At 52.7% G+C, this 138604-nt stretch overlaps 6 protein-coding genes and 1 pseudogene across 21 annotated transcripts; 2 read left to right on the forward strand and 5 right to left on the reverse strand.

Moving 5' to 3' along the window:
* Positions 1 to 7813: 7813 nt before the first annotated feature.
* Positions 7814 to 35266, reverse strand: FBRS (fibrosin). Of its 3 annotated transcripts, none has more exons than XM_030562346.1 (18): positions 33344 to 35262; positions 31873 to 32055; positions 31458 to 31493; positions 31310 to 31339; positions 31012 to 31060; positions 28885 to 29284; positions 28451 to 28686; positions 27878 to 28071; positions 27682 to 27726; positions 20566 to 20661; positions 20211 to 20279; positions 20097 to 20126; positions 19767 to 19838; positions 11191 to 11323; positions 10811 to 10894; positions 10582 to 10665; positions 9768 to 9987; positions 7814 to 9419 (listed from the first exon to the last, which is right to left on the reverse strand). In XM_030562346.1, exons 1-18 carry the CDS (start codon positions 33698 to 33700, stop codon positions 8774 to 8776), a joined length of 2964 nt encoding a protein of 987 aa, XP_030418206.1. In that variant the 5' UTR covers positions 33701 to 35262; the 3' UTR covers positions 7814 to 8773. The 3 variants fall into 3 exon arrangements, with proteins under 3 accessions (XP_030418206.1, XP_030418205.1, XP_030418207.1); XM_030562345.1 differs by having other exon boundaries at positions 31873 to 32058; positions 33344 to 35259; XM_030562347.1 differs by lacking the exon at positions 27682 to 27726 and having other exon boundaries at positions 31873 to 32058; positions 33344 to 35266.
* A 1034-nt stretch (positions 35267 to 36300) lies between these two features.
* PRR14 (proline rich 14) lies at positions 36301 to 45930 on the reverse strand. 4 transcript variants are annotated; one of them, XM_030562370.1, is made up of 12 exons: positions 45826 to 45930; positions 43073 to 43272; positions 42669 to 42768; positions 41947 to 42095; positions 41319 to 41592; positions 40944 to 40993; positions 40787 to 40848; positions 39451 to 40258; positions 39030 to 39114; positions 38307 to 38413; positions 38011 to 38082; positions 36301 to 37537 (listed from the first exon to the last, which is right to left on the reverse strand). In XM_030562370.1, the coding sequence occupies exons 2-12, from the start codon at positions 43168 to 43170 to the stop codon at positions 37279 to 37281; spliced, it is 2064 nt and encodes a 687-aa protein (XP_030418230.1). In that variant the 5' UTR covers positions 43171 to 43272; positions 45826 to 45930; the 3' UTR covers positions 36301 to 37278. The 4 variants fall into 4 exon arrangements, with proteins under 4 accessions (XP_030418230.1, XP_030418229.1, XP_030418228.1 ...); XM_030562369.1 differs by having other exon boundaries at positions 42546 to 42768; XM_030562368.1 differs by having other exon boundaries at positions 39451 to 40255; positions 42498 to 42768.
* Positions 45931 to 50368: 4438 nt separating this feature from the next.
* Positions 50369 to 58184, forward strand: LOC115651437 (zinc finger protein 436-like). 6 transcript variants are annotated; one of them, XM_030562492.1, is made up of 4 exons: positions 50778 to 50855; positions 51254 to 51402; positions 53182 to 55713; positions 56746 to 58184. In XM_030562492.1, exons 2-3 carry the CDS (start codon positions 51336 to 51338, stop codon positions 54345 to 54347), a joined length of 1233 nt encoding a protein of 410 aa, XP_030418352.1. In that variant the 5' UTR covers positions 50778 to 50855; positions 51254 to 51335; the 3' UTR covers positions 54348 to 55713; positions 56746 to 58184. The 6 variants fall into 6 exon arrangements, with proteins under 6 accessions (XP_030418348.1, XP_030418350.1, XP_030418351.1 ...); XM_030562493.1 differs by having other exon boundaries at positions 53185 to 55713; XM_030562488.1 differs by lacking the exon at positions 51254 to 51402 and having other exon boundaries at positions 50369 to 50855.
* Positions 58185 to 63852: 5668 nt separating this feature from the next.
* LOC115651489 lies at positions 63853 to 74142 on the reverse strand (annotated as a pseudogene).
* A 3204-nt stretch (positions 74143 to 77346) lies between these two features.
* LOC115651436 (zinc finger and SCAN domain-containing protein 2-like) lies at positions 77347 to 82516 on the reverse strand. 2 transcript variants are annotated; one of them, XM_030562487.1, is made up of 2 exons: positions 82382 to 82516; positions 77347 to 78622 (listed from the first exon to the last, which is right to left on the reverse strand). In XM_030562487.1, exons 1-2 carry the CDS (start codon positions 82413 to 82415, stop codon positions 77397 to 77399), a joined length of 1260 nt encoding a protein of 419 aa, XP_030418347.1. In that variant the 5' UTR covers positions 82416 to 82516; the 3' UTR covers positions 77347 to 77396. The 2 variants fall into 2 exon arrangements, with proteins under 2 accessions (XP_030418347.1, XP_030418345.1); XM_030562485.1 differs by having other exon boundaries at positions 77347 to 78625.
* Positions 82517 to 88650: 6134 nt separating this feature from the next.
* Positions 88651 to 102774, reverse strand: LOC115651487 (zinc finger protein 420-like). Its single transcript, XM_030562580.1, has 3 exons — positions 102704 to 102774; positions 100454 to 101488; positions 88651 to 90755 (listed from the first exon to the last, which is right to left on the reverse strand). Exons 2-3 carry the CDS (start codon positions 101478 to 101480, stop codon positions 89998 to 90000), a joined length of 1785 nt encoding a protein of 594 aa, XP_030418440.1. The 5' UTR covers positions 101481 to 101488; positions 102704 to 102774; the 3' UTR covers positions 88651 to 89997.
* A 691-nt stretch (positions 102775 to 103465) lies between these two features.
* LOC115651425 (zinc finger protein 501-like) lies at positions 103466 to 110653 on the forward strand. Of its 5 annotated transcripts, none has more exons than XM_030562455.1 (4): positions 103466 to 103588; positions 103979 to 104049; positions 104901 to 105017; positions 105602 to 110653. In XM_030562455.1, the coding sequence occupies exons 3-4, from the start codon at positions 104939 to 104941 to the stop codon at positions 106711 to 106713; spliced, it is 1191 nt and encodes a 396-aa protein (XP_030418315.1). In that variant the 5' UTR covers positions 103466 to 103588; positions 103979 to 104049; positions 104901 to 104938; the 3' UTR covers positions 106714 to 110653. The 5 variants fall into 5 exon arrangements, with proteins under 5 accessions (XP_030418315.1, XP_030418314.1, XP_030418312.1 ...); XM_030562454.1 differs by having other exon boundaries at positions 104904 to 105017; XM_030562452.1 differs by lacking the exons at positions 103466 to 103588; positions 103979 to 104049 and adding an exon at positions 104071 to 104357 and having other exon boundaries at positions 105605 to 110653.
* Positions 110654 to 138604: the final 27951 nt, after the last annotated feature.

Here is a 138604-nt window from a genome sequence, read left to right on the forward strand (position 1 = left end):
ATGGCTCCATCCACTGGGGGAAATGGGTCAGCCTATCACTACACAAAAGGAGGCATCCCTACCCCTAGCTGCGGGTTTTGTTGGGTCAGATTGTCCCCTGCACCGCGAAAAGACAGTTACTTATCTTTGTAACTGTTGTTCTTCGAGATGTGTTGCTCATATCCATTACAATTAGGTGTGTGCGCGCTGCGTGCACGTTCATCAGAACATTTTTACCCTAGAACAGTCGGTGGGTCGACTGGGTCGCCTCCTAGAATGGCGCCGCCATGGCACCGGATATATATCCCTGCCGACCCAACGGCCCCTCAGTTTCTTCTTGCCGGCTACTCCGACAGAGGGGAAGGAGGGTGGGTTTGGAATGGATATGAGCAACACATCTCAAAGAACAACAGTTACAAAAGGTGAGTAACCGTCTTTTCTTTGAGTGCCTGCTCATATCGATTCCAATTAGGTGACTCCCAAGCCTTACCTAGGTGGTGGGGTCGGAGTGAGATGTCGCAGAATGTAGAACTGCTGATCCAAATGCCGCGTCATCTCTGGACTGTTGAAACAATGCGTAATCTGACGCAAAGGTGTGGACTGAGGACCAGGTAGCTGCACAACATGTTTCTTGGATGGGCACATGAGCCAGGAAAGTGGCAGAGGAAGCCTGGGCCGTGGTAGAATGGGCGGTAAGGTGGCTCATCGGAACATGAGCCAAGTCATAGCAGGTGCGGATGCACGATGTCATCCAAGATGAAATCCTCTGGGAGGAGACAGGTAGGCCCTTCATCCGGTCTGCCACCGCGACGAAGAGTTGTGGTGTTTTACGGAAGGGCTTTGTTCGCTCGATATAAAATGCGAGCGCCCTACGGACGTCTAGGGAGTGCAGTTGCTGCTCCCAGCGTGATGAGTGCAGCTTCGGGAAGAAGACCGGAAGCAAGATATCCTGGTTGATATGAAAGGCCGATACCACTTTAGGGAGGAAGGCCGGATGTGGTCGCAACTGTACCTTGTCCTTATGAAACACTGTATACGGGAGGGGTCCACCGTGTGAGCCCGAAGATCGGAAACTCGTCTTGCCGATGTTATGGCTATGAGGAAGACTGTCTTCCGTGACAGGTACAGCAGCGAGCAGGTTGCTAGCGGCTCAAAGGGAGCAGTCATAAGTTTGGCTAGAACTTGGCTGAGGTCTCAAGTTGGGGCGGGGCAATGTACTTGTGGGTATAATCGCTCCAAGCCCTTGAGGAACCTCAAAACCATGGGGTGAGAGAACACCAAGTGGCTGCTCTCCCCTGGGTGGAAGGTAGAGATGGCTGCCAAGTGCATCTTCAATGAAGATGCCGCTAGACCATGCTGTTTTAGAGACCAGAGGTAGTCCAAGATGAAGGGACCGGAACCTCGATGGGAATAACATTATGTTGGTCGCACCAGCAGGAGAAGCGCTTCCACTTAGCCAGATATGTTAACCTAGTGGAAGGTTTCCTACTACCCAGGAGCACTTGTTGCACCGAGGCAGAGCAACGTAACTCGGACTGGCTTAACCACGCAGTAACCATGCTGTGAGGTGAAGAGACTGCAGGTATGGGTGGTGAAGTCTGCCGTGGTCCTGAGTTATCAGGTCCCGGCAAAGAGGTAGAGGGATTGTACCAGTGTTGCCTCGGCCAGGCTGGAGCGATCATGATGAGGTGGGCTCTATCTCTGCGGAGCTTGAGCAGGACCGTGTGAACCAGCGGGAATGGTGGGAAGGCGTAAAGCAGATGACTTGTCCATGGTATCAGAAATGCGTCTGAGATTGAGCCCTGGGAGAGACCTTGGAAGGAGCAGAACGTCTGGCATTTCCTGTTCTTGTGGGAAGTGAAGAGGTCTATGTGGGGAAAGCCCCACTTCCGGAAAACAGAATGGATAACTTCTGGACGAATCGACCACTCGTGAGACAGGAAGGATCTGCTGAGTTGATCCGCCAGAGTGTTCCGAACCCCTGGGAGAAAAGATGCTACCAAGTCTATCGAGTTGGGCTATGCAGAAGTCCCAGAGTTGAATAGCTTCCTGACAAAGGGGTAGGAATGTGCTCCTCCCTGCTTGTTTTTGTAAACATGGCCGTTGTGTTGTCTGTGAACACTGAGACACAACGGCCTTGTAACTGCCCTTGAAATGCCTGGCACGCCATGTGGACTGCTCTCAGCTCCTGGACACTGATGTGCAAGGCCAGTTCCTGAGCTGACCAAAGGCCTTGAGTGCGGAGATGTTCGAGGTGGGCACCCCTGCCGAGAGATGACGCATCCGTTGTCAGGGACATTGAAGGCTGAAGCGGATGGAATGCACAGACCAGGGAGGGCATCAACCACCAGTCCAGGGAGCCTAGGATGTCCGAGGGGATCGTGAGGATCGTGTCTATACTGTCTCTGCCTGGGTGGTATACCAAGGAGAGCCAAGTTTGAAGGGGATGGAGACGTAGCCTAGAGTGTTTGGTCACGAACGTGCAGGCAGCCATGTGATCCAGGAGGCCGAGACAAGTGCGAGCCGAAGTTGTCGGGAAGCTTTGTAGGCCTTGTATAATTGATACCATCGCCTGAAACCGAGGCTGTGGTAAGCAGGCCCTGGCGAGACTGGAGTCCAGAATGGCCCCATTGAATTCTATTCTTTGTGTGGGAACCATAGTGGATTTCTCTATGTTGATCTCAGGCCTTATCACTCGAATAGGTCCCTGACAATGCTCACATGACGGGTGACTTGGGTCTTGGAGGCCCCTCGAATGAGCCAATCATCGAGATACGGGAAGACGTGTATCCGATGACGATGGAGAGAGGCAGTGACTACAGCTATGCATTTTGTGAATACAGCCGTGGGGCTGTAAAGAGGCCAAACGGAAGGACCATAAATTGGAAATGTTGACAGTTGACCACAAACCAGAGGTACCGTCTGTGCGGAGGGTAAATGGCAATGTGAAAATACGCGTCCTTCATATCGAAGGTGGCATACCAGTCTCCGGGATCCAAGGATGGGATGATGGTCCCTAGGGATACCATGCAGAACTTCAACTTTATCATGAACTTGTTGAGTCCTCGCAGGTCTAGGATAGGCCTGAGACCTTCCTTCGCCTTGGGGATTAGGAAATAGTGGGAATAGAACCCCTTGCCCCTCGAGTCTTTCGGTACCTCCTCTATATTTCCATGGCAAGGAGCGTCCATACCTCTTGCAAGAGGAATTGCTTGTGAGGGGGTCCCTGAAGAGGGATGAGGATGGGGGGTGGGGGTGGGGGGCGAAATAAACTGGAGGTGGTATCCGAATTCTACCATGCGTAGGACCCAACGATCTGAAGTTAGTTGGGTCCACACAGGGAGGAAAAGGGAGAGGCGGTTGTAAAAATGAGGGGAAGGATCCTGGGAAACAACTGGTACGCCGTCCTTGGGCGTGCCTTCAAAAGTTTGGTTTGGGTACCATAGATGGTTTGGAGGGACCCTGATTCTGACCCCCTTGGGGTCCTGACTGCCGTCTGCGATTGCCTCGGCCGCGCCTTCTGCCGAAGTCCTGTCGTGGCCTAGGCGGGGGGTAAGGACGGTGAGGCTGGGGATGGAAGGATCTGCGCTGAGTCACCAGTGTGTGCATCCCGAGTGAGCGCATGATCACCCTGTTGTCCTTTAGGCTTTGCAGCCTAGGGTCAGTCTTTTCAGAAAATAGGCCTTGGCCATCGAAAGGCAAGTCCTGTATTGTGTATTGCAGTTCAGGTGGAAGGCCTGACACCTGAAGCCATGATATTCACCTCATGGCAATACCTGAGGCCAGAGTTCTGGCTGCAGAGTCTGCTGCATCCAGTGAGGCCTGGAGAGAAGTTCTTGCCACCTTCTTCCCTTCCTCCAAAAGGGCAGCAAACTCTTGTCGGGAATCTTGGGGGACTAACTCCGTGAATTTTCCAACCGCCGCCCAGGTGTTATAGTTGTACCGGCTAAGTAGGGCTTGCTGGTTTGCCACTCTGAGTTGGAGGGCCCCCGCAGAGTATATCTTGTGGCCCAATAAGTCCATGTGCCTAGACTCCTTTGATTTTGGAGCCGGAGCTTGTTGGCCATGGCACTCCCTTTCGTTGACTGATTGCACAACATGGGAGCAGGAAGGAGGGTGCACATACAGGTACTCGTACCCCTTAGAGGGTACCACGTACTTCCGTTCAACTCCCCTGGCCGTGGGTGGAATAGAGGCTGGAGACTGCCAGATGGTATCGGCATTTGCCTGGATTGTACGAATGAATGGCAAGGCCTCTCTTGTGGGGGTGTCAGCTGACAAAATATCCACCACCGGGTCCTCTATCTCTGGGACCTCCTCCACCTGAAGATTCATATTCAGGGCCACGCGTCTCAGGAGGTCCTGATGTGCCCTCAAGTCAATTGGAGGAGGGCCCGAGGAGGATGTCCCCGCCACCACTTCATCAGGAGAGGAGAAAGAGGAAAGGCCAGGGACAAGAAGGTCCTGCGCGGGCTCCTGTTCATGGGCGACGTCAGGCTCAGGTGAAACCTGAGAGTCTGTTGACTGCATGGGAGCTTCCTCTGTACCCGCAGGAGGGGGGCGGCTGACCGTCGCCTCCGGCACACAGTGTTCCAATGGTACGGAGCGTGATGGCACTGGAGGCGCACCTTGGGCTTGGTGATATCCCCAAGGTGTCCAAAATGACCACTGATGAGGTCCTTGTTCTTGGGCCTGGGTCTCCTGGAAGACTTGGCTAGGCACATCTGAGTCACGGTCCTGTGCATAGGAAGCACTGTCCGCACGAGATGACACCAATGTGTGTCAAGATGGCTACGAAGGAGCTGAAAAGCCCTGGGAAGAGTCCCCATCTCTAAAGGATCTCTCTCTCTGCGGCACCAGAGAGCGGTACGGGGTGGCATACCTGTAACAGGAATGAGACCGGGACCTGCGACCGGAGCGGTGCCGAGAGGTCGACCGAGATCTCGCCGCTTGACGTCTGGAGCGCCTGTGAGAGTCGCGGTGCCGGGAGCTGGATCGGTGCCGAGAGTACCGAGTCGACGAATGGGATGCTGAACGGTGCCGCGAGTGCAACTGGTACCGAGATGGACAGCGGTGCCGGGACTGCAAGTGGCGTCAGGACTGGGATCGGTGACGGGACCGAGAGCGCCGGTGGGACCGTGATCGTGATTGATGCCTCTCGGCGGTGCTGACCGAGGATGGTCTCAGCAGGGCAGGCTTACCAATCGATTGTATAACCCGCACTGGCAGTTGAGGCAGCGCAGACTCCGTCAGCGCGATCAGCTCCCTCGCCGTGGAGAAGGTCTCCGGCATGGAGGGAATAGTGAGCTCAACCACGGCGTGCGCCGGGGAGCTTTCAGGCACCGGACTCGATGGCCCTTGCGGGACCGGAATCGACGGTGCCAAAGCTGGCAGTGCCACGGCAGATGTTGGTGACGGGTGGTCCGACTTAGGCGGGTGCTCCAACTGTGGTGCGGGCGGCACGGAAGCAGGAGTCTTATGTTTCTTAACCTGCGGGGAGAGGGAACGGTGCCGAGCAGACATCAGTGCCGGCGATGGTCGGTGCCGAGAGGCCTTAGCTGAACCACTGCGATCTGGTGTCGAAGAAGCGCTTCTCCTGGTGCGGACTGTCTGGCGCTCGGTGCCGAGGACAGAGGAGTAAGAGCTGCCTCCATCAGGAGCTGTTTGAGACGAAAGTCCTGCTCCTTCTTCGTCCTCGGCTTAAAGGCCTTACAGATCCGGCACTTATCCGAGAGATGGGATTCCCTGAGGCACTTAAGACAGGAGTCGTGGGGATCTCCCGTTGACATCGGCTTGTGGCAGGCCGAGCACAGTTTGAAGCCCGGTGAACCGGGCATGGGCCCCGGTACTGGGTGCAGAGAAGGGGCTAATCCCCGAACCCGTCAACTATATACACTAACTATATTATAGAACGAATAAAATTAACTACTATAGAAATTATAACTATATACACAAGAATTAGTAAGAGAACTACGAGTAGCTAGGGAAGTGGAGATCAGCTAAGCCGCGCTCCACTGTTCCAATGACCGACACAGGCGGTAAGTAGGAACTGAGGGGCCGTTGGGTTGGCAGGGGTATATATCCGGCGCCATGGTGGTGCCACTGTAGGGGGCGACCCAGCCAACCCACCGAGTGTTGCTAGAGTAAAAATCTTCTGACGAACGTGCACGCAGCGCGTGCACACCTAATTGGAACCTATATGAGCAAGCACTCAAAGAAGAATGATAATTACTCATTCTTGGAGTGCTGTAGCACCATGACAGTGCAGGCCCATTCTAAACGCTCGGGGCCAGGACGCGTCATCATGACTGCAGTAGATAATTGTTAGAAATCCTCTAACATGGGGCATTTTTTCCGTTTGCTGAACCCTTGAGGCTCCCAGTGCCTCCTGCTCTAATCAACAGATGCTATTCCCCTCCCAGAGCTGGGGATAGAACCCAGGAGTCCCAGCTCCCACCAATCCTATTTCATTCCTTCTGTACACAGAACCTCACTTAAACACTATTGGCTCTGGGTTGGAGCATCACGCCCGACCTGGAGGAAGCCCAGGGTCAGGGATGTGTCAGCAGCTGGCGGTTGTGGAGAGGAGCCTCTCATTTTAGAAATACCCAGACTCCTCTGCTGCCACCATTTCCCCAGCAATAAAGCACCTCCTGCTGGCCTGGGTGATGCTGCAGGCTTCCACAGCTGCTCCTGTACTCTGCTCGCTGTAGCAGGCTTGTGGGGCGAAAGAGCACCCATGTGCCAAATGCACCCTGCAACGCACTGTCACGACCCTGCCAAAATGCAACTGCCACAGGAGTGAAGCACAGAGAAAAACTAGGGGCAGGGGCCAGTAAACCTTACCTGCAAAGAACAGGCAGGGAATCAGGGGGGCTTCTGACCCCTTCTAGTTTTATACCAGTGGAACAGACGGGATGGGGAGTTTGGTTTTGGGTGGAGAATGTTCTGGATGCCTCCCAGAGCTGGAGGAGAGTCTCTCTCCAGTCGTACAGCAGGGATTAGGAATGCTGTCACACCTGCAATCACGCAGACCCCTCTCTGACCCGGATCAGGGCTGCTGTTGCATCAGGAGCAGTGTGGACCCCTTCCCAACTGAGACTACAATGTGCCGGGGGCCTTTGGCCCTTTCCCCACATAGGATCAGGGACGTGTCACACTGGTGGCTGCATGGACCCCTCCCTGCATGGAATTGGGGCCGCATCACGCCGGGGGCTCCCCAGATCTATCCCTGCACAGGATCAGGGCAATGTCACACCAGGGGCCGGATGGACCTCTCCCCGAACAGGGTCGGGGCCGCACAGATCTGTTGCCGCACAGGATCATGGCCGTGTCATGCTGGGGGCCGCACAACCTCACCCCACATGGGATCAGAGTTGCCATCGCCCCAGGCTCTGCCCAGATCCCTCCCCGAATGGATCAGGGCTCCCACTGTGGTGGGTGCTGCCAAGATTGAAACTGAGACCGGGGCCCCCAATTGTGCTAGGTGCCACAGAGAGAGAGACTACAAGTCCCTGTCCCAGGAAACTCACAATCAAAAATCGACAAAGGGGAGGACGATTCTCCCCATTTTACAGATAAGGCCCAGGGAGATTCAAGGTCACCCCCAGCCTGCAGTGGAGCCAGGAATGGAACCCCGGGGTCCTGGATTGGTGCCTGAACCCCAGGATCAGCCCGCATCTGGCCTCCCTCACCTCACTGCATCAAGGCACCAGGAGCCTCCCAACCCTGGGCCTGAATATTTCAATCACCGGCATGTTCAGGTCCTGCAGTCATGGATTATAACCCGGATCCCTCACCCACCCCCACGTAGAAGAAATCACAAAGAGGAATCTCTCCAGAAGCACCAATCAGGGGTTTAATTAAACCAGGGGGTGGGAAAAGGAAAGGAAGGAACCGGCAGTGTCCAATGCAGCCGTGTTACCCCTTTCTGATCAGGTCCAGTGGGGAGAGGGAGGGGAGCGTCACAACGTCGATACAGAAATAGAAAAAAGCGCAGTACATTAAAAATGAGGGGAGAGAAGAGGGGCGGGGGGTCCTTTAAAATCACCACCTCAAACCTGGTATAAATGTACAAAATCCAGCTCCCCTGAGGGAGCAGGGACCTATTTACACTAGGCTGGGGGCCCCAGCTCCACTGCTGCCCCCCCAGTCCACAGGGGAGCAAAGACACCCCCCGAAATCCCCACTTACGGAGAGATTTGGGGAACCTGAAGCCCAGACTCCTGCCCTGAAAGCCCACGAGCTTGGGGAGATCGCCCTTTAACCCCCACCCGCCCCGGGGTGATCCCAACAACCCAGACCTAACTCCCCCAGTCCAGTAGAGAACACCCCGACAGCTGGTCTTTCTCCCCCAAGCCCTCTCCATGGGACAGCGCGGGGCACCCAGTGCCAACCCTCCTTCACCTGGACCCAGCCAGGCCAGAGGGAGATGGGGAGGCACAGCCACACCCTGAACCCCACTGTCCTGCCCCACATCCCTTCTGAGCTTGTGTCTGTGTGTAGCGGCTGGGGTGGGGGGTTCCTCAGCACTCTCACCCTTGACCCTGGCCAGTCCAAGGGATGGGGGAGGGGATGCTACACCTGATGCCAGGTGGTGGGAGGGAATACCAGTGCTGATGCCAGGTGGGAGGGATGCTGACTGGTCTGGTGTGGGGAGGACATACTGCCCCTGATGCTGAAGTGGGCGGGGGAGAATGCTGCCCCTAATGGCAGGGTGGGGGGAATCCTAGCCAGCCCAGTGTAGGGAGGGGATGCCATCACTGATGCCAGGGGGTGCGACTCACAGGCATCATTATCTGGAGTCCCGGTCCTTGTAAGTGGTGGTGAGCTCTCTGAGGTCTGGGGCACGGCGGGGGGAGCTGGGCCGGGCGCCGGGCACGGCAGGGATGAGGGGCGGAGGGGCACCAAGCAAACCCTCTGGGGGTGGGGCCTTGGCCAGCAGCGCGGCATGGCGGGGGTAGGCCAGCAGCCCCGGGGGGTGCGGGCCCAACCCATAGAGCCGGGCACGCTCGTAGTCCTCGGGCAGCTCACGCTCCAGGTAGCGGGGCAGGGCGTAAGGCTCCCGCCAGGCCTCCAAGGTGGCATAGGGGGATCCGGGGGCCGGCCCAGCCACTAGGTACGGTGGCCGCTCGAAGACAGCCAGCGGCCCCAGCGAGTGGGGGACATGGAGAGCCCCGGGAAAGGGCCCGCCCGCCCGTAGTGCCCCCTCCAGGACACCCAGCTCCGGCTCCTCCTTCACCTTCACTTCCTTCTTGAGGGCAGGGTCAGGGTAGGGTGAGCGTGAGGCCCGGCCCCCCACCGGGCTGCCGTAACGTTGCTCCCGGCCTGGCTCGCTGTGTGCCCGCATGGGGCCGTCTTCCAGCCCCAGGGAAGCGGGGTGCTTAGTGGGCAGGGGCGCCGGTGAGGCACGAGGGGGGAGCCTGGAGAATAGGGTGTCCCTGGAACAGATGTGGGGGTTAGTGCCATGAACTGGGCTGAGGCTTGCACAATCCCCAACTCGTCCCTCTCCTCATCAGTCCCCAATCCCCCCATTCCTCCGCCATCCCACCCCCCTCCCTAATCCCCAACTGTTCCATCCCCTTCCTCTCCCACCCTTGCATCAGCCCCTGATTCCCCCCACAATCTCCATCCCCCCTTCCCCAGAATCAGTCCCGCCCCCACACCTGGACCTCACTGCCCAGATCTCACCCTGACCACCCACAACCCTCAGCCAGCCCTGCAACCCTCATCTCCTGCCCTCTTGCATTGACCCCTGCCCTCTCAGCCAGCCTGCCCCCACCTCGTACCTGTCCTTCTCGTCCTTTATGGCAGGCACCTCTCGCTTGTCCGGCTCTTTGTCATGCTGGGCCGGCCCGCGCTCAGCTGCATCACCGGCACCCCCTTTGGGCCAGGCAGGGGCAGTGGGGAAGGAGGGGGGCGTGCGGTGCAGCCGGTTCCATGGGTCGTGGGGGCTGCCGTAGGCCTGGGCCCCGGGGCTATCCTTCTGCCCGAACATGGAGCTGGAGTCTGGGATGGGAAACAGAGACCAGAGCATGAGACTGGGAAGGACCTAGAACGCCATACACATGGGAGCGGCGGAGCAAAGCTCTCCCTACAAAAGCTCCACCTCTGCCAAGGAAGGCCCCGCACCTGACAAGGGAGGCCCTGCCCCCACGTCCCTTCTCTATCCAGGCCCTGCCTTATCCCATGGGGGATTAGCCTACAGAGGTTCTGAGAACAGGTCCTGCCCCTCAGGTGCGGGCCCCACCCCTTTCCCCCAGAAATCCCTGGGGCTCGCCTGCCTGCTCCAGCACAGGCCCTGCTTCAGGGTTGTTACTGTTCAATTACTGTCCCTCTTGGACACAGCCCCCACTCCTCCTCCCCAGGTCTCATTGTGGTCCCACCTCCTCTCATATGGGGGGTCTCACTCCCCAGAGCTCGCCTGTGTCCGCAACTTTTCCCTCACCGGCTCCACCCCCAGCCTCTCACCATGCAGGTCCTATTCCCACCCAGGTGGGCTTCAGCCCCCAGGGTTGTTCCACATGGGGCCTAGAACAGCCCTCCCTCCTTCCCAGCACCAGAGTCTGCCCTCACCCCTGTGGCCCCGCCCCCTCTACTCACTGAAGGCGGGGTTCCCCAGGCCTCCAAAGGCCCCGTTGGAGAGCGCCCCCAGCGCGGCTAAGCCGGTGGGGCGGCTGAAGGGATCTGGAAGGCAAGAAGGAAAGGGAGGGATGAATGGGCGCAGTGATGCCCAGCTGGGCCCCACCCCTGGTGCGCCCCGCACAGCCCATGTGCGGCCCCTGACTCCACGCCTAGTCCTGGTGCCCCGTACTCAGCCCCCAGCTCTTACCAATGTGTGCGCTGGGGCCCAGGAAAGAGCTGTGTGGTGCACTGGGAGGCCCGAAGGAGGCACCAGAGCTTGCCTGGATGGCACCTGTGGAGGACAGATAAAGCATTAGATTGGTTGAGAAGAGGTCATCCCTACTGGCTAGCCCAGCTCCCTCCCTCCCACAGACTGAGCCCCAACCCCCCACAGCCTCTGGGTGGCCTGTCTCTTCCCTCCCCTAATCGACTCCAATCCCCCCATGTCCTCCGCCAGCCCAGTACCCCCTCCCCCAGATATGCCTCCAATTCCCATGGCACGCTTATGTCATTTTCCCAATAACCTGGGTACCCGGGGCTGGGAGGGGGGCAGTGGCTGCAGGCTCTTGGGGCCAGGAAGGCGCTGACCTGCGGGGGTAAAGAGCGTGGCAGGGCGCGTGAGCTCTTGGCTATGAGCAAGGCTTCCAAAGGTCCCTGTGCCAGGAAGGCAGGTGATCAAGTCGTTCCGGAAATCCAGCTTGTGGGGATCACCCTGCATCAGCTGGGGAGAGGGGAGAAAGGAGGTCAGCCAAGGGGGAACCTAACTGCGTATCACAGGGCCCTTCTAGCCCACTCCCACCCAGGCAGGGTCATCCCCAATGGTTACTCCCCAGGGCTCCATATGGCATCAGTCCCCAGTCTCACATGCCTCGGTGCTAGGGAACGGGCCCTCGTGGAGCTCTGGGAACCCTGGGCCAGAGCTCACAGTCTGGGAGCACATGTAATTCTGGGGAAAGTTAACAGGTGAGGGAGGGGTCAACTGATTTGTAAAAAAAAAATAAATCTACAGAATCCTTATGTCACTGGTATCACCCTCTGCAAGGGACTCTCAGTCCTTGCCCGCCCCATCCCCCAGCTCTAGGTCCTCTCGTTGGTGGAATTTTGGATTATACATCATCAGCAATGGCGCGAGTTGGGTATCATTCCAAAGCCCTTTCTCCCTGCACACAACGGGCCAAACCTCGAACAATTATGTAGTTTGGAATTAGAGACAAATATTGAAACCCCAAAAGGGTCTTTCGATTCTGCTTTAATCCGGGGATGTGAAACATGCAGCCCTCCCGAAGTGAAACTTGGATCCTCGCCTGACAATACCATGATAGCAGTTAATGCTCAGAACATGAGACTGGATTCGGTTTTCTAAGGTTACAAGAAAGGGAAGGAGAGAGCTTCCAACTTATTTGGTGTCATCAGCAAAAGAGAAGTGATTTGTTGGTGTAGATCAGGGGTCAGCAACCTTTCAGAAGTGCTGTGCCGAGTCTTCATTTATTCATTCTAATTTAAGGTTTTGCGTACCAGTAATACATTATAATGTTTTTAGGTCTCTTTCTATAAGTCTATAATATATAACTAAACTCTTGTTGTATGTAAAGTAAGGTTTTTAAAATGTTTAAGAAGCTTCATTTAAAATTAAATTAAAATGCAGAGCCCCCTCTGGACTGGTAGCCAGGACCCGGGCAGTGTGAGTGCCGCTGAAAATCAGTTCGGCGCGTGTGCCATAGGTTGTCTGCCCCTGGTGTAGATCATCACCATTATCAGCTTGGATTATGATGCCAAAAGAGGTGTAATGGGGTGGTAGTGAAGACATCCAGCCCCAAGTAACTGGGCTCCATCCACAAACTGCAAGCCTTGGGCAAGCGTGGAGCAGCACCAGCAGGGGCTGTGCTTTGTGGCGGGCGCGCAGACCATGGTACTGCAGGTGCTGGACGGCAGCTGGTAGGAAAGGCTGGGGGATGGGCTACATGGCTGGTTCCCGGTGAGCGTGCAGCTGCTGAAGGTAGAAGACCAGCTGCACCAAGTGCCTGGAGTGCAGGGGGTGTGGGAGGGGAGTGCAAGGGTTAGGGGAGAAGGGGCACAGGAATCCACTTTGGCCTTCCAGAGGCGACATGTTGTGGGGTGGGAGGGGACACGCAGGGTTACGTGGACCCCTGGATTTCTTGGGATGCCCAGCAGTGAGGAGGCAGCGCTCCCCTTGGCAGCTGCTCTCTCTGTGTCCCCCTAGGAAGCAGCAGGGTGGCTTGCTGAGCCCCCGGCTCCGACCCCTCCATGGGGCTGCTTCTCTTTCCCTGCTGCTGAAGTGCCTGGGCTGCTGCCTGCTTTGGAGACTGCCTGCTGAAGTGAGTCAAGGGGTGGAGGAAGAAGCAACATGTGGGGTAGTCACATGCCCCCCCCAACCTTTCAACTGCACACCCTGCTAGCCATAGTTATACATCGCCTGCCCCCCCCACCGCCCACTTCTACCAAGGTTCTGGTGCCCTGGACAGAGTAACCTTGGATCATCCCAGACAGTGGTTTGTCCAATCCATTTTGTAAAACCTCCTGTGCCGGGGATTCCACAACCTCCCTCAGAAGCCCGGTCCAGAGCTTCATTACCATAGAAAGTTTTTCCTGCTATCTAACCTACATCGCCCTGGCTGCAATTTCAGCCCATTGCTTCTTGTCCTACCTTCATTGGACATGGAGAACAACTGATCATAGTTCTTTTTACAACAGCCCTTACCATATTTGAAGATTGTTAGCAAGTCCCCTCTCAGTTGACCTTTTGCTCAAGACTAACATGCTCTTTTTTTTTTAACCTTTCCTCCTAGGTCAGGTGTTTTAAAAATGTTAATCATCTTTGCTGCTCTACTCTGGACTCTCTCTAATTTGTCCCCATCTTTCCTAAAGCGCGGCTCTCAGAACTAGACACAGTACTCCAGCTGATGCCTCACCACTGCAGAGTAGAGTGGGAGAATTACTGCCCTTGTCTTCGATGTGACACTCCTGTTAATACACCCGAGAACAATATTAGCCTTCTTCACAGCTACAATCACATTCTTGACTCATTCAATTTGTGATCCACTCTAACCCCTAGATCCTTTTCAGCAGTGCAACCACCCAGTTATTCCCCACATTGTGCCTTTGATTTTTCCTTCCTAAATGAAATACTTTGCACTCATCTTTATTAAATTTCATCTTGTTGAATTCAGACAAATTAGAGAATTTGTCAGGGTTTGTGTTGAATTCTAATCCTGTCCTTCAAAGTTCTTGCAACCCCTTTCAGCTTGGTGACATCTGCAAAATTTATAAGCATACTTTCCACTCCATTATCCACGTCATTAATGAAAATATTGAGTAATATTGGACCCAGGAATGATTCCTGTGGGACACCGCTAAATACACCCTCCCAGTTTACCAGCAAACCACTGATAACTACTCTTTGACTACAATCGTTCCACCTTATGGTAATTTCATCTAGACCACATTACCCCAGTTTGCGTCTTGAGAACGTCTGGTGGACTATATTAAAAGCCTTACTAAAATCAAGATATATCACATCTTGAAGGAAATTGGTTTGGTTTGACATTATTTGTTCTTGACAAACCCAAGCTGGCTAGTCCTTATAACCCTATTATCCGCCAGGTGCTCACAAACTGATTGTTTAATTATTTGTTCCAGTATCTTTCCAGGTATTGAAGTTAAGCTGATTGGTCTATAATTCTCCGGGTCCTCTTTGTTCCCCTTTTTAAAGACAGGTACTGTGGCTGCCCTTCTCTTCTGGGAGATCACTCTTCCTTCAGGAGTTCTCAGAGATAATTGCTAATGGTCTAAGATTGCTTCAGCTAATTTCTTAAGTACCCCACAATGACTTTCATAAGGCCCTGCCTACTTGAATACCTCTAAAAGTACCAAAATATTCTGTGATGATTGCCTGGTTCCTTGCTGAAATAAGAGATGTAGAAAATATGGGAGGAATTTAGAAAAGGAATATGGGTTGTTAAAAGGTCGTCAATTCCTTTCTGTGCACTTGGTTCAGACGAAGACCCTAGAACATGAAAACAGAGCACCGAAAGTCACTTGGGGGCCGGGGGGGGGGGGAAGGGGGGCATAACAGCATCCTTTCCTAGTTTTTCTCACAACGACAGAACTCCATCGAATTTTGAATGAAACATTCAGCATGGCTGGGATGACTTCCCCAGAAGTAGCCAAGCACCGTCTAGATTCGTTAGTTGTTAAATACCAAGAAGGGGTAACTGTAAAGCTACATGATGAAACTGTAACGCTTACTTGCACTGGCAATCTATTTGCATGCAACAGACTGGAGCTCATTAATAGCAGCCTTCAGAGAGGAGATAGCTAAAGGTGTCGGTCAAATGGATACTTTGGGCCATGATGTCCATGAAGCCTTCAGCGCCCAAACACTTATCCAAGACTGTGTCAATCTATAGGCTCCAATCAAGAACAGCAGACTAAAGCAGTGCTCAGACACAAAGAAGGAAGTCAGAGTGAAAGGCTAACCAGACGTCACTGTCTGCTCATCTCCTGGCTGTGTCCAGATCACATCATGATGTTGCTCTACATGAAACTTTGGGAACATACGACTTCTTTGTGGTACCACAATCTACGTTTGAACGCAACAGAACAATGCGAATGTACCAGGCAAGAAGCAAACTAATGCACATCTCACGTGGGCTTCCTAAGCCAGCACCTACTGACAATGTGACCGGTGCCTTACGCCAGCAGAGGCCATTTAAGCAAAGCAATCAGAGATGGTATGGCTCAGGTACAAGCTCTTGACAAACCAGAAACTAGTAACACCTGCGAAGATTTGGCTGAGCATTTCATTATGAGGCTACAGAGAAAATACTGGACCTATGATAAACTCCAGCTCATGTTTGACACCTATGCGGGGGAATCAATTAGCAATATTACCAGAAAGGAGATACTGCCCCACCTGATGCAAAATAACTGACTCCACAAACATCTCCAATTTCACAATGAAGAAGTAAGCCTTATGCTTGCACGAAGGACGAGTTAACTGTGTACATTGCAGACACAACGCTGCTGCACACAAAGAACTGATGGAAGAATTTCATCGTTGCATGGTGTCATGACGCTGCTGTTTTGCACTGTTCAGTGGAGTTTCTTTGTAGTTCCCATGAGGTGAGCTGAGACTAAAATGATCTTGCATGCCATCAAAGCCACAGAGAAAGAGATGCTACTAAACTCCAGAGTTTTGCACAAGACACAGATGTTCTAGGTTCTGTTTTTGCGCCTGCTTCTGGAGAAAAGAATCACTGTATATCCCTCAGAGATGTGTTCCTATCCCTCGGACCATTAAATGCTATCCACTGGCAGGCTTCCATGCCCTTTCAAGATGTGACACTACTGGAAGATTGACTGGGAAGACCAAGTTATCTTACTGGAAGGCATTTGATTCACCTCTCTCCTTGTCCAAAGGTGCTCAAAACAGAGGTGACAGTCACCGATGAGGTTTATAAACTAAGGGCTGGAGAAAAAGCCGACGCGCAGAGGAGCACATGATTTGAGAAAGCACATAGAGAGGATCTATTAACTGGGATTCTCTATAGTCTAGTAAAGAGAAGAGCATAGAAGTTGATAAAGTACACGTAGGAACGCAAGAGAAACAGTTAGATGAAAAGGAATCCCGTTGAAGTACATCACATGAAAGCAGACAACTAAAAGGTGATGCATTTTATAAGTACTTGTATACAAATGGTAGAAGTCTAAATACTAAAATGGGTGAACTTGACTGCCTGGTATTAAATGAGGATATTGATATTATAGGCACCACAGAAACTTGGTGGAACAATGACAATCAATGGGACAAGATAATTCCAGTGTGCAAAATATATTGGAATGAGAGACTAGGTCGTGCTGGTGGGGGAGTGGCACAGAAAGAAAGCACAGAGTTAAATATAGTGAAAATCTTAAATGAACTAAATTGTACTACAGAATCTCTATGAACAGAAATTCTGTGCTTGAGTAATAATAGTATACCAACCACTGGACCAAGATGGTGACTGTAAAATGCTCAGGGAGATTAGAAAGGCTATTAAAATAGAAAACTCAATAATATGATGGATTTCAACTATCCCCATATTGACTGGGTACATTCACCTTGGATGGGATGCAGAAATAACACTTCTATTCACCATTAATGACTGCTTCTTGGAGCACCTAGTCCTGGAACCCACAAGGGAGAGACAATTCTTGATTTAGTCCTAGGTGGAGCACAGGATCTGGTCCAAGAAGCGAATATAACTGAACCACTCGGTAGTACTGACCATAATATAATTAAATTTGACATCCTGGGGGAGAGAGTAGAAAGAAAAGAGGAATACCAAAGAAACCCACCACCATGATATTTAAATTCAGGAAGAGGAACTACAGAAAAATGAGTAAGCTAGTTAAACTGAAATTAAAAGGAACAGTCACAAGAGTAAAATGGAGATATACCTATCTCATAGAACTGGAAGGGACCTTGAAGGTCATTGAGTCCAGTCCCCTGCCTTCGCTAGCAGGACCAAGTACTGATTTTGCCCCAGAGCCCTAAATGACCCTCTCAAGGACTGAACTCACAACCCTGGGCTTAGCAGGCCAATGCTCAAAACACTGAGCTATCCCTCCCCCCTGCAAGCTCATAGACTCATAGACTCTAGGACTGGAAGGGACCTCGAGAGGTCATCGAGTCCAGTCCCCTGCCCTCATGGCAGGACCAAATACTGTCTAGACCATCCCTAACAGACATTTATCTAACCTACTCTTAAATATCTCCAGAGATGGAGATTCCACAACCTCCCTCGGCAATTTATTCCACTGTTTAACTACCCTGACAGTTAGGAACTTTTTCCTAATGTCCAACCTAAATCTCCCTTGCTGCAGTTTAAGCCCATTGCTTCTTGTTCTATCATTGGAGGCTAAGGTGAACAAGTTTTCTGCCTCCTCCTGATGACACCCTTTTAGATACCTGAAAACTGCTATCAGGTCCCCTCTCAGTCTTCTCTTTTCCAAACTAAACAAACCCAATTCCTTCAGCCTTCCTTCATAGGTCATGTTCTCAAGACCTTTAATCATTCTTGTTGCTCTTCTCTGGACCCTCTCCAATTTCTCCACATCTTTCTTGAAATGCGGTGCCCAGAACTGGACACAATACTCCAGTTGAGGACTAACCAGCGCAGAGTAAAGCGGAAGAATGTCTTCTCGTGTCTTGTTTACAACACACCTGTTAATGCATCCCAGAATCATGTTTGCTTTTTTTGCAACAGTATCACACTGTCGACTCATATTAAGCTTGTGGTCTACTATGACCCCTAGATCTCTTTCTGCCATACTCCTTCCTAGACAATCTCTTCCCATTCTGTATGTGTGAAACTGATTGTTCCTTCCTAGGTGGAGCACTTTGCATTTATCTTTATTGAGCTTCATCCTGTTTACCTGAGACCATTTCTCCAATTTGTCCAGATCATTTTGAATTTTGACCCTGTCCTCCAAAGCAGTTGCAATCCCTCCCAGTTTGGTATCGTCCGCAAACTTAATAAGCGTACTTTCTATGCCAACATCTAAATCGTTGATGAAGATATTGAACAGAACCGGTCCCAAAACAGACCCCTGCGGAACCCCACTTGTTATACCTTTCCAGCAGGATTGAGAGCCATTAACAACTACTCTCTGAGCTGCAGGGAAACATTTTAAAAACATAATAGAGTCTCAAATTAAATGTACACCCCAAATTAAAAAGAATAGTTAAGAGGACCCAAAAAATGCCACCACAGCTAAACAGAATAAAAGTAGTATCTAGAAGCAAAAAGGCATTCTTTAAAAGTTGGAAGTCAAATGAGGAAAATAAAAAGGAACAAAATCTGGCAAATAAAGTGTAAAAATATAATTAGGCAGGCCAAAAAAGAATTTGAAGAGCTACTAGCAAAAGACACAAAAACTAACAGCAAACTATTTTTTAAGTACATCAGAAGCACGAAGCCTGCTAAAAGCGGGGCCAGTGGAGGATCAAGGTGCTAAAGGAGCATTCAAGGAAGACAAGGCTATCGAGAAGCTACATTCATTCTTTGCATTGATTTTCATTGCAGAAGATATGAGGGAGATCCACACACAAGATTTGTCGCCTAAAAAGAATGGCTCAAGAACTCTCCCAGATTAAGGTGTCAGTAGAGGAGGTTTGGGAACAAACTGGTAAGTTAAACAATAAAAAGTCACCAGGACCAGATGCAGACCAACGGACATAAATTGCCACTGACAAGGGGTGCATTTAGACCTGCTACCAGAAGGGCAAATCATCAAGTAATGGAACGGCTCCAAGATGATCATGTGCATCCAAAACTGCCCTCCTCCTATCTGGCACAGATGGCCTGACCACACCAGTTGTGCGTAAAATACCATGTGCTCCTGAATCCACCCTTACCTAATCAAACGCTCATATGCAAAGACCAGATACTCATCACCCTGCAATGTCTGGCCAGCAGCCTGCCTTGTACAGAGACATTAGAGTGCGGCATGGACAAAGATCAGTGTGACAACGTGCCTAGATGGAGAGGACCCCGATGATGACTTTGATGAAAACATGTTTTTAGTCTTACATGTCAAGGCTAATCCTAGGGAAGTTACCAAAGAACCATGTCTTTTTTATGTAACCAACACATCCCCGGTTAAAGTACAGTTAAAAAAAAACAACCGTTACCTTTATCAATCAAACTTGTAATCTCATTCGGAAAAAAAAAAAAAAGGTTAGTTTGACAGGATCCATTTAAATGTTCTAGGTTTGGTACTGTTGCGTTCGAGGGAAAAAGGGCTTTTGAATGATAGTCAACTGGACTCTTTCTGATGACATATTATCAAAATTCCCACCAACTGGAGGATCTAGATCTGGGGCTGGGGGCAACGAGTGTCCCATGCTATGCCGCAGAGGGTGAAACAACTGAATTTATAATTCTGGAGATATTTAAGACTCAGCTGACACCTCTCTTGCCTTTCTATGGCTAAGGTGGCCCCCGAATGAGTTTTTACTACATTATGCTCCCAGACTATGAGTGCAGGATCCCAGCTGTGCTCTCGCCCAGCACCAGTACTGCAGGGGGCGCTACTGGTCAGGATCTGCTGTCCCCTGCAGTGCCCATTGGGGCATAGAAAGGGCACCACCACGACTCTACCTTCATCTTCTCCTGGTGCCGCAGGATCATGTAGGCCACGCGGACGTGCATGGAGCACCATTTGCCAGGCTTCTACAAGAAAGATGGGAAAGCATCAGCTCCTGGGACACACCAGGGCAGTGCCCCCGCCTGGACTATTCCCCCTTTGTGAGCCATTCCCCACAGCGCCCCCTGCTTGGCACAAGATGGGCTATTCCCCTGCCTCGTGACCCATTCCTCCCAGCGCCCCCTGCTGGGCACGCACTGGCCTATTTCCCCCATGACCCATTTCTCACAGCACCCCCTGCTGCAACAAGCAAAGTTACAGGATTGGTACACGTGGTTACTTACCCTCAGGGAGGGTCTGAAAGGGTCTGTGAGCTACAAAAAGACAGAGAGCAGGCGGTTAGAGGGGGATCTGTGCCCACACAGCATGCCATGCAAACAGCCCACTGCCCTGCTCACCTGACCCCCTTTCTGGGACAAAGAGGGGGCGACAGCTCCCAGCCGCGACGGCAGCTCTGGGTTAGTGCTCTGGGGAGAGAACAGGGGGTCAGGAGGCTACAAACAAATCAATCTCCCCACCACAGCCAGAGCCAAAGCCAGGATAGAGTCCTCCCTCCCATCTCTCCCCCACAATTGCCTAGACTCCCAGCCCCCCCACTCTAATCCATGAGATCCCACTCACCTGCCAGAGCAGGGGATAGAACCCACGAGCCCTAGCTCCCAGCCACTACCCCCCTCTCCTGCCAGCTTTAACCCTCTAGGCCCCACTCCCCTCCCAGAGCTGGGAATGGACAACGTCTACTTCCCTGCTCACCTTAGGCTGAAAAGCCCCCTGCAGGGAGCCAAAGGAAACAGCAGGGGGCAGGACAGGTTGGATCCCAGTCACGGTGGGAGGGAACGTGGCATAGAACTAGGAAGAGAGAGAGGGCAGGGAGAGCTCACTGAGTGGAAGGGGAAGTGCCATCACTGCAGGGGTCTCCTAGTCCCTGGGGAATAAGCAGCACCCTGGGACCTCGGACCTCAATCCCCAGGAAAACTCAGCACTACAACATGCCTAGCCTCTCCCTTACTGTATTCCAGCACCTGGGAACCCCCAGCACTGAATCATGTTCCCATCCTCCCGGTTATATCCCAATCCCCAGGAACCCCCAGCCCCAAGACACAGCCCTGTCCCCTACCGCTATGCCTCAGCACCTGGAAGCCCCAGCACCAAGAAACAGTCCCATCCTCTGGCTATATTCCAGCTGCTGAGATATCCTGGCACTGACATACAGCCCAGAACCTAGTCCCTGGGAACTCCCAGCACCGAGACGCAGCCCCATTCCCCATCACTATAGCCAGCCCCCGGGAAAAAATGGTTGCTCACCTGGACAGTAACTGTGGTTCTTTGAGATGTGCCCCCTCTGGGTGCTGCCCTCTAGCTGTGCTTGTGCACTCATGCCTTTGATTTGACAGTTCTCATGGCACTGCCCCAGGCCACTGTCATATAGCACTGCGCGGGCAAACCGCCCTCACCTCCGTCTCTACCACGAAGCCCTATAGCAGAGAACTCTGAAGTGGAGGGGAAGGAGGGCAGGGAGTGGCGCGTGCATAGGGACACACATCTCGAAGAACCACAGTTACAGCACAGAGTGAGTAACTGTCTCTTCTTCGTTGAGTAGTGACCCTGCAGGTGCTCCACTCCGGGTGACTACCAAGCAATTCCCTCTAAGCCCACGTCCAGACTACCCCGCCGTATCGGCGGGTTAAAATCGATTGCTCGGGGATCGATATATCGCGTCTAGTCTAGACGCGATATATCGATCCCCGAGCGCGCTTACATCGATTCCGGAACTCCATCAACCCGGAGTTCCGGAATCGACACGGAGAGCCGCAGACATCGATCCCGCGCCGTCTGGATGGGTGAATAATTCGATCTTAGATATTCGACTTCAGCTACGTTATTCACGTAGCTGAAGTTGCGTATCTAAGATCGATTTTCCTCCCCTAGTCTGGACGAGCCCTTAGGTCGGGGGGTGGGGGGAGAACGCGTGGCCTTCAGAGTCAATTTCAGTACGAAAGAAAGTACAGAAAACACAGCATCAGAAGCAGAGTCAGGAGTTACTGATGAGCATTTGGCGAACATGCATATAGAACCCCAAGTAGCAGCCTTACGTATTTCAATCATGGGCATGTTTCTGAGAAACATCGTAGTGGTGGAAATGGATCTCAGAGTGAATTCAGACGTCCGGAGGTGCCTGAATATTACAAGATTTGCACTAAGAATTAATGCAGCCAGATATCCACCTGGCAAGTCTTTGATTAGAGATTGCAGGCTCTTTTCATCTAGCTGCAAGTGAGACACACAATTGTGGGGTCTTTCTGAAGGGGTTGTCATATCCAGAGAGGAGGCGAAGGCTCTCCCAAGCTCAAGGGTAAGCAACAATACTTCTTGTTTATCTAGGTGAGGTTTAGGGTGGAAGATCGGCAGGTGAACGGGTTGGTTAATATGGAACTCAGAGGAAAGTTTAGGTAAAAATTTGAGGTGAGATCATAATGTGACCACCTCCTTAAAAAATTCTATGAAAAGGGGCCTTTGTGGGATGTCCCCCATTTCCTCAACCAGTTATGCTGACAAGATGGCTACTTGGAATGTTATTTTCATTGATAAATGAAGCAGGCAGCTCAGTTTAAACTGTGATCTTGTAAGGCATTTAAGAACCAGATTATGACACTTAACTGACCGATTCTGATTTCTGAGCCGCCTGAGGAACCTCAATATTGTTGGGTGGGCAAGAACAGAATATCCCTCTGCTGGAGAATGGAAAGCTGGGATGGCTCTAATGCAACTCAGCAATAGCCCTGAAATTTTTAGAGTTAGGATATAGTCCAGTATATCTGGCTGCGATGAGGTTGGTGGAATATGTCGGCGGTCACATCAACAGACAAAGCTTGTCCATTTGAGAGTACATGTAGCGAGTGGATTGTTTTCTGCTGTGTAACTACTCTTCTTACCTCCTCTGAGCAGGCTGTCTCTAATCCCATGAACCATGGAACAACCGTGCTTTAAGATGAAGCATTCCAAGGCTGGGGTGAAGGATCTTCCAGCCCTTCCTGGGAAGACAGTTGAGGATCAACGTGGAGCGTGATCAGTGAGCAAACAAACTGCTGTATCAGGTAAAGGAATCATGTTTGTCTGGGCCCGATCAAAACTATTTGGAGGACTCTGGTTCTGTCCTTTTTTTATTTTGAGCAGAACTTTGGCTATTAGAAGAGTCAGTGGGAATACAGGCAGTAGATCCAACGACCAATGAAGGCAACTCACAGGAATCGGTGACCCAGTCCGCCTCTGGAGCAAAACTAGGCACATCTCTTGTTTATCGCTGTTGTGGACTGGAAATCGAGCAACCTTCTCCAGTTTGAGACCGATCTGGGAGGTGCCCCATTACTGGAATATGTAGTGTAATATGTCGGAATCTATTTCTCACTCACGGTCTTGGAAGAAGTGCCTGCTGAGAGTATCCATGGTCACATTCTGAGTCCCTGAAAGACAGGCTGCTGTGATGATGCTCTGATTGTATATGCACCAATTCCAGAGCTTGACAGCCTCAGTGCAGAGGGATGGGGATCTTGCGTCTCCTTGCCAGTTATGTAAAACATGCATGACATGTTGTCCGTCACAACCTTTACGTACTTGCCCCGATTATTGGTAGAAACCGGAAAAAGGCGTATCTGACCACTCTGGAGTTTGATGTGTAGCATGGTCTCTTGTGACATCCATTTGCCTTGGGCCACGTGAACATCCAGATTCTCTCCTCACCCTAACATGGAGGCATCAGTCATTATGATGAGCGTTGGGAAAAGACATATAAATGGGAGTCCTGCGCACACGCTGCGACGCTCTTTCCAACAACTGATGGACTGTTTTATGCAAGTGGGTATGGAAAGAAGCATATTTAAACTGTGTCTGTTTGGTGACTAAACACTCTTGAGCCACCCTGGAAGGCAGTGCAATCGGAGTCTTCTGTGATCGACTAGTTGCCATGTGCCCCAACAACTGAAGACAGTTCTTGACCAAAGCTTGGGTGCTGAGTTGGATTGTATTGGCTATGTTGGAAAGAGCCACACACTTGCGCAGAAGAAGGTAGGCTCTTGCTGTTACTAAATCAAGATGTGCTCCTATGAATGCTAAGTTGTACACAGGGGTCAAAAGGAGATTTTTGAATGTTCAGTTGTAGGCCCAAGTTGAGGACGAGATCAATGGCTTTGGAAGTGGCCCACGAAGTCAGTTCCAGGGAGCGATCCTTCAGCGGCCAATCATCCAGGTAAGGGAACCCTAAAATACCTTTCCTGTAGAGCTGTGCTGCTATTACTGACATGACTTTCAAAAAGACACTTGGGGCAGATGACAGGCTGAAAGGGAGCACCTGGCACTGACAGTGGTCCTGGCTGACAATAAAATGTCCATTTTGAAATGGCTGGATCACAGTGTGGAAAGGCACATCCTGAAGGTCAAGGGCTGAGAACCAATCCCCTGGATCTAATGAGGGAATTAACACTGCAAGTGTCACCATTCTGAATGTTTGTGCAAGTGTTGAGTAGCCTCAAATCTAGGACGGGTCTCCCAGGGCCACTCTTTTTTGGTATTAGGAAATGCCTGGACTAAAACCTCTTTCCTCTGCGGTGCATGGGAACTGGTTCTACAAACACTCGAGTGTAGGAGAGAGGCTATTTCCTGACAAAGCAAGCTCCCGTGAGAAGGGTCCCTGAAAAGGGATGAGAGGGCAGTTCATCAGTGGAAAAGATGGGGAGGGGATGGCGTACCCTGTGGAGATGATCAAACCCATCTGACTATAGGGATCGACTCCCAAATGTGCCTGAGGAGGTAAAGGTGGTCGCCAAAGGGAGGAAGGCAGTGGAACTGGTGGAGTTGGTACGGATGAGGGTGGTAATTCAGAACCTCAACCAGCCCATCAGAATTGCTGCACGGAGGTGGAAGGGTGCAAGGCAGAAGGCTGAGAGTTGGATGGTTTCCTTGTCTGGAATTTGGGTGTATTCTGATATGGTTCACACAGCCTCTAGGAGATCAGGAATTGAGCTGTCTGGGATCTCTGAGCTGTCTGGGACTTGCTAAACCATCTCTTGTAGACAGATGTATAGTTCCCAAGAGAACACAAAGTAGCCCTAGAGTCCTTTAATGTGCTCAGAGATTCACCTGCACCCATCAAAAGGAAGGTCTTCCACTGTATTCTGCTCCTCTTTCGGGAATCCAGAGCTAGAGCCAGGAGGCCCTTCTCAGAACTACTGCTGCAGAGATCGAATGGGCAGCAATATCAACAGTGTTGAGAGAGGCTTGTACTGGTGTTCTGGCAAGTAGCTGGCCCTCCTCAATAATTGCCTGGAATTGCTCTCTATGCTCCGCCAGTAAGCGGTCAACAAAAGGGGGGGAGGGGAGTCACAAGGTTATTGTTGGGCAGGGTTGTGGTACTGCTACCCTTCCTTCTGCGCTGCTGCTGGCGGCGGCGCTGCCTTCAGAGCTGGGCAGTTGGAGAGCGGTGGCTGCTGGCCGGAAGCCCAGCTCTGAAGGCAGAGCCGCTGCCAGCAACAGCGCAGATGGCCTGGTATGGTATTGCCACCCTTCCTTCTATGCTGCTGCCTGCCGAGCTGGGCCCTCAGTCAGCAGCTGCCACTCTCTGGCCGCCCAGCTCTGAAGGAAGCAGCACAAGAATGACGTGGTAGGTATTGTCACCCTTATTTCTGCGCTGCCGCTGGCAGGGCGCTGCCTTCAGAGGTGGGCACCCAGTCAACAGCCACCACTCTCCGGCCACCCAGCTCTGAAGGCAGCGCAGAAGTAAGGGTGGCACTACCCCAATCCCCCTAAAATAACCTTGCAACCCCCCTGCAACTCCCTTTTGGGTCAGGACTCCCAATTTGAAAAATGCTGGTCTCCCCTGTGAAATCTGTATAGTATCTGGTAAAAGCACACAAGAGACCAGATTCCCTGGTCCGTGAAGCATTTTTCATGGCCGTGAATTTAGTAAGGCTCAGTGATTATATTTCACCATTAACGCCTGATAGTTGGTTATTTTAAGTTGTAAGGAGGCTGATGAGTAAGATCTTCTACCAGCTAGGGTTAAACGTTTATCATTCTTTTCATGGGGTGTGGATTTAGCACAGTGCAGCCCTCCATACTCGTTAACTGCGTCGCCCACCAAAGGAGTAGGAGAGGGCTGAGAAAAAACAAGTCTTTTGCTGGAATATAATATTTCTTATCCGTTCTCTCACATGTAGACAGAATAGTGGCTGATGATAGCTGGAGGGTCCAGAAGGGCCTTGTTGACACGCAAGGCTATGTGGGCAGATGAGGGTGAATGAAGGACACCAAGCAGCTTATGATGAGGTTCTTTAACCTCCTGGAGAGGGATCTGCAAGGAATTGGCAATTCTCTTGACCAGATCCTGAACTGCTTAAAATCATCCACCAAGGATGGAGGATGAGGCATGACTGCTTCATCAAGAGTTGAGGAGATGTGGTTGGAGGAGAGACCTCTTCACTGGCTTTAGTTTCTTGCTCCTCAAAAATTTCTTCTTGAGGATCAGGTCTCCTAGAGAGGGCAGGCGATGAAGGTTGCCTATCTCTGTGATGGGTGGTGCTCGAAGCCCTGGAAAATTGTTAATGATAGGCTGCTTTGGTACTAAGGGCACAGAGGAAGAGCTTTTCTTGCTGCTTTGGTCAGCTAACGGTATCAACGATCGCGCTGGGCCTGAGGCTTTGCCATCTTTTGGTTTAGTGGTGCCCTCGGAACCTGAGACACCAGCAGCCTCACAAATACCAGACTGGAGAACAGACAGTGCTGAAGTAGCTGAAGACACTGACAACCTTGGCTTTTTTGAGATAAATCCTACCCGGTGAACTCAGGGCACGACCTTCGGAAGGCTTATGAGAGGAGTCTTGCGTCTTCCTCTTAGATGCCCTCAATGGGAGCAGCTGAGAGATAGTAGAGGTAGCATATTTTCCTGGAGATCGGTGTACAGGAAGAGTCATTTGATCGGGGTCAGAAGCCAGGCGTAGTGAGCTCTCTATCATCAGGAGAGGAAGTTTGATCTCCCAGATTTTTCTCACTCCAGATGTCAATGCCAGACAGAACTTACACTTCCGGGCAACGTGTGATTCCCTGAGGCAACAAGTGCACTGAGGAGTGCCCATCACAACAGACAGCATTTGACACCGGGAGAACCGGGCACAACCTCCCAGTGAACAGGAACTACCTTATCTACTAACTAATATCTATCTAAATGTAACACATTTAAAAAAACAACATTATTTTTCATAACTAGGAAGCTACTACTACTATTACACTAATGTTAAACACTACAAATGAACTACTACAATAACAAAGCAGGGCACAGTTGAGGTAATCTCAGCGGGAACCGCTGCCAGAGCTCTGTCTCTGGCTGAGAAGGAACTGAGGGCGGTTCGCTTGTGCAGTGCTATATAACAGCAGCACAAGGCATGAGGCTGACTAGCACGCTTGTGTGAGCAGACCAGACACTGCTATGAGAAATCGCTGACCAAAGGCGCTGGGGGCACAAGTGCACCTACAGAGCACCAGCCACAGGGACACTGCTCGAAGAACCACCCCTGGTATTGAGACATGCCCCGTCCCGACCTCCAGTATCCCAGCGCCCAGGAGCCCAGCACCTAGACACAGCCCTGCCCCCTCCTCCCCCCCATATCTCCAGCAGCCTTGGCACCTAGACACAGCCATGCCTCTGCCCCATATCCCAGCCCCCAGGAGCCCTGGCACCTAGACAGCCCTGCTCTCCCCCCACAAATATCCCCAGCCCCCAGGAGCCCTGGCACCTAGACACAGCCCTGCCCCACCTCCCCCCAATATCCCAGCCCTTGGGACCCCCTGGCACAGGGTAGTGGCTGCCAAGGCTGCACTCACGTTATGCCTCAGAAGCCCATCAATCTTGCCTGGGTATTTCTCAAACTGGAAAAGAAAAAGTGGGATATAAGGGGAACCCAACGCACCAGTGCTCTCTAGAGGGGAAAGGGCCCGAGTCCCTTTCCCCGCTCCCCCCGAAGCAGAGTTTCCTGTCCTGGGGTCAGACCGGAGCGGATGCCCCTGAAGGGTCACTTACCATGGCGGGGGCGGGCACCATGCCCGGCGGGAAGGGGGTGAAGTGCTGGTGCGTGTGCTGGTGGGTGTGCTGGTGCTGGTGGTTGTGCTGGTGGAACTGGAAGGCCAGTGGGCGGATGGCGGCTGCCCCCATGTCGGCCCCGCCCTGTGCTGTTAGGAACCGCGAGCTCAGGCCCTGCCGGATCAGCTCTTGTTCTGAGCAGGGACAGGAGAGAGCAGGGGGTGGAGTTATCAGGGGGAGATGTGACCCCCTTGTAGCCCCTCCTCCTCAGCCCCCCAGAGATGTGGCCACCCACTACCACCTCTTCCTGAGAAATGAAACCCCTTCCACCACCACCAGCCACCTCCACACTCTCCCAGAGAGATGGGATCCCCGTGCCGGCCCCTCCCCCTGGAGATATGAGAACCATCTTCTGCCTGCCTGACCCTGAAAGATGTTCCCTCCTCCCTCCGCCAACCCCTTCCCAGAGGAGATGGGACTGGCTCCACCAGCCCCTCCCTTCCCCCTCACCAGCCTCTCCCAGCCAGCTCTGCCATGCACCCCACCCCCACCCGTGCCTCCCTCCCAACTCACCAGATAAGGCTGCGGCTGCGGCCGGGTGCCCGGCGACCTGGAGCAGAGGGGGTGGGGGGGGCAGGCCCGGAGAGGGGGGGAAGAGGGGCGGGTGATGGTGGGTGGGGGGGCGCAGGGTGGAAGGAAAGGCGTGGGGGGGTAGGGCCAGCGAGGGAGTGGAGGGGCGGGGAGGAAGCTGTGAGGAGGAGGAACACGGGGGCAGCAGGGGCTTGGCGTGAGCGCTGCTCCGGTTGCACCTGCAGAAGACAGAGAGGAAGAGAGAAAGTCAGCCCAGGGGAGAGGAGAGTAAGTGGGGGGAAGATGAGGGGGTATGTAACACGGAACGGGGGGAGGAGGGGACACACCACTGAAAGAGAGCAAGAAAAGAAGGGGGGGGAGGTGACAGAACGAAGGGGGACAGAACGAGGCAGGAATGCACACCCTAGCTCACTCACCCGGCGATGCTGAGGTCCAGCCCTGCTCCATAGGGCCCCGGCGGCGTGGGGCTGGCGAAGGGCGCTCCCTTCCCATGCACAGTGGGCTGGGGCAGGCCGTGGGGTGCTGGGCCCCCCTGCGGCACCGGCAGCTGACCCCGGGGCTGGGGCGTGGTGCGAGCAGCAGCCAGGTTGGGTGTCCGGGAGGGCGGCGGGGCTGGAGGAGTAGGGGGCCGGGCCGGGGCCACAGGGAGGGCTGGGGCTGCCTGAGAAAGGGGGTCCTTGGGCAGGAAAGGCACTAGCAGGGGGTCCCCGTCGGCCTCGTGGCTCCGCTCCTGGCTTCGCTCCAGCCCTGAAACCTTGGGGATCACAGAGAGTTTGGCTGCACAGCTCCCGTTCATGGCACCAACTGGGCCCGAGGCTGGGGAGAGAGACAGCAGCCAGTGAGAGACCACCCAGCACCAGGGGGCACTCTCCTGGCTGCCAGTGCTGCCCTGATGCCCCAATGCAGCGCTGGCGTGGGGTGGGTGGGTGCTGCCATGCAATGAGCAGGGTGGGAGGGCTCCGTAGGAGGCACTCCCCAGCAGTCAGTGCTGCCCTATGCCCCAGTGCAGTGCTGGGGGTGTGTGACAGGCTGTACCTCATGTTCACACTTTTCAACAGACTATGTAAATTGTGTATAAATGTACCACCTCACAAGGGATATCTGAAAACTCATAATCTGCTGAACATTTTTGTCCCGGTAAAATATGTGTGGCAACAATGTATGTGAAGTTATAAGATTCTACTATATCACATTGTTGCAACGTGTTCCAAGTTTAGAAAAGCAGGCCCAAAACAGTTCTTCAGAGACAAAAGACACATTGATGTCCCGGCCAGGTATCAGCACAACCAATGAACCATCATATACTACCACCTAGATAAGTGGCTCTTTGGCAGGAAGAAGGGTGTGAGCGAGAACTTTACATATTGGCAGAACCACAGTCGGGGAGTTCCATGGAAACAGTCTGTCTGTCACCTGAACCCAAGCTGGAGATAATCCTCAAAGAGGGGAAAAGCATATGGGAAACAGTGGTCTCCAAATCATCTCTGGCCCTTCATCTCTACTCACTGGAGCAGTGAAGTTAGAATGACAAAGGAAGCATCACTGAACTGGGGGGGAATCCTGGCTGAAGCAATCCAGCCAGACTGCTGTAAGCTTACAGTAAGAAAAACATTTTTGCTTTAAGTTCACTTAGCTTGTTAAGATAGGTACTTCCTTGTAAAAGGAAGTATTTTTTCACACACTGCACAGTCAACCTGCGGAACTCCTTGACAGAGGATGTCGTGAAGGCCAAGACTACGACGGGGTTCAAGAAAGAACTAGATATATTCATGGAGGAAAGGTCCATCAATAGCTATTAACCAGGAGGGGCAGGGATATTTGCCAGAAGCTGGGAATGGGTGACAGGGGATGGATCACTTGATGATAAACTGTCTGTTCATTCCCTCTGGGGCATCTGGCCTTGCCCACTGTCGGCAGACAGGATACTGGGCCAGATGGACCTTTGGTCTGGTGTGCGGTTCTTATGTTAGGTATTAGTTTGTCTTTTTGACTTATTTTCTTTGTAATCAAGTCTGACTTTGATGCCTCATTACTTGTAATCACTTAAAATCTTTCTTTCTGTAGATATGAAACTTCTTTTATTTGTTTTATCTAAGCCAGTGTGTTTGGACTGAAGGATTTGGGAACTGCCACTTGAGACAACACTATGCATATAATTTTCCATTGATGAAACGACTGACTTTCTGTGAGCTTGTATTGCCCAGCTGGGAGCTGTGTAGTACAAGACATACATTTCTGGTGGACAAGGCTGGGACTGGGAATTTGCTGGTGTCGCCCTGTATGTAAATCATGAGTGGCTGGCCAGAGCGCTCCTGTCATTTAGCTAGGAATGATTTTGCAGGCTAGGGGCTATGAGTGAGTAGGACCAGGAGTGGCTGTTCTCACAGCAAAGCAGAACAAAAGGCACCGCAGGCTAGAGAATGAAGGGGACACAGTTGTTCAACAGTCTGGATTGTATCCGGTGTAATGTCACAAGGGGCACTGCGCTGCAGCGAGCGGGGGGGGGGTGTCTGTAAGGGGCGCTTTTCTCCTTTAGCACCCACCTTTGTTGGTTGAGACAGTGAACGATTGATCCAGGTCATCATTGGAGGCCTGATAGGGAGAGAAATGAACTCATGTTATCACTGACTGTAGGGAGCCCCCTGCTGCCAAATACACATGAGAAGCCCCCCCCAGCCATCCTTGATTCTCTGAGCTCCCCAGGGAGGGGTCCCCTCCCAAACATGCCTGCCCGCGGTGGGGGGGAGGGGATTAGAAACGTGAGCGCAGGAGGGGTGGGCTGGTGGAGTTCAGGGGGTGGAGATGGGGGCAGGAGGAGGGGTAGGATTCAGGGCCTCTCACCTGCTCCCCTGGGTCACTCTCCATGTCACACTGCAAGGGAGAAAGACAAAGGTGGGATGAGCGGAGGGCGAGCTGCCTGAGCCTGCCCTTAGGGGGTGCCATGGGCCAGATAAAGGGGGGAGAGGCGGAGCGTGAGAGAGCCACTTACTATGTATCCTGTTTCCAAGTAGGAGCGGAGGGAGGCCTGTGGGAAAGAAGGGATATCATTGGCAGCTCCGCCCCCTGCTGAGCAGAGTTGGGATGCCCCTGCCATGTGTAATGAGCACCTCCTGCAAGCCACCCACCCAAGGCCTGCACCCCAAAGTCCTCATCCAGCTCCACCCTCCTTTGCACCCCCCATGCTCCATCTTCCTCATCCCCCCACCCTCCCTTGCACCCCCAGCCTTTTCCCCAACCCAGCCCCTACTCTTCCAGCATCCCCACTGTCCCCCTTTCACAGCACCCCACCCACCCCGGCAATACCCTACCATTCCCCTGCCCAGCTCCCCACACTCCCTTGCAGCCCCATGTCATCCAGCCCCCCAGCTCTCCCTGCCCAACCCCACATGCCCGTCTCCACTCACCTCTTTCCTCCTCCTCTTGCTGCGTCTCCTCAGCGCCCGCTCCCCCGCATGCCGCCCACACCCCTTCTCTGAGCTCTCCTCATGGCCCTCCTCCTCCTCTGAGCCGCTCCCCTCACCCCGCTTCCGCTTCCCCGAGTGCTTCAGCTGATGCTCCAGCCGCTCGGGGGTCCTCAGTGTCGTGTCCTTCTGTGGGGAGGGGGAGATGGTGAAGCAGCTCCTTGAGGACAGACGACACCTGCCCAGCCACCCGTAATGAATTCCCTCACCTAGCGCTTAGACACAGCCACCTCTGGGGTGGGGCGTGGGGGGCTGCTTATACTGGGATCCCTTGCCTAGTGCTGAGATATGGACACCTCTTGGGCGGGGCACAGGGACTGTTTACATAGGGATCCCTTGCCTGGTGCTGAGAAGCAGCCACCTGGGGGGCGGGACATGGGAGAATACAACTACCCTAGTGGAGTTCGACCTTTACTCTGGGGTACACGCCTTGATTCTTAATCAGTCCAGTCTGACAAGAGGAGCAAGCATGAGTCACTGCAGAACAGGAACACACTGAGACTGGAGAGCTCCCCACCCTGCATTCCTGAAACCTGGATTTCCTGCTTCACATTTTAACTGGAAGATGTCTTACGGCATGTCTACGCTGCCCATGGCACAGCGCTGCCGCGGCTGTGCTGTAACGTGGGCAGTTTAGTCACACTTTATCACCGGGGAGAGCTCTTCTGGGGATAAAAAAAATAACCACCTTGAACAAGGTATCTATACTGGCACTTTTCAGTGCTAAAACTTTCATCACTCAGGGTGTGTTTTTTCACATCCCTGAATGACTGAAGTTTTGGCAGTGTAGACACAGCCTTACTTGAGGCCCGACACAGCACCTCTTCCCAAAGGAGGGCAATCTTCCTGGACACAGCACTCAGGATCCCAGACAAAAGTCATGGCCCCGTCCCCCCACCCCCGCTATATCCCAGCCCCCGGGAACCCCTGCCACTGAGAGATAGCCCCATCTCTCCCACTATATCCAGTGCTAGGAACCCCCGGTTCCAATGCACAAGCATCCCTCCCCTAGCTATATCCCATCCCCTAGCACTGTGACACATCCCCTCCGTCATCTTACACCCGCTCCACTATATCCCAGCCCCCAGAAACCCCCAACCCCAAGACACATCCCTGTCTCCCCAGCTATCTCAGCCGTCAGGAACCTTTGGTACCTAACTACATCCCTCACTATATTCCAGCCCCCGGGAACCCCCAGCACTGAGACATGGCCCCATCTCCACTCTATATGCCAAATACTCCAGAAACATAACCCCATCAATCCACCCTATCCGGGCTGGGCTGCCTATAATTGTCTGTTTTGGGTGTGGTGTATGTGTGTCGCACACCACTGTGCTTCGCCTGGAATGGGCTCTGCTACGTGTCTCCTGTGCCCTATAGTGCCTGTGGCTAAGGACGATTCTCAGCCCCTCACCTCCAGTGCCTCCAGACTGATGAAACTAGCAATGACAAAGCCGTCAATCAGATCCTCTTCCTCCTCCTCCTCCTCCTCCTCCTCCTCATGGCTGCAGGAGGAGCCTGAGGGCCTTGCCCTCCGGCGCAAGGGCCGGCGCCGGGGCTTACCGGGCGCCACAGGGGCTGGTGGGGCAGGACCTTCGCTCTCAGAGTCTGAAGAAGAGGAGAGGACGCCCCGGTGGGCGGGCTCCCCTGGACGTCCCCCCCGACGTTGGCTCCGGCGGCTCTCACGGTCCCGCCGCGAGCAGCGCCGCAGCCTCCGGGCCCTGCCACCTCCCCCGCTCCAGCAGGGGGCAGGAGCTGCTGCCGCTTCCATGCTGCCCCTGGCCAAGCCTCTTCTTCCGACGCCCTTCACCCCTCTCCGGCCTGCTGCATGGCAGCTGTTCTGAACGGGGTCCTCTCCTCTGGGCGCTGACTCGTGGAGAACCAGAGGGGGGAGCTCCTCCCCCAAGAGGTGGATGGAGTGTGTCTTCGTCCTCTCCTTTAAACACTTGCTGGCAACTTCCCCTTTAAGGGGGATTTTGACACACGCTAGTAATCTTCCCCTTTGAAATCCGACTTAGGGCCCCCCAACACCAACTCCCTGTGGCAGTTTCTTTTGGGGGGGCCTCCCCTTCAGTTCGCCACAGCGGCTGCTCTGTGCGTCCTCCCCTTTAAGGCAGTCCTTTCCAACAACAGACCTTTAATGCCCCTTGACATAAACTCCAAGACCGGGGTGGGCCGAGGCGCGCCTCCCCTTTAATTCCGATTAACTTGCTGCCGAAACCAAGGACACCGTCTTTCCAAGGGCCTCCCCTTTAAGGCTAGGCCATGAAATGGCTGAGGCGGCTTCTGGCAGAGGCCTCCCCTTTAATCAGGCCTCACATCCCCCTGCGGTATTGGGGCCCCTCCCCTTTAAGTGGGCGGACTCGACACCTCCGCCGCAGGCAGTCCCTGGGGTAGCCGGCCTGCGAGCCAGGCAACTTCCCCTCGGAGATTCCGGCGTTAAATGGCTTCAGCCACCGAACACGTCGGAGACGAGGGGCAGGAGTGACTTCCCCTTTAAGATTCTAGCTTCCACTTCTGCCAGCAATGGCAATGGTCGACGGGCCGAGGGGGGAACCTCCCCTTTAACAATCCAGGGGTAAAGCTCCCCCCGCAAACGCGCCGGGCTTCGCGGGAGGCACCTCCCGTGTCAGAATCCAGAGTGAACGGCTCCTGCCTCCCGGGGGGGGCGCGGTCACTGCCCCTTTAAGAAACCGGTCTGAAAGCGCTTCCCGGGATTCATGTCAGGGGCCACGTCCCCTTTAAGAACCCAGAGTTTAAATCTCACCAGCCACTTCCGTAATTAGGCCAGCTGGCGTCCCCTTTAAGAACTTGGCGTCAAACTCCTCCGACAAGAAACCCCCTTCCACAATGGGGCAGGAGCGAACTCCCCTTTACCAGCTCCGGGCTCCCTTTAAATCCACTGACAGGCGCTGGGACGAAGAGGGGGGCTGTTTTCTTCCGGCAGAAATCCCCCTTGACTCCTGACGTTGCTCTGTCCCTTTAAGAAGCGGCCGTAGAGGGCAGGAATCCGTTGGCGGGGAGGGGGCGGGGGGCTCTCGCAGCCGCTGCAGGGAACGGGGCGTCTCGCGACCCCCGCGCTGATTGGCCGCGAGGCTCGTGCCCAGCGCTGTCCTCGTTGCCCCCCGCTGATTGGCCGAACCGGTGGGGACGGAATGGTTCGGTCCGAGCCGGTCTCTGCTTCCCTCACGGGAGGGGGCCCGCTTGGTCTCGCCCTCCCCCTCCACGGGCCGCGCCCCGCTCGCCCCTGTCCCCCGACTCTCTCGGCTGTCTGTCTCTGCGCGTCGCTGCCGGATCCTCTTCCCCTCTGCGCACGGCACGCGACGCAAGCCCGTCCACAGCGTGCGATCCCTCCGCCATCGATGATAGCGCAGAAGAGGAAAAAATCCCTCCGCTGGAAGGAATCCCTGCAGCCCCTCCCCCACATTGTGATGTCACCGCGTCCCCAGGAGACGCAACAGCCTGGTGATGTCACAGCCCCACAAACTGCAGCATGTCACAGCACAGCTTGATGATATCACATCCTGTGATGTCATAACCCCATCATACGACATCACAACACCTGATTCTGTCCTGATGTCACCTCACCATGTTGTAATGTCACCACCGAGCCTTGTGATGTCACAGCCCCAGTGCCCTACCCAGCCACAGCACCATGGCACGGCCGGTCCTGCTCTCAGAGTCCCATCAGGCCAGTCCAAACCCAGCTCCATCCCTCCTCCATTGCAAGCCACAGCAGCGGGGAGGAGATATGACTCGGGATATCTCATCCCTGTCCAGTGCCAGCACTCAAGGGACAATCACTTTGTTCATACAGCACCAAGCACAATGCAGACCTGGACTGTGACTAGGGCTTCTAGGTGCTACAGTAAAGGAGTTGCCTTAACACTGGCCTCCTCCCATCTTCTTTCCCTCGCATGAAAACAGGAGCCTCTTCCGCTGCAAATCCCATCCTCTTTGGGACCCTTAAGAGATGGGGTGCAAGCAGGTCAGAGTCTGGCAAGGCATTGTAATGGCTATGGCAGGCTCAGAGCTGTCAAATGAGCCTGAACAAGCAAAGAGCAGCACTCAATGAGCGCCAACAGTAGGGTTCAGGGTTAATAGCCTGGGCCAGTTAGGCCAGCAGCTCCAGGTGGATGTATCTTCCACCCTCAGGGAACAGAGATTCAGGGCTTACCTCCCACCAGCTTCCTCCTGTACCGGCTACCTCTCAGACTCCAGCTGAGCACACTGCCGCACAGCATCCCCTGGTGGTGTGTAGAGATCAGCACTGCCTGCAAAGGGAAAGCACTCCCTATTGAGCTCCCCACCTATAGCACAGTGGTCCCTAGTGCCAGGGTCAGCACAAATGAAGCAGATCAGACAACAGGCTGGATGTTTTTGTTGAAAAGTTTAATAGAAATATAGATCTCAAAAAACCCCACACACATAAAACCAGCAAATATCCACTGACTAACTCAGCGGAGCCCAGCCCAGGAGACACCGCCTGCCCAGGACTCCTGCCAGTGCCCCCGAGGCTGCAGTCACACTTCAGAGGGGAAAATACCCTCCTCCTGATGCACATAAGGAACTGATGTCCTGGTGCCTTTACCCACAAGCTCCCTCTCCTGCCCTATATCCCAGCCCGACTGGACACAGGTCACTTGCCCCCCAAGCACCCAGTGGGAGGGGATCCTAAAATGGCTAATCATGCCCCCCCCCCCAAACAATCTGCCCCCTGGTACGTTCAGCCATTGGGGGGCACTAGACAGAGGCACCGGGAGGATGGAAGTACCAGGAGGATTTGTGCGTAGGCAACTGAATGCTGAGAATAGAAAGGTTCATCACACCTGCTGGACATTCATCCTCCTCACCCCACTCCTGGACTGGACCTGGAGCCTGTGAGGGGAGCAGTGGCAGAGGCAGCTTGGTGACTGGCTGCAAGACGGCTGCCTCAGCTCAGGCAGATCTGGGAGCAGCTAATTCTGGGTGGAACTAGGGCTCAAGGAGGAGATGACTCCTCCTGGGCAGCAAAGGATTCTGGGCAGAACTAGGACATCTCTCTCCTGGAGAGATCTCTGCTTGGACGTGGGTCCAGGAGCCCCAGGGTTGCTGAGGATTCTGGGAATACCCCTGAGGACACGATGGCTCTAGGAGGATCCAATAGCAGAACATTCTGGGTGTATCCCCAGGGGAGATGCTCCCTGGAAGAGCTGAGGCTTCTGGGAGTATCCTGGGAGGTAACTACTCTCCTAGGATCCCAGAGGATTCTGGGAGCTCCCCCAGGCCAATGAGCAATACCAAGGACAGAGGGGCCACTCAGTCTCTGGTTCAATGCCCAGTGTGAATTTGGACAGTGCATAGCATCTCCTAGTCCTCATCATCTTCAAATAGGGCGTCCAGCTCAGCCAGGCGCTGGCGCAGCAGTTCCTCCAGGTCCGGGTGCTGGGGTGGGGCCCGTCGCCCACCTGGCACTCGCCCCGTCAGCCTTCCCCGGGGCCGGGCACGGCGCTGCTTGCGGGGCAGGCTGCTGTCCTGGAATTCCATGGTTCGCTTCAGCTTGCGCTGGCTGGTAAGCACCAGTGCCCCATTCCGCTCCCGAGGCTCCTCAAAGATCGTCTCGAAGGTCCTATGGGGGAGGAGAGAGGGCTAGATGGGACCCAGTGCCCAAGTCCACCAACCCACCCTGTATCCCAGCTGGGATGCCTATAGCACAAATGGCCCACCCTGTATCCCAGCTGGGATGCCTACAGCACAAATGGCCCACCCTGTATCCCAGCTGGGATGCCTACAGCACAAATGGAGCCCGGACACCTGGGTCCTCACCTACTGTGTCCCCCAGCTGGGACACCCTCAGCACAAGGGGCAGGGGGAATGGGGATCGGACTCCTGCTGTTTAGGGGGGCAGCGAGTTTGTGAGATGCACCCCTGGATTCCCAGTAGCAAGAACCAACCACGACTAGATTTAACCTCCTGCACCCCTCTCCAATTCTGAATTCAGGCTCTCCCCTTCCTATGAGTTGGAGGAGGGGGATGTACCCCCCATCGTAGCCACCCCCAACCCCATATCCCCTCCAGCAGCAGCACCCAGGGCCCTCTCACCGCTTCTCGGTGGGAGTGCGGTAGTTCTTATTCGTGTAGATCTCCTCCAAACTGAACTCCTTCTTGTCCAACCTGTTACGGGGAGACCAGACTTAGCAACAGCACATGGGAATCCCTTGTCGGTGCGAAGACTCAGCAGCCTTGGGGGTGGGACATGGGGGTTGGACGACCACCACACAACAGGAATGGAAGAGAATCCTATGGCCAGCTGTAACTGCTGGAGAGATTCAGAGCCAGGGATAGAACCCAGGAGTCCTGACTCTCAGCCACTTCCCTCCGCCCAGAGCTCCCAATACCTGACCGGTCGGGGCAGGCCCATTGGCGTGAGGTTGGCTTGCTGTTTGGCTGGGGTCTTGCGGATGCGGAAACGGGACACTTTCCCTGTCGTCTCTTCCTGGGAGCACTGAAGGGAAGCAAAGATTCCCTGTTATGTAGACTCCTGCAGCACGGCACTCCCTGTTCCCAGCAGCACGGTGCCCCCTGCCGAGCACCCCACCCCCCCCACCAAGCCCCCTCATGCTCCCGTCAGCACTGCGCTCCCCACTGAGTCTCCCCCGCCCTCTGCCGAGCCTGGCAGCACTGCAACCCCCCAACAAGCCTCCCTCTGCAGCATGACCCGCCCCACCCCCCACCAGCATAACCACCCCCCTCCCAGGATACTCAGCAATTCCAGGGAGCATCTCCCCTGGGGATACACCCAGAATGCTCTGCTATTGGATCCTCCTAGAGCCATTGTATACTCAGGGGTACTCCCAGAATCTCCCGCTGAGCCCTCCCCACATCACAGCGCCCCCCTCCGAGCCCTCCTCCTGCAGCACTATGCACCCCGCCAATTTCTCCCCCCCTCCCCTGGCAGCAGTGTCCCCCGCCAAGCCCTCTCACAGCACGGCGCCCCCCGGCTGAGCCTGCACCCTGGCAGCACAGCATCCCCTGCTGAGCCCCCCATTCCTCACAGCATGGCACCCCCAGCACTACATTGGGACTCTGGGACCAGCACTGCCTCCCATTGGCTACCTCACCTTGGCATCTGTGTGTGACAGGAGAATCCCACCTGTGGTGACACCATGGCCCCTCTCCCCCTGCTTTGGGTGCTGGGAGCTGTCCCTGTGAGGCAAGAAGACCATATGGACCAGGAACCTCTCAGGGCCTTGTCTGGTGGGCCAGGCAATACCATGGCACCGGGAGCCCAGATGCTGGGGCAAGGCAGGATGGCAGTGGGACGACCTAGGCCAAGGCAGGGCGGCAAGAGGGATGGGGCAGGGGTTACCTGGGGCAAGGTGGGGTGGTGAGGAGATGTTAGGGGCAGGCACCAACAGAGTTACAAGGGGCATGGCAGGGGGTAGAGCTCCCCAGGCCAAGCAAGAAGTCGGGGGCTGGGGGTTCAAGGGGCAGAGTTCCCCAGGGCCAAGCAGGGGGCATGGTGACAGGGGGCTGAGTTACCTGGGGCAAAGCTGGGCAGTGGCAGGCTCCTCGTGGTGGGGTGGCCCTGGGCAGGAGGAACGGGCTTCGTCGCAGCGGGTCATGCACACCACCGGGCTGAGCAGGCGGCGGGAAGCCGGGGAGGGGAAGGGGAAGACCTCCTTGCGCAGGCAGGGCAGGACGGGGAGCGAGGGGTGGCCCCGCAGCAACTCCCGTGACACCTCCAGGCTGCAGACTGTGTGACGGCGCCGGCGCGGCGGGCAGGGGGCGGACGCTGGCAACGGGGACGGCATGGCCCAGGGGAAGTCTGGGCAGGAATAACTGCGGCCCAGGCGGGGCTGGCTGGGGTCCTCAGGGCTCAGGCGCCACTGGCAGATGGGGGGTCTGCAGCTCACAATGCTGTCCCCCTCCCCGTCATCTTTGGCCTCGCCAGGGCCCCTCCTCTCTGCTGGCTGCGAGATGGCAATTTTCACCTCGATGTTCACCCCCTGGCGTGAGCTGTGCGCCTCCTGCTGGCTCGGCCCGCTCCGGCTCTGCGCTGGCTCCTCCTCAGGGTTGGGGGGCTCCGCCGGCTGCCCTCCACCCTCTCCCTCGTCCAGATGGGGAGATGGCGGGGGGCGCAGGCGCGGCTTGACCGGGCTCAGAAAGATGTCGGCGAAGGTCTCCAGCTTGGATTTGACGCTCTGGAAGAGAGGGGTAATACCCCAGTGCCGCAAGGGGGGGACCGTGGCCTGGGGGCGCAGCAGCGAACAGATCGGGGGAGGCCAGGTGGAGGAGGAGGAAGGCAGGAGGCTGCCAGGTGGCTCGGCTTCTTCTGGGACAGGATCTGCTGGAGGAGGGCACAGAGGGTCAGGAGAAGTCAAGGGAGGACCACATCCTGCGACGCACAGACAGCCCCCAACCGTACTGAACCCACTAAACCCACAGCAAGTTCCCAGAACCCCCCCACAAAAATGCACACTCTTGCCTCCCCAGACCTATTTTCAGAACAAAGAAGAAATGTTGACGTCCCACAAAACGAGACTTGGAGAAAGTCACATTTTGAGCAGAAAGCGTTCATTCTGCTAAAGATCTAAACGTTTTTTGGACTGATTCAATCTCTCTAAAAGCTTCTCAGCATGTCTTTTTCTATAAAAGAAAAAATGGTTGCTAAACAAGAAAATGACACTCTCAAAACATCCAAAATAGAATATTTTTAACTGAAATTTCATTTAAATTAAATGTTTCCTTCTCAACAACATTTTTGGTCAAAAAACATTTTGAGGAAAAGTTCAACTCCTGCTCCCCATGGAGCCCCACCCCTATGTCCAAGCTCCACCCTCAGCCCCGCCCCTGCATGAGTTGGAGCTCCGCCTACCTGGCTGTGGGCAGCGCTCCCACTGGTCTGAGGAAGAGGAAGATGCTGTCAGCTTATCAACCCTGTCAGGAGAGAGAGGGAAAGTGAAGCTCTGGGCCAGCGCCCCCTAGAGGGCCCTGTGACCCACCCCAGCTGATTGGTAGGGACGTGCACTTACGTGTTAGGAGGCGACGGCATCAGCAGATCTTCCTGCTGAAGGCTGGCATCCTGCCAATGAGAGGTGGCATCTGAGCTGGGGCACGGAATGGGGTCCACCCCCCACATCTGAGGCTGACAGGTCAGCGGCACCTGGTCAGAGCAGCTTCCTCCTTGGTCGTAAGCCCAACCCCTCCCTCCATTGACCCATCTGGGGTAGCACCCAGTGCTGAGATCCCCACCCATCCCTCTCCCCTCTGGCCTGGGCTCTGGCAGCCCCACCCATCCCCTCCTCTCTGGGCTCTGGCAGCTTCCCTGCCCTCCTGCAATCCCTCACCCACCCCCATCCCCTCCTCTCTGGGCTCTGGCAGCTCCCTCTAGCTCCCCAGCTGCTCACTGCTGCCATGGGGCACTCCTCCAGTGCCACGGTCAGGACGCGTTGCTGGGCCCTCTCCATGGGTGACGTCACCAGCTCCTTCCCCTGCTGGCAGATGGAGGGAGATGCCCCCGGCCCCCGACTCTGCTGCGGCGCCCCCTGCCGCACCAGCCATCGCTTGCCCTGCAGCCGCTCTGACTCGGACCGGGCCGTGTCCTGGGGTGGCCAGCACGATGCAGGGGCCTTATTCTCAGGCCTCTGGCAGACGGGAGACCGATGCTCCTTGAGGGAGGGTCTGGAAGAACGAGATGGGGCCACAGACCTCAAAGCCCCATCACTCACTGGCACAATCTTTACCCCGCAGGATCTTCAGCCCCCACCAAAAATCATCACACCACCAGCACCCCCTCCAAGATCCCACTCCTGCATCTCTGCCATCAGCTCCACCGAGCCTCCTGACACCCCATCTCCCCCCTCCATCCCCGACTCCCAAAGCCTCCCACAAGCTGCTATACCTACCCCGTCAGATCCTCCAGATCCAGCCCCTGCCCCAGAAGCCAGCGACCTCCTCCCCCGGCAGATGCCCTGCTCAGTATTTGGAAGGTGCCAGGACAACAGGTGCCCTGACACGTGATCCACCTCCGCTCACCTGTCCACGGCGGGCTCCTGATGCCTAGGGGTCCAATCCAAACCAGGCGGAGAGTTCTCAAGAGGGGGCAAGGCCTTCCCAGGGAGGTGGTGTCTTGGGAGGGAGGGGATGGCTGGATGAGCTGAGGGAGAGGTGCCCCTTTGGGAGACCTGCTGGGCAAGAGACGCCATGGGGTTAAACATGGACCCCATTCCTCACCCTGAAACTGACTCCCAGCTCCTGGCACCCCCAAATGATCCTCCTCAAGAGCCCAGCCTGGTCCCCTCCCATGTGTAATGGGGGCGCAAATACCAGGCGGTCCTGCCCATCCAAGCTCAGCACAGGAGTTTCTGAGCCGTCCAGGGGCAAACCAGAGCAGCGAGAGAAGGAGGGTACGTGGCAGAGAGGCTGGCTCAAGAAATCCATACCGGGGAGCGGCAAATGATTCAGCAGGTTCAAGGGAGCAGGACAACAGGGCCTGGGAGGGGTCAGGGGAGGTTGAGGGGCTCAGGCCATCAGATCTCTAAGCAGGATCCCCCCACCCCCAGACCACCCCTCCCCCTCGCACTCACAGCCCCTTGTGTGGTGGCAAGACACTCCTCCAGGGCAATGGCCAGTACCCTGTGCCGGGCTCTCTCCATGGGCGAGGCCACCAGCCACAGCTCCGCCCCCGGGCCCCACTGAGGCACCCCCTGCTGCAGCCGCTGCCGTCTGCCCTGCAGCCTCTCCGACTGGCGCCTTGCCTGAGGAGACCCGGCCCTGCCCTGGGGCAGCCAGTACAGCGGGGGAGCCTTCTCCTCGGGCCCCTGGGGGGCAGGGGAGCTCTGCTTTGCAGTGGAGGGTCTGGAAGAGAGAGATGGGGTCACTCACGGGTGCCATGGACCCCAAATCCCCCTGATTACTGGCATGATGTTCGCCCCAGGACCCAGAGATCCACAGCACCCCCCCCCACAATCACCCACCCGGCCCTGCTCAGACCACTGCCCCTCACTGTCTGCCACCCACACCCCCCGAATGTCTTCCCCCCAAACACACAGTCCTCCTGGCCATGCCCAGAGAAAGAGGAAGGGCGCTGACTCCGGTGAGGTCTGCCCAGGCCCTGACCCCAGGGAGCAGGCTGCTGGACAGAGGTGAACCCCCCACATACCTATACACGATAAGCCTCTGGCGTCGGACGTTCCGCTCTGAGGCAGACAGCCTGGTGCCACCCCCTGCCAGTGCCCCTCTGGCCATGGGGTGCTCCATGGCTGGCTCCAGCTGGGTTTAGGGGGTAGCCCCCTGGGATCAGGGGTTCAGAGGTTGTCCCGGGACAGCCTCCTGCCTACTCATCCTCCAGCGTGGCCACCTCTGCCCAGGAAAGAGAATCCAGAGTTACAATGAGCACTGCAAACCCCTCGCCATAACCCAGCTCTAGGGGGCACCGGCTCTCCTGAAGTGCCCCTGGGGACTCAGCATGACACCCTCCAACCTCCTGCATCCTAGGGTTGGCAGCATGGCCACAATGGCAGAGGACTGAGCCATGAGGGATCAGACTGGGGGGGGTGTATATGGTGGGGAAGAGCTTTCCCCAGTGCTGGGCGGAGGGGCTGCAGAGGTGGCACATTCCCACGGTTCTGCACTCAGGGCTCACAATGGACAAACAGCAGGGAGCCGCTGGGAGAATAATTACAGGGCATTAGCAGGCAGGCAGAACCATTGCTAGCGGTAACCAGAAAGCCCCCTGCGCAGCTCAGGTGTGACCTGACACCAGCTTGGGAGCAAAGGGGAACCTCGGAGGTGTGGGGGTTGGGATCCATCACCTAGAAATGGTTTCCCAGGCCACAAAGGACACACATGGATCCTGGGCAGTTGAGGACAGGCTAGAGGGGCCCTGATGGGGCATCTCCATCTCTTTGTCCTGCCTCTCAGCATTGACCCCGCCTAACTCTGGCCCTAGGACTCCCCCACCCTGATTCTCCCCACCAGGCCTCCCCCGCTTCTGGTTCCTCCATTCTCCCCCTAGATCCTCCCCACCAGCCACTGGCTCCCTACCTCAAAATCCATCACCCCAGCTCTAGGTCTCGCTCCTCCCCTTGGGTCTCCCCCGCCCAAACTACTTCCCCTTTCCCTCACTCACCCGCCTCTCCCACACCTCTTTACTCTCATCCCCTCCCACAGGTCCCCTCTTCCTCTGGCTCTCCCCATGTTCATTCCTCTCCAATGCTGCACCCCTCCTCACTCACCTCCACAAATTGCCCCCCACGCCTGTAGGTGCCCCCTTTGAGCATCTGCTCTCCCCCTGGGTATTCCCCCACGGCTCCCATCGCTGGTCCCCCTAAACTGCCCTTCCACCTGATCTCCCCCATTGGTCCCTTTCTCCCCAGCTGCACTCCATCTTTCCCCAGTCAAATCCCTCCACCACTTCTCTCATCACCCCAAATCCACCAAGTCATCCATCCCCCAGCTCTCCCCACACCCCCGCTGCACTTCCCCTTCCCCCTAACCTCCTCCTATCCCACCCCGTTACCCTCCCTCACTGATCGCCCCCCCCCACTGTCCTGCCCCATGAGTCCCCCCTCCTCAAAAGCCCTCACTGCTCCCTAACCCCCGGATCTCCTTCCCCTCACTGCTCCCACTTCCCCGACTGCTCCCCCTCCCAGCTCCCCCCATTTCCTCCTCCCCCCCACTGCCCGCCTTCCCCGACTGCTCCCCCTTCCAGCTGCCCCCATTTCCTCCTCCCTCCCCTCCCCCATTGCCCCCTTCACCCCACTGCTCCACCCGCTTCCCCCTCCCTCCCACTGTTCCCCCCCAGCTCCCATTGCCCCCCTTTCCCGACTGCTCCCCCTCCTGGTTCCCCCCATTGCCACCTTTCCCCACTGCTCCCCCTCCCGGCTCCCCCCACTGCCCCCCTTCTCCCCACCGCTCCCCCTCCCGGCTCCCCCCACTGCTCCTCCATTGCCACCTTCCCCCACTGCTCACCCTCCCGGCTCCCCCCACTGCCCCCCTTCTCCCCACTGCTCCCCCTCCCGGCTCCCCCCACTGCTCCTCCATTGCCACCTTTCCCCACTGCTCCCCCTCCCGGCTCCCCCCACTGCCTCCCTTCTCCCCACTGCTCCCCCTCCCGGCTCCCCCCACTGCTCCTCCATTGCCACCTTCCCCCACTGCTCCCCCTCCCGGCTCCCCCCACTGCCCCCCTTCTCCCCACTGCTCCCCCTCCCGGCTCCCCCCACTGCTCCTCCATTGCCACCTTTCCCCACTGCTCCTCCATTGCCACCTTTCCCCACTGCTCCCCCTCCAGGGTCCCCCCACTGCCCCCCTTCTCCCCACTGCTCCCCCTCCCGGCTCCCCCCACTGCTCCTCCATTGCCCCCCTTCTCCCCACTGCTCCCCCTCCCGGCTCCGCCCACTTCCCCCTAGCTCCCATTGCCCCCCTTCTCCCCACTGCTCCCCCTCCCGGCTCCGCCCACTTCCCCCTAGCTCCCATTGCCACCTTCCCCCACTGCTCCCCCTCCCGGCTCCCCCCACTGCCCCCCTTCTCCCCACTGCTCCCCCTCCCGGCTCCTCCCACTGCTCCTCCATTGCCACCTTCCCCCACTGCTCCCCCTCCCGGCTCCCCCCACTGCTCCTCCATTGCCACCTTTCCCCACTGCTCCTCCATTGCCACCTTTCCCCACTGCTCCCCCTCCCGGCTCCCCCCACTGCCCCCCTTCTCCCCACTGCTCCCCCTCCCGGCTCCCCCCACTGCTCCTCCATTGCCACCTTCCCCCACTGCTCCCCCTCCCGGCTCCCCCCACTGCCCCCCTTCTCCCCACTGCTCCCCCTCCCGGCTCCGCCCACTTCCCCCTAGCTCCCATTGCCCCCCTTCCCCCACTGCTCCCCCATCGCCCCCCTTCCTCCAATTGCCCCCTCCCCCGCCGCTCACCGGCTCTCGCCCGCTCCCGTTCAGTCTCCGGTGGCGGCTCAGCCTCCTCCCGCCCCGCCCCGTTTCTGCCGACGCTCCACGGCCCGACCCCCCGCGGCCAATAGCAGCGCGCCTTCCTCCCGTCCGCGCACAACCAATAGGCGCGGGTCTTGCTTCCCGGAGGTCCCCGGAGCTTGAAGCCGTGGGGAGAAGCCATCTTGAAAAAGGGCGAGAAAGAAAGCCGTGTCACGGCGCAAGCTGAGCCGCCGCCATCTTGGGGTGGGGCAACAGTGTAAGTTGCGGGGTGGGGGGCAAAGGGACAGAGCGGTGCGGCCATGCGGTGCTGCCATCTTGGATAAGGGCATCGGAGGGGGGTGAAGCAGTTTTGGGGGAGGCCATCTTGGATGAGGGCGAGAAGCTGGGGATTTAAAGGGCCAGGTGACCCTGGGTGATGGGGGCTCCTGCCAATTCCCATCCTGGGAGCGTGGGGCCCACGTTCTTTGTTCCCCTGCGGACCTGTTTACACTGTGCCATATTAAAACACATGCCAAACTTCGCACCCATGCAGCTCGCTCTGACTCAGCCACCTGGCCTCTTCCTGATCGCCTGTGTCTCCCCCAGCCTGGGTCCTCTGCAAACTGTGCCCGGGATTCCCTCACGTCTCCTTCCAACACGTTAATAGCGTAGGGCCCAGACCCGATCCCTGCAGGGCGCCCTGGAAACACACTTGGCCAATGAGGAGTCCCCTGTGCCACGTACATTTTATACCATTCTAGCTTTTTAATCATTGGGCTGATCCAGGGAGGGGTGGGATACCAAGCCAGATGGGCCCATTGGTTTAGAATCGTAGAATATCATGGCTGGAAGGGACCTCAGGAGGTATCTAGTCCAACCCCCTGCTCAGAGCAGGACCAACCCCAACTAAATCATCCCAGCCAGGGCTTTGTCAAGCCTGACCTTAAAAACCTCCAAGGAAGGAGATTCCACCACCTCCCTAGGTAACCCGTTCCAGTGCTTCACCACTCTCCTAGTGAAACAGTGTTACTTAATATCCAACCTAGACCTCCCCCACTGCAACTTGAGACCATTACTCCTTGTTCTGTCATCTGCCACCACTAAGAACAGCAGAGCTCCATCCTCTTTGGAACCCCCTTTCAGGTAGTTGGAGGCTGCTGTTAAATCCCCCCTCACTCTTCTCTTCTGCAGACTAAATAATGCCAGTTCCCTCAGCCTCTCCTCATAAGTCATGTGCCCCAGCTCCCTAATTTTTTTTACCCTCTGCTGGACTCTCTCCAATTTGTCCACATCTCTTCTATAGAGAGGGGACCAAAAGTGGACACAATACTCCAGGTGGGCCTCACCAATGCCCAATAGAGGGGAATAATCACTTCCCTCGATCTGCTGGCAATGCTCCTACTAATACAGCCAATATGCCATTGGCCTTCTTGGCAACACTGCTGACTCATTTCCAGCTTCTCATCCACTGTAATCCCCAAGTCCTTTTCTGCAGAATTGCTGCATAGCCAGTCGGTTCTCAAGCTGTAGCAGTGCATGGGATTCTTCCATCCTAAGTGCAGGACTCTGCACTTGTCCTTGTTGAACCTCATCAGATTTCTTTTCTCCCAATCCTCCAATTTGTCTAGGTCACTCTGGACCCTATCCCTACCCTCCAACGTATCTACCTATCCCCCCATCTTAGTGTTATCTGTGAACTTGCTGAGGGTGCAATTCATCCCATCATCCAGATCATTAATAAAGATGTTGAACAAAAACGGCCTCAGTACCAATCACTGGGGCACTCAGCTGGATACCAGCTGCCAACTAGATTGAGCCTTTGATCACTACCTGTTGAGCCCCACAATCTAGCCAGCTTTCTATCCCCCTTATAGTCCATTCATCCAATCCATACTTCTTTAACTTGCTGGCAAGAATACTGTGGGAGACCATATCAAAAGCTTTGCTATAGTCAAGATATATCATATCCACTGCTTTCCCTATATCCACAGAGCCAGTTATCTCATCATAAAAGGCAATCAGGTTGGTTAGGCATGACTTGGCCTTGGTGAATCCATGCTGACTGTTCCTGATCACCTTTCTCTCCTCCAAGGGCTTCAAAATGGATTCCTTGAGGACCTGCTCCATGATTTTGCCAGGTACTGAAGTGAGGCTGATCAGTCTGTAGTTCCCCAGGTTCTCTTGTTTGCTCCAGTGAGGCAATGACTGTGTTTGTAAGGACCCCTTTTTACATAGTCAACTTGAGGAACTCCTTACCTGAGGGGGTTGTGAAGGCTAGGACTATAACAGCATTTAAAAAAGAACTGGATAAATTCATAGTGGTTAAGTCCATAAATGGCTATTAGCCAGGATGGGTAAGGAATGGTGTCCCTAGCCTCTCTGTCAGAGGATGGAGATGGATGGCAGGAGAGAGATCACTTGATCATTGCCTGTTAGGTTCACCCCCTCTAGGGCACCTGGCATTGGCCACTCGGTAGACAGATACTGGGCTAGATGGACCTTTGGTCTGACCCAGTAGGGCGGTTCTTATGTTCTTATGTACATAGTCACTAGTCTGACAATCACTGTGATGGCATACCAGTGTTATGCTGAAGCCCCCTGCTGCCCGTGTGTAGGAGGGATCCCTCTCCTACAGGTGGTGCAGGCCATCTTCCCTCAGGCATCTCATTACCTGAAAGGATCCCTATGAACATTTTCCCTTTGCTCAGATCCCACATCCCCCTGACAGAGAATAGGGCTGGGCTTAAAATCAGGGCACATTCTCTGTATACGTTCTTGGGGTAGACTTCACCAAGCGCCATCTTGCCTATTTCCTTCCCTGAGCAGGATTCCCCATCCCCAACCCACCTGTGATCTCCCTGATGGAGCGGAGGGAAAAGCTGAGCATCCCAGGTCTCCAGGGCTCTGAGGAAAGGGAGATCCCAAGAGGATCCCAGACAGATGAGGAATGAGTGACACCGGCTCGGAGACTGTCTGGGACCAAAGGGAAAAGCTGGGATCCCAGTAAGGCCACCAGAAGCCCCCTAATTCTGTCTCTTAATGTTCAGTATCATTCCCAGCAGGTCCCTGTTCTCACGGCAGTCATGACTCCTGGATTCCAACCCTGGCAGGAGCCATCCCCTCCCCATGCCTTTCTCTGAGGCCTTTCCTGGGCCGTTGGGACAGACCCAGCCCTTCCTCTCCCCTCTAGGGAAGGGTTTGGGGGGATTCGCTTCCTGCCCATCAAGTTTTCTTCTCAGTGACAAATGAGATCATCATAACATTGGTTTAAAATTTGGGAGGGATCTCTGTATAAACAGCCCTCATGCCCTGTACCAGAGGTGGTTGCATCTCAGATTCAGGTGCAGGATTCTATAGAAACAGCTCCTACACCCCACTCTGAGGTGACTACATCTTAGCAGCAGGTGTGGGATCCTGTATAAACAGACCCCACATTCCACCCCTGAAACAGCTGTATCTCAGCACCAGATGAGGGATCTATGCAAAACAATACAAACAGAAACACCATCAAGCAGCGCTTAGACCCTCACAAGCTTAATTAGGGCCCTACCAAATTCCTGGTCATGAAAAACACATCATGGAACGTGAAATCTGTTTTTTTTGTGTGTTTTTACCATATACTGTGCAGATTTCACGGGGGAGACCAGCGTTTCTCAAATTAGGGGCCTGACCCACAGGGCGTTGCAGGAAGGTTGCAAGGTTATTTTTTGCAGAGTGGGATCATGGTATTGCCACCCCTATTTCTGTGCTACCTTCAGAGCTGGGTGGCTGGAGAGCGGCAGCTGTTGACCAGCTGCCCAGCTCTGAAGGCAGCACCGACGCCAGCAGCAGCGCAGAAATAAGGGTAGCAGTACCACAACCTGCCCTACAATAACCTTATGACCCCCCCCCTCCATACACACAACTCCTATTTGGGTCAGGATCCCTACAACACCATGAAATTTCAAATTTAAATATCTGAAATAATTAAATTTACTATTTTTAAAATCCTTTGACTGTGAAATTGACCAAAATGGAGGTGAATGTGGTAGGGATCTATTCATAATCTCTCCTCTTGTATCTGGATAGCACAGGTGTAAGAAAGCTCTGTTACATACTCTAGGCCCATTTAATGTCTTAACTACAGTGGGTTATTGTGTATATTCATCACCTTTCCTGGATCTCTTTTGTCACCACCTGCGTGTCTCACATGGTTGTTTGTTAGTTTTGAGGGGTCCTCTGCCCTAGATAGGAATTGAGTGGGTGGGTCAGGACTCCTAGGTTCTAACTTCTATCGGCAGGTCTAGGGGGAGAGGAAGTGGGGTCTAGCAGGTTCGCAGTGGGAGTCAAGATTCCTCAGTTCTACTCCTGTCCCTAGCTTTCGGGGGAAGGGAGTGGGGTCCAGTGAGTTAGTGTGGGGGCTGGGAGTCAGGACTCCTGGGTTCTATCCCTAGCTCTGCGGGGAAGGGAGTGGGGTCTAGGGGGATCAGGGATCCTGGGTCCTGGTCCCAGCTAGAACAAGAGCGGGAGCTAACCACTGTAGAAAGGCGCGGGGGGGAGGGGATCGGAAGTGACTCTAACCAGCGGTGTCTCTGCAAGGCCCGGAGAAGGACGGGTTAAACCCACCGCCCTCCTGAACCTCCCGCTTCCCAGGGAGCTGCCAGGCGCGGGGCTGCAGCAGCGCAGGGACCTTCCTGTCCAGCTGCCCCGGAGCCGGGGTCCTGGTCCGGGTGTGCGCAGGGTTGAGTCCCCGGCTCGGGGAAACAGCAGCAGGGGCAGGAGGTCGCTGCCCGGAGCGGAGCCCAGCCCGGTTCTCCCTCGCGATCTCGCTGCCCCGAAGGGTCCCCAGCCTGGATCCCGCCTCCCCCCCTGCAGAGAGCGGGGCCGGCGAGGCCAAAGCCCCGGCGCGTTCTCGGCGCCGGGCCCCGGGGGGAGATTTCGTCCAGCAGGATCTCCGGCCCTGGCCGCGATCCCCCGCATGGAGCCTGGGGCAGAGCCGAGGGTCCCGGATCTCCAGGGCTCTCCGGGAAGGGAGATGCCCAGAGGCGTCCACACAGGTGAGGAGCGGGACACCGGCTGGGAGTGAAGGGAACAGGTGGGATCCCAGCCAAGCCAGCAGGAGCCCCCCAGTTCTGCCTCCACTCGCTCTGTATTGTCTCCAGCCGGCTCCAAGGAGTGTCTCTATTTCTGTCCCTTCTCCCCAGGGGACAAGGGCACCATCTCTTGGTAGCATTTGGCTTCCAGGCCCCAGGGGAGTCCTCTTGGCTTCTGGAGATCTAGCCAGCTGCAGGCTCCTTCATTTAGCCTTGGCCAGGTCATGATCCGGCCACTCGCCACCAATATGGGTCTTCCTCAAGCGCTCGACCTGGCTGCTAACCTCCCTGCTTCGCTTGGAGGATGCTGGCTAAGCCCCTTGAGCGCTGCTAGTTCACTGACACCTTCCCACCATCCCTAGAAGGCCAGACGGCGTCTCCCATGATGCACTGGGAAAGAATCACAGAGCAAGCTCAGCTGAGTGCAGCACAAAGCATTGTGAGATGTGTTCTCCAGAAGCCCTGGCATTGCAACCCACTTGCCTGGGTGAAGGCAGCACCAGAGGACAAGGTGACTTGGGCAGGGCTTGGCAGGGGAGGCTGCTCACACGGGAGCAGATGCACCCTCACTCATCCTCCACATCTCTGCCTCTGTAACTAGACTTGGTGGCCTTGGTCTGGATCGGGGCACTAGATAAGCTGGGCCAGGGGAGCATTTGGAAAGGCTTGTGGCAGGCTGATTAGCGTCATGGATTGGAAAACCAGAGGGGACCATCCATAGATCCCTAGATGATCGGCCAAAAGTAACTGTGATGGTTGTCCAGCCTGCCCTTCCTGCGTAGCCCAGGCTGGAGAGCATCGTCATGGGACTCTCACAGAGGAAGGCTCATTTTCCATTTTACAGATGGAAAAATGGAGGTACAGAGAGGGAAATGGATTTGCCCAAGGCATCCCATAGCAAAGCCAGGAATAGAACCCAGGACTCCTGGTGTTCTATCCGGTAGGCTGAACTGTCTCCCTAAAGAAAGACAACCCCGTTTCCATGTAATGGAAAATCCATCCCATCCCTTGGTAAGGCTGTTCCACTGACTAAATTCCCTCCCCGTTAAGAATCAATATCTTATTTCCAGTTTGAATCAGTCCTTCTCAATTCCCAGCTGTTGGGTCTCCTTCGCCCTTTGTCCAGTAGATTAAAAAGCTCTCTTGTATCAAGGAGAGAGCTGTATCCTGGGAAGGAGTGACTCTGAAAAGGACTAGGGAGGGGCTAATGATAGACAGCTCATCTTCACTTGGTTCTCAGATTGATGCTGTAGCGAAGAGGGCTAAAATGGTCCTTGGATTATGAGCAGGGTAATGGGGAGGTGATATTAGCTCTGTATACAGCACTGGTGATGCCATTACTGTAGACTGTCCAGTTCTGGGGTCCACACTTCAAGAAGGATGTCGATAAATTGGAGAGGGGTCAGAGAAGAGCCACAGGAATGACTGAAGGATTGGACAACCTGCCTTAGGATGACAGACTCCAGGAGCTCACTCTGTTTAGCTTCATAAAGAGAAGGTTCAGGGGTGATTTGAGCACAGTCTGTGACTACGTATGTGGGGAACAAAATGTTAGTAGTGGGCTCTTCAGTCTAGCAGACAAAGGTCTAACAGGACCCAAAGGCTAGAATTTGAAGCTAGACAAATTCAGACTGGATACAAGGTGAAAATTTGTGACGGTGAGGGAAATTTACCATTGTGACAACTGACCAAGGATCGTAGTGGATTCTCTACCATGGGCGATTTGAAAAATCAAGATTGGATGATTTGTTTGTTTTTAGGGGTTTTTTTAGAAGACCTGCTCTGGTTCAAACAGGAATTACCAGGAGGGACATTCTCTGGCCTGTGTTGCACAGGAAGTCAGACTAGATGGTCCCTCCTGGCCTTAGAATCGAAGATGATATCGTCTTCCAGTGACCGTGATCAAGTCACTTTCCTTTGATAGGCTAAATCAACTGAGTTTTGTATGCTATAAGGCAGGTTATCCAGAATGGACACATCATTCTTGTTGCTCTTCTCTGAGCACTCTCCAATTTAACACCTTTTTTGAAGTTGTGGACACCAGAACTAGACCCGGGATTTGGATGAATGGATACCATAAACTGCCATGTGAGAAGGGAGGATTCACAGATTAGATTAGGAGGAGTAGACACAACACAGAGAGGTTAGGGTAGATAGATGAGGTGACTTTCTCCCTTCCCCAGTCCTTCACAACCAGATTAAACTTTTCAGACATATCAATGGGTGAATGACAAACCCCTTTGCTGCCCCTCTCTCCCTCTCACAGAACTGGACTTTCTCTTTCTCCCAGCAGGTGCCAGGAAGGAGGAGGAGAATCCCCAGCAGGAGCCACACAGGCCATCGCAGAGCCCCGGGCAGGGAGAGGCCAACAGGGTGGGACAGCAGGGGGGAGGCCTCCAAGGGGTGGAAAATGGCTTTGGGCTTCTCAATAGCATGTCTGTCTCCCAGAGACTGACCATCTGTGGGCAATGTGGGAAGAGCTTTAGCCAGTATTCGGACCTTATTAAGCACCAGCGGATCCACACGGGGGAGAGACCCTACAGCTGCTCCCAGTGTGGGAAGAGCTTCAGCCAGAGCTCCCACCTTGCCAAGCATCAGCGGATCCACACCGGTGAGAGGCCCTACAAATGCCCTGACTGCGGGAAGGGCTTCAACGACAGCTCCTACCTCCTGCAGCACCGCCGCACCCACACGGGCGAGCGGCCTTACGAATGCCCGGACTGTGGGAAAAGCTTCGGAGACAAGTCAGGCCTTACCCGCCACCAGAAGGTGCATCACGGCGAAAGACCCTACAAATGCCCTGACTGCGGGAAGAGCTTCAGCGACAGCTCCTACCTCATCCAGCATCAGCGCATCCACACGGGCGAGCGGCCCTACAAATGCACCGAGTGTGGGAAGAGCTTCAGCCGGAACTCACACCTGGTTCAGCACCAGCGGGTCCACACGGGGGAACGCCCCTACAAATGCTTTGACTGCGGGATGAGCTTCAGCCACAGCTCCACCCTGATCGGGCACCAGAGGACCCACCGTGGCGATAAGCCCTACAAATGCTCCCAGTGCAGGAAGAGCTTCCGGCACAAGTCAACCCTGGTGAAGCATCAGCGGACCCACACTGGGGAGCGGCCCTACAGCTGTGCCAAGTGTGGGAAGAGCTTCAGCTGGGGCTCAGCTTTCATCAAGCACCAGCGCACCCACACGGGGGAGCGGCCCTACCAATGCACCCAGTGTGGGAAGGGCTTTGGGGACAGCTCAGCCCTGATCCAGCACCAGCGCACCCACACGGGGGAGCGGCCCTACAAGTGCTCTGAGTGTGGGAAGGGCTTTGGTGACAGCTCCACCCTGAATCAGCACCAGCGCACCCATTCAGCAGAGAAACCCTACAAATGCCCAGAGTGTGGGAGGAGCTTCATCCTCAGCTCCCACTTTGTCCGGCACCAGAGGGTCCATGTGGCCTAGAGTCCCCATGTAAGGACAGTTCTGTTCACTGTTCACATCTCTTTAGGGACCTTAGAAACCAGGCCTCCTTAGAGACCAGAGAACAGGCCTCTTTAGGGACTAGGCCTCCATAGAGACCAAGGATCTTGGAGACCTGGGAGGCCTCCTTAGAAGCCAGAGACCAGGCCTCTTTAGGGACTAGGCCTCCTTAGAAACCAAGGACGTTAGAGACCAGAGACCAGGCCTCTTTAGGGACGAGGCCTCCTTAGAGACCAAGGGCCTTGGAGACCTGGGACCAGGCCCCTTTAGGGAGATGGAAGCAGGCTCTTTAGGAAACACATCAGCCCAGAGACCTGACGTAGTTTTTCCCCTGGGGCAAGGCACAGCCCATTGCGATATGGATGTAGTGTGTGTATGGGCGGAAGTGGGGACAGGAATGACTGAGGGGACCATGGGTAGAAATTAAGGGAAGTGGGGAAGGAAGTGAACATGGGGGTCCCTTCTGCCCCAGTCAAGATGGGGCTATTAGAAATGCTTAGAGGCCACACGGCAGGGTTCTCAGCCTGGGATCACTGCCCCACAAAGGGGATCATGGTAACCATACCCCTTCCTTGTTTCTAAGAGGGCGGGTTCCCGGCTATATGGCAGTGATATCCTGGTAGGGAAAAGGTGAGAATCCCCATAATAGTGAGGGAGTGATCTCTGAAGGACTTGGGGGCTTTTGTCTGTGCCCGCTCCTGGGTGGGGGCGGGGCGACCTGTTCCTTCATTCCCCTGGAACTCCACAGCTCTGGGCCTCACTCTCTGCTCCTTCCCCTCTCCCAGGGGCTGGGCGTGCGGAGGGTTAGGGACCCATGGGGAAGGGTGAGTGAGGCTACTGAAAACTGGAGGGGGCTGCTCCCAGAGGCCAGACAGACATATGCTCCCATACGGCTGGGCGGGGGGTGAGGGAGTGCCTAATCTCCTTCTCCCTGGTGGTGTCTCCAGTGCCTGGCTCCTCTTTCCACGGTACACAGAGTCCAGTGGCACCTGGAGAACATCCGTTCCTGTGCTTGGTGCAGCTGACATCCAGCCAGCCCCACCCATGGCTCTCGGTTCCCAGCAGGCACCTGGATCTCACCCTCCTGCTGTCTTTGGTGATGATCCAGTCTCCTGTGGTGTTAGTTAATTGTATCTGTAGGAAATAAACTTCCCCACCGGGATCTGCCTCCTCCCGTCTCCGTGGTGAGGGCCCTGTCTCAGGGCTCAATGTGGCCCTGGACGTGTTGTTCTCGCCTGCAGGGAAGCTCAGAAGCTGCTTGGGCTCCCAGTTATCACGATTTGCTGCTCTGATCCTGACATAAACCCCTGTAGAACGCCGTCTTGTCTTGCTCAGTATCGTCTTCATGGTAGGTGTGGCTCCCAGCTTCCTCCTGTTCTGCCTGATCCTTTGCAGGAGCCCTCGCCTCCCCAGCCTTTCTGTGAGGGCTCAGAGAATCATAGCGATGTAGGGCTGGAAGGGGCCTCGAGAGGTCACCAGGTCTAGCCTCCTGCGCAGAGGCAGGACCGAGTAACGCTAGACCATCCCTGAAAGGTGTTTGTCCAACCTGTTCTTAAAAACTTGCAATATTGCAGATTCCACCACCTCCCTAGGAAACCTCTAACCTATCCTACATCTCCCTTGCTACAGATTAAGCCCATTACTTCTGGTCCTACCTTCGGTGGACATAGCAAAGAATTGATCACTGTCCTCTTTGTAACAGCCCTGAACATATTTGAAGACCGTGATCAGGTCCCCCTTCAGCCTTCTTTTCTCAAGACTAAACATGCCTGTTTTTTTTAACCTTTCCTCATAAGTTCTCTAAGCTTTCATTATTTTTGTTCCTCTCCTCTGGACTCTCCAGTTTGTCCACATCTTTCCTAAAGAACTGGGCACACTTCTCCAGCTGAGGCCTGCGCTGAATGCCATTGGACCCCGGGAGCAGAACCAGCACCTGAGAAATGAAAACAGTAGGGAGCCCTTACCCTCTGCTCCCACTCAACTCCCATTTCCAACTGCCAAAGAACTCCTGGCTTCTACCTTCACCTGAACCTTTTTTTCCCCCCACAAAAAGTGTAGATTTTTGCAACATTTCACAAATTCATATCAGTTTCACCAAATTGTTGATTTAGGACAAAACAATCTGAAAAATTCAAATGTATAGTTTTGATATTTTCTAAATGAAACATTTTGATTTTTTTTGGTTCAAACCAACTTTTGGATTTCCGAATTTCCTTCAATTTCATTAAACTCCAATAATCAAAAAGATTTAAAAAAAATGCTCAAAATTGAAACAAAAAATGTGCGTTGATCCAAAACTAATTTTTTCCCCCAACTTTTTGATTTGCTGAACATGTGGTTTTTCAGTTTGACTCCAAATGATTTCTTTTCTTGTTTTCAGAATTGCCGGTGTATCAAAAGATCCATTATTCACCCATCATAAGCTGGAATGTGCCCCACCACTCTTAGCACCACCCAGGCCAGATCTCTGAGCATGGACAGGATCTGTGCTCTGCTCCAGCTTTTAAACAGTCTCTTGCGGGAACCTTTATACAATTAGGCTCCCATGGGATCTGACACTTCCTTCAGGTTAGGCCGTGCTGCCTCGCCACCTCCAGAACTGTTTCACATTGCAAGTTCTTCTGAGCGAATCCAACTGAAATGGACTTCTGGTCAGAAACTTGTACGCTCCTCAGGGGCAACAGAGAATGGATCACTTGATAATTACCTGTTCTGCTCATTCCCTTTGAAGCACCTGGCATTGGCCACTGTCGGAAGACAGGATACTGGGCTAGATGGACCTTTGGTCTGGCCCAATATTGCCGTTCTTAATGTACCTCAGCCTGTATTTGCAGTGACACCAAGCAGCGTTTTCAAGACCAAGCAGGATGTATTAGCCAACTGGAACACAGCATTGGAAGTTCTTAGGTTAGCATCTACATAAACAAAGCTTCTTAAAAATCCCTGGGCACTATCAGGGCCTGGCATAAGATCAGCGCGGCAAATTTGGAGTCATTTGGACAAACGGTTGCTGAGTCAGAGCACCCAGAATAAAGCACTGGTTGGTAACATTTCTGTTATCATTTTTTTTCCCCTTTTGCTACACACTTGTGGGCTCAAATTCTTGCTGTGATCACCTCGCACTGATCTCACCTGATCAGGTCTGATCTCTGCTAGTGTCTAGCACCCACTCCGCCTTTGGGGGAGCAAGGGCTGTGCTTTGGCGCACCGAAGTGGCATGCGCCTAGGAAGATTTGCTGGTGTATTGTGAGACTGGGATGAAGGAGCCTATGAAGCGACAGCCCTAATACCAGAGTTGCTCAGGAGCTTAAGGGTTGACTCCAAGCACCTCCCCTGTGTCACGAGTTCAAGTTGAGCTGTTGGCAAATTCCCCAGCCTAGATGAATGCTCTCCAGTCATGGCAAAGGAGCCCAAAACTCAGAGCTTTTTGCTTAAGAACCAATAGTTCAAAGTGCTTGGAAACCTACGTGCCTACTCAGATTGTCTTGAAAATTGCTACCCGTCCTCAGTACCAGCAGTACAGAAAATGGTACTAGTTTGGGGTCATTTGGGCAAGGCCACCCCAATCAGTGTCTGACTAACAATCAAACTGCTCTAAAACCCACATGCAATAGAATTATAGAGTCTAAGGCCAGAAGGGACAATTGTGGGTCATTTGGTTAAGGAGTTCCCCACATACAGCCCCACCAAAAAGAGCTGCTTTGAACATCTGCAGATTTTTATAATGTGTTTGACCCAGAGCTAAGGCCAGGGCCGGCTATAGGTTTTTTACCGCCCCAAGCAAACAAATGTTTGGCTGCCCCCTACCCCAGCCTTGGGCTCCCCTCTCATACTGCTGCTGCCCCAGCCCTGGGCTCTCCTCCTCCCCCCACACCCCACTGCTTCCCCAGCTCTGGGCATCCCCCCATCCACACCCCCCTGCCACCCCAGCCCTGGACTCCCCCCTCCCCAACTGCATTCTCCTGCCGCCCCAGCCCTGGGTCACTGGTAACTTGCTCCCAGGCAGGTCATTCAGCAGGAATTTTGGATGTGCACAGAACACAGACAGGATTGGTTCCCGTATGGTTACAGAATTGCAATAAAGTGGAACAATTTTCAGCTTGTGTGATTGGAGGATATCTGGATGCATATTATAAGACTGCCCTACATAAATGAGGAAAAGTTGAGGTGCCTTTATTATTCTTTTGTTCCACTCTTTGTTTCTATGGGGAATTTGCCAATGCAATATCACTGTCTTCCTTTTAAGCAAATAAAACTTAAAAACAACAACAACAAATGGCAATGGCTGTTGAAAATAGCAATTCCAGTTCTCAAAACCACTGGCAAGCATTTCTTGCTCAATGTTATGCTACTTTCTCTACAGCAAGTTACAGTGGATCAGTATATTTGATTTGGGAGAAATGAAGTAACAGCTGCCCAAATTGAGCTTAAGACCTCCTGAATTTTGAGGGGTTCAAATCTGGAAGGCAGGTGCTAGATTCCCTTTCTGAATATAAGCTAAATCTGGAAAGGAAAAGTCAATTTCTGCTTCCACGGCTCAGAAGTGGAAATCCTCCTGCGTGCTTGGTACTGTATCTAAGGCTGCCCAGGTCTAGAGCCTCCCCTCCCTTACTTTTCATTTTAAATTCTAGTGGGATCCACATACCTCCCTTGCTAGGCTTCAGATAGAGAGAGGCACTGTCCATTTAGTCCACCCAATTCCTTCTTTGGGGGCTACCAGGTGAGGTCACACCAGTATCCCTAATCCAGGCTGGGGATGTCTTCTGAAGGCGATATCTGGGCCAAAGCCTTCTACTCCATGGGCACACTTGTTCTCCATTCACACTGCCACTCCCCTTCTAGCAGCCAGCTCTCCATTCAAGCTGCAACGCATGGAGTCTCAGCTTCCCACTCCCTCTCCCTCCCTTTCCTGTTGATCACTGCCAAGGGAATGCTGGGAAAGGTAGTTCTTTCCCTGCTCCAGGGCTGGCTCTATAGGCAGGGAGCTAGCCAAGGAACTACAGCTCCCAGGGCCCCCTGTTGGTTCTCAGCTCCCAGGCTGGATCCCTGCCGCCCCTGCAAATGAGCTGCCCCAAGCACCTGCTTGCTTTGCTGGTGCCTAGAGCTGGCCCTGCTCAGACAATGTATAATGGTTGGGTTGCCAGTTTTGGCTGGATGCACACCTGGAGCTTTCATCACGTGACATAATTTTTCATTAAAGGTTCACCTTTAATTCCTAAACACTCCAGAATTAAAGCTTTAAGGCTAGATCCACAAAGGGATTTAGGTGCCTAACTGCGCTTGGGGTGACCAGATGTCCCGATTTTACAGGGACAGTCCTGATATTTGGGGCTTTGTCTTATATAGGTGACTATTCCCCCCCCCCATCCTTATTTTTCACCCTTGCTATCTGGTCACCCTAACTGCACGTTAGGCATCTAATCCAACATTTAGATCCTCAAAATCCCTGTTCAGATGCTGCCTAATCCTGTGAGCACTGAAAGTCTCTAGGTTTGTGAATTTCCATTGATAAAGGCCTTTTAGCACCTAAAGATTTGCCAATGGGAAACCACACTGCCACCTAAAAGTCCTGCTGCCCAGGGGCCTGTCTCACACCTAAACCCTGTCTAGGTGTTCCCCACCTATTGGGCCTGAGCCAGTCCCTGATCTTAAATGTTCTATATGAATCACAATTTCTTAGCTTTAGCCCTGTGGTTAGATCCCAAGATGTCGAAAGCCTAGGTTCAAATCTCCCCTCTGCCTGATGGGAAGTGAACCTTCCTCTGCAGTTAGTGCTTGGATGATGAGATGCCTGGGAGCAGGACTTTCTCACTCTCTCCTATTGCATCTGTTCCATGGGGCACAAATAGTTGAGTAGAACCTGTAGCATCCATATTCCAGCTAACCCGCCTAACAACTGGGCTACAGTGTCATTCTTGCTCTGCGCCTGGCCCAATGAATATTTGGCTCCTGGCTTAGGGCATCCCCTCAGTATTTGCAATCAGGTGGCTTATGCAGCACTCAGCATGCTGGCATTTGTGGATCCCATTCCCTGGCACCGCTCTCTGCCCCCACATTGTATAGCGAGCCTGGGCCCCTGACTCAGGGCTGTGGATTGAAAGGTGATGCCATGGGGTGGCCACCTGTGAGTCTTTCTCACTCTAGGTACAGGCCACCTTCACTACCACCAAGCTTTATTGTACTGTGTATTGGGAGGGCTCTGAGTTACTACAGCAAATTCTTTCCCAGGTGTCTGGCTGGTGGGTCACACCCACATGCTCACGGTCTAACTGATTGCCATATTTGGGGTCGGGAAGGAATTTTCCTTCCACTCCGATTGGCAGAGATGCTGGCGGGAGGTGGGTGGTGTTCGCCTTTTTCTCCAGCATGGGGCACAGGTCAGTTGCAGGCTTAAACTAGTGTAAATGGTGAATTCCCTGTAACTTGGAAGTCTTTAAACTCTGATTCAAGGACTTCAGTCGCTCAGACGGCAGTTAGGGGCCTGTTACAACAATGAGTGGGTGAGGGTCTGTGCCCTGCAACATGCAGGAGGCCAGACCAGATGATCCCTTCTGGCCTTAAAGTCTATGAGGTGCTACTTACATATTTAGCAGTCCCAGGCAGCTTCCCCTCTTCCTTCTCGGTGAAAGGGAGCAGTGCTAGCAGCAGCAGACAGCACAACCAACCCACCCACCCATTTTCAGGGCCTCCTTCCTCTCCACCTGTCTGCTCCCAGCTGCTGAAGTTGCTTCTCCACTTCCTCATCATTAATTAGCCCATCAGCTTGTGGCTCCATTCAATAATTGCTCCTCCATTTAGATCCCAGTTAACCCAGACTGGTGGGGATTTGAGTGACAGGGCACCGAGGCAGCTCCTTTGCTGGAGGTTTTCAAAAGGAGGCTGGAGAGGCCTCCTGCTTGGATAGGTGACACAGCAAATCCTGCAGCTTGGCTGGGGTTACACTAGATGGCGCTTGCGATCCCTTCTAGCCCTAAGGTTCTATGTTCCTCCGAACCTATCACAGACACCTAAGAGCTGGGCCTTGCAATGCTGAGGCTCAGGCCCCTTGGTGGAGGCAGCCATTTGGACCTCTGCTGTTGTTTCCTCACCTGAGGGATTAAGGTAGCAAGTGCTGCTCCTAAAAGCCAAGGGCAACGAGGCCAAATCTTCCGTGCGGGTGACTCCGTGCCACGGGCGTTCGCTCTCACCCTGCCTTTTGCATCGTGTCTGGGGTTCCTTTTGGAAACACGAGGGGTATGCGCACTGTGGATGGGCATGCTCGGTTCATGGCACATGCACACAGCACTGAGACTGCAGAACGGGGACGCCTGCTGGGATGAATGGAGCAGGTCGCACCTCTCCCAGCTGTTGTTGCAGGCTGTGGTCTTCTCCCTGGGGTGTTCTCATTGCCCTGAGATGAATGGGCCACTTCACACCTCTCCCATGCTGCAGAGGCACGTGTGTATCTGGGACAGGCATTTGGCATCTCCACTCTCCTGCCCCCAGCTGGGCCGCGCCCTGCACAGCCCCACCAGCTCCCCATGGCCCCTCCAATCTTATCAAGGCATGGGGCAGCACAGAGGAGGGGGTTGAATGGTGAAGTGTGCCCAGGGTTCCCCTTTGCACACATAGATGCCCCCAGTCCCGCTCCCTCACTGCTAGCGGCACTTCCTCAATAACAAACAAGGGAAATCCCCAACCAGAAAATTAATGCGTTACCATTGCCCAGGCTGAAATGCAAACTCTGAAAGGCAAGGAATAGCTTTCTGGGCAGCAATCTTTAATAGATGTGCCAGGGACCCAGAGGCCTGGATGCATCTTTAAAAAGTCATTATAAATAACAGAGCCCTCGGTTATAGGCCCTTCCCCAACCTGCGTGGCCTACACCAGCCTCAACAAATAGCAAAGTTTCATGGATGTTTGAGGCCATTAGCTCATTTAATCTTACTTCCTGTGGAGCACAGGCCGTTACTATTTAAGTCCGAAGACTTTCATTAGACCAAAGCATTTCAGCCCTGTTGTGAGCAACAGGCAGAGAACACGAGAAACTAATGAGCTGCCAATGCCTGAGGTCTCTGCACTGGCAGGGAATTGATTGGGTGAGGCCATACTCAGAGTAGTTATCAATGGTTTGCTGTCAAACTGGGAGGGTTCCTCTAGTGGGGTCCAGTAGGAGTCAGTCCTGGATCCAGTACTAGTCAATATTTTCATTAATGACTTGGATAATGGAGTGGAGAGTGTGATAATAAAATCTGCAGATGACACCAAGCTGGAGGGGTTGCAAACACTTTGGAGGACAGGCTCAGAATTCAGAATGACCATGCCAAATTGGAGAACTGGGCTGAAATCTAGAAGATGAAATTCGATACAGAGAAGTGCAAAGTTCTTCATTTAGGAGGGAAAAATCAAAAGCACAACTAGAAAATGGGGAAGAACTGGCTCAGTGGCAGTGCTGCTGAAAAGGATGCGAAGGTTACGGTGGGTCACAAATGAGTATGAGCTGACAACGTGATGCCTCTGCAAAAAAGGTCCATTCTGGGATGTATTTACAGGAATGTTGTAAGACAGACATGGAAGGTAATTGTCCTGCTCTACTCAGCACTGATAAGATCTCAGCTGGAGCACTGTGTCCAGCTCTGGGCACCGCACCTTAGGAAAGATGTGGCCAAATTGGAGAGAGAAAAGGTTTAGAGAACCTGACCTAGGAGGAAAAATTAAAAAACCTGGCATGTTACTCTTGAGAAAAGAAGACAGAGGGGGCACCTGATAAGAGTCTTCAAATATGTTAAGGGCTGTTATAAGGAGGACAGTGTTCGACTGTTTTTCATGTCAACTGAAGGTAGGAAAAGAAGTGATGGGCTCAATCTGCAGCAAGGGAACTTAGGTTAGTTATAAGGAAAAACTTCCTAACTCTCAGGTTAGCAAAGCTCTGGAACAGGTTTACCAAGGAAGGTTGTGGAATCCCCATTACTGGAGGTTTTCAAGAGTAGGTTACACAGACACCTGTCAGGGACTGTCTTGGTCCCGCATCAGTGCGGGGGGCTGGTCTTGATGACCTCTTGAGGTCCCTTTTAGCCCTACAACTCTATAATTCCATGCCCAGATGTTCAACAGCTGGCAACCCACACCCCACACTGCATGGGAAATTGACAACCCCCCTACGGCCCCCGCCAATTTGACCTCGGGGGAAAATTCCTTCCTGACCTCTAATCTGTCATCCCTGAGCATGTGAGCAAGACCCACTGGCCAGCCAGCTAGAAAGAAGATTCTGTGGACCACCCTAGAACATTGGTTCACCCCTTCTGGGGTCTAGTGTTCAGCTGGGGCAGATCTGTGCTGCTTCAGGCTCACGCTGTTCTCTTCCCAAGGGACTGACTGACCCAGGATTTCTCTGGGGCAAGGTATCGTGTACAAATCCTGAAACCCGTCTGGCCCAAGCTCTTAGCCAATAGCCAGGGCCTTGCAAAACTGGTCCTCTTTGGATGACACCTCGCTCAGACAAGGCAGGTCTATTCCAGGTGTGATGGTGTTTATTTACAAAGAACGCCCACAGTACCCTGTTTCCCAATACACCGCAGAAAACAATCAGCAGGCAGGTTCCCTGCAGCACAGTCCCCACCTTTGCCCCCCCCAGTGGGCTCTGTGACCAAGAAGCTCTGTCTCTCTGCTTTCTCTGAGTCATGCTCCCATCTCCTTCTCTTGGCTTGATGGCTCCAACCCACGCTGATCTCCTAAGGCTCGGGTTTGCAACCAGCTCAGCTCTGACCCACCACGTCTCCTGGCAGTCACTTCCTGTCTCGGTGGCTCCCTCTACTCCATATGGGAGCCAGTGGCACTAAGGAGGTCTGTGATTGTCACCAGATGGCAGCCGCCAGTGCCTAGCAACATCACACCCCCTACCTGCACAATTTGTGGGTCGGCCGATTGTTATATTGAGCCATAGAACATAGTTCTGCATCTAAGAACAAATAGATACATTCACACACTATTTCAAGGTGCTTGGAAAAATACACACACACTTCAGATCTTTCTGAAAACTTCAACATCAGGACCAGGGGTAGGTGGAGTGGAGCTGCTTTTCACTTTCTAACAGGTATGACCCAGCTCTACACCTGTATGACCCATCGATCCCACCCTGCGTTCCTTCTCTCTACTGGTATGATCCACCTCTAGCCCGCTATAACCCATCCCTAGCTCTCTTCCCCAGTACAAGCCACCCAGCAAACAGCCAGAAAGGCCATGTCTAGAGCCAGGACGATGCAGCACCTTGCCCAGGAGGGTGCCTATGGGCTGAGCTGACTGCACCCCCTAGGCCACAGTGTGGCTGGCACGATGCCGCCGCAGGCTGCCATTGGTGGTGTAGCTGCGCCCACAGTCATGGCACTGGTAGGGCCGCTCCCCGGTGTGGCTTCGGTAGTGCAGGTAGAGCTCCGAGCTGCAGGGGAAGGCGTCCCCGCAGTGGCTGCAGCGGTAGGGCCGCTCTCCGGTGTGAGTGGCCCGGTGGTGGGTGAGGTGGGAGGTCTGCCGGAAGCGGCGCCCACAGTCGGGGCAAGGGTAGGGCCGCTCTCCGGTATGGATCCGCTGGTGCGTCTTGAGCAGGAAACTGCGGGAGAATCCTTTCCCGCAGTCGGGGCAGTGATGGGGTTTGTCCCCTGCATGGCCGCGCCAGTGATGCAGGAAGTGGCCACGGAGCTGGAAGCCCTCCCCACACTGGGGGCACCGGTAGGGGGGCTCCTCGCCCGTATCCCCGTGGGTCCTCTGGTGAGCGGTGCAGTGGGAGCGGATGGCAAAGCTCTTCCCACAGTCAGGGCATTCATAGGGTCTCTCCCCAGTGTGGGTGCGCTGGTGGGTGACCAGAGCCGAGCGTTGGCTGAACCCCCTTCCGCACTGGGCACAGCTGTAGGGGCGCTCCCCGGTGTGGGTGCGCTGGTGGGTCAGGAGGGAGGCGCTGAGGGCGAAGGCCTTGCCACAGTCGGGGCACCGGTAGGGTCTCTCGCCCGTGTGGGTGCGGCGGTGCCGGATGAGGCTGGAGTGCTGGGAGAAGACCCGGCCACACTGGGCGCAGCTGTAGGGCCGCTCCCCGGTGTGGATTCGCCGGTGGGTGACCAGGTATGAGTACTGGCGGAAGCTCTTCCCGCAGTCAGGGCAGATGGTCAGCGCGTCGCCCATGGGGGCTCCCTGTGCGTGTCCCCCCGCCAGGCAGCTCCGCTCTGCAGGCCCTGCTCCCGGGGGGCTCCCTGCCTGCGCCCTAGGGGCTGCTGGGGGGCCAAAAGCAGCCAGGCCCCTTCCCTGCACCCGGCCAAGGGAGGCAGACCCCGAGGGGCAGGAGCGAACCCCCAAGCCTGCCCCGCGGGGGAGCGGAGGGACCGGGGCTGTCCCCAAGGCGCAGCGGGCTGGGTGGGGGGATCCCGCCTGGCTCAGCTGTACAGACCCCCGGGCTGCCCCGAAGCTGGGGGATGGGGTCTCTCCGGTCCCAGTTTGGCTCCGGCCGCTGCCTCCGGGCAGCGATCTGCTGCCTCGGCTGCTGCACCGCCCCCTCCGGGCTCCCCGCTCCCCGCCAGGCCGGTGCCGGGCGCGACGGGGCTGGGACAGGAAGGTCCTTGCGCTATTGCAGCCCGGCCCCATGTGCTCTGGGGTGGGGAAGCCCTGGGCTTAACCCTTCCCTGCCCAGCACGCTTCCTCCTAGCCCGGTCGCCTTCCCCACAAAGTGAGGGGGGTTTGAACCCCCCCCCCCCGCAAAATACCGGGAGATCCCTGGGGCTTTGGAGTCCCCAGCTGGCCGGTGCAATGCTACAGACTTCCACTTGGCTACGGCCAGCGATGTGCGGTTTGGGGTTTTTTGTTCGGTGCTACCCTGTTTGCTGCCTCCGCCTTTCCCCATTATCTGGTCCGGGGGTAGCCGGGTGTGCCAGGCAGGGGTGGGCTTGTCACAGTGTTGCTACCTCTCCTCTTTCCTCCTCTCCTGGGGTTGGGGGGGGGGAGCCCTTTGTGATAGCTAGCGGTCACACTGTGCGACCCCCTGTGAAATCTGTTTTAAATGGAGACACACGTAAAGAAAGGGATTTGTTTATTTTGCAAAAGCATCCTGCAGCGTCCAGGGCTGGGCGATTGCCTCTAAAACCCCCCAGTGAATAGAGGAAGGGATGGTGATATTTCTGTATCAGTCTCCTCCCTTTGGACATTAGAAAGTTTCTGAAGTAAACAAACATTTAATGTGCACAGACCACTGCAACCAGCCTAAAGCTTTGGGAACAATATGTGCCCTACTTCTGAATACCTTTTAACCACAAGCGATTAGGCAGAAAATCAGCCATTGTTCCTGATCCATTGTCCCCTCCCTTGACACTGCTACGCACAGGGATCCAGTTTTCAAAACAAACTTTGCACTTCTCTGCTTTGGCACAAGCATATGAGGACTTGGCTCCTTGATCTTATTGCAGAGATGTTTGCTCGGGCCTTTTCCTCACTGCTAAAACCAGAGTTCCTTGTCTTCGCTGTGTGGTTAGGAGAAAAGCTCCTGAACCTTCATTACCCCCAATGGCAGGTTACTGCATGGGCCAATGGGGCCCACGCCTGGGGGCCCCCAGAAAAATCTCCCTTCCTTCCCACTGCAGCCTCAGGGCTGGAAGAGCTCTCAGTCCCCACCACAACCCCAGGGCTGGTGTGGAAGCAGTCTCCAGTCTTAGTGCCATAGTGGGGGCGGACGCTAGTAAGGGCTGTGGGGAAGGGGCAGAACCAGAGTGGGGCCATGGGCAGAATGCAGGCTGGAGAAGGGGCAGAATGGGGTGGGCCTGTGGGCAGGGCCCCAGGCGTGGGGCAGGGCCATGGTTCCAGTGCCAGGGCCCCCTCCCTTGCTCTGGCCCAGGGCCCCCAGACATCTTGATCTGCCTCTGGTTACCCCAAGTTAAAAACACAAGAAAACTATAATCCCCTTTTGTAGAGGTGAGGAGGCCTTAGGGCTAGTTTCCCTCAGGGACTTAGGCACTGAATGCTCAGTGTCACCCTGCCTCGCTTTTGGGCACTGAGAAATTCCCAGGGACACCCTGCCTGTCACTGATCCTGAGCGAGGTGCCCGGGCTCCCTATGCAATGCCTGGGGAGAGAGGCGCCTCAGAGCAGGATCCACAAAAGCCAGCATGGTGGCAGGGAGCTGCCTAAACCAGCCAATGGGAGATGCCGAACAGAGGGGCATGTGCTAAGCCCCATCCACTCACCCAGGTCAGTGCCTAAATCCCCACAGCAGGTAGGCACCACGCTCTGCTGGGAAATGGGAACCCCTCTCCTGAGGTCAGGGGGTCAGGGGACTTAGGTGCCTCAACAGTTTCTTGTGAGACTGATCTAAGCACAAACAGCTAGAGGAGGAAGGATTGGTGCCCACTTTGTAACTTTTAGCCCAGGGGTGAGAGCATTCAGCAGGGCTGTGGAAACCCCTGTTCAAATCCTTTCTCCCCCTCTGCCCAAGGGAGGAAATTGAACCTGGGTATTGCCACCCTTACTTCTCCACTGCTGCTGGCAGCAGCGCTGTCTTCAGGCCTAGGTGCCTGGCCAACAGCTGCCATTCTCTAGCTGCCCAGCTCTGAAGGCAGCGCAGAAACAAGGGTGGCAATTCCACAACCCCCCCACCTGACTATCTTTCGGGTCAGGACCCCCACGGTTATAAGACTGTGAAATTTAAGATTTCAATATCTCAAACCATGAAATTCAAGATGTTTTAAATGCTGTGACCGTGAAATTTACCAAAATGAACTGTGAATTTGGTAGGGCCCTAAAGATAAGCATTGACACCCCTCATCTCCCAGGTTTGTGATTCGCTGTGGGACATTGGCAGCCAGATGCCTAGGATAAGGCAGCAATGTGCATGCTCAAAGGCAGAAACTTAGGCATCTAAGGAACTTGTACCCTGAAAATGTAGCTGCTGAGTTTGTTTAGGTGCTAAAGGGTTTGGCGGAAGTTTTGGGAATTGCAAATGGAGCCTAAACCTTTGAAAATCTCACCCTAAGTCTCTATAAAGAGGCACAAAGAAGACCCAGGAATTATAGACCAGTCAGCCTCACTTTGATAGCTGGAAAGAGATGGGAACATGTTATTAAACAATGAGTTTGTAAGCACCTGGAGGATAATCGGTTTATAAGGAATAGCCAGCTTGGGTTTGTCAAGAACAAACCACGTAAACCAACTCATTTTCTTTATTTGACAGGGTTACTGGCCTAGTGGTTAGCAGGGAAGGAGTAGATATGATATACCTTGATTTTAGCAAGGCTTTTTAAACAGTCTCACATGACATTCTCATGAACAAACTAAAGAAATGCGATCTAGATGAAATGTGGTTGAAGGACCATACTTAAAGAACAGTTACCAATGGCTCACTATCAAACTGGCAGGGTGGATCTAGAAGGGTCCCCTCAGAGGTCAGTCCTGGGTCTGGTACTAGTCAATATTTTCATTAATGACTTCTTGGATAATGGAGTGGAGAGTAGGTTTATAAAATGTGTAGCTGGCACCAAGCAGGGAGGGGTTGCAAGCACTTTGGCGGACAGAATTAGAATTCAAAATGACCTTGACAAGTTGAAGACCCCCAAATGTATATATTTATTTAAATGTCACGCTTTTCAGGTGTAAAACTCATGATTTTTGAAAGATTGACACCTCCAATCTATCTCGGGTTTGTATACCTATATTCAGTAAAAATTACAGTAGGAATTTGCCTCTGAGAAGGATTTCATACAAGATAGAATAGTGCCCTTAGAGCCAGATTTTTAAAAGGTATTTAGGTGACTAGTGGGATTTTCAAAAGCATCTAGATATTTTCAACCCTTAAAAATCTGGCCTGTGATGACTATTTAGGATTGAAGTTTGACACACAAGTGATGTGAAAAAGGATGATGGTGCTGCTTAGAGAGGCAAAGTAACAGCTGCAATGGGCAATCCCCGTTGGTGGATCAAAGGAAACTGAAGAGGTTTTGATATCAAACCAGGAAATTGGTCAGCCTAAAAGTCGCATGATCCCAAAGAGTAAACTTGGGTATAAACAACAACAACCCCCGCCCCCCAAATTTAGAATTAAAATCTAATGTTGCAGGAGAAACAGGAAGTGCTATACTAGAAACACAGAAGTGTAACTGCTGAAACTACTAACAACGATTAATATTGTGAATGATTATTGCTATTAAAAGATCAATCACATAGCACAATCCAGCTGCACAGTGTTAATGCAGATCAAGGAACGTGACTATTCCCCTCTATTCGGCATTGGTGAGGCCTCATCTGGAGTACTGTGTTCAGTTTTGGGCCCCACACTACAAGAAGGATGTGGAAAAATTGGAGAGAGTCCAGCGGAGGATAACAAAAATGATTAGGGGGCTGGAGCACATGACTTATGAGGAGAGGCTGAGGGAACTGGGGTTATTTAGTCTGTAGAAGAGAAGAATGAAGGGGGATTTGATAGCTGCTTTCAACTACCTGAAAGGGGGTTCCAAAGAGGATGGAGTTAGAGTGTTTTCAGTGGTACCAGATGACAGAACAAGGAGTAATGGTCTCAAGTTGCAGTGGGGGAGGTTTAGGTTGGATATTAGGAAAAACTTTTTCACTAGGAGGGTGGTGAAGCACTGGAATGGGTTACCTAGGGAGGTGGTGGAATCTCCTTCCTTAGAGGTTTTTAAGGCCCGGCTTGACAAAGCCCTACCTGGGATGATTTAATTGGTGTTGGTCCTGCTTTGAGCAGGGGGTTGGACTAGATACCTCCTGAGGTCTCTTCCAACCCTGATAGTCTACGATTCTATGCAGGTAAATGAAGTGCTAAGCGCAATCCAAACAACATTTTAAAAAGTAAATAGTTTCCAGGCGTGAAACTCCATTTCCAGTGGATTCCAAGGAAAGGCCAGTTCAGTCCAGGCAATGAGAAGAGCAGCAAACTTGTCTTATGTAGCACCTAAAGGCTCCAACCCCACTGTGCTAAGCCTTGTGCAGAAACAGTGAGAGACCATCCCCAACAGGACGAGCTTATGGTCTACACAGAGGGAGGGGAAACTGACTTTGGCAAGGTCACACAGTGTGTCAATGGCAGAGCCAGGAATACAATCCAGGAGTCCCAAGTCTACATCCATGGCCTGCACAATCTCAGGGGTGTGTGTGGGGGTGTGTGTGTGTGTGTGTGTGGGGAGGAATGATGACTCTCCAGATGCTACCGTAATACACTTAGTAACAAGTCATAGGGATGTGATCTCTGTTGCCATGATGATGCATTCATGAATGAATAGGAAATTGAGCCTTAAGCTTACGTCTCATCATGCACACATGGAGGAGCAGCTAGGAGCCAGGACTCTGGGCTAGAGCAGGGGGGCTGGCAGTCAGCTGTGTATGTGTCAGAGCCCCACCAGCTCCTGATCCCCAAGGGACAACGGCGCCTCACCCAGCTAGATCAGAGTCTGGTAATTCTCCTGCATGACGTCCCTGTAGAGTTCCCTCTGCCCTGCGTCCAGGAGCCCCCACTCCTCCCGGGAGAAACGCAGGGCCAATCCCCATACTCCCAGCACCTGGAACCCCAAGGGACCCTGCAATGTTGCCCCAGTCCCCAGCAGGGACTAAGTACAGTGGGGATGGAGGGGGCTGGGGTCCTGTCACATAGATGCCAATTTTCCCCGTGCCAGTGGCTGCTCATGCCCCTCTGCCCCGGCCCCACCCTCACCCTTTCCCTACCCCCATTCCAACCCCTTCCCCAAAGTCCCTGCCCCAACTCCGCCCCCTCCCTGCCCCTATTGGACCCCTTCCCCAAATCCCCACCCCGGCCCTGCTGCATTTCCCCTCCTCCCCCCTCCCTCCCAGCTGCACGAATCAGCTGTTTCACAGCGCAAGCACTGGGAGGGAAGGGGGAGAAGCAGGATGCGGCAGTGCGCCAGAGGAGGAGGCGGAGGCAGAGGTGAAGGTGAACTTACAGTCTGTTCAATAGATACACAGCATCCAGGGCTGGGGCTGAGGCAAGGGATTGGGGTGTGGGCTTACCTCAGGTGGCTCCCGATCAGCGGCGCAGTGGGGGTGCTAAGGCAGGCTTCCTGCCTGTCCTGGCATCGCGAACCATGCTGGACCCTGGAAGCAGCCAGCAGCAAGTCCGGCTCCTAGGTGGAGGCATGCAAGGGGCTCCATGCGGCTCTCACCCACAAACACCACCCCGCACAGCTCCCATTGGCCAGGATCCAGCCAATGGGAATGAAGAGCCAGTGCTCGGGGTGGGGGCAGCACGCGGAGCCCTGTGGCCCCCCTGCCTAGGAGCTGGACCTGCTGCTGGCCGCTTCTGGGGCGCAGTGCGGTGTCGGAACAGGTAGGGACCTTAGCCAGGCAGCACCGCCAACGGGACTTTTAATGGCCCAGGTTGCCGGTGCTGACCAGAGCCGCTGCAACCCAGTGCCTGACATTCTGCGACCCAGTACCGGGTTGCGACCTGCAGTTTGAAAACCACTGATCTAGTCTGACCTCCTGTATGGCACAGGCCAGAGAACTCCCTCAAAATAATTCCTAGAGCAGAGCTCATAGGAAAGCCTCCACTCCTGATTTAAAAATTGCCAGGGATGGAGAATCCACCATGACCCATGGTAAACTGTTCCATTGGTTAACTGCTCTGTTAAAAATGTATGCCTTATTGCCACCTTTTATGCCTAACGGACTGGGTGATCCAACCCTCATTACAATTAATAGAGGGGGCATCTGAACCCCGTGGTTCTCTCTGAACCTCCTCCCCCCAAAACACGGATCAAAAAGGCACTAGCAGTCTGGCTGGAAATCAAGGAATTCAATCCAAGCGGTTGTTGAAATAAATGAGGCCCCTAAAAATGTTGAACTCGCCTTAGCTGTACCTCTGTGCAGGAGGGAACATGTATGGAAGGAACCACATGTGTGCGCTTTAAGGGGTGTTTTAGGGGATGAATCTTGGCTAATACACACCCCAGGGCTGGGACATGTATGGGGGGGTGCGCGTGGCATTCTATGCTGTATGGGTTCTCCGGTGTGTAATAAGGTGGGAGCTCCGAACAAATTTCTTCCCGCACTGGGGGCATTTGAAGGGTCTCTCCCCGGTGTGGATCCGCAGGTGGCTGGCCAGGGTGGATCCTTGAGTGAAGCACTTCTCACAGATGGGACATTTGTACGTTTTCTCCCCTGTATGAACCGTCCGGTGCCGGATCAGCTGGGAGCTCTGGACAAAACCCCTCCCACAGGGGCACCTGTAGGGCCGCTCCCCTGTGTGGGTGCGCTGGTGCTGCAGGAGGTGGCAGCTCTGAGCAAAGCCCTTCCCGCAGTTGGAGCATTTATAGGGCCGCTCCCCCGTGTGGCTGCGCTGGTGCCGGTGCAGGTTGGGGATCTCGCTGAAGCCCTTCCCGCAGTCAGGGCATTTATAGGGTCTCTCTCCCGTGTGGGTCCGGCAGTGCAGGGTGAGCTGGGAGTGCCACAGGAAGCCCTTCCCGCAGTTGGGGCATTGGTGGGGTGCTCCCCCGTGTGGGTGCGTTGGTGGCGAATCAGGAGGGAGCTCAGGCTGAAACTCTTCCCGCACACACTGCAGCTGTAAGGGTGCTCCCTGGTGTGGGTGCGCTGGTGCTGGATCAGGGCCAAGCTCTCGCCAAAGCCCTTCCCACAGTCAGGGCACTGGTAGGGGCGCTCCCTGGTGTGGGATCTCTGGTGTTGGAGGAGCTGGGAGCTCCAAGGAAAGCTTTTTCCACACTTGGGGCTTGTATTCGCTCTCTCCCCTGCCTGGGTTCCCCAAGACACCATGTCATATTCAGCTTCAACACCAGCTCTGGATTGACTCAGTTTCCCTGTTGGGGAGGCTCTCCATTGCTGTTCTGCCCCATCGATGTCTCCCCGCTCGGGGCTCTGGGACACCCTGGGCAGCTCCGCTCCTGCAGGTTCCCACTGGGGGATCTCCTCAAAGTTCCCACTTGTCATCCCGGCATCTACTGGGAGAGTGAAAAAATCCAGCTGGGGCTCGCTCCCTGTGCTGGGGTGAGAGGGAGCAGCAAAGGGGTTTCTCACTGAGCAGAAAACCTGATGGGCAGGAAGCGAATCCCCCAAAGCCTTTCCCAGAGGGAGAGGAGGGGCCAGGGCTGCCCCATCATCCCAGCTTAGCCCTCAGAGAAAGGCTGGGGGAGGGGAGGGCTCCTGCCAAAGGTGGGATCTGGGAGTAACAGCTGCCCTGAGGACAGAGACCTGCTGGGGACGATACTGAGATGAGACAGAACTGGGGGGCTCCCTGCAGCTTTGCTGGGATCCAAACTTTCCCCTTCACTCCTGGATGGTCTCTGAGCCGGTGTTGCTCATCCCTCACCTGTCTGGGCGCCTCTCGGGGTCTGCCTTTCCTCAGAGCCCTGGAGATCTGGGACCCTCGGCTCTTCCCTTCGCTTCATGTGGGGGATCGTGGCTGCTCAGGGGAAGGAAACAGGTGAGATGGGACTTGGTGAAATTCTTGCCCCCAGGTCTCGGTACGTAGAACAGCTCATTGATTTTAACCCAGCCCTGCTCTCTGCTGGAGGCGCAGGGTCCCTGTGCTGCTGGAGCTGATCCCCCAGAAATCTAAGCAGGGAAGAGCCCTGAGCCAAAGCTGCCCTGGGGCCATCAAAGCCCATCGAGCTCCTAATCCCCGAGGGGCAGCGGCGCCTCACCCAGAGAAATCAGAGTCTGGTAATTCTCCTGCATGACGTCCCTGTAGAGCTGCCTCTGCCCTTCGTCCAGGAGCCCCCACTCCTCCCAGGAGCCCCCGCCTCGAGCCCCACCGGCGCCTGGAACCAGAAGGGAAGCGGGCCCCGCTCAGCGCCTGCCTCTGTGGCCACATTCCCACCACTAGGGCTGGGGCAGGAACTACTTTAGGATCGGACTAGGATGGTGGTGGGGTCTTGTGCTGCTTTTAGTGCGGTCCCCTTTGCAAAGGTCTCTGGGAAATGGTCTCCCTTTGCAGTGCACCAGAGTTGGCTGTTTGTTTGGGGCGTGCTGGAGATTTCAGACCTACCCCCTCTTGAATATTCATGAAGGGGCGGGGAGCTGTTACCTTTGTTCAAGACAGTCTGCTTTGCTGAAAGATCTGCTCTGGCTCAAGTAGGAATTAATTCTGGGCCGGTCTCTGACCTGTGTTATACGGGAGGTCAGACTAGATGATCCTAGTGGTCCTTTGTGGCTTTAAGATCTACAAATCTCTCCACTAGCCTGGTGGGTGCAAGGAGGCCCAGGGGGCAGGGTTGGGCACCGAGAATGATCAGCAGCCAGGACAGACTGTCATATGGAGTGAGACTGGAAAGCCAGGGGCTGGTTAGCCTAGAGAGGGGAGGAATGAGAGGGGACCCGAAAGACGAGCGAGGTAGAGACAGTAGCTTAGGATCTCCTGTGCCACAAGACCATCAGGGCACGGTCAATGGACTTGAAAGGCAACACATTTCAGAGGAAGAACTTTACGACAGCAGTCCTAGCCAAGAGACAGGCCTCCCCAAGGCAGACACAAGGTGGGAGAGGGAAAGAGGCACAAAGAAGGGAATGACTCCCTCAAGGTCCAGGAATACCCAGTCCCATGCTAGTACCTTCTCCACCACAAGATTGCACACATCTGTTTCTCCAGCAGGCCCTACTCACTGCACGCATCAGGGGCTCCTTTCCTGCCATTCTCTCACTGAAGATCCCTATGTGCCACCCTCCCAACCCCTCTATTTCAGGGACTCCCTCCTTCTCCTTCATGCCAGGGGCTCTGTGTGTCCCCCATTCCCTCCCATGCCAGCAGTTCCCACACATTTCCAGTAGCATGTGCTGCAGCAGGACAGGCCTGGCTCTTTACAATAGTTGAGTTCAGGTGTTATTCCAGCAACCTCTCACCACTTTCTGGAGGAACCCAAGCGAGAGAACAGAATTGGTAACCGTTAACAATTGACATCTCTGCCAAACTGGAGCAGACTTTCCAGGACAAAGAAAAGGCAGTTCTCTAGCCCAAGGGCTTTCCCTCTGCCGAATTTCAGAACTCTGCTACAAACGAGAGAGATGTCAGAGCTTCTCAAAGAAAGGCTGCAGAAGCATTTAATAAATCAAAACATGGACATTTTTGTTATTTTACTGTTTCCAGCCTGGTTACACACAGAGGGACCAATCAAGTGTGGGTCCCATTGTGCTAGGCATTCTACGTATTGAAGAGACAGGCCCTGTTCCAAAGAGCTTTATATATATATATATATATAAGGGCCTGTCTCTTCAATACGTACAATATGTATATATACACACACACCTCTACCCCGATATAACGCTGTACTCGGGAGCGAAAAAATCTTACCGCGTTATAGGTGAAACTTGCTTTGCTCCACCAGCGTACTCAGCCCTGCCCCCCCAGAGTGCTGCTTTACCGCGTTATGTCCGAATTTGTGTTATACTGGGTCGCATTATATTGGGGTAGAGGTGTATATAAAACTAGGTTTGGCAGAATTTTTAAAAATAATTTCAACAGATAATATCAATGTTTATTTTTAAGCATTTATTTTTATCTCTTTAAATTTTCACAGTTGCCGGAAATTAAGTGGGGAGGGACAGATAATTATTTAACGATAGCAGATGTTGAGATTCAAAAAATGTAAGTTTTATAAACCATTAAAACCAAATTGTCAGCATCACATGTCAAAATATACAAAGTCAATATCCTGACATCACCAAATCCTACCTGTTTTTAGAATTCATTCACCAGTCCATTTGTAACAGGCTTATTTCCAGTCACTGCATTTTAACTCCAAGAAGTTCTAAAGCAGCATTTTTCTTATTCTGCCTATCTGTAAATGTTGATTATCACTGGAAATATTTGGACATTGGTTTGTGTGTGCAGGCTGAAATTGACATTTACCGACTTAAAAATCTATTCCTTCCAAGGCTTTATGTAGATTCATAGATCCTAAAGCCATTGTGGTCATCTAGTCTGACCTCCTGTTTCGCACAGTCCAGAGAGCTTCTCCAAAATAATTCCTAGAGCAGAACTTTCAGAAAAACATCCCATCTTGATTTAAAAATTGTCAGTGATGGAGAATCCACCACAACCCCTGGCCAGTTCTCCAATGGTTAATTACTCTCACCATTAAGAAATGATGCCTTATTTCCAGTCTGAATTTGTCTGGCTTCAACTTCCAGCCACTGGCTAGTGTTAGATCTTTCTCTGCTAGACTGAAGAGCCCATTATTAAATATTTTTCCCTATGGAGTTACTTATAGACTGTGATCAAGTTACCTCAGAATCTTCTCTTTGTTCAGATAAATAGATTAAGCTCCTTGAGTCTGCCACCATATGGCTTTCCAATCCTTTAATCATTCTTGTGGCTCTTCTCTGACCACTCTCCAATTTATCAGCATCCTTCTTGAATTGTAGGTATCAGAACTGGACTCGGGATTCCAGCAGTGGTTGCAAAAGTGCCAAATACAAAGATAAAATAACTTCTCCACTCCCACTTGAGATTCCCTTGTTTATGCATCCCAGGATTGCATTAGATCTTTTGGCTACAGTATCACAGGGACAGCTCACGTTCAGCTGATTATCTACCATAATTTCCAAATCTTTTTCAGAGTCCCTGCTTCCCAGGACAGTGCCCCATCCTGTAAGTCTGGCTGACACTTTTTGTTCCCAGATGCAGGGCCGGCACTTCCATTTAGGTGACCTAGGCGGTCGCCTAGGGCGCCAGGATTTCGGGGGGTGGCATTTTGCCACTCTCGGCGGCAATTCAGCGGTGGGGGGTCCTGACGCACTCTGGGTCTTCGGCGGCAATTCTGCAGCGGGTCCTTCACTCGCTCCGGGACCCACCGCTGAAGTGCCCCAAAGACCGGGAGCGTGGAACGACCCCACCCCCCCGCCGCAGAATTGCCGCTGACTGGGAGCGCGGAAGGACCCGACCCTGGCGCCGCTCCAGCCCAGATGTATACATTTACATTTAGCCGTATTAAAACACAGGGTGTAACACAGGATGAACAAGGCACTAGCAGGGTTTGGAAATAAAAGGCTACATGGGAGCCAAGTGATCAAATAAATAAACCCCCCAAAATGTTTAATGCCAACATTCAAAATCTTCCTAACCACATCCCTGAGCAGGAGTAAAGGAACGTGCGTGGATTCTCTGATGGGCAATGAGGTTTGAGCTCCGGCTGAAGCTCTTCCCACATTCAGGGCAGTTATAGGGGCGCTCTCCCGTGTGGGTGCGCTGGTGTTTATTAAGATCAGAGCTGCCGACAAAGCTTTTCCCGCAGTCGGGGCATTTATAGGGTCTCTCTCCCGTATGGGTTCTCTGATGGGTGATAAGGTACGAGCTCCGACCAAAGCTCTTCCCACATTCAGGGCAGGTATAGGGTCGTTCCCCGGTGTGGATCCTCTGGTGCTTAATAAGAGCGGAGCTGTCGACGAAGCCGCTCCCGCAATTGGGGCATTTATAGGGTCTCTCTCCCGTGTGGGTTCTCAGGTGCCTATCGAGCCTGGAGCTCAGGCTAAACTTCTTCCCACACTCACTGCAGACGTAGGGTTTATCCTCTGTGTGGACTATCCGGTGCCGGATGAGGTGAGAGCTCAGGGAGAAGCTTCTTCCGCAGATGGAGCATTTATAGGGTCGCTCTCCTGTGTGGGTGACTTGGTGTCTAATAAGGTGCGAGCTCACACGGAAGCATTTTCCACACTGGGGACACTTATAGGGTCTCTCTACTTTATGGATCCCCTGGGGTGGGCTCAGAGAGTGGCTTTCTCCATAGTCAGGGCGTCGGTACGGTCGCTCCCCTGTGTGGATTCTCTGGTGCTGCTTCAGGTTCGACTTCTGGTTGAAGCTCTTCCCACAGTCAGGGCATTTGTAAGGCCGCTCTCCAGTATGCACCATCTGATGCTGGAGCAGGCGGGAGCTCAGAGAGAAGCTCTTCCCACAGTCAGTGCATTTATAGGGTCGCTCCCCTGTGTGGATCCTCTGATGCTGCATGTTATTGGACCTCTGACTAAAACTCTTCCCGCACACAGAGCATGTGTAGGGTTTTTCTCCCGTGTGGGATCTCTCGTGGCGGATGAGCATAGAGCTCTGGGTGAAGCTTTTCCCGCATTCAGGGCATTTATAGGGTCTCTCTGCTGTGCAGATGCTTTGCAAGCCAAGGAGCTTCTTCGAACATTCTTCATCAGTTGGTTCTCCCTCTGTCTCTCCCTGCTGCTGTCCTCCCCTTCCCTGGTTTTGGCCAGCAGCTCCCTGCTCAGGGCTCTGGGGCATCCCTTGCAGTTCCGCCCCAGCAGGCTCTTCTTGCTGGGGATTCTTATTCTTGGTCCTGGAACCTGCTGGGAGAGAGAGAGAATCCAGCCAGGGCTCGTTCCCTGCTGGGGAGAGAAGGGGCAGCAAAGGGGTTTGTCACAGAGCAGAAAACCTGATGGGCAGGAAGGAAAACCCCCAAACCCTTCCCTCACCCTCGCTGGGAAGATCCTGGCTATGTCCAGTGAATTGTCGGAGTTGTCATAGGCCTGGGCATCAGTGGAAGGCATCTACCCTGCCCAGAAGCATAATTTATACCGCCCTCCACCAGGGCTGGTGCAAGGATATTTTGCACCCTAGGCGAAACTTCCACCTTGCGCCTTCCACCCCCCAGCGCCCCCACCCTGAGGCACTCCTCCTCGCATGGCAACTCCCATCCTCCACCCTGAGGCACCCCTCCCCCCACTCCAGCTCACCCCTGCTCCATGCATGAGCACCCCAAACACGCTGTAGCCGCTTCACTTCTCCTGCCTCCCAGGCTTGCGGTGCCTAAGCTGATTGGTGCCACAAGCCTGGGAGGTGGGAGAAGTGAAGCGGCCACAGCATGCTCGGGGAGGAGGCGGGGCAGGGGTAAGTTGGAGCAGGGAGTTCCCCTGCATGCCCCCCCCTTACTTGCTGCAGGTGGCCCTCCCCATGCTCCCCTGCCCCAGCTCCCTCTGCCTAAATGCCGGCGGCGACCAGGGTGGCTGAAGATCCGGCCGCCACAGTCGCTGCTGAAGAAAATGGCACCCCAGCAAATGCCAGTGCCCTAGGCGACCGCCTAGGTCGACTAAATGGTTGCACCGGCCCTGCCCTCCACTCTCCTGCTGCCCCCTCACTGCCTATATAGGATGTTGTGGCTGCAGGCTCAGAAGTCTGGAGGGTTTATGCAAATGAGCCAATCCTCTAATTTCCATACAATTATGCAAACAAGACAATGAATATAAAATCCCCTCTAAAATAATAATTTTAAAAAGGGATTCTCCCCTCTCTCTGTAGTCCCCTCTCAAGGTTTCCCTGACTTCACTCCCTTTGGCTCCCCACCTTGCACAACATAATACCTAGCCAGAGGGACATGGCCGAGAATGTAAGTCTCCGTGCACTCCTGTAACCACAGAGATGGGGTCTAGAGAGCACGTCTCTCCAGCCCACCTGTAAGCACAGAGATGGGGTCTAGAGAGCATGTCTCTCTAGCCCGCCTGTAACCACAGAGATGGGCCTAGAATAGGGTGACCAGATGCGATGAAGAAAATATGGGACACATGGCGGGGGAGGTCCACCAGCAGAGCAAAAAAACCCACTGCTGCTGGCGGAGTGAAATATCGGGACAAACTGCGTCCCAACCAAAGATTGGTCAGGACGCAGGACAACCACCCAAATATCGGGACGGTCGTCTCTTTGGCCCACCTGTAACCACAGAGCCAGGGCTTAGAGCGCATATTCCCAAACCTAACCCCAGGAAATAGCGATGGGACTCAGAGCACAAATCTCCCTGTCCTGCCAGTAACCATAGAGACCCAGCTTAGAGTGTGCATCTTCCAGGCTCAACCATAACCATAGAGACTCTATCTAGAGCATGCATTTCCCTGGCTCCCCCGTATCCAAAGAGATGGGGCCTAGAATGTGCATCTCCCCAGTTCTGCTGTAACCATAGAGATGGGGCCTAGAGTAGGGTGACCAGATACCCTGATTTTATAGGGACAGTCCCGATATTCAGGGCTTTTTCTTATATGGGCACCATTACCCCCCACCCCCGTTCCGATTTTTCACACTTGCTATCTGGTCACCCTAGCCTAGAGTGCGCATCTTCCCAATTCTGCAGTACCCATAGAGACGGGGCCTAGAGTGTGCATCTCCCCAATTCCTCTATACTCATAGAGATGGGGCCTAGAGTGCCAGGGTGACTGGCCCCCTTAAGGGGAAATGGACCCAGCTCCACCTGTGCCATAATTAATGGCAGCCCAGCCTGAGGCATTGGGAATAATAGGGTTGGGTCTTAGTATGGTGAACACCTGGGCCTCATAATAGAAAGGCTTAAGAGAACACAGTGAGGGGCTTGATGTAGAGCAGAGGTGAAATGAGCCGAGCCGAGCCGAACCGAGCTGAGCCAAGCCATGCCATGCCATGCCATTTCAGTTCAATTCCATTCCTGTGGTGGGGCCTTAGAACAAGGGGCCAGGCTCCAGGGATGCTGTCCCATGGCCAGCATTCCACAAGAGAAACAGGGAACTGATGAGGAGTCCTGGGTCGATGAGAGGCCCAAGCATGGAGAGGGATGAGAAATGCTTTTGGAGTGTTTAATTTTGTTCATAGTTTTGAGTTCTATGGAGGGGACCCAGGGAGAAGCCCCAGGATCTGCTATGCTGTGAAAGTAGAGTGTGATTTTGCTAGGTTCTGTTTAATTTGGAAGGGCTTTGGGGTATATTAACAGGAGTGTTGTGTGTAAGACACAGGAGGTAACTGTCCTGCTCTACTCGGCACTGGGGGACACCCCAGCTGGAGAACTGTGGTGCAGTCTGGACACCACATTTTAGGAAAGATGCTGTCCTTTGGACTCTGAAGAGAGTCCAGAGAAGAGCAGCAAAACAATAAAAGGTTCAGAAAACCTGACCTATGAGGACAAGTTTTAAAAAAACTGGACTTGTTCAGTCTTGAGGAAAGAAGACTGAGAGGGGGACGTGATAACAGTCTTAAAATATATCAAGTGCTGTTATAAAGAGGATAGTGATCAACTGAAGGTAGGACAAGATGCAACGGGCTTAATATGCAGCAAGGGAGCTTTAGGTTAGATATAAGGGAAAACTTTCTAACTCTATGGATGCAACATGTTGTGGAGTCCCCGTCATTGGAGCTTTTTAAGAACAGGCTGGACAAACCCCTGTCAGGGATGGTCTAGGTTTACTTGGTCCCACCTCAGCGCAGGAGGATGGGCTTCCATTGTTATGATTTTGCTGTGGGACCAGGGGGAGGTGGGTGAAGGGACTGTGAAGAGGCCAGCGTGGGGCCTGACAAGTTACAGCTGGACTTCGATATCCCGGAAGAGCACTGAACTTGAAGTGTGACCTGGCTTGAGTCACCCAGGACAACACTGTAGCAAAGCCAGATCAGCGGACAAAAGGGGGTGCCGAAGCTAGATGAATCCCTGTTGTGTCCTGACCCCAGAGGGTGCTTCGGTAGTGAGTGCATCCCCATCACACTCCCCGTAGCCACAGAGATGGGGTCTAGCAGCCACCTCTCCCATCCTTCCCTGCACATGCACCCCCAGCCTGTCCCTTGCCCCTCACCATGCACACCCATCCTCTCACCCCGCCACCTGCACACACTTCCTCTCCTCCCTGTGTGGATGGAAAGAGAACCGGGGTAGGGTGGGGTGTGTGTGTGTGAGAGAGGGGGCAATGTTCAGGGAGATTAGGGTGACCAGATGTCCCAATTTTATAGGGACAGTTCTATTTTGAGGTCTTTTTCTTATATATGCTCCTATCACTCCCCCACTTCCATCCCAATTTTTCACACTTGCTGTCTCATCACCCTAAGAGAGATGCTGCTGCTCAGGGAGAACAGGGGATTGTGGAGGATTTAGGGTTCACTTGGAGACTGGGGGTCTCCCGCTGTTGCTGGTGGGGACGAGCTCAGCACTTGGGGGTGCGGGAGGGGCAGCTGGCCCCACCGCCTCTATCCTATGGGGTGGTGGGGTTCCAGGGGCGATTCCCTCAGGAACCTAAGGGGATGGGGAGGAATCTTGAACCGAAGCCTCCCCCTGGGGCACTTCCAAGCCCCCCGAGCCGCGAGGGGCAGCCGCTGCTCACCCAGCGAGATCAAGGTCTTGTCATTCTCCTGCATGACGTCCCTGCAGAGCGGCCTCGGCGTCTCCTCCAGAAGCCCCCCAGGGGAACCACCAGCGAGCCGCCCGCTGCTCCAGCCCCAGTCCCCAGGGCTGCTGGGGCAGGAACTAAGGGAGTGGGAACGGGCTGGGGCTGGGAGCCGGTCCCACGTTTAGTGCAGTCCCCATTGCGGGGGACTCTGGGAAATGGAGTCTCCCTGTGCAATGCACTATGGGCAGCGTTGGCCATTTACTGGGGCGTGCGGGAGATTTCAGAGCCACCTTCTCCTGCATATTCATGATCAGGGTGGGGAGCTGTGTCCTTCGCTGTAGGGGCTGGGCGGGCAGGGGATGGGAACGATCAGCAGCAGGCAGCCTGTCGTGTGATTGGAAAGGTAGGGAGGGGACTGGTTGGCATGTAGGGCACTGATCTCCAACCTTTTTATGCCCAAGATCACTTATTGAATTTAAGGGCAACCCAGGATCTATTCTCACTCCTTCCCCAAAGCCTCACCCCACTCACTCCATTCTCCCCCACTCACTCTCCCCAACCCTCGCTCACTTTCACCCAGCTGGGGCAGGGGGTTAATGGTGTGGGAGGGGGTGCGGGCTCTGGGCTGGGGCTGAGGGGTTCACAGTGTGAGAGGAGGCTTTCGGCTGAGCCTGGGGCCAGGGGTTGGGGTGCAGGAGGGGGTGAGGGTGCAAGCTCAAGGAGGGAGTTTGGGTGCAGCAGAGGGCTCTGGTCTGGGGCAGATTATTGTGGTACAGGAAGGGGTACAGCATGTTGGCTCTGGGAGAGGGGTCAGGGCTGGGGCAGAGTGTTGGGTGCATGAGGGGGTAGGTGTGCTGGCTCTGGGAGGGGGGTCAGGACTGGAGTTGGGTTGCAGGAGGAGTTATAGGGTGCTGGCTCCAGGAGGGGGCTCAGGGCTGGTTTGGGGGTGCTGGCTCTGGGAGGGCGCTCAGGTCTGGGGCTTAGGATGCAGGAGGGGGTTTGAGGTGCTGGCTCCAGGAAGGGCTCAGGGCTGGGGGTTAGGGTGCAGCCTCCCACTGGGCAGCATTTACCTCCGGCAGCTCCCATTTGGTGATGCAGTGTGGTTGTCGCTAAGGCAGGCTCCCTGCCTACCCTGGCCCCATGCCACTCCCCCACTCCTGAGAGGGGCCAACATGCCCCTGCAGTTCCTGTGGGTTGGGGAGTGAGGGTGAAGGAGCTGGGGGCTCCTATCGCCTCTATCTTTCCAGTCAAGGGTAGGGGCCCAGGCAGGGACAGATGCATCCTAGAGGTGAATGCCTGGCTGCAAAGATGGTGTCGCCAGGAGGGCTTCAGCTTCCTTGACCACAGATGCTGTTCCAGGAAGAAGGGCTGCTAAGCAGAGATGAGGTTCACCTATCGAGGAAGGGGAAGAGCATATTTGGCTAGAGACTGGCTAACCAAATGAGGAGGGTTTTAAACTAGGTTTGAAGGTGTCAGGTGACCAAAGCCCACAGGTAAATCAAAAACATGGAGACCTGGGAGAAGGTTTGGGATTTGGGGGGAGCATGGGCTCTTATAGGAGGGATAAGGGAGAGACAAGACAGAACTGGGGTGGGGGAAATCAAATCAGTGTCTTAGATGTCTGTATATGAATGCAAGAAGTATGGGGAATAAGCAGGAAGAACTCAAAATGCTAGTAAATAAACACAACTATGACATAGTTCGCATCACAGAGACTTGGTGGGATAATACACGAGTGGAATATTGGTCTAGAAGGGTACAGCTTGCTTAGGAAGGACAGGCGGGGAAAAATGGGAGAAGGTGTTGCCTTATGTATTAAAAATGTATACGCTTCGACTGCAGTTGAGATAGAAATAAGAGACAGATGATGAAATTCTCTGGGTAAGGATAACAGGGGTAAAAAAAAAAAAAAGGATGAAGTCATGGTAGAGGTCTACTACAGACGACCTAACCAGGAAGAAGAGGTGAATGAGGCTTTTTTTAAACAGCTAACAAAATCATCCAGAGCACAGGACTTGATGGTGATGGGGGACTTCAACTATCCAGACATCTTTTGAGAAAATAACACAGCAGGGCACAGATTATCCAATAAGTTCTTGGAATGTATCGGAAGCAATTTTTTATTTCAGAACATGGAGACAGCTACCAGGGGAGAGGCTGTTCTAGATTTGATTTTGACAAATAGAGAGGAACTGGTTGAGAATTTGAAAGTGGAAAGCAGCTTGGGCGAAAGTGATCATGAAATGGTAGAGTTCATGATTCTAAGGAATGGTGGGAGGGAGAACAGCACAATAAAGACAATGGATTTCAAGAAGGCACCCTTTAGAAAAATCAGGGAGTTGGTAGGTAAGATCCCATTGGAAGCAAGTCTAAGGGGAAAAACAATAGAAGACGGTTGGCAGTTTTTCAAAGAGACATTATTAAGGGCATGAGAACACAAGAACGGCCATACTGGGTCAGATCAAAGGTCCATCTAGCCCAGTATCCTATCTGCCGACAGTGGCTAATGCCAGGTGCCCCCGAGGGAGTGAACCTCACAGGTAATGATCAAGTGATCTGTCTCCCAAGATCCATATCCATCCTCTGACAAACAGAGTCTAGGACACCATTCCTTACCCATCCTGGCTAATAGCACAATGGGCCCAAGAGCAAACTATCCCACTGCATAGGAAAGATGGGAAGGATGGCAAGAGACCACCCTGGCTTAACCAAGAGATCTTCAATGATCTAAAAATCAAGAGTCCTACAGAAAGTGGAAACTTGGTCAAATTACAAAGAATGAAGATAAACAAATAACACAAGTATGTAGGGACAAAATTAGAAAAAGCTAAGGCACAAGAGGAGATCAAACTAGCTAGGGACATAAAAGGTAACAAGAAAACATTCCACAAATATGTTAGAAGCAAGAGGAAGACCAAAGACAGGGTAGGCCCGTTACTCAATGAGGGGGAGAAATATTAACAGAGAATGTGGAAATGCCAGAGGTGCTTAATGACTTCTTTGTTTTGGTTTTCACCAAAGAGGTTGGTGGCGATTGGATGTCTAACGTAGTGAATGCCAGTGAAAATGAGGTAGGAACAGAAGAGGCTAAAATAGGGAAGGAACAAGTTAAAAATTACTCTGACAAATTAAGTGGCTTCAAGTCACCAGGGCCTGATGAAAAACACCTGAGAATACTCAGGGAGCTGACTGAGGAGATATCTGAGCCATTAGCAATTATCTTTGAATAGGCAAGGAAGACAGGACAGATTCCAGAAGACTGGAAAAGGGCAAATATAGTGCCCATCTTTAAAAAGGGAAGTAAGGACAGCCTGAGGAAATACAGACCAGCCAACTTTACTTCTGTTCCCGGAAAGATAATGGGACAAATAATTAAGCAATCAATTTACAAACATCTAGAAGATAAGGTGATAAATAACAGTCAGTATGGCTTTGTCAAAAACAAATCAGATGAGGGGAAGGGCCTTCAGATGTGTCTTCCCCCAGAATTCAATAGGCAGGACATGACACTGGGTGTCTGGTTTTAAAAAAAGATACTGGAGACCCAAATACCTTTTGGGATCTGCCCATGAGGCTTTGCCAAAGTCCACACAGGCAATTTGCAGTGGAGCAGGGAATGGGAATCAGTCAGTGGGCCACCCTTCTTCTCTTAGAAAATAGAACCCAGGAGTCCTGGAGCTTACTGATGCTTCCTCAATATGATTCCCCCCACATCCTGTGTTGGTGCAGCACCTGCATAATGAGGTGTTGGCTCATGACTGGGCTGGGGCTCCTAGATGCTACCATAATACATCTGTGACATTGCGCCCCATATTCTTAGAGATATTGTTATAGGAATATGGCATAACTAAGATATGTTTTATGCAAGATGGATCATGTGAGGTATCATTGGGAAAGGTTATGATGTATTGAGTATGATTATCCTGTTTTGTATGCATGTATCATTTCTGTATCTGAAGTTATGAATGTTGACTATGTAACAATTACAACTGTGTTTACACCTGGGGAATGCTTACCAGACAGTAGGAATCAGCCTGGATGCGCCGTTAGGGAGAACAACAGGACTGTGAAGATGCTTATCTCCTACCTTCCTGAGAAGCTTCCTGGGATGCTGCTTTGACACTGCAGGGTCATGTGATCATTGTCACCTGGAGTAGGTCATCTTGGCCTACTAGTATTTTTCCACTAATAGGGGCTAGGGACCAAACTGAGAAACAAAGGATTCCCGCCATATGTAAATATATATTCCCGTCATATGTAAAGGGAAGTGAGTTAATCTTGGTCGGTTCTTCACTGATTCCCGGCCCAGGATGACTGCTGAAAACACCTACATGTGAGTGAGGGAAGAAAGTACAGGGCCCGGGTTAGAAGGTGTCTGGCCTGTGAATGGAATATGTGGAGTTCTAAGCTGCAAGAAAGAGAAGTTCTGAAAGTTCAAGAAACTCTGCAACCTGCTTAAAACAACACTATGGGTGAGAAATTACTGCTTGTAGCCAGTTTCTTTAGTGTATTAATCTTAGTTTGCATGTTTGTTTTATTTGCTCAGTAATCTCATAGACTTTAAGGTCAGAAGGGACCCTTATGATCTTCTCCTCCTGCGCAACGCAGGCCACAGAATCTCACCCACCCGCTCCTGTAACAAACCCTGACCTATGTCTGAGCTATTGAAATCCTCAGCTTGTGGTTTAAAGACTTCAAGGTGCAGAGAATCCTCCAGCAAGTGACCCGTGCTTTGATCTGTTTGCTATCCCTTTAAATCGCTTACAATCTATCCTTCGTAGTTAATAAACTTGTGTTTGTTTTCTCCAGTTTGTGCATTTCATAACTGGGGGGCAAAAAGCTGTGATCTTCCTCCCCATTGAGGGAGGGGGCGATTTTCAAGAGCTTACGCTGTACAGTTGTCTGTGCAGCAGAAGACAAGACAATTTTGGGTTTACACTCCAGAGGGGGTGTGCTCTTGAATGCTGGGCAATCCCCAAGCTGAGTTGTCCCATGCAGAGCTGAACTCAGCATGTGTCTTTTTGCAGCTGGGTGTGGCCCTATTTGGGTGTGTGCTGGAGGAGGCTTGAGGGCCTGGCTCAGCAGGACAGGATGAGGCAGCCTAGGCTGGCAGAACAGGCGGGCTCAGTGATACCTCAGTAAAATCAGGTGTTACCCTGGAAGGGGGACGGAGCAACCCGTCACAATACCTAATAACGTACAGCATAAGCCCAGTGTGGTCCTGGTGCCTGACCAGTGCTCCTGATCAAAGTCTCCTTTTCTGTAGTTCTGCTGGAGACCTCCTGGGAGGCCCCAGGGATGTGGGGTGGGAGCAGGGAATGAAGGGCTCTGACATATCGCTCATTTCAGCTCCTGAAGTGACCTACATTCTATACTAGGGGGTCCCACACTTTGTTTCTTCTGTTCGCTGAGTTCATTGCACCCACCAGGGGCTCCTCATAGATGCCAAGGCCAGAAGGGACCATTGTGATCATCTCTTCTGACCTCCTGGAAAACAAAGGCCAGAGACCTGCTCCAAAATAATTCCTAGAGCAGAACTTTTAGAAATTCAGCCAATCTCCATTTCAAAATGGTCAGTGATGGAGAATCTACCACGACCCTTGGTAAATTGTTCCAGTGGTTAATTACTCTCACTGTTAAAAATTTACACCTTGTTTCCAGTCTGAATTTGTCTAGTTTCCACTTCCAGCCGTTGGATCTCTGCTAGACTGAAGAGCCCATTATGAAATATTTGTTCTTCGTGTAGGTACTTACAGACTGGGATCAAGTCACCCCCTAACCTTCTCTTTGGAAAGTTAAATAGGTTGAGCTCCTTGAGTCTGTCACTATTAAGGCAGGTTTTCTAATCCTTTAATCATTCTTGTGGCTCTTCTATGACTCTCTCCAATGTATCAACATCCTTCTGGAATTGTGGGTTCCAGCACTGGACACAGGATTCCTGAAGTGGTAGCACCACTGCCAAATGCAGAGATACAATAACCTCTTTACTCCTCTACATCCCCCATGAACTCCCTGTGTACCATCCTCCCAGCCACTTCTACTTCAGGGACTACCTGAACCTCAGCCCTATCCCAGGAGCTCTGTGTCTGTCCCCCTGATTGCCCCCTCTTCCCCATGCCAGGGGCTCTGTGTGTCCCCCCATCACACCCAAGTCAGGGGCTCTATGTGTCCCCCCCAGCTCCCTCTTTTCCCCATGCCAAGAGCTCTCTATCCCGCATTTACCCCCTCCCGGTTGTCTGATTGACAAACACAAATGCCTGGCGTTCAGGATAAGATCTCATTTTGCTCAGCCAACAGGCTTGGGTTATGGGACGTCACTTACAGCAGGGATAAAGCAGCACAAGGAGGAGGTGACAGAGTCATCTGTGAATGACGCTAAAGCTTCCTAATTCGTTAGTTATTTCTATTACAGCCACATCCACAGGCCCACTCCAGATCAGGACCCCATTGTGCCGGGTGCAACACACACCCAGAGCAAGGACAGTCCCTGTTCCAAAGGGCTCACAAGGGAAAACAGAAAGGGCAGGAGAGTAAACTGAGGCACAGATGGGAAAGGGACTTGTCTAAGGACACACAGCCAGTCAGTAGCCGAGGCAGGAATACAATCCAGATCTGCTGACTTCGAGGACCACGTGGCCTCTTAGTCTTAGTTCTTCCTGCTTTGACACGTTTATGTGAATCCTTCATTTTGTGTCTCTATCACACTCTGCTTCCCACAGTTGGGCAGAGGGGGGTGAGGGATTCGTAGAGTTTACAGCCAGAAGGGACCATTCTGACCACCTGGCCTGACCTCCTGCATAACCCTGGCCGAAGGACCTCACCGAGTGATTCCTGCAGCCAGCCCAGAACTTTTGATGGTGCTAGAGCAGAGCTTTTACAGTCGTCCAGGCTTGGTGTAAAGACTCCAGGTGAATCCACTACATCCCTCAGTGAGTTGTTCTAGTGGTTAATTTCCCCCACTGCTAGAAATTCACACATTCTTTCCAGTCTGAATTTGTCTCCCTTCAGCTTCCTGCCATTGGATCTCATTTAGCCTTTGGCTGCTACTCTGAAGAACCTTCTGATATCAGAATTCTCCTCCCCATGTCGGTACTGGGATCCAGTCATCGACTCATCTTTTCTTGGATAAGCTAAATAGATCAAACCTCTTTAGTGGCTCACTACAAAGGTTTCCCAGACTTCACATTGTTCTTGTGGCTCTTTTCTGAACCCTTTCTAATTTGTCAGCACCCTTTCTGAAGGGTGCATTCCAGAACTGGATGCAGTCTCCTACAAGTTCTCCCCAATGCCGCATACAGAGGTGATACCCCCTCTCCATTGCTACTCAATATTCCTCAGTTTATAGATCAAAGAATCACATTACCCTCTTAGCTAGGGCATGACACTGGGAGTTGATAGTCAACTGGTTATCCACCAGGACCCGTAAGTCCTATTCAGAGTCACTGTGTCCCAGGATACAGTCCTTCACTCAGTAAATGCAAAATACATTCCTGAATGTACAGCATTGCATTTGGCTGTCTTAAAACACATCTTGTTGAGACGATCCCAATTATCCAAATGATCCTGGTTGGTCTGTAGAACTGCTACAGAGAGTCATCAATCACTGCCCCCTACCTAGTGTGAACTCTCTGGTGTCTCTTCAGCTGGGAGCTCCGTAGGAAGCTCTTCCAGCACTGGGAGCATCTGTAGGGTCGCTCCCCCGTGTGGATCCGCTGGTGCCGGATCAGGAGGGAGCTCTGGTTGAAGCACTTTCCACACTCAGGGCATTTGTATGGTCGTTCTCCTGTATGGCTGATCTGGTGGCGGCTGAGGCTTGAGCTCTGGCTGAAGCTCCTCCCACATTCAGGGCATTTATAAGGTTTCTCGTCCCAGTGGATCCTGCGATGGGTGAAGAGGTTGGAGCTAAGGTTGAAGCTCTTCCCACAAACCAGACACTTGTAAGGCCTCTCACCCGTGTGGATCCGCTGGTGTCGGATCAGAGCCGAGCTCACCCCAAAAGCCTTCCCGCACTCCCCACACTTGTAGGGTCTCTCGTCCATATGCCTGCGCTGGTGCTGGACCAGGAGGGAGCTGTGGCCAAAGCTCTTCTCACAGTTGGCACAGCTGTAGGGTCGCTCCACCCAATGGATGCGCTGGTGCTGGAGAAGGTTGGAGCTCACACCGAAGCTCTTCCCGCAGTCGGGGCATTTGTAGGGTCGCTCCCCAGTGTGGCTGATCTGGTGCTGGACAAGCTGGGAGTTGAAGTGGAAGCTCTTCCCGCACTGGGTGCATTTGTGGGATCTCTCTCCCGTGTGGCTCCTGCGATGGCGGCTCAAGTTGGAGCTCAGGCTGTAGCTTTTGTTGCACTCGTGGCATTTGTAGGGTTTCTCTGCTGGGATGGAGGCCAGCTGGGCGAGATCATTAGGTCTCTGCCCCAGGGGGGCTCCCTGCTGTTGTCCCCCACAGGCATCATCTCCCTGCTTGGGACAGTGGGACGTCCCATGCAGCTTTGCTCCCGCAGGGCCTTCCTGCTTGGAGTTGCCCTCCTCTGTCCTGGCACCTGCTGGGAGAGAGAGAGAATCCAGCCAGGGGTCGGGGTGAGAAAGGATAACAAAGGGGTTTGTCACTGAGCAGGAAACATGAGTGTGAGAAACAACCCCCCAAAAATCCTTCCCTGAGGGGAGAGGAGGGGCTGGGGTTGCCCCAACATCCCAGCTGAGCCTTCAGAGAAAGGCTGGGGGAGAGGAGGGCTCGTGCTGGGGGTGGGATCCGGGAGTGACACCTGCCATGAGAACAGGGACCTGCTGGGGACGATACAGAGCGAGTGGAGGCAGAACTGGGGGGCTCCCGCTGGCTTGGTTGGGGATCCCACCTGTTCCCTTCACTCCCACCCTATGTCGCTCATTCCTCACCTGTGTGGACGCCTCTGGAGATCTCCCTTCCCGGGGAGCCCTGGAGATCCAGGCCCCTCGGCTCTGCCCCGGGCTCCATGTGGGGGATCGCGGCAGGGGCGGGGGATCCTGCTGCCGGGGAAAGAAACAGGCGATACGGGGCTTGGAGAGATGATCTCCCCCGAGGGCTAAGAGCGGACAACGCGCCCGGGCTTTAATACCAAGCCCAGGTACCCCTCCCCCCCGTCCCTGCTGCCCTCGAGCGGGCTGGGCTGGGGGCACCATGCGGAGCCCAGCTGCACAGATCCCCCCGCGCTGCCCCGGCGCGGGCTGGGGGGGGTCTCCCCGCCTTCCTCCGGGCAGCGATTTCCTGCCTCTGCTGCCTCTCCGTCCCCTGCCCCCCGCTCACACGCGATCCCCCCCGCGCGGGGCTGCAGACAGGGCCTCCCCCTGCGCACACTCGGGCCGGGAGCGCGGCTCGGGACCCAGGTGTCCGGGATGCTGCTGGGACGGGAACGTCCCACTCCCGAGTCCCTAGTTTGGGTGCACTGAGCAGGCGCATCCGAACTGCGCATGCCCAGTAATGTTCGCTGACGCCGCTGCCCTCTCTCTGCCCTCACTTCTACTTAGGATTTGCTGCCTGCTCTTTGGAGGGATTTAAAAGGATGGGGGGGGGGGGGAGATCGCAGCGGGCGGAGCTGCCAGGGTCTGAGCGGGGGGCAGACATTTACTGGCCAGGGGGGATCAAGCTGCTGTAGGTAGCGGCAGAAGAGGGGCTGAAGGGGGAAAATCGGGGGTGTGGGGTGGTAGCCGGGGTTAAGCCGGGGGGGAGGGAAGGGGAGACGCTGCCAGACCCTGTGCGGGGACAAACCCCCATTTAGGGAGAGGGGGGAACAGTGACCCTGTGGGAGGAGCCACCTGCTGTGCTCGCTAATCTGGGAGGGGAGGGGGGTGCAGAGGCTGTTTTCCTTCTGCTCACAGGACGGTGCATGTCAGCCCCCGAGCAGGGGGCGGGTTCCTGGGGCTGGGGTCTTAAAGGCACAGGCAGCCCAATTCCTAGACCGTCAAAGCTTAGACACTGCAGCTCCTCTCTATCGTGTACAAGTGTTGCAGGGCTACGTTACTGCTCCAGCCAGGAGATCCAATGCCGTGAAATATTGTACAGACGCCCCCTCCCTCCCTCCAACTCTGCCTCTCACATTTTGACTATGTAAAAGTGTCTTCTATTAGTTTCTTTGTCTATGTGAAATCACGGCAGCTCCTTTCTCTTGTACAACGTGCTGAATTGCTAACTCCCTCACAGAGCTCACATGTCTGCACCCCCTCCTGTACCCCAATCCCCTGCCCCAGGTCAGAGCCTGCACCCCTCACTCAAACTCCCCATAGCCTGCAACCCTCCTGCACCCCAGCGCCATGGTTATGTTCCATGGTGGAAACTGCACCTAGTTGCAAAACGGGAGGGTTGCTCATCCCGGCTCCACTCTAGTCCTGGGCGCTTCCGATCTCTATGTTTTTAACCCAGGGATTTGCCGGATACAATTAATAGGCAAAGGCGCCTAACACGGAGAGACTGGTCTGGGCAGATATGGGAGCCCCTGGGAAAGACACTATAGACTAGACCAGCGTGGGGAGCAATAGGGTGCCCTCTCCCTAGGGGATGTGCCCAGGGAGGGGTACCAGGCGGTAGATTTCCCTGAGGGCGCTGGTGCAGTCTTTCTCTCTCTAGAGATTGGAGAGGAAACGGATGGTATCCGCATTATGGGCTCCCTGGGGTTCGGGGTCCCGTGTCTCAGTTAAAGTGCTCTTGTCCCACCGCGGGGTGAAACCCAGCAAGAGCGAACAGCTTCCCCGGCTCCACGCTGCCTAGCGCCCCCCCAGAGTAACCTCTGCAGGAGGAAATCAGCTGCTTTTAGGAGACGGTCCATTTCCGATGGAATGTTGGGGGTCTAGCCGTTCCATGGGGGTGGGGGGCAGGATAGGCACTGGCGGTTCTGTGGCATTCGGGTGGGGGGTGCTGGGGTCTGGAGGTTCTGTGGCACCCGAGTGGAATGTTGGGGCCTGGAGGTTCTGTGGCAGATCTAGAATCATAGAATATCAGGGTTGGAAGGGACCTCAGGAGGTATCTAGTCCAACCCCCTGCTCAGAGCAGGGCCAATCCCCACCTAAATCATCCCAGCCAGGGCTTTGTCAAGCCTGACTTTAAAAACCTCTGAGGAAGGAGATTCCACCACCTCCCTAGGTAACCCATTCCAGTGCTTCACCACTCTCCTAGTGAAATAGTGTTTCCTAATATTCAAACTAAACCTCCCCCACTGCAACTTGAGACCATTATTCCTTGTTCTGTCATCAGGTACCACTGAGAACAGTCTAGATCCATCCTCTTTGGAACCCCCCTTCAGGTAGTTGAAAGCAGATGTCAAATCCCCCTTCATTTTTCTCTTCTGCAGACTAAACAATCCCAGTTCCCTCAGTCTCTCCTCATAAGTCATGTGCTCCAGCCCCCTAATCATTTTTGTTGCCCTCCGCTGGACTCGTTCCAATTTTTCCACATCCTTCTTGTAGTGTAGGGCCAAAAACTGGATGCAGAACTCCAGATGAGGCCTCACCAACGCTGAATAGAGGGGAATGATAACGTCCCTCGATCTGCTGGCAATGCCCCTACTAATACAGCCCAAAATGACATTAGCCTTCTTGGCAACAAGTGCACACTGATGATTCATATCCACCTTCTCGTACACAGTAACCCCTAGGTTCTTTTCTGCAGAACTGCTGCCTAGCTATTCTGTCCCTAGTCTGTAGCAGTGCATGGGATTCTTCCGTCCTAAGTGCAGGACTCTTCACTTGTCCTTGGTGAACCTCATCAGGTTTCTTTTGGCCCAATCCTCTGATTTGTTTAGGTCCCTCAGTATCCTATCCCTACCCTCCAGCGTATCTACCACTCCTCCCAGTTTAGTGTCACCTGCAAACTTGCTGAGGGTGCAGTCCATACCATCGTCCAGATAATTGATGAAGATATTGAACAAAACTGGAGGGTTTGTTTTCTGGAGGTTCCGTGGCACTTGGGTGGAATGTTGGGCTCTGGAGGTTCCATGGTAGTTGCGTATGTTGTGGTTCGGCAGCTCTGTGGCAGTTGGGTGGGAGGTTGGGGCCTGAGGTGGATGGGGTCACAGGCATGTGGTAAATACCTCAGTCTTAATACTGGAGGGAGCTGAGGAGGCAGAAATGTCTCAGGATTCATGGCCCCTGCTGTCACTGACCTCACAATTTTGTGTGGACTGTGGTCTAGTGCACACCTGTTTGTTCCTATCAGGCTGAGACCCAACTCATTTCACACTAGGCCTCATGAACACAGCAAACGAGATTCACACACTGAAGTCCTGGTCTGTATTCCATTTCCTGCCCCCGAGTCAGCCAGTCCCACTGCCCTGGGGCTGGACTGGAGCTGGCTCCCCTAAAGGGGGAAGGCCCCGTATCCCATTCCCCACTCACTCTCCTGCCTTGAGGCTGGGAAGGGAAAGGCTGCATGTCCCATTCCCGGACCTGAGAACAGAGGGGATAGTTCCTGTCTATATAACCCAGGAGAGGCTCTTTTGGCTCATCTCTGGGTCCCTCAATCCTGGAGAGATATAGACAGATGCGGGGAGCCAAGGGCAGAGCAACAGACATGATCAGAGGCTGCAGGGACTACTTTACAAGGGGAGAAGAAAGGAAACAACTCAGCAGGGGCTGAGTGGGGGATCTGTGAAAGAGGGTGGTGCTGGGATCTGTGGGTTTGAATCCCAGTCTGGGGGCCTTTGCCTCCACCTCCCTTAATTCAGGAAGAGAAGAAATTCCCAGCTCCCTGGTCATGACAGCTACAGAGAGAGCTCCAAGCCCTGACACTTCTATTATTAAAGGATGAGCTAAAAATCCCCCATCAAGCCCCATCCCACTTTTCATGGCCTCTTGTAGAAAAATGCCACAGACTCAGTGGGGTTGAGGCTGGAGAGATGAGAGATGTGTAAACTACAGGTTTTAGCTATTTCAGTGGAAAGAGCAAGGTTTAAAATGATAACACATAGTCTTTCCCTCTTAGGTGTGCCTTAAGCATCAGAGTTTATTGGAAACAGACAAATGCAAAAACAACCAACCAACCATTCAATGGGACCCAGTCAGCATGCCACTCCCACTGAAGTGCTCATGTAGCAGAAGGCAGAATTTTGGTCAATACAGAAGTATAATTTCACCAGCATCTGATCCTCCCATGGTCTAAGTTACGGTATCACCAGAACTTTAAAATCATGGAGCTGGATTGTGATCTCAGTGACTCTGGTGTAAATCCAGCAGCACCCCCACTCAGTCACTGGAGTCAGGCCTGGATTCTGATCTCAGTCCCAGTGATTCAAATCCATAGTTATCCTGCTGACATTCCTGAAGTCCTTCTGGATTTACTCTAGTGTGCGATCAGAATCAGGTCCTTCGAATTACTGGATTTCTGTGTGAGAAACCCATTATACCAGGACCGAGAGTAACTCACTAGCAGCATGGATAAAAAACAGATCAGAACCTTTGTGTGTTATCCAGCAATTGAACATGGCTCTTAAAGGAACAAACAAACCAGAATTTTGTTAATAAGACCCATTAGAATCCAGCCCTGCTCTATTGACATCACTGGGGTCACTCTGGATTTACACCAGGGACACTAAGATCAGAATCCAGCCCTTAACTCCACTGACATCAGAGGGGTTACATGGGATTTACATGGGTGTCATGAGATCAGAATCTGCCCTTAATGCTGATGCAGTCAGGGGTTACAGACATTGATCTAAAGATCCCACATCTTTTTATTTCATTTCCTTTTAATATTTTCCAGGACCCACAGCACCACCCAGCAAGATAGACAGAATACTCCAGCATATCCCCTTCTTTCCCCCAGGGCTGTATCCCAGGGTAGCTGGTCCCTGTGGATAGACTAAGTCCAGCCGCCCCCCCCCCCACCCCCCGGACAAGAGCAGGTGAGCTCAATCCAGCTAATTAAAGATGGCTGGGCTACATCTGAGCCCATAAAGGGCTACTAATAAGTGGCTAGAGGGAGGAAAGATTGAGACAGGCTGATCCCTGGAGTGGGAAAGCCACACTGGAGTGGAGCTACTTCCTGTGATGGGTCCCTGGAGCAAGGGGGGCCTCAGGGAAGAAGCCCTGCCACTGTGTAAAGCCATGGTATGCCCACACCTTGAATACTGCATGTCGTTCTGATTGCCTCATCTCAAAAAGATATGTTAAAAATGGAAAAGGTATAGAGAAGGGCCACAAAAATGATTAGGGGTATGGAACAGCTTCCATATGAGGAAAGATTAAAAAGACTGGGAGTGTTCAACTTGGAAAAGAGATGACTAAGGGGGTGGGGAGGTAATACCTATCTCATAGAGCTGGAAGGGACCTTGAAAGATCATTGAGTCTGGTCCCCTGCCTTCACAGCAGGATCAAGTACCACTCCCCCCCCATTTTTTTTGCCCCAGATCCCTAAATGGCCCCCTCAAGGGTTTAACTTACAACCCTGTGTTTAGCAGGCTGATACTCAAACCAGTGAGCTATCCCTCACTAGCCCTAGGATATAAGTCTATAAAACCGTGGTGTTGAGAAAGTGAATAAGGCCATGTTATTTACTCCTTCACATAACCCAGGAACCAGGGGGTCACCCAATGAAATGAATAGGCAGCAGGTTTAAAACAAACAGAAGGAAATACTTCTTCACACAACTCACAGTCAACCGGTGGAACTCATTGCCAGGGGATGTTGTGAAGACCAAAAATATAACTAGGTTCAAAAAAGAATTAGCTAAGTTTAGGGAGGATTGGTCCATCAATGGCTATTAGCCAAGATGGCCACAGATTACTGAAACTTGGTGGGATAATACACATGACTGGAATGTTGGTGTGGACGGGTATAGTTTGCTCAGGAAGGATAGACAGGGGAAAAAGGGAGGAGGTGTTGCCTTATATATTAAAAATGTACACACTTGGACTGAGGTGGAGATGGACATAGGAGACGGAAGGATGGAGAGTCTCTGGGTTAGGCTAAAAGGGGTAAAAAACACAAGTGATGTCGTGCTGGGAGTCTACTACAGGCCACCTAATCAGGCGGAAGAGGTGGATGAGGCTTTTTTCAAACAACTAACAAAATCATCCAAAGCCCAAGATTTGGTGGTGATGGGGGACTTCAACTATCCAGATATATGTTGGGAAAATAACACCGCGGGGCACAGACTATCCAATAAGTTCCTGGACTGCATTGCAGACAACTTTTTATTTCAGAAAGTTGAAAAAGCTACTAGGGGGGAAGCTGTTCTAGACTTGATTTTAACCAATAGGGAGGAACTTGTTGAGAATTTGAAAGTAGAAGGAAGCTTGGGTGAAAGTGATCATGAAATCATAGAATTTGCAATTCTAAGGAAAGGTAGAAGGGAGTACAGCAGAATAGAGACAATGGATTTCAGGAAGGCGGATTTTGGTAAGCTCAGAGAGCTGATAGGCAAGGTCCCATGGGAATTAAGACTGAGGGGAAAAACAACTGAGGAAAGTTGGCAGTTTTTCAAAGGGATGCTCTTAAGGGCCCAAAAGCAAGTTATTCCGATGGTTAGGAAAGATAGAAAATGTGGCAAAAGACCACCTTGGCTTACCCTGGAGATCTTGCGTGACCTACAAAATAAAAAGGCGTCATATAAAAAATGGAAACTAGGTCAGATCACGAAGGATGAATATAGGCAAATAACACAGGAATGCAGAGGCAAGATTAGAAAAGCAAAGGCACAAAATGAACTCAAACTAGCTATGGGAATAAAGGGAAACAAGAAGACTTTTTATCAATACATTAGAAGCAAGAGGAAGACTAAGGACAGGGTAGGCCCACTGCTCAATGAGGAGGGGGTAACAGTAACAGGAGACTTGGAAATGGCAGAGATGCTTAATGACTTCTTTGTTTCGGTCTTCACTGAGAAGTCTGAAGGAATGTCTAGTATAGTGAATGCTTACGGGAAGAGGGTAGGTTTAGAAGAGAAAATAAGGAAAGAGCAAGTAAAAAATCACTTAGAAAAGTTAGATGCCTGCAAGTCACCAGGGCCTGATGGAATGCATCCTAGAATACTCAAGGAGTTAATGGAAGAGGTATCTAAGCCTCTAGCTATTATCTTTGGGAAATCATGGGAGACGGGGGAGATTCCAGAAGACTGGAAGGGGGCAAATATAGTGCCCATCTATAAAAAGGGAAATAAAAACAACCCGGGAAACTACAGACCAGTTAGTTTAACTTCTGTGCCAGGGAAGATAATGGAGCAGGTAATCAAAGAAATCATCTGCAAACACTTGGAAGGTGGTAAGGTGATAGGGAATAGCCAGCATGGATTTGTAAAGAACAAATCATGTCAAACTAATCTGATAGCGTTCTTTGATAGGATAACGAGCCTTGTGGATAAGGGAGAAGCGGTGGATGTGATATACCTAGACTTTAGTAAGGCATTTGATACAGTTTTGCATGATATTCTTATAGATAAGCTAGGAAAGTACAATTTAGATGGGGCTACTATAAGGTGGGTGCATAACTGGCTGGATAACCGTACTCAGAGAGTAGTTGTTAATGGCTCCCAATCCTGCTGGAAAGGTATAACAAGTGGGGTTCCGCAGGGGTCTGTTTTGGGACCGGTTCTGTTCAATATCTTCATCAACGATTTAGATGTTGGCATAGAAAGTACGCTTATTAAGTTTGCGGACGATACCAAACTGGGAGGGATTGCAACTGCTCTGGAGGACAGGGTCAAAATTCAAAACGATCTGGACAAATTGGAGAAATGGTCTGAGGTAAACAGGATGAAGTTCAATAAAGATAAATGCAAAGTGCTCCACCTAGGAAGGAACAATCAGTTTCACACATACAGAATGGGAAGAGACTGTCTAGGAAGGAGTATGGCAGAAAGAGATCTAGGGGTCATAGTGGATCACAAGCTTAATATGAGTGAACAGTGTGATACTGTTGCAAAAAAAGCAAACATGATTCTGGGATGCATTAACAGGTGTGTTGTAAACAAGACACGAGAAGTCATTCTTCCGCTTTACTCTGCACTGGTTAGGCCTCAACTGGAGTATTGTGTCCAGTTCTGGGCACCGCATTTCAAGAAAGATGTGGAGAAATTGGAGAGGGTCCAGAGAAGAGCAACAAGAATGATTAAAAGTCTTGAGAACATGACCTATGAAGGAAGGCTGAAGGAATTGGGTTTGTTTAGTTTGGAAAAGAGAAGACTGAGAGGGGACCTGATAGCAGTTTTCAGGTATCTAAAAGGGTGTCACCAGGAGGAGGGAGAAAACTTGTTCACCTTAGCCTCCATTGATAGAACAAGAAGCAATGGGCTTAAACTGCAGCAAGGGAGATTTAGGCTGGACATTAGGAAAAAGTTCCTAACTGTCAGGGTAGTCAAACACTGGAATAGATTGCCTAGGGAAGTTGTGGAATCTCCATCGCTGGAGATATTTAAGAGTAGGTTAGATAAATGTCTATCGGGGATGGTCTAGACAGTATTTGGTCCTGCCATGAGGGCAGGGGACTGGACTCGATGACCTCTCGAGGTCCCTTCCAGTCCTAGAGTCGATGAGTCTATGAGATGCAATCCCATGCTCTGGGTGTCCCTAAGCCTCTGACTGTCAGATGCTGGGACTGGACGACAAGGGATGGATCACTTGATAATTGCTCTGTTCTGTTCATTCCTTCTGAAGCACCTGTCATTGGCTTCTGTCAGAAGACAGGATACTGGGCTAGATGGACCATGGTCTGACCTAGTATGGCCGTTCTTATGTAGAGGTGGCTGAAACTGGGAAACTGCCAGGAACAGGGGTGCCCAAGACCGCAGGTTGGGGTGGCCCTGAAGCCTGAGTTAAGGCTGTTTCCTGTTCTGTGTGCTAATCTCTGTGAAAGAAATAGACCTTCTTGAAAAGACTGGGTGTGGCAGGGCATGCTTTAGAGTTGGAGACAACGCCAGCACGCTGGCAAACCTTGAACAAGGAAGCCTTCTCCAAAGTATCTGTTAAGCTGTGATGAACATGAGAATGTTGGTAAATACTTCTATGATTGATATGCATGCACGCCTCAGTTTCCTAGCCTATGATATACTGCCAGAGAGTCCCCCTGCAGTCACGTCAATTTCCCACCCCTAGAGTCCCCTCCCCGCAGCTGGGATACATCTCCTTGGCGTGGGTCCGCTGGTGTTTCATGAGGGCAGAGCTGTCTCTGAAGCCCTTCCCGCAGTCGGTGCATTTGTAGGGCCGCTCACCGGTGTGGGTGCGCCGGTGCTTGTTGAGCTTGGAGCTGTCGATGAAGCGCTTCCCGCACTCAGTGCACTCATAGGGCCGCTCGCCGCGGTGGATTCGCCGGTGCTGCATGAGCGATGAGCTCTGGTTGAAGGTCTTGCCACACTCAGGGCAGCTGTAGGGTCTCTCTCCGGTGTGGATGCGCCGGTGCTTGATGAGGTTGGAGCTCTGGCTGAAGCTTTTCCCGCAGTGGCCACAGCTGTAGGGTTTCTCTCCAGTGTGGATGCGCCGATGTTGGCTCAAGTTGGAACTGCTGCTGAAACTCTCGCCGCACTCGGCACAGCTGTAGGGCTTTTCACCCGTGTGGGTGCGGATGTGCTGGGCGAAGGAGCCGAGGCTGAAGCTCTTTCCGCACTCGCTGCAGATGAAGGGCTGCTCCCCGACGTGAGTGTGGTAATGCTTCACCAGGGTGTAATTGCGGTTGAAACTCTTCCCGCACTTGGTGCACTGGTAGGGCCGCTCGCCCGTGTGGATGCGCTGGTGCTGGAAGAGGTGGGAACTCCGGATGAAGCCCTTCCCACACTGGCCGCACTTGTAGGGGCGCTCCCCGGTGTGGATGCGCTGGTGATCAATGAGGTTGTAGCTGAGGACAAAGCACTTCCCGCATTCAGTGCACTTGTAGGGCTTCTGGCCCATGTGGGTGCGCTGGTGCTGGACCAGGTGGGAGCTCTGGCTGAAGCTCTTCCCGCAGTCCGAGCAGCTGTAGGGGCGCACCTCAGCCTGGGCGTGGTTGTGCTCCGTCACCACCCTGATGTCCGTCTCATCTGGAGATATCACCTCTGTCTCCTGCTGCCGTCCAGCCCCGCTGGCCTCTCCCTGCTCAGCGTTCTGGGACATCCCATGAGGCTCCCTTCCTGCAGCCCCTTCCTGTTTGGGATTATCCTCCTCCATCCCAGCACCTACTGGGGAGAGAGGAAGAATCCAGGCAGGGCTCATCCCCTATGCCAGGGAGACAGGGCACAAAAGGGAGCAGAAAATCTGAAGGGCAGGAAATGAATCCCCGGAAAACCTTCCCCACAGGAGAGTGGAGGGGCTGGTTCTGCCCCAATGGCCCAGCTGAGCCCCCTGGGAATGGCTGGGCTCCTCCCAGGGGTCAGGCAGAGTGGGTGGGAGCTGGGAATGATGCCTGCTGTGGGGACAGGGACCTGCTGGAGATGATACTGAGTGAGACCAGACAGAACTGTGGAGGGCTCCAGGCAGCTTTGCTGGGATCCCTTCACTCCTGTAAATTGCCAAACTAACCTAAATTATCTGATGCCAATTTTGCCACTTCAAGGCTCCCCTAGCTTTGTGGCTCATGGATACCAGCCCTACGGGTTTGAGGTGCTGTTCTCTGGCCTGGGTTTGGCAGGACGTCAGACGAGCTGACCAGAGCAGCCCCCTCTGGCCTTCCCAGGGGCGGCTCCAGGCATCAGCGCTCCAAGCGAGTGTCTGGGGCAGCAAGCCGCGGGGGGCATTCTGCTGGTCGCGGCTAGGGTGGCAGACAGGGTGCCTTTGGCAGCTTGCCTGCGGAGGGTCCGCTGGTCCCGTGGTTTTGGCGGAAGAAGCCGCGGGACCAGCAGACCCTCTGTGCTTGGGGTGGCAAAATGTCTAGAGCCGCCCCTGGGCCTTCCCCATCTATGGCTCTAGCATGGCACCCCGAGGCACTGGCTGTTAGTTCATGGAGAATCCCAGAGCCCAGGCCACTCCTTTGTCATCTGTGCAAGTGACGGCCAGGGTCCCCCTTTCTTCTGTGCCCTGGAGATCCTGGACACATGGCTGGTCCCTGTGCTCCATCCCGGAGTCAGGGACCAGGAATCCTGCCTGCAGGGGAGCAAAGAGGGGAAGTCCTGGTTTGATAAATGACCATTAAACCCTTCAAAACTTCCCGTGGAGCTGGCTCCATAGGGGGGACTCTGCTGGCCTCAGCTCCACAGACCTCCCCCTCGCTGCCCGAGAGTGTCTCTGGTGCCAGATGCAGTTCGGGGAGCCCCGAATCCCCCGATCCCCTCCTCCCAGCAGCCCCTTCCTCCAGACAGCGATTTCCTGCCCTCTGCTGCCATTTCTCTCCCTCTCCCTGCGCCTCCGGTCACCGCCCGGCCAGGCCACCCCCTCGGCCCTCAGCCGGGACTCACCGCTGGCACGCACGGGGACGGGGGAAGCCAGCCTGGGAGGGACCCAGGTGTCCGGAGGCTGGGACAGAAAGGTCCCTGCACTATTACAGCCTAAGCCAGCACCGGCTCCGCTCTGGAAAGCTGGGGTTGAATTTCTCTATTATATTAACACTAAACTCTCCAGTCTGCAGGAAATTATTTTTCTCAAGTTCCTTCTATCCCTGTTTCCTCAAGGACCCAGAGAACAATTCAGTTACTTGCCTGAGGCAATCTGGGCCATGGAACCCAGGAGTCCTGACGCCCAGCCCCGCCCCCGCTGTAGTTCACTAGCCCTCACTCTTCTCCCATAGGGCAGGCTGCAACCCAGGAGCCCTGGTGCCCACCCCCCTGCTCTGTCCACTAGATGCCACTCAGCTCCCAGAAATGAGATCAGAAGCCAGCAGTCCTGAGCTTTAGCCAATGTCACGTTGGCTCCCCACTTTCTCTTCACATTAGGTGGAAACGCCCCCTTTGAAGTGAAGCCTGTTAAATGAGAGGCTCCCAGAACTTGAGTTATTCATGGGTCACCTGGATAGCGCCAGGAGTGGCACAGGTGCAAGGCAGGTGCATACAGGAGAGAAGAGAGCAGGGGCTGCGAGTCGGGAGTGAGGGGCACCAGCAGGGCTTTGGGGGGAGCCCAGGGCTGGCAAGGTCGGGAGTGAGGTGCAGGGCTCTTTCATTCCCGGCTCTAACAGGATTGGCTTCGGATTACACGTGACGCCTGCAGAGGGGAAATGATCTCAGGCAAGATGGATTCCCCGGGCTCCTTGCTGGAGCCTGGTTCCCAGCCGGGGGGCGGAGGCAGCCGGGTACCCCGGGGCTCCCCGGACAAGTCGCTGCTGGAGTCCCGCGAGCGGCAGGACTTGGGTACGACGGGGCAGCGGCAGGGGCAGCAGGACTGAAATCCGGAGTTGCTGGAGCTACAGAGCTGTGCTCCGTGTGTGTGGCTGGACCAGACTCCGCGAGTGTTTGTGTCTCGTGCCCCACGCGAGCCCCCGAGGCTGCCAGCGGGATTCACACGCCCCAGATCGTGGGGGAGCAGCAGAGAGATGGCTCCGTGGGGCTGGGAGCTGTGCCAAGGGGGCTGGCGAGCCCAGCTGCTGCCCATGTGCCCCAGGATGAGCATGACCCCAGCAGGGCCCTCTGGACCTTGTGCCAGCCACGGGTCTCCAGCAGAGCAGTTAGCTCCATAGGGGGCCATACACACATCCCCGTGGGGCTGTGCCCTGGCCTCTGACCTCCCTGTCCCCCACACAGATCGGCCTGCCCTGGGCGAGGAGGGGAGCGGCCTGGCACAGGAGCTGGTGGTCACTGCAGCTGGCTACCAGGTGAGATGCGCAGCGGGATGTGCTATCGGAGAGTGATCACTGCACCTGCCCCCTGGATCCCGCTGCACACACTCCCCCTTTGGGCTCTCCCAGCGGTGCCCCTCGCTGCCCTCCCTCTGATCCAGCGCTGGGGGCCATGGCTGGAGCAGCAGGTGCTGAGTGGGGTCCCTTCTGGTTCCAGGCGTTGGTGGGGTTCGAGGAGGTGGCCGTGTATTTCTCCTGGGAGGAGTGGGGGCTCCTGGACAAAGGGCAGAGGCAGCTCTACAGGGATGTCATGCAGGAGAATTACCAGACTCTGATCTCGCTGGGTGAGGCGTCGCTGCCCCTTGGGGATCAGGAGCTGATGAAGCGGGGAGTCCTGGACAGCTTTGGCTCAGGGCTCTTCCCTGGCCCTGTAGATTCCTGCGGGATTGGTCCCTGCCCCAAACCCCACAGGAGAGACTGTCACCTCCACAGCCCCTCACTGGAAGTAGTTTGATCCCCTCCCCCAGGGATCTCCAGGGCACAGGTGGCTGCATTTCCTTGCTCTGGTTCACACACGCACTGAATCCCTCTATCCCCACCCCCCCAAGGCAGCTCCATGCTCAGCAGGGGTTCTGCTCTGTCTGCAGGGCTATGAACGGCCCAGCGACTACCTGAGCCATTTGCCCCCTCACTGTGTGTTGAGATCCCTGACTCCCTTGCAGGGGGCACATCCCATCCCCCCAGGCATCACCCTGCCCCAAGGGTCCCTGTGAACATATCCCCCCAGAAGAGAACAGGGTCGGGGTTAAAACCAGGGCGAATTCTCTGCACCGAGCCCTCCAGGGAGACTTCACCAAGCGCCACCTCTCCTGCTTCCTTCCCCTAAGCAGGATTCCTCGTCCCTGTCCTGGCTGCGATCCCCTGGATGGAGCGAGAGGAAGAGCCGAGAGTCCTGGATATCCAGGGCTCCCAGGAAAGGGAGAACCTGATGGTCATTTGTACAGGTAAGAAAGGAGTGATACTGGTCCAGAAACCCTCCACGAACTAACAGCCAGCACCCCGGGGTGCCATGCTAGAGCCATAGATGAGGAAGGCCAGAAGGGGCCACTCTAATCAGCTAGTCTGATGTCCTGCCAAATTGAGGCTGGAGACTGCAGCCCAAAACCGTAGGGCTGGTGTCCGTGAGCCACAAAGCTGGGGGAGCCTTGAAATGGCAAACTTGACATCAAATAATTTAGGTTAGTTTGGCAATTTACAGGAGTTAAGGGGACCCAGCAAAGGCACCTGGAGCCCTCCACAGTCTGGACTCGCTCAATGTCATCTCCAGCAGGTCCCTTTCCTCATGACAAATGTCACTCCTGGCTCTCGCCCACCCTTCCTGACCCCCTGGGTGTAACCCTGCCCTCCCCCAGCCATTCTCTGAGGGCTTAGCTGGGCCATTGGGGCAGAACCAGCCTCTCCACTCTCCTCTGGGGAAGGGTTTGAGGGGGATTCATTTCCTGCTCTTCAGATTTTCTGCTCCCTTTTGTGCCCCCTCTCTCCCTGGCACAGGGGATGAGCCCTGCCTGGATTCTCCCTCTCTCCCCAGTAGGTGCTGGCATAGAGGAGGATAATCCCAAGCAGGAAGGGCCTGCAGGAAGGGAGCCTCGCGTGATGTCCTGTAGTGCTGAGCAGGGAGAGGCCAGCGGGGCTGGACGGCAGCAGGAGACAGAGGTGATATCTCCGGATGAGACGGACATCAAGGTGGTGACAGAGCACAATGATGCCCAGGCTGAGGTGCGCCCCTACAGCTGCTCGGACTGCGGGAAGAGCTTCAGCCACAGCTCCCACCTGGTCCAGCACCAGCGCACCCACACGGGCCAGAAGCCCTACAAGTGCACTGAATGCGGGAAGTGCTTTGTCCTCAGATACAACCTCATTGATCACCAGCGCATCCATACCGGGGAGCGCCCCTACAAGTGCGGCCAGTGTGGGAAGGGCTTCATCCGGAGTTCCCACCTCTTCCAGCACCAGCGCATCCACACGGGTGAGCGGCCCTACCAGTGCACCAAGTGCGGGAAAAGTTTCAAATGCAGCTACACCCTGGTGAAGCATTACCACACTCATGTCGGGGAGCCGCCTTGTGTCTGCAGCGAGTGCGGGAAGAGCTTCAGCCTGGGATCCTTTGCCAAGCACGTCCGCACCCATACGGGTGAAAAGCCCTACAGCTGTGTTGAGTGTGGCGAGAGCTTCATAAGCAGTTCCAACTTGATCCAACATCGGCGCATCCACACTGGAGAGAAACCCTACAGCTGTGGCCACTGTGGGAAAAGCTTCAGCCAAAGCGCCAACCTCATCAAGCACCGGCGCATCCACACCGGAGAGAAACCCTACAGCTGCTCTGAGTGCAGCAAGACCTTCAGTCAGAGCTCATCACTCATGCGGCACCGGCGGATCCACCGCAGAGACCAGCCTTACGAGTGCACCGAGTGTGGGAAGCGCTTTCGCTGCAATTCATCTCTGATGAACCACCAGCGCATCCACACCGGGGAGCGGCCCTACAAGTGCCCCGAGTGCGGGAAGGGTTTCATCAATAGGTCCAGACTCGCCAACCACCGGCGCACCCACACTGGAGAGCGGCCCTACATATGCACCGACTGTGGGAAGGGCTTTGGAGACAGCTCCACTCTCATGAAGCACCAGAGGACGCACACCAAGTAGACACCCAGCAGATGGAGAGCAGGGCACCTGTGGCTCTCAAGAGGGTGAAATTGATATGTCCTGGGGAACAGGGGCCACTGCAGAGAACATTGATATGCCTTCTGGGGGAGCTGGGAGGGACAAGGGCACCTTTCTAGAGAGTAAATTGGCTTCCTCTCTTCCCACCCCCGTTGCTCAGCAAGACATACCAATTCATCTCTGAAGCCTTGGCTGCTATCCCCAATGCATGCCAGTGCCCTAGAAGCCTCTCCCCTCCCCTCTTTCCAGTGGATCAAGGTTCTGATGGCCTCTACAAAGATCCCCAAATGGCAGGAAGAGCTAAGGTAACTTGTCTAACATTGATTTGTAGAGAGGAAATAAGCAAACATAGTGGGGTATGGTGATTAGGGCTGGGAGTTAGGACTCCTGGATTCGATCCTTAGAGAGGGGAATGGGGTCTAGGGCTGGTATGAGAGAGGGCTGGGAGAATCAGAACTGGGTTCCAGCCCCAGCTCTGTCACTTAGCCTCTCTGTGCCTCTGTTTGTACAATGCGAATAATGATACTTGGCTTTTTTTTACTGTGTTTTAAGATTCACAGATGAAAAGTGCTTATTATTCTTTGTGGTGAGTAATTCTCTAAGCCAGAAATGGCTCTCAGTTGATCTGCTTTGTTCATGCTCTGGGTTAGCTGTAGAGCATAGCTCTCTAGGTCTTTTCTTAGTCTGGTTTGCAGTAATTAAGCTCCACAGTTGATGTCTCATTTCTCTCAACCAATCAGGAGAAGAAATTTAAGGAGATTCTGGAAAGGCAAATAAAACTGGGGATTGTGCCCTTCAATTTTGCTACTTTATGATGCACAAAACAAACCCTGGGGAAGGGGTGGAGTGAATCAACTTGCTTGGGACTTGTACGTTAGACATTTGGGAGTTGTATCACTTGGAAGTCTCTTGGGAAGACTGGAGAATTGGGTCTGATCAGTTAAACCTGATTGAACGTGGAGAATGGCTTTACAATATAAGTTAAGGCTAGGAGTTTTCAGTAGCAATCTTGGAGGGCGTCCATCGTGTGGGATATCTTGGAGGCCTAATTTTCAGGTGGAAGTGCTCAGCATTGTCTCAAAATTGGGCCCCCTTCACCATTAACAGTTGTGCACTGACTGTCACCATTGAAAGTTTTGACACAAATTTTAACAATGAGGATTTTTCTCCAATATGCTCCTTAGATAACTGAATTAGATAGGCTCACTTTGTTGACACCTATCAGATTCTTTGCCTGTGGTAATATTTATATAACTCAAATGCCTATATCATGGCATCATGGAATGCTCTGCTCACCACTGGGGCACCTGCTTGTGGCCGCAGTTGGGGAATAGCTCAGCCAGTCTCTCACCCCTTCCTGAATGTGCCTATCAGACGTGGGTTTACAGGGTCTGTGCTACATCCCAGCCTTTCAACAGTCTCCTGGGAGTAACCCTTTTAGTGTGGCAGACCCTCAGGGGGACACACAGTTCCACCAGAGGAGGCCATGCAGCCTCTTCAACTCCAGGATTGGGTCTTCAGGCTTCAGCACCCCTGTTTGCCACTGGGAGCTCCTACAGCGAGTCCGACTGAGATCAGACTTCTGCAGAGACATTCTCGTCTCAGGGAGCGATGCAGCCCATTGCGTATTAGCAGTGATGCTGAGCTCTTTCCTCCCTGCAGAGTGTCGGAGGAAGTTGCCTGCTCTTTCCAGGCCCGGCAGCTAAGCATTCTTGTTCAGTCACTGGGGCTCCAATAATGTTTTCCAGATCTTTCATTCAGGTGCATTGATTCTTTTCTGCTCCTAAAGACACTTTGGTACCATCTCAGACAGTCCACCTGCCATTCTGCCAGCCCTCATTCCCCATTCTACTCAGTGTATAGCCATACGAAGTGCACGAGGAAACCGAGACACACATATGGATCATAAAAGTATTACCAGCATTCCCATGTACATCACAGCATAACAGACACTCTGGAGAAAAATCTTCTTTGTTAAAAGTTCACCAACCCTTTGCCTTGGGAGTTCTGTTAAGCTCTCGAGCCTCCTCACCTGATGCTTCATAAGGAAATAAAATAAGACCACACATTCCTAGTGGTTTTAAGGTTTAAAGAATAAACCCCAGAGCTTCCCCCCAGCCCTGTTGTATTGCCACAGGCAAAGCTGTCATTGGAGTTTGGTGGAGTTATGCCCATAAGGCAGAATTCTTCATAAAAAACTCAACAGCCCGGTGGAACTATCAATACGTAAGTAAAGGCAGAAAAGGTGATTCGTCTGGTCTTGAAGCTGTATAGGTTAGAGACAGGATTCAACAAGTCAGGACTTTTGGGTTTTCTTCCCACCTCTGGTAAGGGAAAAGTGTAGAGTGGATTAGAGCAGGGGAGGCTGGGAGTTAGGATGCCTGGGCTGTATCCATGGCTCTTGGAGGGAAGTGGGTCTGTTGGTTGCAAATGAGGTGGCCATGGAAATCTAGTTATCTGTTGTTCTGTTCTTTGCGAAATAATGGCACACTCTGGCCCTGTGCCAAGTGCCCTCAACAACCAAAGACTTGCAAGGCACAGATTGTGCTCAGCAACTAGAAGCAGGTGCTTAGGTGGGGGCAGTTTTTAAGTCTGCAGCAGGGCTGCATGGAGAATTGACAACACCAGGACTTTTTAGAACAAGCTTGCAGCAAGAGGTGGCATGGAAAAGCTGTGACTGAAGAAAGGGGAGAGAGGGGGGAGGAGGAGAGAAAGAAAATGGCTAAGATTTTTTCCTAACTGGCTAGTTATTTTGGGGGTGTTCAGTCTGAGACTGATTTTTTTTAGAGGGTGAGCACTCAGTGCGTTCTGGGGAATCACTTTCCTTGTAAGGGGGTCTCCCCCAGTTTGAGTCCCCTAAAAACTGAGACACTGAATCACTCGCTGCTTTTGACAGTGGTGCCACCAAATCTTCAAAGTAACTAGCTAGAATCCCGGCTCTCTGCTTAGCCAGCAGGGCCGGCTCCAGGCACCAGCCAAGGAAGCAGGTGCCTGGGGGGGCCAATAGAAAGAGGCACCACATCTGTCTGTTGTTGGGGCAGTAGGTCCAGAGCGGCAGTGGCGGCACTTCAGCGGCAACTCAATCGTTCCGCTTCACTCTTCAGCGGCAATTTGGCGGTGGGCCCTTCACTCCCTATCTTTCTCTTCGGCACAGCTTGACTGGATTTTCTTTTTTTTTCCTTTCCTTTCCTTTCCTTTCCTTTCCTTTCCTTTCCTTTCCTTTCCTTTCCTTTCCTTTCCTTTCCTTTCCTTTTTTTTTTTTTCCTGCCACTTGGGGCAACAAAAAAGGTGGAGCTGGTTCTGTTAGCCTGGTCTTCCACCCATCCTCTCTTAAGTGTTTGCTCTTTTGATTCACATGGGGAAGTGTTTTCTAAAACCAAAGGAAACCCAGATTGTTTTAGAGAAGTGACCACTGTTAAAATGCCCCTTTAAAGTTACATTTTTTTTAGCCTTGGTTTTTTGTTCTGTTTTGTTTTTTCTTTTTGAGAGGGGTGTGTGCGTATTTTAATTTGGGAATCTCTATAAACATGGGGAGGGGGAAAGTAGAGGGATTGGCATGGTTTACTCTTAGCAGGAAAGAGAGATCTTTTTCCTGCAACTTCACAGGACGTTATAATCCAGAGAGATTTCTCCCGCAGTTTCATCAGATTTTATAACAGAGAGATCTCACTCCAGTTATTTCAGTCAATGTTATGATGAGAGAGACTTAATGAAGGAAATCTACTCGTGGAGGGATTGGGGCCCTTTCTCTATGTAGCTTTTAAGGGAGAGCTGTTTAGATTAATTCAAATATTTTTCTGTAGAGCTGATTTTAATACTTTATCCATTTTTTAAACTAGTGATATTTTTCTATCCATGTAGTGAGCTTCCTGTAGTTAGATCTAAGAGGTGAAAATAAATATTTGGATCGAAAAGGTGGGGTTTGTGTGTGTTTTTTCTTTGTGGTCTATGAAATCCAGACAATCATAGCTGTGTGGAAATAAGTCTGTGGAGGTAGGGATTCTGTGCGGGTGAACTGAGCTAAGACGGGTCACAAAAAGTGGAGGGTGGGAGTTCAAAGGCCTGTGTGAAGGATTTGAATCCCAGTGCCTGGATTGCTGCAGGGTAAGAGATAGTGTGATACCGGAGAGATTCTCCAGGCTCCATTTGGTGTCCCTAGTTTGCATTTTGAACGTGCAGAGGTCATTCCACCATTAGACGTTGCAGGTCACATGATACATCATTGCTGAAAATAGGCCAAAAAGTCAAAAGTACAGCTGAAGGGGAAAAAAAGGTAGGCCACAAGGTCGAAAGCTTGAGTTCAGCTGGGGAAAAAACAACAACAGAAAACCACAGAAGTGGCAGAAACAGGTGCAGCATAACTCTGTGGCAAACAACTCACGATCAGCATGTGTAGTAAAGATCTGCTCGCTGACAGGCCAGTATAAAAGGCAGCTAGAATGGTTGGGAGAGGAATTAGGAGACCAGCTGCTGGGAAAAGGGGGTCAGCGAGGTAGCCAGAATGGGGAAATTAATAGGAATCCTTGCAAAGAACAGCAGAAATTCTGGAGACACTTAGTGTGGAAGCAGCTGTTACAATATGAAACCAGAGACCAAATGGATAGGTTACCTGCTGTAAAGCTGCTTTGAAGGTTACTAAAGTATGAGGAAACTGTACCTACAGCTCCCCCCCGCCCCCCAGCAGATAGAACAGGGAGGCCGGGCACCTCTGGTTTCTCTAGTGTCAGCATATGATCCTGCTGGCTTAGTTCCATGTTTAGGTCAGGATACCTGGGGAAGACCTACAATCTAAATTCCCTCTAAGCTGCGGGGCTGCGCAGCCGACTGTTAAGTCCAGCGCAGGGGCTCAGGGGTACAGCGGGGAGAGACATCTCTCCCTGCTGGTCCCAGCATGGACCTGCCATGGCAGGGAGAGGTCTCCCTCCCCACCCACTGGCGGTAGCATGGATCTGCCCTGGACATGATGCGGCTGGGGGAGAGGAGCCCCTCCCTCGGCCTGGCCCAGCTCCACTGGAGCTGCTGTGGCTGGGGAGAGGTGCCTTGCCCCAAGCTGTTGCAGCAAGAGAGGGTGGGGGGAAGTCCTGTCTCCCACTGCAGCCCTGGGGAAGCCTGAACCCAAACCTCTCATCCCTGGCCCCAAGCCCTGCAATCCAGTGCTCTGCCCCAGCTCTGAGCCCCCTTCTGCACCCCAAATCCCTCATCCCTGGCCTTACCCCAGAGCCTGCACCCTCAGCCAGAGCCCTCATCCCCCCCACACCTCAACCCTCTCCCCCAGCCCTGAGCCCCCTCCCACACTCTGAACCCCTTGGCCCTATCCCCACCACATGAATGTTGTTATGTGAACCAATATGAAGGTGATGTGTCACACATTACTTCCATATTGGTGCACATAACAAAATTCATTCCACACACGGACGTAACAAATTAGACAGGTTATTCAAGAGGTTCCCCAAAGCCAGTTTTTCAGGGTAATAGGTGGAGCATTCTGTTTCTCTCAGTCATGCTGGGTGGTGCTCTGGTTCCTGGAAAAGAGTAAAGGGAAACAAAGAAAATGATGGGAAGTCTTTAATATAGCTCAATTTCTGTAACCCCTGATTGTGTCAGCAGTAGGGGCAGAGTCTAGTCTTCATGACTCTGGTGGAAATCCAGAGCGGCACCCTTGACATCTCTGGAGTCAGGGCTGCCTTCTGGTTGTTCTTAGTAGCAAATAGGCTTGAGTGTTCTGGTCGCTGTTTGTTCCTTTAAGATCTAGAGCCATGTTCAGATTGTGGATAACACACAAAGGTTTAGAACTATATTTTTAATCCAGGCTGCTACTAAGTTACTCTTAATCCTGTAACAGTGGGTTTCTCACATATAAACACAGGAATTCAAAGGACCCGATTCTGATCTCTTACTAGAATAAATGTGGCGTGACCCCAGTAAACCCAAAAGGATTACTGTGGCTATAAACCACTATGCCTGAGAGCAGAATCCAATCCTGACTCCATTCACATAAGTGAGGTCATTCTGGATTTACACCAAGGTCACTAAGAGCAGAATCCAGCCCAGTGATTTTAAACTTATGTTTACATAGTATTTAGATCAGGGAAGGAGCATCTGCTGGCGAAACCAGCTGAGGGCGGAAACTTTTCTCCCTTTGTTACATTTCTCAGGGTACAATCTGGACTGATAAACAGCTGTGACCTGTCAATTCTTCAACTTGGGTTGCCTTTTATACTGCTTGACACTAGTGGTGCCCCTCCCCTCCTTCCCCCCCGCCAAACTGGAAGCTCCTGGGAGCAGCTGCAGCAGAGGGAGGGGCACTCCTGCTCCAGAGGCACCCTGTTTATAATGGGGTCCCTGGCCTTGTCCCAATTTGCCCCGTGTAAGGCTGGCCCTGTGTGTGGTCAAACTGGTGAAAGAACGGAAGCCTGCTTTAAAAGGCATATATTCCCTCCAGTTGAGTTCTGGTGAAGAGAAGGAGGCTGCACACACAATCCGTGGTGCTTGGGAGAAGCAGGAGGTTGGGAGGAGACTGCTCTACAACAGGGCCAAACAGGAACCCTGAATGTGTGCACCCACCAGCATTCCTGGTATTTCAAGTTCTAGACTCCAGTCTGCTCGGAAGGTGACTGTTCAGAACCATCCGTAAGTCACGTTTAATTGGGCTGCAGAGTTTCACAGACACAAGGTCATGCTCCCAGAGTTCAGATAAATTGGAAAACCAGCATTGTACATTGCAAGTAGCACCATGGGCCGGCAAACAGGATGGAACATGGCAGGTACTGTTGCTGGAGCAGGGATGCTGCACGCTGGGGACCAAGTCATGCTCTCCACCACACTGTTACAACCCCTTTGGAATCAGTGATGAGAATGATGGGATCTAAATTAGTTGTTGCCACTCAAGAAAGAGATCTTGGAGTCACTGTGGATAATTCTCTGAAAACATCCAGTCAATGTGCAGCAGCAGTCAAAAAAGCAAACAGAATGCTGGGAATAATTACGAAAGGGATAGATAATAGGATAATCATCTTGCTTGGATATAAATCCATGGTACACCCACATCTTGAATACCGTGTGCAGATGTAGTCGTTCCATCTCAAAAAAGATATATTGGAATTGGAAAAAGGTTCAGAAAAGGGCAATAAAAATGATTAGGGGTATGAAGCGGCTTCCGTATGAGGAGAGATTAATAAGGCTGGGACTTTTCAGCTTGGAAAAGAGACAGCTAAAGGGAGATATGATTGAGGTCTATAAAATCATGACTGGTGTAGAGAAAGTAGATAAGGAAGTTTACTACTTCTCATAACACAAGAAATAGGGGTCACCAAATGAAATTAATAGGCAGCAGGTTTAAAACAAATGAAAGGCAGTATTTCTTCACACAACACACAGTCAACCTGTGGAACACCTTGCCAGAGGATGTTGTGAAGGCTAAGACCGTAACAAGGTTCAAAAAAGAACTAGATAAATTCATGGAGGACAGGTCCGTCAATGGCTATTGGCAAGGATGGTGTCCCTAGCCTGTTTGCCAGAAGCTGGGAATGATCACTTGATGGTTACCTGTTCTGTTCATTCCCTCTGGGGCACCTGGCATTGGCCACTGTTGGAAGACAGGACACTGGGCTAAATGGACCTTTGGTCTGACCCAGTATGGCCATTATGTTCTTATGTAATGATGTTAAACCTACTGAGGGCCATTACACCAGCACAATATAACCACAAAATAGTGCAGTCTGGCCACACCCTTTCACAGTTGGGCTCTGATTTTCTTCACATGCTTTCACTTCTTTCCACAGCTCTGTTCTATAGCTTGGCTCTCTTCCTTTTATTGGTTGTTTCTGAATCAGATAGTGGACAGTGTTCAAAGCATCTGGCCTATGGAATCCTTCATGTCTCAATCCAGAATTTAGGATATTTGCCACAGAGGAGGAAAGGAAGGGGCAGGCTTTGGGAATTCATATGAAACAAATTTATTATTAATTCAACTCCCATCCCTTCTATCTCCTTTTCATGCAAAAATGCCCTGCAATATGAATGTCAGGTGTGGTACCTACTAGAAAGGACATATACACACCACACCAAAGGCATCCCAATGGCTCAGTTATAAGAATATTCTTATTATAATGGTAACCATTTTCTATATCTGTTTGAGCCACATCACTGGATTCTTACTGATGGGCGACCTCTTATTCCTGCAGTAGTGAATGGGACAGCTCATGTGTATCAGCATTTACCAACAGAAGTAAGGTATTTGCAATGTATCTAAAGCACATATATGGCTCCAGCTACTGCAACAATTGAGTATCTCACAAGCTTTTAATGTATGTGTCCTCAGAGCACCTCTGTGAAATAAGGAAGCGCTATTAACCTCATTTTACAGAAAGGCAAATGAGGGGCTAAGTGACTTGTCCAAGGTCATACAGCAAATCTGTGGCAGAGAGAGGAATTTCACTCGTCTTCCAAATTCCAGCTTGCACCCAGACTGCCGGCCTTTCCTTCCTGTTTGGCCTTTTGCTCTCAGTATTGATCAAAGTATTCACTCATCTGCTGCAACACTAGATAAACTCGGGGGTGTAAACATAATGATGATAATAAGATATATTGGGAATATGTAAATGCCAGTATCTGAAGATATACCTTGAAAGTCAGTTGCAATGGGCATTGTTAGCAGAGAAGTATATGTCTGTGTGTATAGATGATAACTTTATGCTCCTTACCCCTTTTGCTGCCAAATCAGTCCCGGGTTTACAATAGCTCCAGCGGCTCCGTGGAGCCGGGCCCATGCACAGAAGGGGACCCGGCCTGCTCCACTTGCACTGCACCCTGAGACCCCACTGGCTCCCCCTGCCCACCACTTGCTCCTCTTAGACTGCCCGTCGGCTGGCCGAGGGCTCCTCTCCGCCCCCATGCCAGACCCAAGTGCACCTCCGCCTCCAGGCAGTCTCTGCTTCTTACCACCTGAGGGACTCCTGCCTGTCTCCCCGGAGCTGAGCCGCTTGGGACTGGTATAGAAGCCTGGCCAGTGTCAGCCAGGTGGAGGGGGAAACAGTGCGGAGGGCTTGGCTGAGCCCCTCCAGGCAAGTGCGTCTGGAGGGATCCTGGTCAGGGCAGGCCCTGGCCTGGCTCACTGCACCACTCCAGAGGGGATGGAGTGATTCCCGGCCCTGGGACTGGCTCTGGCTGCGCTGCCCTCTCAGCCCGGCAGACACAGTCAGCTCCCAGCAGGGCCAGTGAGTGCGGCCGGGAAGCAGGGCTTGGGGGAGTGGGTCTGTGGGGCGCATGGGAGAGTGCTGGGCTGTGAAGGGGTGGAGAGGATCTGTGTGTGTTGGGGCACTAGGGAGTGGGCGTTCTGTGGAGGATGCTGGGCAGTTATGGTGGGGCTGTGGGCAGGGGTGGTGTTGTGCAGGGCGCTGTGCATTTGTGGGTGGATTGGGGGGGCTCTGGTCATAGGGAGTCAGGGGGTGCTTGGTGGTGGGGACTGTGTGGCACAGCACAGGCCCACCTCTGAGGGGAAAGGACATGCTGGCAGCACAGGACTGGGCAGGCCACTGTGTGTCTGGCAACTGCCAGTTTGTAAACAGTGCCCTCGCACTGGGCTGGTCGGAGCGGGGCCGCCCCTGCCTTGCCATGCCCCATTGCCTCCGTCTGGCCCCTCGCTCTGGGGACTGACCCACCTGCGCCATGCTCCATTGCCCCCATGGGGGCCTACAAATATGTTTGGCACCAGGCCCACAAAAGGTTAATCCGGCCCTGGCTGCCGTTCTTTGGGAACTCTTTTCTTGCAGCCAGTGAGACTGCCACTCCAGTCCAAAGAGAGCCTTGCATTGTGTCAGAGCATCCTGGCAAGACGCCCGGCTCAGGACGGGAGGGGATAGAGAGAGAGATGCGTCTTCCCAACAAGAAAGAGAGAAGTAGGGCGTCCGATTCCATCCCTTGAGCTACAGCCCCCTGAAGTCAATGGCAAAGCTGCCACTGAGTTCAGCACCTTTGGATCAGGCTCTTATGCCGTTGGTGAGCCAGTGAAACCAGGAGGTTGTTCCAGATTTATACGGGTGCCAGTGAGCACAGGATTTGGCTCAGTGGCTCCACTCCCACATTTCTGTGTGTCAGGGGACTGTTGGCCCCATACTAACACTCAGTGGGGCTGTTTTGGTTGGCTAGCTCCAAGCGCCACAAGGGGAGGGGTCGATGGGACACCAGGGCCCTGAGACTGACAGTCCCCAGGGCCAATGGGGAGAGGCCAATGCTCCAGGTCAGCCTGATTGACAGGGCAGGCCGGCCAATGAGGGAGTTGGCGGGTCAGAAAGGTCCCGTCCTCCGTGTGAGCTGGAGTCGCCCTGGGTCTGACAGACAGAGTGGGGCTGAGCTGAGGAGGGAGCAGAGCTGTGCTGGGAGCAGGGCTGCAGGCCCACAGCCAGAGGGGCCAGAGAAGCAGCTTGGGGGGCGGGAGGCCAAGTGGAGTCTCTGATTCCAGCTCACACGGAGGACGGGACCTTTCTGACCCCTTGACTCCGTCATTAGCCTGTCTGGCCTGTCAAAATTCTCCCCATTGCCCCTGGGGACCGTCAGTCTCAGGGTCCTGGTTCCCCACCCACCCTTCTCCTTCCTTTTGGCACCGGGACCTCGCCAACCAAAACGACCTCACTGCGTTTTAGTAAAGGGCCAATATGGAAGAGATATCAGGGTTATTGATATGTATCCTCATAAGTCAGAGATAAAGATGTGTTGGGAAGACGTAAAGAGACTCATAGTTTCCTATATTTTTTTAAAGCAACTCAAACATGCTGAAAGGACCAGTACCTTTATCTAGCTGAACTTCCTTCATAGCACAGGCACAAGACCCTCACCCAGTAATTTATCCGTTGAGTCCATGAACTCTGTTGAAGTGATAGCATATGATTTAGGAAGATATATTGCCTTGATTTTAAGATGTTACGTGATGCAACACCCACCACAGTAATAGGTAATTTGTTCCAATAATTAATTGCCCTCATTAAGAAAAAGGTGCACCTCATATATTGACTGAGTTTATTTAGCTTCCAGCCACTGAATCTTATGCCTTTGTCTGCAGAATTAAAGATCTTTACCCTGTTGGAAATCTTCATCCCACACAGGCGCGTATACAGGATGTTTAAGTCACTTCTTGACCTTCCCTTGGATAAACTAACTAATAAAAATAAGATATATCAGGAGAGCTCATTATTTTCAGGGCCAGATCCTCATTTACTGTCATTCCTTTAGCTCCATTGACTTCAAGTGACTTCCACTAAGTTATACAACAACCTAGGGTCTGGAACTCAGTTCCTAAAACACAATCCAATACTTGATGTGCTAAAGAAGAATTTCAGCTGTCAGCAGTAGACCTGTGCAGAGGACAGTGATTGCCAGGGGGATGTTGGTGAAGGCCAAAAATATAACTGGGTTCAAAAAAGAATTAGATAAGTTCCTGGAGGATTGGTCCATCAATAGCTGTTAGCCAAGATGGTCAGAGAGACAACCCCATGCTATGGGTGTCCCTAAACTTCTGACTGCCAAAAGCTGGGAGTGGATGATAGGGGCTGGATCACTTGATAATTGCCCTGTTCTGTTCATTCCCTCTGAAACATCTGACAATAGGCTAGATGGACCATTGGTCTGACCCTGTATGACCAGTCTTATGTTCTTGGGTGATGGGTTGGGTGATGCTTTCTGTTAAGATGGCTGGTGCTGGTAGCTGGATGTGGCGGTATTTTTTGCCCCCTTTGCCTGCACAGTTCTTAGCTCTGCAATACTGCTGCTTCTGTAGGCCACACAGCAGGCTCCCTGGCCTTTAGAATCGCTGTTTCCCTTGCCCTGGGTCTGAGTGTGTTCTGGGCAGGGGATTGAAATAAAAACTCCATGGTGTTTGGGTGAGGGCATAAAGGGGGTGGCAGCAGCTGGAGGCAGAAGGGAGCAAATTGCATGAAAAAGAGGGGAAATATTTGGCTGGGCATCATGTGTCTGAAGTGGGTTGATATCACAAAAAATGATTTCAGGATATTGAGTCGCAGTAGGATAATCTTAGCAAACTGCTTGTGTGTATCACAGAGTTTACGAAGGCCCATAGATATGAACCAGGTATAAATAGCACATGAAAAGATGGAAGTTGCCTTCCCAAGTGTGGGGTCAGTGCTAGCGAGGCCAATTCAATCAGGGTGGATGTGGCCCATTCCCAACAGTTGAGAAGAAGGTGTGATACTCACACCTTTCCCTCAGTTGATATTCACCCCTTCCAAGATATTCTAGATCTTTGGCTGCTGAAAAATTACCACTCCTATACTTCTGATGACCAGACTAAAAGCATGTAGCCGGGGTGAATATTTCTGAGAAAATTAACAATAGTGAGCATATTTCTAGAAACATATATTTATAATGATAAGAAAAAATATTCTCTGAATAGATTTACCTTTTAACCTGTCTTTACAGAGATAAGAACAATAATATTCTATTATGATTAGTGGGTTGAGATCAAACTGCCTGTAAACCTGTTTCATCCAATGTCAATATCCTCAATCATTGTCAAGGTTCCCTCCCCACTCTGAATTTTAGGGTACAGATGTGCAGACCTGCATATAAGATCCCCTAAGCTTATTTACCAGCTTAAGTTAACAGTAAGCTGCCACCACCAAGTGTGTTCCAAATCTTAGGGGAGAGACACTTGGAACTCTGCCTTCCCCCAAATATTTCCCAAGTCCCTAACCCCCACTTTCCTGGGCAGATTTGAGACTAATTCCTCCCCCGCAAGTCCTTTTAATTATGTAAATCCTTTGAAGTCTTTCAGTAAATGCCAGCTTTTATCAGCAGATAGTTTTCACAGGGCTATATTTGAATCAAACTGGGATAAATAATGGAGTAAACCACTGTATTTTCCTGAGCTGGAAGCATCTTCTTTTTAATGTAACCCTATTTTATCTTATTTATTAGTTAGTCAAAGTGAAATGTAGCTAGAAGGCCGGAAAGCTGAAATAATAGGAAGCAAACAGTGCAGAAATTATTCATGATGGACAAGATTCTGAGACAGTCTCTCTCTCTTTGGGAAGTAACTTAATGCTCAGATTGCACCATTCATTTACATCTATTAGTCATGGTGCAAAGTATTATGCAGCATTGGAGCTGGTTGGAGATTTTAAATTCTAATTAATTTATGTGATTTTTGATGATAATTAATTAAATTTTAAATTCTGTGGGAAATTTCGTGGAGCTTTTCCCCACCACTATCGCAGATTTTACAAAAAAACAAAACAACAGTGCCCCTCCTCTCTATGTAAATTTTTTGGGTTTGAAAAAATGTTATTAAAATCTGTAGGGTTTTATGTTCCAAATTTCACTACACATTGAAAATGTCCCACCCAAAATATTTGGAGTTTGGTTTCCTTTTTTTCCCCCTGAAACATCAGAAGAAGTTGGACTATACTAAAATTTTTCTGCAAAAATGCATTTTTCATAAAAATATGATTTGGTAGGGGGAGGGATAGCTCAGTGATTTGAGCATTGGCCTGCTAAACCCAGAGTTGTTGGCTCAATCCTTGAGGGGGCTACTTAGGGATCTGGGGTAAAAATCAGTACTTGGTCCTGCTAATGAAGGCAGGGGGCTGGACTCAATGACCTTTTGGAGTCCCTTCCAGCTCTATAAGATAGGTTAAAATAAATTCAACTACCTCCACTCAACATGGGTACCAATGATCTGGGACTGGAGTAGCAAAAATGGCTGAAGATCAGGACTGAGGGGCACTGGCAGACTCAGGGGTTCAGAAAGGGCTGCAATTGTATAAAGTAATGGGATGAAGTGCATATCTCACCCTATATAAGCAATAATGTGTGTGTCTCTCTACCAGTGATGATGAAATGGAATTAAAAAATACCAAGATGAGCATGTCATGATAGGTACTAACAACTTGTGATTCTACTACAAAAAATTATTCCTCATTGATCTACTAAATTCTTTCATTTTGTCAACAAGAGAGCGAATATGGGGGAACCACTTGATATAATATACTTGGACTTTCTTTGACAAAGTCCCTCACATGAGGCTATTAAGGAAGTTATGTAGTCATGGAATATGAGGCAAAATGCTGTCATGAATGAGAAATTGGTTACGAAACAGAAAATAAGTGCCCAGATCCTCAGAGATATCTAGTCTCCTAATGCTCGTTGATTTCAGTGGAAATTAGGAGCCTACCTACCTTTGAGCTTCTGGGCCAAAGAGTAGAATAAACCATCAATTTCAACACAGCAACAGGTAAAATATGGGTTGACACAATGTTCAGCATTAGGACTGGTGGTGTTTCAATTATTTATTAATGTTCTGGTACAGGGAGTGAGCAGTGAGATGGCAAAATTTGCAGATGACATGGAATTGCTTTGGTGAGTCCAGGCTGGGCAATGAGAGAGAAAATTTCAGAGGGACCTAGCTGAAAGTTGGGGGAATGAGCAGCTCAGTGGCAGGTAAAATTAACTGTTGACAAAGGATTTGAACAGCTCACGCACAATTCTGTGTTCTAAGGTCAGTAACTGCCAGTGAAACATTCTCTGGTGTTACTGTGGAGAGCTGAATGACAACTTCTCCCCAGTGAAATGGAAAGTGGGCAAATTCAGACCTGAACCATGGAAATACTGGTGCTTGTCACAAAACAGGAAGAGTTTTTAAACAGTAAATGTTTTTTTAAAAGAAAATATTAAACCCCAGCAATGTTCAGGCTAAAACTTTTGGCTGAAAACCAAAAATTTCTCTTTGGAAATGTTTCCCTGCAGCCTTAGGGGAATTGTTGTTTGGGTGTCTTGTGTGGCAATTCTCCTCAAAGAGCTGGGGTGTCTGGCAGGATTGTATTTCACATTATTCTGATCCTGGGGTGCCCAGCCTATGGCCTGCAGTCCATAGATGGGCCGCCAGAGCATTTTGTAAGGTCTGCAACCCGTTTCAACACAATCTACTGATGGCCAATTCAGGGGTGCTGGAACAATTTTTATAGTGGGGCTGCTGAAAGCCATTGAACCAAACTGTAAACCCTGTATATGATGGAAACCACTTCAAGCCAGGAGGTACAGCAGCAGCACCCCTAGGTCCAGCGCCTAGGGGCCAATTCATTAGTGTTTTGGTGCCATGTTTACATCATTTTAGTTTGCACAAGGGTGTAAATAGACAATCCTGTACATAGAAACAACCCAAATACATACAAAACAAGGTGAACTTAAAATATCAATCAATACAGGTGACTTTAAATCTTATTAAAATGTGTAGAATCTGCTTGCCCCCCAGTGTTTGGTTCATGTGGCCCTCCTGTGTAATAAGGTTGGGCACCACTGTAGTCTCATCCATTAAGTCAATTTCTTATGGCCCAAATTCTTGGGAGTTAGGTGCCTGAATACCGTTGAGACTCGGGGCCTATGTTCCTATATGCAGCACTAGTCAGGAAAGCAAAACTAATATGTCAGTGTTAAGGGATAAGATAGATTTGCAGATTTAAGGCTAGAAGGGACCATTATTATAATTATATATTACAATTAATATTGAGCAACACTTTTTGTTTAAAGGTCCTCTCTTCTATATGCTTAAACATCTGATTGCTTCTCTGGATTATATTTGCAGTGCTAGGTCTCTGTTGAACCAAGAGAATTTCCAAGCAGCCTGTTGTTACAGCAACTGTGGGTGTGTCTGTACGGCCACTCAGAGCACGCATTGAAGCTAGCATGCTATACATAGTCATGTGGACAGTGCAGCACCAGTGGCAGCTCAAACTAGCTGGCTGTCTTGAAGCCTCCATGACCCCTGAGTCTGAACTCATGTGGCTAACTAGAGCCACTGCCCGTGCTGTAATCACTAAATGGCAAATTTTAGCACACTAGCTCGAGAGGAGCTAAAGTGAGTCTGCCTAACCGGGTTGGGAGGCGAGCTCCCAGCCGCAGTATAGAAACAGCCTGTGTGGCTTAAGGCTAGGTCCACTTAATGTAAGGGCTGGTTTACTCTTAAAACACTACAATGTAAACATGACCTGAACTGATGGGAGAGAGTTTCCTGTTGGTGTAAGCAATCCCCCTCTCCGAGAGGCAGTAATGAGGTTGACAGAATAATTCTTCCTTTGACCTAGCACTGTCTACATAGGCCCTTAGGTTAGCTTAACTACATCGCTCAGGGATGTGCATTTCTGGTGTAGGCCACGTCTAAGGTACACCCACTCACTGTAAGTTTATTCCCCTTCCTGGGGAGAAATCATTGCCTGATAAGTATTAGGGAAGAGGAATGGCAGAAAAGATATTGAAATTAAGTTTCTTGAAAAATGGAACTGAGGCATGTGTAGGCTGCATCTGGAAGCGTGCTTCCTAGAGCAGACAGACAGACATTATAAGTAAAGTTGTGCTATTTAAAATATTATATTATTATAATGTTTAATACGTTATAATGGTTGAAACAAAAATAATTGTTATAACAAAATAACACAAAATTATTTGCCACTTTCAAAAGGAACTAGTAAAGTCAAAAATTTCCCACCCCAGAAATATCAATTTCCTGCAGAATGGAAAGCTGTTTTCTGACCAGGTCCAATTAAAAAAAAATAAATTGAAAATTGCTCTGCTACTCCTTTAGCTTATGAATTGCTTCACATTGGTTCAGAACCATTTGTAAATGTGCCAGGGTAACACAGTATGCTGAAACTGACACTTCATTCCCCCCACTCAAATAGCCCCATAGTTCAGACGAATGAACACTAGGCATGGACATGTTATTCACTATGTATATTTTTTACTTGTCAAAGACTTAAAAGAAAAATGCACTCAAAAGTATTAAAGTGCTTAATTTACAGATCCTCAAGCTATTCCAGTTTACACCAGCTCAGGCTCTAGCTCCACAACATCTGAGTACAAGAGATTTATGTCTTTTGCAGGAGATTAGGGGAGGGAATGTTTGTGTCCAAATGTATTTTGTGTTGGCTGAGTTGGCCACTGCACTTGCTTTTGCTGTTTTGTTGGGGATTATGTTTCTACTTGTCTATGAAGGAAACTAAAGCTAGCACAGATGTCCTTTAGGTCTTTAAAGTCTAAAGACAATGAATAACGTATGGAAGGCACAGGAAATTGCAGTGGAAAAAGCCTATACTAGGATGGGGATATTCAGAGGCGGGTAAGGGAGTCAGGCATAAGGATGTTTCCATGGCTGAGGCGCTAATCCTGGACTTGGTAGACCCAGATTCAATTACTTGTTCTGCCAAAGACTTGGCAGAGTTATATTCAGAACTTGCTTTATCTCATTGTACCTTAGTCCCCAATTGTGAAATGGGGATGGTCGTAATTCCTGACCTCACAGGGGTGTAGTGAGGCTAAATACAATAAAGGTTGTGAGGTGCGCAGTTGTCATGATACTGAGGAGCAGGTGAATGCCATGGATGGTGGATGCCCAGCTCTCACTTAATTTCAAATGGATCAGTACATCTAACTTTTATAAATTCTTTTGAAAAGCTCAGATGAGATGCTTCAAACAGCAGCTCCATGCTGGCCTGAATGCACTGGGTTTTACATAGGGTTTAAACACAAAGCCAAGGGTCAGCAACCTTTCAGAAGTACTGTGCCGAGTCTTCATTTATTCACTCTAATTTAAGGTTTCGCGTGCCAGTAATACATTTTAACGTTTTTAGAAGGTCTCTTTCTGTAAGTCTATAATATATAACTAAACTATTGTTGTATATAAAGTAAATAAGGTTTTTAAAATGTTTACAAAGCTTCATTTAAAATTAAATTAAAATGTAGAGCCCCCTAGACCGGTGGCCAGGACCCAGGCAGCATGAGTGCCACTGAAAATCAGCTTGCATGCCACCTTTGGCACGCATGCCATAGGTTGCCTACCCCTGCACAAAGCAGACCTGGGTTTGGGCAGAGTTTTGCTTACTAGTTAATATAAACTCTTTATTTTTAAAAGATCACCTCTGGTTTAATTTGCTGGTCATTCTGCAGTTCCATAGGCCCTTCAGTACATAGTTATTCAACAATGCGTAATGTGACGTGCAATTCTACAGTGAGTCAAATCTTAAGCAAAGGCCCAGCCATTTCTTAACTGCCCCACCTGGAAAGTCATGAAAATGTGGCTGAACTGGGTATGGCTTTAGGTTAAAAATCCATCTTTTCCCTGTACAGGTTTGTGCAAATTATAGCTCTGATTTTCTGCCTGACTGGAACAAGGGGGCTCTCCAGTAGCTAGACATCTGGCTTCCTTTAATTGCAAACATGAAAACTGCAGGGACAAACAGGGAGGACCGGTTTCTACATATTTGGACCATTGCATCTCTCATACTGCGTTTTTGCATGCTAGGTTGCTGTGTGAGCATACTGAGCACTGATCCTGTAGGCACGGAGCACGTAATATCCATTGAGGTCAGCCACGGAGGCTAGATGTGCACATTACAGGAAATAGACTGTCAGGACAGCATAATCCACTGAAAAAACTCATATTGCTAATTGCAACCCAGGCTCTCACTGTGTGGCTCTTTGTCCTGCCTTTGTTGGCTAGAGCATGAGCAGAGCTTTATGAGACAGCTGCTGCTGCTGCTGTTGTTGTAGCCAGCCATCTAAGCGCGTTTCCCATCGTCTCTCTTCTGGCTGTGGATGCTCGACTGCAGAAGCTCCGCAGAGGTCCCAGCCTTGCTCTCTAATGTCCAGATGAGATGCTTCAATCAGCAGCTCCATGCTGGCCTGAATGCATTGGGTTTTACATAGGTTAAACACAAAGCAGACCTGGGTTTGGGCAGAGTTTGGCTTGCTTGGATGGTGCTTCATGCGCCACTGAGTAGTCTCATGAAAACATCCCAGTTATTGACACAGGCACCAGCAAGTGATTCCCCAAGCCAAAGTCCCCTTTGCAATCCAGGGAAACAGCCTGAGTTGTCTGGAGCGCAGGGTTTGGCCCATGGTGACTACAGACACTGCACCTGCTGCACAGCCACACGGTGACTCCTGGGACCCCTCTAGCCCATCAGCACTCGGCTCTCCCACATTCTAGCCCATCAGCACTCGGCTCTCCCACATTCTGCTGAGCAGCTGGTGATCTGAGGGAACAGAAACTCTTTTTTAGAGATGGAAAAGCTCCTCCCAGGAACACTCTGTCAATGGCTGCCAGAGGCCTTCCCTGTGAAACCCCAAATGCGCAGCCCCTCGGATTCCCACAGGGGAGATCTCTGCTCATTCACTGGTCACATGTGGCAGCGGTCTCTGACGGGGAATGTAGAAGGGTCTCTGCAGATAGTCCCTTCTATAGCTCCCTTAATGGGAGGAGGTTTGGCCTGGTGATGTGAGGCCTGAGTCTGAGAATCAGGGCTCCTGGATTCTGCAGTGCTGGAAGGGAGTGTGATCTAGTGGGTGGAGTTATATTTGGAGGGGCTTGTGCTGAAGGACCCTGGTTCAATCCCCACCAATTCCTGTGATGTCTACATGTGGCCATGAATTTACTTACCAATTGGTGTAGGTTGTTTAGCCTATTTCTGGACACATGTGTTACATCTGCTGCTGGCCATCCCTTAGATGTAGGTCCTTCATTCACACAAGGACATGGCACATCAAGGTCGGTCCAGCAGCTCCCATCTGGTCTTCACCTCCACAATGGACAGGGAGCTCTAGGCTGACCAGAGAAAGACAGGGTGGTGTTCTTCAGGGGAATCTGCTGGAGCTCCCATATCTCCTGGTCCACCTCACCCCCTGCACCCTAAGGGTTTTCCAAAGATACCACTACTTTCAGATAAAGAAAACAGCTAAGATGAGGTCAGTGTGGGTGGATTTACTGAGCAGGCTGGTTCTAAAGGAAGAACAGATTTCTCCCCTGCTTTAGGGAGATTCCCATAGGAAAAGTATTTGATGGTGGGGGTGGAGGCAATGGAAGCCATCAGCCCCTTGAATGGCCGGAAATCAGGACTTGGGGAGTTAAGGGGTGTCTGTCCTGCTGGAGGGAGCAGACCTGGAGAGCAGTAAGAGCACTAATGGCATTGTAGGAAAGACAGTGACTTCTACCTGTGAAGGTGGCTGAAGCGTCTTGCAGGCACTAGAGTCCAGGATCCTTACACCTCCTTTGGGGATCCTTTTCCTAGGAATAAAATAAGGACACCACACAGAGAATGACATTTGAATCCCAGGTCTGGGATCCAGGGAAAAGGGATGATCTCAGCCAGGCTATGTACCAGGAACCTGATTTTTGTCTCAAGAGCCACAATTACCCGGATAAGGTTTTCTTCCCCATTTGCTTTTAGGTTATTTACTCATAGTATTCATTTATTTGCTTTGCCGGGTCTCCACTCTCTGCAGCTGTTCATTGGTTTAAGTAATAGTCTTTCAGTTTTTGCTTCTGTTTCCTCTCCTTACAGTGTAGCATCTGCTCAGCACTTCAAAAAATATTAAAAACAAAATCTTGTTCCTACACTGAAGAGGAAAGTTTCTGAGAATTTGGCTGCAAGATTTTAGTGGCTACATATTTCATTCACTATTATTTATTCAGGTGCAGGTCTGATGCAATCTGCACACCCAAGAATGCCCATACGAAGCAGAGGGTGCCCTTAGAATACCTGTTAAAAGAGAAGAAGAGAGTAGATTTAAAGGGAAAAAAATCAGCCAGTGAATCAGCACTTTGCATCATTGAAGCACCAGTCCCGGGAGCAATACAGGTTAAAAATCCCCATGGTTCTTTCCCATTAGAATAAAATCCAAAAAGAAAAAGGCCTTCAGCCAATTATTTCCTTACACTCTGAATGGGTGAAATTCAGCCCTGTGCAGACAGCCAGGGCAAGGTCGGTGCATCACAGTGGGTTTAAGTGGCACTAATAAATAAATAAAATAAACAAAGATATACCTATCTTCTAGAACTGGAAGGGACCCACTTCAGTGGCACAGTTTTCATCCTGGATTGGAGCAGCCAGCTGGAATCCTGTGAGGTATAGAACAGAGAGAGGTTTGGGCCACAACGTTCACCTCAGATGCTGAGTTTCTGCAGCCTTTTGGGATGTTCCCATCTGAGAAGGATGATTTTGGCCATCCCAAGTTCAGAGCTTTCAGTCACATCAACCGGTGATTCTTTGGCACAATTGATCTAAAGTAGCTGAACTTTTCTGGCCTTGCTCCCATCTCCGACACCCCTTATACCTCACCATTGCCATCTAATAGCCCTGTCCCTTCTCTTGATCCCTGCCAAGCCCAAATACAGAGCCTTGCTCACGCTCCTCCTCTCCTAAACCCTCTCCTTACATGATCCTCCCCTACTTTTGAAAAACTGATCATTGTGCTCTTCCCCAGCTACTAGAGGAATCATGGCTCCTCAGGACAACCTGGGAATGGGTGGTTCCTACCTCCGTGTAGGGTGCGTGGTTTTCCATCTAAGCATCACTGAGAGCCAGCATGTCTTGATTTTACAGAATGAAGTCATGGCTCCCCAAGCTGGGCCAGCTGCAGGCTGCATTGCTGTAGGCGACATGGACAGATCCCAGAGCCTGGAACACAGAGTGGGGAGGAAGCGCCTGCTCATTTCCCATTCAGAGCCCCCTTTGTAGAAGGGCCACGAGGGAAGGAGAGAACGAAGGGCAGAGAGTGAAGCTGCCCCTGTGGGGAGGGCACTCCTGTAGAACCCAGTCCAGTTCCCAACTCTCCCCCACATTGCTAGGTGTGACCTTGGAGAGGTCACTTCATCACCTTCATTCCCTGTCTGTAAAATGGGGGTAGTAGTCCCCCCCTCTAGGAGGAGAGGGGAGAAGAGTCCCATTGTCTGCAAGGGGTTCGGACATTCTGGCCATGGATTGTGCCAGAGTGAGGAACAGAGTTTTCTCCCTAGAGTCAGGAGAGGAAGATGGGATCAGAATGTCAGCCAAGGGGATGGGTCAGGCACTGCTGCCACAGACGGGGCTTAGAGATTCGATCTGTGCCTGAGGCTCGGTACTTCCCTTCAGCAAATGGCTTCCCTACTGAAAAGACTGGCCCCTCTTGAACTCAGCAATCCACATACTATCTGAAGTCCTTCCTAGCATCCTCAAGGGGCTCCCTTCCTTATTCTTGAATGTGGTGGATTCGTTGAACCAGGTTGAAAGCCGGGAAGTACAGAGAGGCCATTGGTAGTGTGGCAGGAAATTGGGGGAAATCTATAGTTAGCAAAATAAAGGTGTCATCGGCATTTTGGTTTTGGAAATTCGGAGTTGATTTGTCCTCTCAGCTGAAGGTACACATTCACAGGGGGATGAAGCGTGCTCTCTTGGTCAGGTGATCTATGAGAGTCAGTTCCACCCTGTGGCCATTTGATTCAGGGAATTCAAATGTCAAATTCCTGGCAGTGGCTGCCCATAGCAGGCGCAGGGTCTCCAGAGGCCTGAGATGCCCAGAAGTTTGGTGCATGATGCATTGGTACAAGGGCAGAAGTCATGTGAGTCAAGCTAAGTCTGAATTTCAGCCCACATCTGGCACCACCAAACAAAGCAGGCCTTGATGGTCATTGTAGATGCGTCTACTTCCATGATGAATGCTGTGCATCAGAATAGATGCAGTGGTGAAGGCAATTCTGAGCTGTGTGAGGGCTTGTTGGAACTTGGGCGACCAAACGAATGTGGCCGTCTTGTGGAGGAGAGTTCTTGTGGGGGTTACTGGCTCTGAGAACCTTGGGCTGAAGCAGCAGTAATGTTGGGGAAGCCTAGGAAGTGCGGCTTTTCTTGAGGACTTCAAAATTCCTCTCAGTTGTGAATGGCTTCCACCTTCTGTGGACTCTGTGGAGAGTTGGCTGGAGGTTCCGCTTTTCCAATTCTGTGTAGAGACCATGCTGCCGAAACCTCTCCAGGTTCGGATGTGCTGCGCGTGCTGCTCTGGGTTCTCCAAAAAGAGAAGTATGTCACCCAAACAGATGACACTGTATGGATCCACGATGTCCCCAGCTACATCAGTGATGAAATGTTGCAAAGTCAGGGGACCGTTGAGTTAGCTCAAATAGCAACCAGACAGTTAAAATGTCCATAGTGTGTTCTGAAATCTGTCTTGGATTTGTCCCCTGCCCAAATGAGTGTTCGACTGGAAAATCCTTGCAGATGAAGTTTGATGAAAACCTTTGCAGATTTCCTGTGAGCCAACAATTGAGGGATTCACAGCAGGGAGTAATGGTTCCAAGCTATCACTTTATTCAGGAGCCAATTGTCTAAACAGAGCCATAGTAGAGTCCCACATTTCTTCTTCCCAAAAAGGGCCTGGGCACCCATGGGAAATGCTTAGTAGCTAACAAACTCTTAGGACCGGTTTCCATGAACGTATGCAGGGAGAGCCACTAATTCTTGTTCCGACCATGCGTAAATACAACCAAAGGCAACTTTCAACCAAGGTTATAGGTCAATAGGGCAGTCATAGTCCTGGTGCAGAGGCAACGAGTCTGCATTTCTTTCAAAGGTATCCATGTAATCTGGGTATTTATCAGGAATGCCAGGTGTCCGAGTCAAGAATGGTGGAGTAGGTCCATGGGCAGGAGTTGGTTAAAAGAACCCTGACATTTTCAGTCATTTTCATTTCACAACTCCAGTAGGGCCATCACCGGGCCAGGCTCGTGTAGTGAGGCCATGGTTAACAACTGGTGTGATGGGTCCCCTGTTGCATACAGGCCACTTACTTGTGGAGAGCCTGATTTTCTGCCAGAAGTTACCCCACCTGGCGTCACATGCTGCATCTGATAATTAGGTCCAGTGGCTGGAGTGTAGGTTGCAGTGAGGTGCAGGATGACACCTAAGCTAAGAGTGGTGCTAGAATCAAGGTCCAGGGACACACCAGGATCAAAACCGAGATCAGAGTCCATCGACAAAGCAGAACCAGAACTAGAGCCAGTGTCCAAGTCCAGGCCAGAGGTTGAAGCTGGGTGATCAGAGACCAAAGATCAGCCAAGTGCATGCCCAAGCCAAAGTCCATATACATGCCGAAGGTCAAATCCAGATAGTCAAAATCCAAGGGCTTGGAGGAGGAGGAGGAGGAGGAGGAGGCAATACTGGAGCGGGTCAGTGGAGAGCCTGGAGTGAGGCTAGAGAAGGGCTAGAATATTGAGCCAGGATGGGTAGCCAACATCTGGAGCCAAGAAGGGTCACGCCAAAGTCACAGCCAGACACTGGAGCCAAGGGTCAAGCCAGAGTCAATAGCGAGAAACCAGAGGGCAGGGCAGGGAGGGTGGAGCAGGGTGGTGCATGCAGGCAGGAACCAGGATGATTTATAGGTACTCCTAGGCACTGCCCACCTGGAGCACTAGAGACCCCTCATCAGGAGACTCCCTTCCTAGGAATAACAGAAGGACAGCAGGATGACAAAGATGTCTCTGACCCTGGGGTCCAAGGCAAGGGGAGCTCCCATCCAGGCTGTGTGCCAGGACCCCGTCACTCTCCTGTTCATTTCACACTCACAGACCCCCTAGCTGGAGAGGAGAATAAAGGGCAGAAAGCGAAGGTGCCCCTAGGGGAAAGGCGTTAGGCTGGGACCCAGTCCACTTCCCAGATCTATACCCAGGATTGTGTGATCAGGACCACAGCCCTTCGTCTATGTCTCAGTTCCCACCTGCCAGATGGGGAGGATCCTTCCCTGCCCCAGAGTGTTAGGGGGGAGTTTCATTCCTGGCTGGAAAGGGTGCAGATACCATGTGGGTGGCTTGGCCCCAGGTGGGGTATGGTCAGATATTCACTGCATTGGGAGTGACACGGGCCATGGGAAGATCTGAGCAGTGATGACAGGGGAGGGGCTCCGGGTCAGGCCACCCCTCCCAGACTGCAATGGGTTACTGAGGATAATCCCTGGTTCTACAGATGCTCTCATTTCTGGGCTAGCCTCACGGCGCTGACAGCCTGATGATTCTGAACCTGGCCTGTGGGGATGGGGGCAAGGACAGTATCTGGCCTGGCCCCAGTGCCAGGGGTCAGGATGGGGCATGGTGGTGAGAGCAAGGTGCTCGGCCTGGGTTTCTCTCAGTGCTGTGGGCTCTATGGCCGCTCCCCCCAGCCATTCCCTGCAAGGCACAGTGAGACAGAGCAGTACCATCAGCAGGGGGTGGGAGCTTCTGGTCATGTGAAGGGGGGGCCCTTTAAGGGCGTCCCATAGAGCACAGCCCCTGCAGTGCTTTGGGCACCTGGCGCAAGCACCTGATGTTGAATAGCTGGGCCATGACCTTTGCTGTAATGTCCTACTGCTGCAGGGGAACCACAGTCAGTCAGAGACGCGGACACCCATGGCAATGAAGGGTATTAACGGCATCGGGAGCCAGCAAAATTTCTACCCCACTCCTCCCCACATCTGAGGGACGGATTCCCCCACCCAACCTCTGAGACAAAATCTTGTCTCCTCTCTAGTGAACTCCAATCCCTTCTCCCACCACTGTGGAACGAACTCCTGCCCCCACTCCTCTCAGTCCCCCCGTGAGAGCTGTTCTACCTCCCAGCCCAGCTGGGGATTCAGCTCCGCTCCCCAGAGTCCCCTCAGCCACCCTCGCCCCCTCAAGCTGAGGGGCTGGGAGGCTTTGGGCAGTAGTGCTGGGGGGTGAGAGGAAGTGGACACCTTTCCCCAAGGGACATCCCCGTCCTTAAGGTGACACCGTGGGCAGTGGCTCTGGTGAATGGGGCACTTGAGGAGCCTCTGCTGACTGACTCCTCCAGTTCTCCCAGAGCAAGTGGTGGCTGGGATAACATGATACGAGAGCACTAGGAACCGACCTGAGGTCCGGAGGGGTAGGGAAGTCTCACAGAGGTGGCTAGGGGAGCTGGCAGCCCCTAGCATGGGCAATGGCAGCGTGTTGTGCTGATGTGATGCCTGTTAGGAAATAGCCTTGCTGGAGAGCTGGGTCAATCCTGCTTTGAGCTGCTCGGGGGAAAAGCTGGCACCTACCAGTGGCACCTGCCTGGGGTCACTCTCTCCTTGCTCCCAGGTCAGTGCATGGGGGATGGGATGTGAGTAATTTTCAATGGCCTGGAGGTGAAAGGCCCTGGGGGTCTCTCCCCAGTTGATCCTTTTTTGGTTACCTCGTCCACTATCAGCTGGCGGCTCCCCCCAGGATGGAATATGTGAGCATCAGCCTAGCCTGGCAGACATAGGGCAGGCGTTGGTGTGTGGCCAGCAGCCCCGCCTGGAGGAAACCTCTTCTTTGGTCTTCAGTGAAGATCTCTCCAAAGACCTAAAACCAACACACCAGAGCCCTTGCAATGGCACAGAACCAGGCTCCAAATCCCTCTAGTGGCTCACAAGGAGGACAAGAGTCCTGGGGCAGCCAACCATTGGGGTCCCATGGACTAAGGAGCCCCCTTTAGTAAGAGGCTGCAGGCACTGAGGCCTCAAATAGCTCGTTCTAGAACAGGATTCACCGCAGGTGCCCTGGTATGCTGGGAATGTGTCTGCGCGCTCTGGAACCCAGTGCACACAGACAACACAGGACCCCTACTGCTCCCAGCAGCGATATCTCCTGCAGCTCACTCGCTAGAGGTTAGGGGTCTTTTAGATCTGCTTCCATTCCTGCTCCCTACCCCACCGACATTCCCACGAGTGTCACATACGCTGCAGTGACTCAGCCCAGGGTAGGAGCTTGGTGTCCCTCACCCAGTGCCCAGGGCAGGGGCAGGTTCTGCTCCCTGACTCATCATGGTGCTGGGCAAACCCCACACCCTGCCTATGCTTCCACAGGGTGCAGGGAATCCAACAAGGATCTGGTCCGGCAATAGCTAGTGTGAGCTTCCCAACTCACTGACCCAGCAGCTCCACACTCAGACACTAGGATATCAGCCAGGGAGACAGTGAGCAGAGCCAGATCCCTGGATATACAATCGGGGTGAAAATAACTTACAAGACTTATCTGTACGGCTGGAATCCTGGGAGGGGTGGTGGCCTCATCCAGAAGAGGTGGGGCCTCAAGTTTAAAGGCCCTGGGGCACCAGCTGTGGCTGGGAGTCCCAGGGCTTTTAAATTACCCAGGGGGCTCCCAGCTACAGAGGTGGCTGGTAGCCCCCGGAGCGAACTAAAGGGCCTGAGGTTCTAGCCGCCGTGGAGCTCTGGGCCCTTTAAATGCCGGCCCCAACCCGGCTGCCAAAGCTGCGGGCGGGATTTAAAGGGCGTGGATCTCTCCGCAGAGCCCTTTAAATCCCTGCCACAGAACCAATGCGGTCTGGCACTGCGTACTGGCTTACTTTCACCTCTGGATACAATCCTCCATTAACCCAACCCCCGGAGGATCCCTGTTATGCCACGTAGCCAGGAATCCGTGCAACACACACAAACCAGGGCCCTTAGCAAGGCTCCAACCCAGGCTCCTCAGCCTCTTACAGCCGAACACTATCAGCTGGAAATAAGTAGCAGGCTCTTGCCCTGTGTCCATGACACACTCACTACAGGGGGACACAGCTCCGCACCAGAACTGCTGCAATGCACCAGCCGAGAGTCCTTACCTCTCCCACCCTGGCCATGTTCCTGTAGCCCAGGCACTTGGTGTTCTGGAACCCATCCCGGCACCACAGCTCTCTTGCCTCTCTGATGTTGAGCCCTGGGGGAGAAAGACACACCCATTGGGGAGGTTTGGCATTCTGCTTTCAGTGCCTGTTTCCTTCTGGGTGCACACTGGCCAGGGTCTTCGTGGCATCCACGGCCCAATGAAATTGCAGAGTCCATACCAGGCAAGTTAGTACCAGAAGGGGGATTTGTTTCAGCCATCACAGTAATCATGTGACTCTTACAGTCATTGTGCTCTGGGAGTGGGTGCCTGTTAATGGGGGTGTCTAATACTGAGAACCCCCCACATTCACTGAAGTCAGGATCTGGCCCTGGCTACCCAACTGGTGACATCCTTCAAGCTTTGTGTCCATCTCCTGTGGTCTCTGCTCCTGCCCCTGCCCTCATGATGGGCTCTTTCCCTCCATGTATATCAATAGCTCCATTCCTGTCCCCTCATGAGTTGGCTGTCCCGTGGGTGGGCTGATTTCCCTGGGCTGGGGAACAGAGCCGGGCTCTGAGATAAAGCAGCCAATTTCCCTGGCACTTTCACACTCATCTCCCTAATTCAGAGAGAAGGGGAGAGAAAGAGTCATCATCTAAGCTGGGATCGGTCTCAGAGGAGGGGGCTTCTTTCTGTAGAGTCCCACTGCCCAGCAGAGGGAGTCTCAAAGGAGGGACCTTGTTTCTACTGGGGTTCCTCTTCCCCGCAACAGTGGGTCTAAGCAGAGAGGCCTTAGTTTTATAGGTGTCCCAATGGCCAGCTGGAGCTAGTCTCCAAGAGGCTCATTTTCATGGGGTCCCATTGCCCAGCTGGGTTTCTTACCCCTCTTCTGCAGCAGGAGCCTCTGCAGCCAATATATCCCACCCCTGGCTTGCTGGCTGATATCATCGGCTGGGTGAGATATATAGAGACCCAGCTGCAGCACGAATTTGCCTGCCTTGGAGAAGGTGGAGGAGGTCTGATGGAAGGAGGAGGAGAGGTGAATCCATCACCATTCTCCCTTCAGCTCCCAGCGTCCCTGGACCTGAGCTCTGCTCCCACCCCTCTGTAGGAGGCGCTGGGGGAGAGGAGTGAGAGCCCTCTTCCTCTCTGCCCCAAAGGGAACTTGGAGCAAAGGGACCAGGGCAAGGGCCCTCTATGAGCACTCACTGCCTAGCTGCTCCAGAATAACAAGGGCCCTGAGGCCAGGCACGACCCTGCCAGCCAGCGGCCTATGGAACACAGTCCCTTACGGACCCAAGGGGGACCAATTAGCCAGGAGATGAGGAACTTGATTCAAGCCCTGACTCTGCAGGACGCTGGGATCAGAGGTCATTTACTTCAAATCCAGGCAGGGAGGTGGCAAATGGGAGCAGGGCAGCGTTGGTCTGTACTGCCCTGGCTCTCCCCTGGGTGTTTTTTGACTGGAAAGAGAGATGGATGTGCTGCAGGAGAAAGAGGCAGGGGAGGGTCAACAGGCAGGCTTACATGCTCTACAAATGAGCCTCTCCCCCTCCAGGGTGCAATAGCCCCGAGCCCTGATTGCAGAGCTTGAAAAGGGGGTTCATGACACTGCCCACGTCTTGCTGGGCACAAGCTCCTTGTCTCTCCAGGCTGGGACAATGGTCAGTCTTGGGGCTGGTCTCTTTGCTCTGAACCCCTGATCCACGAACAGCACGTCAGGATCAAGGCACATGCCCTGGACCCCAGACCCCAGCTGCAAAGGCCTTGGTAGGATGGATGGAAGGGCCGTGAGGACAATCCCTCCGGGGACTGCAGTGTCCCTAGAACAGAAGAGCTGGTTCCCTGAGGCTCGTCCTGTATCTCAGAGTCTCCCTAGAGAGGAGCCAGTGACTTTTCTCCGAGGCTCATGTCCTGCATCTCACAGAGGTTTCAGTTTCTCAGGCCCCAGCTGGGCCTGGTGCTCACTGTTAGCGTTTAATGCAGCCGTGCAGAGCTCTGGCTGACAGTCCCAGCTCCTTCCCCCTGCACCGGCAGCTCTGGGAAAGTGTGGCCAGCTGGGTCCAAGCTGGGAGGACACAATGGAACCGTGGCTCTTCTAGTCTCTCCTTTGCTGCCCTCCCACAGGGTTCAGGGGCAATTCCACCCCAGACCGTCCCATCCAGGAGGTGCTGCAGCTTGTCCATGGTGGGGGTCTCTGTCAGCAGGCCCCTGAGCAGGACGTCCAGGCTCTGCGAATAGCTGTTGTACAGAGCCTGCAAGAAGAGGGAGCACCCGTCAGTCATGGGACATGGGGCTACACCAGTCAGGGGACAATTAGGAGGATTCTCCAGGAGACCTGGCAAGACTCAAAAGGCACATCCTGGCCTCTCCCATTCACATCACTCCAGGGACACTTAGCAAGAGTTCATGGCCGGATGCCTGCTGCCTCGTCAATCCTTGCTCTTAGCAGTTCTCTGTGCAGGGCCTGGTACCCAGCAGAGTATGGACCAGCCAAACTGCAATCGGTGGGAGGTAGGATCCCTGGGAGAGTCCAGGCAGGAGATCAGAGAATGAGGAGAGGAGGGAAGGCTGGGATCAGCCACGGAGGGGTAATGCAATCCCCTCTGACCCCCTGATCCATGAACAGCACGTCAGGATCAAGGCACATGCCCTGGACTCCAGACCCAAACCAGCTCCAGGGCTCAGGACCTCCATGGGGTTGGACAGGGAAAGCCTCCCCCTTACCAAAACTACAGTGTCGCCCTGACAACCCATGGGGGTTGTAACTCGGACAGTGTCTGTGAGAAGAGGACACCTTGGCCTGTGTGGGACAAATGCCCCCACTTTAGGGTGCCAGATAACAGAGGAGATGTGTCCCCCCATTGGGGGTGAGGGATTCTCTGGTACAAGACCCCCCTGCTTAGGTGGAGATGGAACAAGGGGCAGGACAGATTAGGTGGCAGCGCAGCTGGGGGATTTTTGTACCTCAGCTCTGCCTTGGAGGTGCTGCTGGATCACTACGATGGTATCTTCCTCAGGGGACAAATCCTGCTCCTCCTCTTCCTCCTCCTCAGCCCATGACACCTGGGCACTGGGGGTGTCTGCACCAGGGAGGGAAGGAGAAAGTTTAATCCCTTCTGCTGCTGGGGGGGTGCAGTGGACAGAGAAGGCTCCATGTTTCCCCTTTTTCTGTAAGAAGCCTCATGACAGCGAGGGCCCCACCCTGCCCCTCCCAGAGACACCCTCAGCCCCATCAGCCTCAGGGCTCAGTGGCAGTCAGTCCCCCCCTCCAACATGATCAGGGGAGGCTGGAGCTCCCTAACTCCACACAGCATCCCCTGCCATGGGGTGTGATTGTGCCACCCTCACTGGCGTTAGTGGGGCTCACATAGGTCAGTCCCAGCGCCATGGCGAGTCGATTGGCACAGGATGTTACTAGTCCCCCACTGCCCCAGTCCTCCTCACTTTTCCCTGGGTCTCCCTCACCTCTAAATAGGGAGCCTTTAAGCTCAGTGCTGCCAGACCCCACGGAGGAGCTGCTGGCCCTGCAGGAGTATGCGGAGCTGCTAGAGTTTGTCGCACAGTCGCTTAACTCCTGCTCTGGGCTGGTGGGAAGCTCCTCAATGGTCAGGGTGGGGTTGGCAGGAGGCTCCTCGGTCGCCAGGGTGGGGTTGGCACGGGGCTTCTCAGTGGCCAGGCTGGTGGATGGCTCCTGGCTCCTCTGCTTCCAGTAAAGGAAGCCCCAGAACTGCCTTGCCCTGGTCCCACCCTCTTCTGGGTCCCTCCTGCATAGCTGCACCCAGGGCCACCTCCATTTGGACCCAGAAGGTGCCTCACGGCCTGCTATGGGAGCTGGTGTCTTGTTCCTCCTCCAGAATGCTAGGCAGCTCCTCCGTTTAGCTTGGCCACAAGGCTCTTCCCCACCCGTGGGGACAGAGGGGCTGCCCTCCTGCTGGGCAAGCTGGCTGCTGCTTCCCTCTGGCTCTGGAGCCACCTGCCCGGCCTTCCTCCTCAGCATCCGCTTCAGTCGCTCCATCCTGGAACTGAATGGGGAGCAGCCATGAATCTGGCTTCAAAGCAGCTTCTCATTAACGGACCTGCCAGCTCTCCTGCCCACGTCCCCTCCACTGAGGCAACTCCCCAACACCGCAAACCCAAATCCAGAGCACAAGGGCTGCTGTCCACACACACTGGCCTCTGGCCATGGAGGCAGAGACAGTATCTGGCCTGGCCCCAGCTCCAGGGGTCAGGGAGGGGCAGGGTGGGAGAGCAAGGTGCTTGGCCTTGGTTTCTCTCAGTGCTGCGGGCTCTATGGCCGCTCCCCCTAGCCCTTCCCTCCCCAGGCATAGTAAGACAGAGCAGTACCTGTGGCAGGGAGTGGGAGCTTCTGGCCATGCGAAGGGGGGGCCCTTCAAGGCTGTCCCATGGAGCACAGCCCCTGCAGTGCTTTGGGCACATGGTGCAAGCACTTGATGGTAAATAGCTCGGCCATGATCTTTGCTGTAATGTCCCCCTGTTGCA

The sequence above is a fragment of the Gopherus evgoodei genome, chromosome 4, assembly GCF_007399415.2.
Source record: "Gopherus evgoodei ecotype Sinaloan lineage chromosome 4, rGopEvg1_v1.p, whole genome shotgun sequence".
In the NCBI taxonomy this organism is placed as follows: Eukaryota; Metazoa; Chordata; order Testudines; family Testudinidae; genus Gopherus; species Gopherus evgoodei.

What these genes read in the sequence shown, in the direction of transcription:
- LOC115651425 (XM_030562450.1), top strand. Translation starts at nt 104,186, where the DNA reads ATGGCTGGAGCAGCAGGTGCTGAGTGGGGTCCCTTCTGGTTCCAGGCG. An exon ending in CCAGACTCTGATCTCGCTGG is followed by an intron (nt 104,358 to 104,900) that starts GTGAGGCGTCGC and finishes CCTTCCCCTAAG; the next exon opens with CAGGATTCCTCGTCCCTGTC. An exon ending in CCTGATGGTCATTTGTACAG is followed by an intron (nt 105,018 to 105,601) that starts GTAAGAAAGGAG and finishes CTCTCTCCCCAG; the next exon opens with TAGGTGCTGGCATAGAGGAG.
- LOC115651436 (XM_030562485.1), bottom strand. Translation starts at nt 82,415, where the DNA reads ATGCAGGAGAATGACAAGACCTTGATCTCGCTGG. An exon ending in CAAGACCTTGATCTCGCTGG is followed by an intron (nt 78,626 to 82,381) that starts GTGAGCAGCGGC and finishes TCTCTCTCCCAG; the next exon opens with CAGGTTCCAGGACCAAGAAT.
- FBRS (XM_030562345.1), bottom strand. Translation starts at nt 33,700, where the DNA reads ATGGAAGCGGCAGCAGCTCCTGCCCCCTGCTGGAGCGGGGGAGGTGGC. An exon ending in TGTCCCAGAAAGGGGGTCAG is followed by an intron (nt 20,127 to 20,210) that starts GTGAGCAGGGCA and finishes GTCTTTTTGTAG; the next exon opens with CTCACAGACCCTTTCAGACC. An exon ending in CTTTCAGACCCTCCCTGAGG is followed by an intron (nt 19,839 to 20,096) that starts GTAAGTAACCAC and finishes TCTTTCTTGTAG; the next exon opens with AAGCCTGGCAAATGGTGCTC.
- PRR14 (XM_030562367.1), bottom strand. Translation starts at nt 43,170, where the DNA reads ATGGAGCACCCCATGGCCAGAGGGGCACTGGCAGGGGGTGGCACCAGG. An exon ending in TTGCCACCACACAAGGGGCT is followed by an intron (nt 42,096 to 42,497) that starts GTGAGTGCGAGG and finishes CTTGCCCAGCAG; the next exon opens with GTCTCCCAAAGGGGCACCTC. An exon ending in AGGAGTGCCCCATGGCAGCA is followed by an intron (nt 40,994 to 41,318) that starts GTGAGCAGCTGG and finishes TCTCATTGGCAG; the next exon opens with GATGCCAGCCTTCAGCAGGA.
- LOC115651487 (XM_030562580.1), bottom strand. Translation starts at nt 101,480, where the DNA reads ATGGAGGAGGATAATCCCAAACAGGAAGGGGCTGCAGGAAGGGAGCCT. An exon ending in CGCCAAGGAGATGTATCCCA is followed by an intron (nt 90,756 to 100,453) that starts GCTGCGGGGAGG and finishes CCATCCCAGCAG; the next exon opens with AGAAACCCTACAAATGCCAC.
- LOC115651437 (XM_030562488.1), top strand. Translation starts at nt 50,777, where the DNA reads ATGGAGCCTGGGGCAGAGCCGAGGGTCCCGGATCTCCAGGGCTCTCCG. An exon ending in GCCCAGAGGCGTCCACACAG is followed by an intron (nt 50,856 to 53,181) that starts GTGAGGAGCGGG and finishes TCTTTCTCCCAG; the next exon opens with CAGGTGCCAGGAAGGAGGAG.